This window comes from Akebia trifoliata, chromosome 12, assembly GCF_017979445.1.
Source record: "Akebia trifoliata isolate Shusen 1 chromosome 12, ASM1797944v1, whole genome shotgun sequence".
Taxonomy (NCBI): Eukaryota; Viridiplantae; Streptophyta; class Magnoliopsida; order Ranunculales; family Lardizabalaceae; genus Akebia; species Akebia trifoliata.
This window is the reverse complement of record NC_141386.1, coordinates 5,400,298-5,544,476: the sequence shown is the minus strand read 5'-3', so window position 1 is coordinate 5,544,476 and position 144,179 is coordinate 5,400,298. Positions and strand designations below refer to the sequence as shown.

Here is a 144,179-nt window from a genome sequence, read left to right as displayed (position 1 = left end):
CTGAAGTTGTGACTCTATCTCTTAATTTCTGCAGATATCTTTAAATCTAAAGCAGCATGGGACGTATTCACTGGGGTTGGTCTAAAGAAGAAAAGTGCGGCACGTCAGGTTAAAGATGTGGACTCTCCTTTCATGATTAGAATGAGAGATGTAGAAATTACTTGTGTTGGGACTGAAACTGTTTCTTCTAATCCTCACAAGATATATTCAATGGAAGTGATCTACATCCTGATTTTAAATGTCAAGTGGCTGCTCAAAGTAAGGTTAAAAAAAGGTAGTTTGGGTAAGAGTAAATATATGAATTCTCAAGTTGAAGATGGGGTTGGCTTAGATCATGAAGCAGATCATGTGGAACTGAGATGTGTGTCAACAGATTTCTGGCTGACTCCATGGATCAATACATGTTTCATATGGTCGAAACAACAATGTGACTTGGAATTACTTAAAGAACCTGGTCCAAGCACTGGAGAATGGTCTAACAGACATGGACTCAAGGGAAAAGGTGGTAACAGCAAGGGCACAAGGTCACAAGGTCCTCCCAATCTATTGGCCCAAGTCAAAGTGTGGATGACTCAACCCATTGGTAGACATTGAATTGGCCTCGCGTCTGGCCTTTTCGAGTAACAAATTCCGTGGGAGCCATTATGACCAAGAAGGATATACATATTATTGTTAGTCACCTCTTACACTCTTCAATGTTTTGTGTGTCTGACATGATGAAGTGAACACTTGCAGTGTGATAAGCTTGCTCTCAAAATTTGAGGCTTAACGTTTTTCTTCTTAAAATGCTTGTTGAAAAATCTGAGGAAGGGCCATTTTTCCACACGATCAAATCAATGTACAACACTGATAAATATAAAATCTCTTCTACTTTTTAGTGTTTTTCTTATCAATTTTTAAATACTAATGATGATTTCCATTATTTTGATCAGTTTTACCAACAGAATGGTATCATAATTTACGATATTATTTTTTTTTTTTTGAAATATAATCTACTTTTCATTTATAAATCAACCTGATACGCTCCATTTAAAAACTTCCATGGGCATTTCTCTCCTAAACGAGGTTTAATGCCTCTACAATGTCAAATGCATGGGTTAGATGAAAGTGTCAATAAAGATTTCCAAGGCATTAGTTTCACTTGGATAGTGTGTTAAATGGGTCAGATTCCGCTCGGATCTGAGTATATCCATATTTAGATCCAAATTTCTTTATCTGGATCCCAATCCGACTCGGATCCTACTAAATAAACAATATCCAAATCATTTTGATTTCACTTAATCATAATCCTGATACAACCCAACCAAATTTCTTGATTCAGGTCGGATAATTATAGATAGTTCAACATGTTTTCTTCTATACTTGTTTGTCAATTGCTTTGCTTTACTATTCTAGTTTATCATTATGATAATTTTATTTTCAAAGCAATGTATAATTGGTTTTGATATATGGATGGACTGCATACAACCATCAAACAATATTCAACCAATTTTTTATTCGGATCTAATCCAAGCACCCAAACCCTCTAAATGCAAATTTCGGATAAAATCCAACCCATTTTATGCCCTATCATTGGTGGGGGGTGGGGGGTTAGTCTATTACATAAATATAGTCAAATTGGATTAGTGATTGATTTATAAGTTACTCCTTAAATCTAATCAGTTAATTTCAATATCCTAAATAAATAATTTAAATCATATTCGTAATTGGGGCAAGTCCTTTTGAGATAGGAATTTTTGAAGTATTAACTAGGGGTGAAACTCGATCTGGTTCAAACCTTGAACCAAGACAAATCGATAGCTTTGGGGTGGATTGATTCGGTTTGGAACAAATTGTGGTTCGGTTCCAAGTTATGAAAATGGAGAACTGATCAATTTGGTTTGGTTATAGGATCAAGCTTGTATAGAACTGAACCCCTACATCTATATATATGTAAATAATTATTATTATGAATTATTTTAGGAGCTAGAATATAGATTAATATTTTTGTGGATAAACTAATGACTTTTTATGGATAGATTAGTGATTATTGTATGAAATTTTATTTTTATTATATGTTTGTTTTTTCATTAAACAATGTTACTTACAATTTATAGATTATTGGCAATTCGTAGAACCAAACCGAACCAAACTGACTTTAGTTCAGTTTGGGTTGGTTTCATTCCAACGGAATTTGGTTCAGCTCTGGTTCTTATTTAGTGGAACCGACTTATGTTGGTTCGATTCCAATTTGACCTCAAACCGAATCAACTTGCACCCCTAGTATTAACAACGGTATCTCTATTTATATTCGTTCTCAGATGTAAGAAGCTCATATCCTACCCTCAATGATTACAATTTTTATTAGATATTGTAGATGCGTGATTTTCGATTTTCGAAGATCACCTCTACAAAAGGTTTGGAGTTGCCACCATTTCTTTTTGAAAAAAGGTGTGAATGGTCACCTGGAGTATATTTTTCGAAAATATCATTGTTTTGACATTTAGTGACTCTCGTACAGATAAGATACCGATCAACCTAAGATCTAGGTGAGCGATTCGATTAGAGAGAGGGAAAGGTGTTAATCACCCCTTGCTCTCCACCAATTGGTGGTAACCTTAACAACGTAGTCATTTTTTATGAAATAAAGAAATAAATAAAAAGGGTCGAATGATCGATAACTTCTACCCTTAAAAACAAGGGATTTTTTATCGGCTCGGATTATAAGAATCATCTCATTAAAAGAGATGATCCTCATTAAAATCTTACCTTAGGAACATAATTTTTTAAAATTATTGACTAATGGCTTATGGGCCCATTCTCATATGTTGAAAAGGACCCAATGACTGATTGTCTCAAAATGAGTTGAGTGAGATGTGTGCAAAGGGTGTCTAAAGGTTTAAAATGGTTTTTTTTTTCAGGTGGTTACAACTCTTACACTTTCAATCAAACAGAAGTTCGATCTATCGGAGGTAGGGGAAAGTGCGCACTACGTTTTAGAAGCTTTCTAAAAAGAAAAATTAAAGAAGTGGGAGGAGGGTAAAAGAGGAAGACGAAGAGGGGAGAGAAAGGGGGGAGCTATGTTTTCTCTAACCCACCTTAAGGTCTTAACTTCTTCTTTCCTTCCTTCTTCTTCTTCTTCTCTTTTTTTTTTCTTCTTGAGTCCGTAGTAGTGTTATGTGAATTCTTTTTAGAAAATAGGATGTAGTAAGAAAGGAAGAGAGCTGGTAAAGAGGAGTTGAGAATTTTTAGTCTTTTGGGATTTGATAGTATGTTTATTTTGAAAGGTGAAGAATGGTATTTATAGGTATTGAGGATTACTTTTAAGGTAAGGATGGGGTAAAAAGGTAGAAAAATGAAAATGACATGAGGTTTGAAGGTGAGGGGTGTGAAATTTAGGGTTAAGATGAAGGTATTTGTGGAAGGGGAGGTAAGTATGTGTGGTGTTTAGTTAAGAGAATGGGTTGTGTGAGGGATTAGATGGTTAGGTTTTGGGAGGGTGAAGGATGTGGTGACATGTGTCCAAAAGGTCTAGAGATGGAGTATTTAGATGAATTAATTGGGGAAAAAAGGTGTGAGGATGGGTTTAAAGAGAAGGGTGTGGGTAGGTGATTTTATTTGAAAAGTCGATATTTTTGGATCCTTTCGAGTAGAAGCCCGTTCAAATTGGGGTGTCTATAGATATCTTTTTCAATTCGTTGAAAAATAATTTTGAGTGCTGATTTTTGAACTCAACCTGATAGGGGGCTCAAAACTCATCAACATGGCATAGGCAGAGAATCGTAGATTCTGTCCCTTGGGATACACAACCGACCTGTCATCTGTAGTTGTGTATTTTGTGGTACAATTGTGTATCCCAAGCGAAAGAATCTAAAGTTCTTTACGCATGACACATCAGTGAATTTTTTAGTCTAGCTGTCAAGTTGAGTTCAAAAATCATTAGTCAATAATTTTAGATAGTAAAGCTTGTGATTAAACATTATTTGAGAAATTAATTGAGGTCTCATACTTCAAGATACCCATGCATGCATGATTAATATACACCAGAACATTGCATGCATGCCAATCATGTTTTCACTTCACCATGCATGATGATATTACAGATTTAACTCTCTCTCTCTCTCTCTCTTTGTGTTTGCCCAGTCAAAGAAAATAAAGGGTAAAGTATAATGTTTTGAACAGGAAACTCTACTCAAATCTAGACACTATTGTAAAATCTTTTGCAATATGTATGTATATATATATATGGTGGCGTTCGGCAGCCAACATTAGGGAGCCAACACGTTTATGCTATGTGGCTTACAAGTTTCGGATTAAGCTGATTTTTTGTGAGGATGATCTCTATGGTGAGGAGATCATCTTCACCAAAAATCAGCTAAATCTGAAATTTCTAAGTCCATCAAAAGGGATTTACAAATTTTTGATAAAAAATCGACCATTCAGCAGCCAATGCCTTTGTTCTAAAAGGATAAGAAATTTTGGAAGAAATCATCATCATAAAAAATCAACCTAATCTGAAACTTCTAACCCCATCAAAAGTGGTTTAGAATTGTGGACCGTCAACTTTTTACTGTTAACTTGTAAAATACTTTTGATGGGATTAGAATTTTTAGATTGGACTGATTTTTTGTGAGGATGGTTTCGGAAAAAAAAAATTGCTGTCAAAATCCTGGGATCCACCAATCACATGTTACCACGTGTATTGAATGGCATTCCTAATACAAAATTACCCTAGTTAGTTACAAATCTACCCTTAAATGCTTGACATGGCAAGCACTGATGAGTATGTGAGCAAAAAACAACTCTTTGGTTGGTTGTCGAACGCTATAGGACAAACTTCGGCTATCAAATAGTACCCTATATATATATATATATGGAGAGTGTTCAGAGGCCCTAAAGGGAGCCAAACATTTTTCAATATATGGGCTAGAAATTTTGGAATGGGCTAATTTATTATGAAGATGATATCTATGGTTAAGAGATCATCCCCACCAAAAATCAGTCCATTCCGAAATTTCTAATCTTATATATCAAAAGTAGTTTACAAAAATTAGACAATCAACGATTCTTCAATGTGTAAATTGAAGTTAGAAGTTTCGGATTGGGCCATTTTTTTTGTGAGGGTGATCTCCTCACCATAGAGATCACCCTTACAAAAAAATCAACCCATTGTGAAACTTTGAACTCGTATATTGAAAAAGGCTTAGCATAATGTTTGACTCTCTTTAAGGCTTCCGAATGCTTCCTTATATATATATGTAGCGTTCAATGGCTAACTTTTTGACAAAACATTTTTCAAAACATGAGTTAGAAGTTTTGGAATGGGCTGATTTTAGGTGAGGATGATCTCTACGGTGAGGAGATCATCCTCACCAAAAATCAGCCCATTCCAAAACTTCTAACCCATGTTTACAAGTTGAAAAATCGTGGACCGTCCATTTTTTGTAAACTATTTTTGATGGGGTTAGAAGTTTTGGAATGGACTGATTTTTGGTGATGATGACTTCCTCACTGTAGAGATCATCCTCACCAAAAATCAGCCCATTCCAAAACTTCTAACTCATGTTTTGAAAAATGTTTTGCCAAAAAGTTAGCCATTGAAAATATATATATATATATATAGGGGACAGTTCAGCAGCCCTAAAATTTGCCAAGTTTGGTGCCAAACATTTTTCAAAATATGAGTTAGAAACTTTGGAATGAGCTGATTTTTTATGAGGATGATCTCCTGAGGATGATCTTTATGATGAGGAGATCATCCTCACCAAAAATCAGTCTATTCCAAAACTTCTAACCCCATCAAAAGTGATTTACAAAAATTGGATGGTCCACGATTCTTCAACTTGTAAACTAGGATTAGAAGTTTCAAAATGAGTTGATTTTTTGTGAGGATGATCTCTAAAATGTTTGGCACCAAATTTGACAAACTTTAGGGCTGCCGAACCGCTCCCATATATATATATATATATATATATGGGTAGTGTTCAATGGCTAACTTTTTGGCAAAACATGAGTTAGAAGTTTTGGAATGGGCTGATTTTTGGTGAGGATGATCTCCTCACCGTAGAGATCATCCTCCCCAAAAATCAGCCCATTCCAAAACTTCTAACCCATGTTTACAAGTTGAAAAATTGTGGACCGTCCATTTTTTGTAAACTATCATTAATGGGGTTAGAAGTTTTGGAATGGGCTGATTTTTTGTGATGATGATCTCCTCACTGTAGAGATCATCCTCACCAAAAATCAGGCCATTCCAAAACTTCTAACTCATGTTTTGAAAAATGTTTTGCCAAAAAGTTAGCCATTGAACGGGATATATATATGGGTCCCGTTCAGCAACAAACATTTTGGCAAAACATTTTTCAAAACATGGGTTAAAGGTTTTGGAATGGGCTGATTTTTGGTGATGATGATCTCTACTGTGAGGAGATCATCCTCACCAAAAATCAGCCAATTCTAAAACTTCTAGCCCCATGTTTACAAGTTGAAAAATCGTGAACCGTCCATTTTTTGTAAACCATTTTTGATGGGTTAGAAGTTTTGGAATGTTTTGCCAAAATGTTTGTTGCTGAACATTTCCCTATATATATATATATATATATAGGACAGCGTTATTACGACCCCTATTACGACTCACATTGCGACACACCGTTTTGTCTTATATGGGCAAAAATGTTTGGAATAGGCTGATTTTTTGTGAGGATGATCTCTGTGATGAGGGGATCATCCTGACAAAAAATCATCCCATTTCAAAACTTCTGACCCCATCAAAATTGATTTACAAAAATTGGACGGTCTATAATTTTTCAACAAAAATTGGACGGTCTAGAAGTTTCATAATGAGCTGATTTTTGGCAATGATGATCTCCTCACCATAGAGATCATCCTCACAAAAAATCAGCCCATTCCAAACATTTTTGCCCATATAAGACAAAACGGTGTGTCGCAATGTGAGTCGTAATAGGGGTATACGGAACGTGACCCATATATATATATATAGGGAAATGTTCAACACCCTAAGCTTTACCCTACACTTTAACAAATGTGTTTTGTCCTACATGGGTTAGAAGTTTTGGAATGGGCTGATTTTTGGAGAGGATGATCTCTATGATTAGAAGATCATCCTCACCAAAAATCAGTCCATTCCGAAATTTTTAGCCCCTTGTTTACCAGTTGAAAAATCGTGGACCGTCCATTTTTTGTAAACCATTTTTGATGGGGTTAGAAGTTTTAGAATGGGCTGATTTTTGGTGAGGATGATCTCCTCACCATAGAGATCATCCTCACCAAAAATCAGCCCATTCCAAAACTTCTAACCCATGTAGGACAAAACACGTTTGTTAAAGTGTAGGGTAAAACTTAGGGTCGGGAACGGGACCCATATATATATATGGGTCGGGTTCCTGCAACACACATTGCTACACACATATAGACAACGTGTTTGTCTTATATGGGCAAAAATGTTTGGAATGGGCTGATTTTTTGTGAGGATGATCTTTGTGATGAGGGGATCATCCTGGCAAAAAATCATCCCATTCCAAAACTTGTAACCCCATCAAAATTGATTTACAAAAATTGGACGGTCTATAATTTTTCAACAAAAATTGGACGGTCTAGAAGTTTCATAATGAACTGATTTTTGGCAAGGATGATCTCCTCACCACAGAGATCATCCTCACAAAAAAATCAGCCCATTCCAAACATTTTTGCCCATATAAGACAAAACACGTTATCTATATGTGTGTTGAAATGGTTGTCGTTTGAACCTGACCCTATATATATATATATGGGAAATGTTCAGCACCCTAAGTTTTACCACACACTTTAACAAACGTTTTTTGTCCTACATGGGTTAGAAGTTTTGGAATGTGCTGATTTTTGGTGAGGATGATCTCTATGATTAGAAGATCATCCTCCCCAAAAATCAGCCCATTCCGAAATGTTTAGCCCCATGTTTACAAGTTGAAGAATCGTGGACCGTCCATTTTTTGTAAATCATTTTTGATGGGGTTAGAAGTTTTGGAATGAGCTGATTTTTGGTGAGGATGATCTCCTCACCATAGAGATCATCCTCACCAAATATCAGCCCATTCCGAAACTTCTAACCCATGTAGGACAAAACGCGTTTGTTAAAGTGTGTGGTAAAACTTAGGGTGCCGAACGGGACCCTATATATATATATATATATGAAAAAACATATGTAAAAAAAATGTAACATTAATAAATTTTCAAAATATGGGTTAGAAGTTTCGGATTGAGCTGATTTTTTGTGAGGATGATCTCTATTAGGGGAAGATCATCCGAAAAAAAATTAAAGATCATCCGAAATAAAAATTGGTCCAATCTGAAACTTCTAACCCCATTAAAATTGATTTAGAATGTGGACCATCGACTTTTTGCCAATAATTTGTAAATCACTTTTAATGGATTTAGAAGTTTTAGATTGAGCTAAATTTTTGTGAGGATGATTTTCTCATCATAGTGACCATCCTCGCAAAAAATCAGCTTAATCCAAAACCTATAACCTTATTTTGAAAAACCATTGTTTTTACATATGTCCCATGAATCGCCTCCATATATATATTCACGGGTAGTGTTCAATGGCAAAACATTTTTCAAAACATGAGTTAGAAGTTTTGGAATGGGCTGATTTTTGGTGATGATGATCTCCTCACCGTAGAGATCATCCTCACCAAAAATCAGCCCATTCCAAAACTTCTAACTCATGTTTTGAAAAATGTTTTGCCAAAAAGTTTGCCATTGAACGTGACCCATATATTCACATGTGCCTACGACATAGCAATCATCTATCAGGTTAACAAGGTAAAAGCTTAAAAAATAAAATTGGAGTAGGTGACGGCAATTTTAATACAACCCGCGAACATGACTTGAAATCAACACAAAATTAATGGGTTTGAATCAAACTTAATTGGGTTTGGGATATTATTGAAAATTTTTATTATTAAAAGGTAAAAGAGAAAATATAATAAAGTCAAAGGGAGTGAAGTGTAAAAAAAAATAAAGTGAGTCCCCACAAAACTATGGCTTAATGAAAGGGTTAAAGACATAAAAGTAAAAAAAATAAAGTTAAAAAGATATTATTAAATAATTTTTATGTTAAAATAATAAAAAATGAAAAATAATAAAATAAGTTAAAAGGGATAAAAGGGATAAAAGAGGAAATATAATAAAGTTAAAGAAATAAAAATAAAGTTAAAGGGGTAAAGAGAAAAAGTAACAAAATGAGTCCTACACAAATATGTGTATCTCACAATTATACCAACTCAGTTGTGTTTTATTGTTTATATATATATGGGAGGAAATGTTCAGCACCCAACCATTTACCCAACAATTTGCCCAACATGTTTTGTCTTACATGGGTTAGAAGTTTTGGAATGGGCTGATTTTTGGTGAGGATGATCTCTAAGGTTAGAAGATCATCCTCACAAAAAATCAGCCCATTCCAAAACTGGTTAGAAGATCATCCTCACCAAAAATCAGCCCATTCCAAAACTTCTAACCCCATGTTTACAACTTGAAAAATCGTGGACCGTCCATTTTTTGTAAACCATATGTGATGGGGTTAGAAGTTTTGGAGTGAGCTGATTTTTGGTGAGGATGATCTCCTCACCATAGAGATCATCCTCACCAAAAATCAGCTTATTCCAAAACTTCTAACCCATGTAGGACAAAACATGTTGGGCAAATTGTTGGGTAAATGGTTGAGTGCCGAACAGGACCCATACATGGGTCAGGTTTAACACTTAAATTCCTAGTCAAAGTTTTGTCTTACATGAAATACAAGTTTCGGAACAGGTTGATTTTTTGTGAAGATGATCTTTTTGGTAAGGAGATAATTCTCACAGCCCATTCCAAAACTTCTAACCCTGTCAAAAGAAATTTACAAACTAACAATAAAATCTAATGATTCACGATTCTTCAACTAATAAACTGGGGTTAGAAGTTTCAGAATTGACTAATGTTTTGTGAGAATGATCACCTCGTCATAGGAAACATCCTCACAAAAAATCAACCCATTCCGAAACTTTTAGCCTATATAGAACAAAACACCTTGGCTAGGAATTTGGTTAGAACTTTGGCTACCTAATGCTACCTTATCTATATATATATATATATATATATTGTTGAAATAATGAAAAATTCTTAAATTTGATCCATTAAATCATGGAATTCCACTTTCGAGATAAAATACATCTCAATATATATGTCAGGTATACCTAAGATAAATTTTGACCATTGAATTATTTTTTATCAATATCGACCATAGAATTTTGTATTTTAATTAATTGGATTTCGTAATTTCATAAAGTCAATGGATCCCATCCGTATACAATTTCAAAGATGTATATTAAAATTTGAGTAATGTTGGGGTAACATTGGGATTTATTACAATTATCGCATTTCTGACGTGGAGATGTCCACATAACCATAGATGTTTTTTACTTGTATATCATTCCCAACATAACTTCGTAATATTAAAACTTTGTGAGTGTTGTGCATACATTGACACGTGCCATCCACCAGTTTGGATTATCAGATTTTATAACCGTTGATCAACAGTTATGCACAAAAAAGTTGATAGAATGAATGGTTGAGATAAACTGTTGGTAGGGTACAATAGTTTGGGATTAAATTTAATGGTCAAGATTGGAAAGAAGGTTTGGTAGATATATGTGTTGCTGTCGTACGTGGTGACACATTACCCCATCTATTTAAGCTAAAGGTTCAGTCTCCTTTTGGTGGTAGGTGTGCTAGAATTGGACCCATTGTCACTTTAAAATTAGTACATTGAGCTTCATTGGGCAGCACCATATAAGAGAGAGAGAGAGAGATGGCCCCGACAATCTTTAGGCCGCAACTTAATGACCACTAATCATGAAAATATAAAATCTCATTTTGAAAAATTATTTTGTTTGAGAGATTAAATCGAAATATTTCGAATATTCTCAAATAACGAATGTTCCTTTATTCCTATCTCAGTTGAAATCATAGTATCTTGTTGAAATATTTTTAAATGGAGCAAAATTTTATAGCACAAAGGCCTGACTTAGTAAGATTGCAAACCTTATTAACAGACATTGGGCCCAAATGAATTACTACATTGACAATCCAACAACACAGTTCTCTCCATCATGAAAAACTTATATTAGAAAAAAAAAAAAAAACTTTTTTTGGACTTAATCCAAGGTGTTTAAAATGGATCATTGAACACCCAAAATTAAAATTAAAATTCGATGGTGAAAAATAACTTTGTGTTTTAACTCCAACAAAAACATGTCACATAGACACCTAACGTTGTTATAGGAATAAGACTGTTCTAGATCGTGACTCGTTTAGACTTAGGATCCAATATAGTCTCTCGTTCCTATAATAAAGGTAAGGTGTATATGGCATGTTTTTATTGGAGTTTAAAGCATCTAGGGCTCTTAACCAAGTTGTGCATGCAACCCAACGCATTTTAACTCCAACAAAAATGTGCCACGTAAACACCTAATAATGTTGTTATAGGAACACGACACTGTTCTAGATCATGACCCATGTTTATTAGTTTAGAGGATCCCGAGTTTACATTGATGAACTTTCTTCCTTACTAAATACAATTGATATATTTTGTTCTCAACAATTTTCACTTATCCCAGCCCAACCATTGATAAATTTGAAAAAAAGGAAAGAAATCATTATTTCATGTTATCTACTTACCATTCCTAATTGAATTTGATTCATTTGTATTAATGGTATTTCTGTAACAATTGTGCCTATCAAAATAAGAGTCACCATCCATAACAATGTCATGGTCTTATAGTAAAATTCAATGTTTACATGGCACATGTATGTTGGATAACAAATTTATTAGGTTACATGCCATACAGAGAGATGGCTTGGTTAGGAGTCCAATATGTCTTAAATTCCTATAAAAACATGCCAAGTAAGGACACCATTCTGGATCCTGATTCTTAAATAAATAAATATGAGGAATACTAAGGTCCAATACTTTATGAGAATGTTAGTATTCTCCAATATTTTTTTCAATAATATCTTTATCCATTTTGTCATTTAATGAAAAAAGAATGTATATTAGTCTTTTGTTATAATAAATACTTATTTATATAATTATACTTGTCTCTTTCATAATAAATGATAAAGGCATTCAATCTTTAAAATTAAATGTTTTGATACAATCAATGCAAATAAGTATTTATTGTGTAAAAGACTAATATATCCTTATTTGTTTTCATTAAAAAATAAAATGAATAAAGATATTATTAAAAATAAAATAAAATATTAGAAAATGCTAACGTTTCCATAAAATCTTTGATGTCAACATTCCCCTATTAAATATAAATATATATCAACTAAATATTGGTAGAGATGATACATTAATTATACCTTGGATAATAGTATTTTCTAACATCCCAAGATTCAGATCACTTAGATTGTTCTCAAAGTAGTCAAATGTGTTTTGTTTCTTGATAACCATCTATGGTTAGGACCATGGAATGACAATCTCTCTCTGCAGCACAATATCATCTGATTTCATTTTGGTGGAAATAAATACTTGGTCAAAAAGGAATCTCAAGTGTGTGCACTTGGACAAGGGGGGAGTACTGATAACCTTATCTCTTTACTGTAGTCCTTAGCTGTGGTCCCTACAAGCATAATATTAAAAGCTTCTCGTGATTCGCAATAAAATCATAAAGATCAAACTATGGTCAAAACACATTAGCATTTCCTTTCCTTTTAGAAATTTATTATATTTAGGGTTAGGGTTTGGTATTTTAATGAGACATGGTGCGGTTCACCCTTTTTGTCTTTTATATACAGGTGGTGCTTAATTTAGATCATGTACTTCATTGAGTTAGTTAGTTAACCAGCTTCAAGGTCTGTTTTTTAATCATGTGGAAATTCTGTTTCCAATCTTTTTGGAAACATTAATTTATAACTACTTATTCCAAGTTTTCTGATCCAATTAACCAAAGCTACTCTGGATTGGTTATCTATAGCCGTCCGATTAGAGAATTGATTTCAAAGTTGGAGTTATTGATCAACCAAACTAATATAGCTAATCTACTTTATGGAGTACAGGATCTAAACTGGAAGAGCTGGCATGGCAGCTTTTTAAACCTTCCTCCACTGCAGTGCAGAAAAGAAAAAAAAAAAAGATAATTATTCTCGAGCTCTCCTAAAAATCTAGGGTTTTGCTCGGTTGCGCACTCGAATTTCGCTCAAGAAGCTATGGATCTTCTCTCGTCATTCACATCTCCATCTTCGCCAAGAAATGATCTCTCTTCTGAGACACTTTTCTATAGATGCCGTTGTGTTTCCTAATCGATCAATTACGAGGTCATTTCGCTTAAGTTTCAGCTAAGATCAGGTGATTTTCTTTCTTGGATTCTATCTGATTATCCGTATAAATTATTCAAGATTTTATTATATGTTAATTCTAGTGATCTTTGATTGATATCCATCTCCACTTTTTCTCCTTTTTTTTTTTTAAATGTTTGGTTGAATGTAATTTATGTATGATTCAAATATAGTAGTGGATTTTGCTCTAAATTTCGTTTTTTCATGGTAGAATTAGAGCGTTTTTAATGGGTTTTTTAGAAGGAAAAAGGAAATATTATTTTGTGTTTTGATTTCCATCTTGATTTATGTTAGAATTTGAATTAGGGTTTTCTATTCCAAAGTTGTGTAATCGTTTTCAGGTAAACCTTGATAGATTCCACATTTGAACCACGTGACGTGATTTTTTGGCGTAATTTGGAGTTGAAAGAAGCTTGCCTAGGGCTAGCTTTCTCATTATATCATTTACTAGTAGACCCTAAAATGTGTTTGTTTGTCATCCTCATTGTGTTATTTGATGATGTAAATAGCAAATATTGAAACGAGGGATCGGCTATAATGGTGGATTGTATTGTGGTGGTGATGAAATTCTTAAATTGGAGAAATGGGTTCAACTGCATGGTTGATTTTATGATATTCTTGTCATTAATTATGACATTTGATGATATAATTTGCAATTATAGGAAAGTGGGTTTGGTAATATGGTTGATTGTGTTACGTAAACTGTGTTATTTTATGAGTTAACCTACTTATCTTCAATAAACTGCGACTAGTGGAAATGAGTTCAGCTCTATGGTTGATTAATTGATCATATTGTGCTTATTTTTGTAATAATTATGCTATTAGTAGTAATAGGTTCAGTTCATTGTTGACTGTATTATACATACCTAATGGTGAGAACAATGAAAAGGAAGTATCTCATTATATTTTCATGGGGTACTAGATGTGATACTATTCACCATTAAGGCCTAATATATGCATAGATTAAGCCTTCAACTTGTTATTGTATGATGTAACTTTCTATTTCTACCACGTTTTCTCACTAAATGATTGATTCTATTATAAATCATGAGAATAAACATCTCATTTCTATTTGTGAGGTTCTATTTTTTGTAAACTAGCCCAATTATATGTTCGTTTACTTTACAACTTTTGAGTGCTTTTGAACACAATTTATTTGGAGACACATTAAGCATATTCTTCGCTGCATGATTGATTCTATAAAACCTTTGTTGTATGTGAGTAGGAAGTGCTATTTCTTCGGTATGAGTTAACTTCTACTTCCACATCTAGCAGACCTCTCATTGAATTGGGTTCTATGGAGTTCGTGAGTGCTAACGATAAGCAAGAGGCCACAAAATGTGGGCACTTCTCGATTCGGTGAGCCTCACAAACTTATTTTTCTAGTGATCTTGTAATAATTTCTTTTGATAGGTTGAAGTATGAAGGTGGGGGTTTTGATCTCAGATCTATGGTACCACACACATACTTTAACACCTCACCATGGTGGCACCTTCAATCTTTTGATAATTACATCGTCATGACCATTAAAGCCTTATCCCAAAATTTTAGATCGGCTCAATGAATCTTGTTTCTCCATGTTGGTTTTGGAATGTAAGTAAAATCACTAGTTATTGCATGTAGATAACGAAAAGACTTCAATATTGATGTAACTTAATGTTTCTTTGCTGATTTAGTTGTTACTCCATACAAGCTACGTGCTTGGCTTTGTGGTTATAGACAACCAACCTTGGTATTATTTTAACTTACTACCACACCCCAAAAAAAAAAAAAAAATGGTTACTCATTGGTCACGAATTATTATTCTTTTTCTTCTTTTTTAAGTTTATTTACGTCCCTTTTGTTCAACTTCTATGGTCATATTTTTCATTCTGAGAGTGTGTATCCGAAATTTATTTCCTGAACAACTTTTATGCTGCCTATTATTTGTCCTCTTCTGTGAACTACAATTCTACGACTATTCTGTTGATAAAATTTGCAAGAAGAGATGAATATTGCATTCCACGTTTACAGTACACGATTCAGTTTTGTTATTCTTTATCCAAACAGCTAAATAGAAGTTTTTTCAGTTTTTTTATCAAGTTAAATACTCTTAAAGATGGAGCAAGACTAATCCATTGCACACCATGACTCCCACCAGGGGAAGGAAAGGTACTTTTTATTTGGATGTGACTAGTAGCTTTTGTGACAATTTATCTCTTCCGTGAATGCAGAGGATATGTTGCTGAGATTCGCAAAAAAGATAGCACGATTTGTTGGCCATTCCCCACAGTTGATAGTTATAAGGATTCAAAAGAACAAGATGTGCTTCCTCCATTAAATGTTGCTGAGTTCAGATGGTGGGGTTGCCAAAATTGCATGAAAAAGAGTGAATCTATTGGTGGCGCAACAAAAACTGGAGAGATTCTTAAGTACTCCACTAATCGATTCAAAACCAGAATTTTTTGTTCTCATGGAGATGAACCAAAGTTGATTGACGGCGTTCGACGGGCATCCACAGAGAAGTCTTTCGAAGGAAGAAAGGCCGATGCAGAAACTACGATTAATGTGAATGGTGATGAATATGGCTTTCCATCATGTAGTAATAAGAAAGATAAGCAAGCTGCAGTGGTGCACCCTATCGGAGAAGGTATAAATTTTTCCAATCTCTCAATAACCGTAATCATCGAATCCTTATCCCAAAAAATTTGGCATCTATCAGTAGCTTTTCTGACATACTAAAGAAACTGAAGTTATATGTCTCTTTGTTTCTACAGATATCTTTACATCTAAAGGCAATGATGATGATGCAAATGATGTGGGTAAGATTAAGATCAGTTTTAACACAGACAAGCATAGATGCAACTTATCTGCTCGTGAAACTTCTAATGCTACTAAGTCCATTTGCAATGACAATATTACTTCAGAAACAGAAACTGTCAAGGCAAAGGGAAATGGATCAATTGAATGCTGTCAGCCAATCTATGGAAGTTGTAATCTTTCTGATCTTTTGTTTGATATTAGAAAATTTAAATGCACAAGTGACTCCTTCGGAAATGATGGGAACATTGTCAGAAATAATGTTTTTGGTCATTGTGCAAGTCAGAATGGTGATTCAGATGGAAGTTTGCATAGGAAAAAAATAAAAAAGGTGCGCTTGTTGGCTGACATCATACGAAGTGAGGCTTTGGGTGCATCCTGCAGAGATGCAAACATTGATCACATCAAGAAAGAAACTGCTCAATTTGTTGGTGGACCCGAGAATCAGGTGGCCATTGAAGGAACTGATAGAATGGTTATTTTGGGTAAGAAAAAGAAACGGGAGATGCCTCAAGATGAAGATTTGGGGCCTTTGCAGAAGAGATGCCCGAAGGGCACACCTGAAAAGGTTAGGACCTTTAAGGGAGTTGCAGAAACCAGAGACGTTAACTCTGCAAAATCAGAATCAGATGCTTTTGTTGGAAAAAGTTTACATTCTTGTCTCGGGAATCTTTTGACTGAACATGGAAATGATGAAAGAAAATCTTTGAGTAAGAAGAAAGGTACAATGACTCAGGTTGAGGATGGGAACTCTCCTTTGATGCCTTGGCAAAATGGTATGTCCACAGAAGTTCAGATGACAAGGAGAGATGTACAAAGTAAGGGTAAAAAAGCTATTTTGGGTAAGAATAAATTTGTGAATTCTCAAGTTGACGATGAGGAATCTTTGTTGATGTTTCAAAAAGATGGAAAAGATCGTGTTATAAGGAGAGATGTAGATATCAAGAATAAGGATGCTATAGCTATTCCTTTAAGATCTGGACAAGGTGAATTCAGTGGAGGAGGTATGTGTCATGGTCTAAGTCATGCAGATACCAAATGGAAGGCCATTATGATTAAGAAACGAAATGGTATGCCCATAGTTGAAGGTGGAGGTAACATGCCTCATGTTGAATATGGGGGCTCTTCTCTATTTTCCTGGCCAGAGGTATGAATGTTTATTTTTCTAAGTCATCTATAAAATTCGAGCATGTGAATTACTCTAATTCTGTATTTAGGACTTCTATATTGAAGGTTTACTATTTACTTGATCTCCGGGCTTGGATCCATAGCTCAGTTGGTTGACATATTGCATAATTTCAATGCAACTCTGTTGTCTTAGGAATCAAGTCAAGCTTACCTATAAATAAATAAATTACTTTAACTTCTACGGTGTCTCTTTTCGTTGTTATCATCAAAAAAATTAACATCTATCCTTTGGGCATTAAAAGAATATGTATGTGGCTAGGGAAATATTCTGATAATTTCCACTCCTTCAAATCTTTAACATACTAAGCAGATTAATTTTCTGTTTGGAGGGATTATATTCTGACTTAAAATGGACATTATGACTACCCATGCTCTGTTGCTGTTTTAGTCTGACAACACATTATTGTTCTTTGCTATAGTTGGTTTCTTTCAGGGTAAAACATGTAAAGTGAATAATTGACTTTCATGTTAAACTATTTAAAGTCCTATAAACCCTCCAACAGCACTTATTAAAGCAAAGAAAGAGGATTATTTTATTACATGTACACCAAAAGACAATATGTATGCATATTAACCGAAACTAGACACCACATGGATCAGTGGAGCAATTTCCAACCATCGTCTCGTCTAAGAACAACCATGTCTGGCAATTGTCCATTGAAATTTTCTATAGATCTAATTTTGGTTACAACAATTACTCCATCGATTGGTATCGTGCTCTTTATGAAGTGAGGTGTCTAGTGTTCTTACCCTGAGTAGTTTCTATTGAATCATTAAGATATTAAATTGTATATCTTCATGCATATAAACATATTTATGTGAAATTTTGTGTTCATTTATGTGAGAATTATTGATGTACTTATTTCAGGTTTTCTCTGGTTCATGTGAGAACTCCCCTCTTCAACAGGACCCAAAAGTTTTGAAGAAAAAATGTGATGAGACATCTGAACAGACAGCTGTAGATGACATCCCCATGGACATTGTGGAACTCATGGCCAAAAATCAACATGAAAGGCTTCTTTTTAATGCAAAAGCTACTACTGAGAATAGAAACTGCTTGTCACAAACATATGAAGTGAAGGATGTTGATCCAATGAATTTTACCAAAGTTCTTGGAAGTGAGATGTCAAGATTGATGCACGACAAGGATTCTCGCACTCTAAAAACTCATTCTCGCAATGAAGGAAGTCACATGTGCAACAGAAGCCATTTCAGTATGAGCCAACCAGAACAGTCTCATGCCTCTATGGGATTTACCGCATTTTCACAGAGTCGGGAGAAGCCGTCAATTGGAGCTCAGTTTCCTGTTATTGGTTCCAGCATAAACCGTGGTGATCAAAACTTCAATTGGAATGAGAATGCTGTACAAAACCGATGCTCTCTAACTCGTTTTCACTCCCCCGAAGCATATCATGCATCTCACACTGTTTCACATCGGGAGGACCATAGTGTTGGGTCCTCAATGATACCAAATGGTATCCAACTTGGAAAGCAGAAAAGGAAATTTGACTCTGAGACAAACAAAAGAACTCTTCCCGAGTCGTCTCCAATTGCTTGGAGGGAGAGAGAAAATGAGATTCATCCAAAAATGACAAGGCCGTTGGACTTGTATACAAATGAAACCATACCAGCGATGTATTTGCTCAGACTCATGGATCCGGGGGTGTGCTCGACCACACCTGTCAATGTAGACAAGAACCAGAAGTTCACTAAGCATCCCCCCATTCATCATCGTGAGGAGTTGTTAACTTTGGAGTCGGGACAAACCAAGAACAGTAAGGCCTTGATGCCCCCACCTTCATCTGTTTGCTTTGACAAAAATCGAAGATCTAAAAAACCAGGTGAACATTTTCCTTCTGCTCCTAAGGTCAACATAGCTGGTTCTTCATTACAGAAGGATTATGACAAAGGTAACTTTTCAGCTAAATTGAAGTCTAATTCTCTCAAATCTCAAGTGAAGGGAAAAACAAAAATCAAGATGGCACCGACAGATCCCACTCAACCTAGAGATGATGGTTATGGTGAAAATCATAAATTCTATGACTTCAGAAGGAACCTCTCTGCTTCAGATTCTATGCAATTTTTGAATGATTCAGCCACACGTGTTGAACCATGTGGAACTGAGATCTGCGTTATTAACAGAAATCCTGCTGAGTTTAGTGCACCGGAAGCGAGAAATGCATACATGATTGGACCTCGAGATCTAAAACATAGAAAGACGTTATCATCTAGGGATCGACCTAACCTGATTGATCCAAACGAGCATAAGCGACAGAGGATGATGAAGCTTACGTCTATAGAAGCGCATTTACTGCATTGAATTCAGTGAAAATTAAACGGGTTCTCACCAACTCTTATAAGAAGAAAAAATCTTATAGCCTCTATGGAGTATCAAACTGAAATCATCAAGTTGAAACATCTGTATACTGGCATTTCTTTGCAGAGGTATTTCAGTTCTCATTTGCATTCAAAACTTTGTGAATAACAGATTGCACGTACCGATAAAATGTGGGTGAGTTTGAAATAAGACCTTATTCAAATACATCTCAAATTTTATAAACCAGAATGCATGTCAAGATATTTGTTTTTCTTAATAGGAAATTTCCCATATGAACTAATGTAAATTTGTAAATTAAGAATGTATTTAAGGATATGTTGCTTGGTGAAATTGATGTATGTTTGTTTAATTGATGTTTTCGTGGTATTTTTTTCATTGATGTTTTCATGGTATTTTTTTCCTTAATTCAATCTAGTACTCATCGAATGAGTTTATAGCACCTCTGTAAAAAGTTTTCAAATTTGTATTTAGTGATTGTCTCCATTGAAAATCATAAGTAATTATAGGGGTTGACAAAGATTGCTTCACTTATTCAGTAGTAATTTCAGATAGTTTTGACATTTTAGTATTCTTTATTTTTTGGGTGATTTTAATAGACCCCTCATATTTGTGAATATTTTCAAACTTTTGACATACCCCTCGACCTTAGTCTACTTTGGAAGACTAATATTAAATGACCTAAATACCCTTGACTTCAAACACTAGTCAAAATCCCCTTAGATTTTCTATCCAAAACCAATCATCTTCAACCTTGGGGTAAATATGCTTTCCCTGTTTCTATCTCCTTCAATGTTCAGAAGTAATGAACAACTTAGGATCTTTTAGAATGATGGATTTTTTAACAGAAAAATCATCAAGGATTTTTACAAGAGGTTGAAGAGGTTAGAAATAATTTATCTTAAATGTTATAAAATATTGAAGATTCTAGATTTTTATTTTCGAAGCTCAAGGGTTTTGGCTAGAGGTTGAAGTTCAACACCTTCTTTTTGTTAGTGACGGCAAACATAGGCTACATGAATGCTCTTGAAAACTTGGCCACGGCAAAGGCCCATTTCAATACATTTATAAGATATGGCGGTTTAACTTAACCTTTTTCCACCTCAAACATCGGTAGAATTCTCACTTGAAGGCGACCATACTTTTCGCAATTTCTTTATTCATGAGTTTATGATTTTGATCGTGTCTGATTTAAATGTTGATTTTTTTATTTCATCCATCTTGGAATCCAATTTTTTCTTTAAATGTAATTCATGTTTTTTTTTCTTTTATTTAATACTTTGCTTGCTTAGTGAAAAATAAATAAAAATTGAGATATGTTGTTATATTAAGAATGTGTAACAGATGACCTATTCTCTATGAGAGGGGTTGGGATGAATAAAACATGTTATATAAAAGTTTTTTAGTTTTCTCTCCCTAAAATCTACTCTCTAAGTTTGTTAGGATATTTTCTGGATCTTTATCTAGAACCGTAGTGTCTAAGCTGTGGAAACTTCACGATCATTCTAGAAGTATCGACCCCCCCTCCCATCAACTTTTTGGTTGACTTTTATATCATCTAGTTTTGTGATAATTTGAGAAACACCCTATGTGTTCACTTCTTTGCACACCCCCTTAAACCTTATTGCAGCCCTCTCCCCTCACTCATTCAATTTTTGTCCCTGCCCTCCCCTTCCCCTGAATTTTTTTTGTTGATTAGAAGTCCTTCTAGTCTTGTTGGATTTAAAGACACCCCACATTTATTTTCAAAGTGATAATATGCCCCTTTTATTTTATTCCCACCCACACAATTTTTCTGGGTGATTTAGACAACCCCCTCCATCAAATTTGAATATTATATGTTTTAAGTTAATGGCATTCCCTCTTAAAAAATTTCTTTTCTTTTCTTTTCTAGAATAATAAAAATATATATAAATACACTCATTTTCAACTTGTAATAATAAATAAATAAAAATCTGTTTTTTTCCTTTATAGTATCATTCATTTTTAAGTATTTTAACCTCTATAGAAATTAATTTTAATCTATTTAATTTCATCTTCAATCCGTCCTTTTGAGCATTGCTTTAATTCTTCATATAATAGCTTAAAGTTTTCTATCACAAATCTCATCATCTTCTAACTCAAAAGATTCATCTTTTTCCTTAGATTTAAAGGTTGAAGTAGTTAAACTTGGTAAAAAAAAATTATCTAAGAGGTTGAAGATGACTAATTTTAAGAAGAGAACAAGGTTTTTAGTTTCAAGTTGAAAATAAGGGTAGTGAGGTCATTTTGCACTTGTCTATTGGAGAAGATCGAGGTTAATTGGGAGGGGGGTTTCTTAGAGGCATTTTGACAAATATTATGATTTTTAACTGATTGCATTGCATCACTTGACTGGGGTCTTCTCTCGAAAACTCATGAGAAATGATTTAAATACCCTATTCTTTAATCTCTTCAAAATTAGTGATCTTCAAGCTCTTCAACATTACCATGACCAATGTTCCCCCCCCCCCCCCCCGAAGAAATCCTGGCTCCATCCCAGAGTATCAACGTGGACATGTGATTTGGTCTTTCTAATCTTTGATGATCAATCAATGAAGACGTGACACAATTATGATTTAATTATTCCACTTGGTATAATAGGTACATACTCATACCAAACAAAGATATTAGGTGCCGTTTGTTAAAACTGAACAAATAAATGCTGAATGATTATAATTGCTGAAATTGTATAAGCGCTGAATTTAAGTGCTGAAATTGTTGTTTGTTTACCGATCTGAATTGTACTAAACTGATTCAAATTAAGCGTTGTGATCACATAAAACTGTTTGTTACTTAATACTGAAAACTGATAAATTGACTATATTGCCCTTTCAACCGTTGTAATTACATAATACTGTCTGTTTGACTATTTTAACTGCTACTTTATATCACACATAATAAAAAATATACATGTAAAAGATAATCTAGTCAGTTATTTTAAATTACAAACACAATTCATTGTACCAAAATTTTAAATTACATATAATTCTATTCATCTTTTTTTAGATCTAATTTTTCTTTCAAATTCTTGTATAATTGTACAATGTTTGTCCAAATTTTCTCAATCTCTCTATTTTTGCATTCAGTTTTTGTTTCATCTTCCTTCACGTTTGTTGATGAAACAATATTCGATTCCTCGTACCACGTGAATAAGCCACAACCATTGTGCACTACCTATAATAAAAATAACATAAAAATTAAATGTATTAATTCATTATATGACATTGAATTATATCATTTTTGTGTTATACCACATTAACTAATATCTTACCGTTGATTTAGGACAATAATAAAATCTTCGTCCTTTGTTACCATTTTTGTTGGATATAATTGTTAATAACTTGCATGGTCCACGTCCACATTTGCACCATCTCAATTCATCCAACCAAATCCAAAATCCATATTCCTTATTATTTCCAATCTAAAATAGACAAACAAATAAATATTATATTTTAGATAATGACATGTGATTTCAAATGAAATGTCATATAAAAAAATTATAAAATTACCGCATTTGGACATTTTATATACAAACGATCTGGATTTCTTGAAGTTCCTGATATACAAAATTGGCAATGACCTTCACCATATGCACATGGGATTTTTGCATCTATCTAAATAGACAATACAATATTATAAATAAAACAAGTAATAAACATAGAAACAAATATGAAAATAAACATACATTAACATAAATTCAAATGTTTGCAAAGACTTGTATTCTAATAACAAACAAACGAGAAAATAAAGATACATTCACATCATATAAAATGTTTAAACATAAACTCAAGTAATATAATTCACTTAAAATACAAATTCACATAACATCACATAAGTTGATTCGCAATTTGGTCGCGTAAACCAATCATGAATGCCCGTTCATTTTGCCCATATAAATGATTGATCTCGTGAAGCTCATCTCCATCGTTAGCCATATTTAGAGGAACGTCATCATTTTCAAATTGTTTGAATAGCTCATCCGTCATTGAAATCCTACGAAGGAAATTGTGAATTACCATGGTATATTTCCTTGTGTTGGAAAAGTAAATGACGCCATCATTTTTAAAATTGGAAAACGCGCTTTTAGAACTTCGAAAGACCTCTATATTACATTCCTCAACTTGACATGTAAATGATTGAATATCTCTTCTTTACCCATATCTCTCCCACGATTAAAATCAGGCAACCAATATCGAATGTCACGATATGGTGCCATGAACCCACGTGTGTGCGTATAGGCAGCATCAACAAGATAATATTTATCTACATCAAAACAAAAATAATATAACATTAAACTTATAAAATATAATGACTAATCCCTAATATATAAAAAAAATAAAGATTATTTTTACCAAGTGGAGGTATTGGAAAATCTATTTGTAGGGTTAGAAATAGTCTCCATTAAGATCCGTGAATCATGTGCCACTTCTTCCCAGCCGGCTTGGACGTACATGAAAATCATATCAAAATTACAAATAGCCATAACATTTTGATAGCATTCAGATTTTCCTCTTCCTCTATAAGGTATTTGTTTATCTGCTGGAATACACGCGTGGATGAGTGTTCCATCTAATGCACCAATTGCCCCATTCACAATTTAATAACACCAATGTTAGTTATTTAATGGTATATATATAATTATTATGTAATCCCTTATGTAAAATGTACCTTGAATATTTGTCTAAGACGTCTGTGACTTCTAATTTCCTCCATGGATCCGTCAAGAGATGGAATAATAATCATTTCTTTTGAAAAGTGTAACATTGCAATTAACACTTTATGAAAGTATTTGTGGATGGTTTGCAATGAATGTTGGAATCAATTTTTAATCAATCGATACCTACAATTATGACCTATTACAATAAGAAATATTGTAATCATCTCTGATACTCTAACATGTCGACTATCTTGAAGTCATTCTCGATTTTCAAATAAATGACAAAGACTAATGAATGCACTCTTCTCCATCCTCAATAATTCATAACAATTTGAAGAAGGTCCATCTAGAAGTTCCTTCATAAATTCTACACCAGATAGTGATGATACATTCACAAGTTCACGTGTGATAGATAATCGCTTCAGACTTTCCAATAATAACATCATTATTACTAATAATATTTTCCTTCCTTGTGGTGTCATAAGCATTGGATGCATAGCCGTTTCCAAATAAGAATATAAACTATAATAAGAACACAACCCACCAACAAAATTTTATGATAAAAATATATCCATCCACCAACAAAATATTTTCATCAATCAACAAAATATTATATAAGTAAAAACATCCATCACAAAGTTTAGTACATAACTCATACTCATAAAAAATATTGTACCACATAATAATATTCATACAGAATTCATTCATAATAGTAACATAGTTTACTTAAACAAAACTCTTTAACCAAGACAACCACTCATCTTCATCATCTAACACCATCCATGTTTCAAGATGCTCTTTCGATTTGACAAACGTGTTGAGCGCAAGATTATAAAGATGACTCCCCTTCTCCAAATTAGCCATTTATTTCAATATCTTAATACAATCAAGAACAGACGGGCCATTGTTAGGTTCTTTTCCAAGTACAGTGATAAGAGACTGTACAATACTTTGAAGCTTAGAAAAATTATTATTTTTTCGACGCTTACTAGTTGAAGAACCACGAACAAGTTCTTGACGGTCTTGACTTGCATCTTGGGTATTTGGAGCGGTGGGTATGATTATTTCCTCTTCCTCGTTAAATGCATCCAAATTTAGTGTACTATCATCATCTAAATTTGTGGATGCAACAGAATCTACAGGCAATCCTGTTCGATGTGGACCCCATCCGTTGTTTCCTTCTGCCAAGGTGGACTCAAACAAAATAGTCAACTTATTTACATCCTTCAATGAATTCGTACGGAATTGTTTCGCAATAGGGTATTTCTGTGACATGAAATGTATTTAGTCTAATTAGAATGTTTCATCAACATTTTGAAAGAATAATAGAAAAAAATAGTTTTGAAATTTGTTTTAATGAAGTCGTCCCATTTATCATCTGGCCAATCGAAGGTATCTGTCTCAGCGTTGTATCTATGACAAGTGGTGGTCGTAAGTTTCACCAAAACACCGTAGAACTTTTTTAGATAATCTCATTCATTCTTTAGTTGTCGTTGAGTCAATTCTTCTTTAATAATATTCTTTATCTCAATAATTATCCTTATCCAGCAATGGGATTTCAAATTCCCTCCTAACTTCCCTCCTTGATTAACTTCTTCAATACACAGGTTGATAAACAAATTCTTAAGCTCCGTTGTCCAATTTGCTATTTTTTTTTTAGGAGGTATATCTAATCAATAACAAACATTTCAAATGTTTGATTAAAATTAAAATTATCACCCTAGTAACTAAGGCACAAATAATTACAAAACACTACATATCTAATCATTATTTCTTAACACTACATATCAGAAACAAATATAAAAAACATAGAAGATATGAAAAAATATATCCTGATAAAGAACATTATATATCCAATATATGAGTTTTAAAACTGTGATTCTAACAATTTGAAACAACATGTAGAATATATATGTAAAAACAATCTCAATTCACTTTATAATAGTCTTAAATGGTCCTTAATTTTTAGTGGCAAAAAAAAAATTGCAATGTGAACCTACGATGGCCAACAATGATGCATTTGGATTTGATGGCCAACAATGAAGCTATCTTATCGTTGTCATTCGTTTTAGTGATGATGTTTTTTCTAACAAATTCAATTTGAGAAAAGCTTCAATTGATAAAAAATAGCCCTCATTATCAGAGAGGGAAGTAATTGAGATATGAAATCAAGATTATGAAAGAGAATGTGTTCACATATAGAAAATGATACAATTTCTCAGAATCTCAAGCATAACATTGGATTATAAATCCTACATTTTCCATGATTGATTTTTCCCAAAGATCGGAAAGATTGATTTCCAAGATTGATTTTGCCCAAATATTGGATAGAGGCCATGCAAGTTTGTCATATTGTTCTAACCAGAGTGTGAAATGTAGATCAAACATAATTACATATATAGCATGTAATAGCATCAATTGTTGTTTGGACTCAAAAATCTCACTACAAATTGTGTACATGGCTAACAATTTAATCCAAAATACTATGACAAACAATTATACTTTATAGATGAATTATATTTAATTTGCACAAGTGCACCAAATTGAACTAGTGAACTCAAGGGATGTTTGTTAAATTGTAAAAATATGGTAGTTTACAAGCATGTAATCTTACAGGAATCCCAACATGGTAGTTTACAAGCTACCAATTTGAATGACCCAACCAGTCCTAATGCAAGTTTGGCCTAAATCCATTAATAGAACAATGTTTAAGCCATAAAGTTTCCACTGAAAATCCACAAAATGTTTGTTGTGAAAATTTTAAGTGCTGATTGGATGTATGTGAAGCTTCTATAGCACAAACTTTAAGTGGGCCCCTTGTAACGTGATATACGGATTAGATTAGCCGATCTTCTTGGACGTGCCAACAACCATTCTATTCTTCAAAATAATGAGATAAAAACAAACAATTATAACAGTTTGATTGTTCCTATTTCTGGAAAACCATTGACCATTCGGTGGGTTTGATTTTGTAGGATCTTCAAAATCATTTGATTGGAAAGAAAGTCAATATAATTGATGGTTGTGATCATCTTTTGATAGAGATTGATAGACAGTATATAAGGTGTCCTGGAGAGGGGGAGGGGTTAATGCATTATGAATGCTCTCTTGTCTCATGTTTACGTAAGAATGACTCTTCTGATGGCTTAAAGTGGGGGAGAATTTTTTCTAACTAGAAAAATGTTTAATTTTCCTCAAAGACAAATTCTTAATGTAATTTAGTGTTGTTATATGTTCACACCTAGGGTAACTTAAATATTCAGAAGTGTGGAAGGGTATGGAGAGAAACTTTAAAAATAAGAGGGATGATACGTAACTTTAAAAAATTTACAGTAGAGAGAGAAAGAAAGGGAGGTAGAGAGAGCGAGAGATGGTGTTCAATGGTATTTTTGTGGTGAATGTGGCGAACATATCAGTGAATTTGTGGCAATATTTTGGTAAAAAATTACAGTAGAGAGAAGTTAAACCTGGATTCAGCGATGATTTTCGATGAAGCTTGTTCCATGATGAAGTTCTTTTAGTGATGAAGCTCATTTGACAATGAAGTTCGTTCGAAGATGAAGCTCGTTCAGGCTGCTCTTCTTCGGAGATCTGTATTTCAGCGAAGAACTCTCGTAGAGATTCGGAGATCTGTATTTGGGGGTTTAGGTTAAAAGGATATTGGATGTAATATTTGTAATTTGAAAGGGCATACTTGTTCGCCCATAGTTTTAACGGTGCTGAGCACAAATTATGAATCAGCAATAAGTGATAAAATATCGCTGAAAATTTTTGCACATTTTTCAGCAATTATCACTGAAATTTTGTTAAAAACAAACGCGCTAATCGCTGAAACTGAATTGCGTTCAGCGTTAAATGCTGAATTAAGCGGTAAACAAACGACACCTACTATCTTTAAAATTAAGAAGTGTAGGCGTAGTGGTAAGGCTTATCTCAAGGGAGAGTGTATGACTAAGTTTATAAAGTTGGACCGGAATAGAGTTTTCTCAATTTCAAAGGAGACTATGTAAATAATAGCAATTTTTGGGACCTACCTTGTAAAAGAGGAGAGAGGGAGAGTATGCGACACCCGTGTCAGAACGTCTTGGTAAGATAGGTCAAATACTTGTTTGGTGAGAAAATAAAGCATGTCTATGAACTTAGGCCAAAGTTGGGGTGGGGGAATCTTAGCACGAATTGCAAAGACGACTCAAAACTGACACAAAGTTAGTTGGTTTGGATTTAGCCTAATTGTATTTCGGTCATAATTGTGTCAAGTCATCTAATCCAATATTTTGAGGCTAGGGATGTCAACCCGGTTAACCCATTTTTGACCTATTTAGTTATCGTGTCATTGGTGGTAGGGTTTTTGACAAATATCACATAGCACTTAATCTTGAAAATGTTGAGGTTTTGACTTGCCTACATGATTTGTTGTTTGGCAACAGTGGTAAATTTCAGCTAACTTGTATTATTTTCTTATCAAAATATAAATACCTATAAATTCTTTTTGTTTTTTTGGACCATATTGTAATGAGTCGTGATAATCTAATGCCGCCTCTGACATACACCCCCCCAACACCCTCATCACAAAATCGTAGATCATTTGCCTTGGGATACACAAGAAAAAGATTTATGATTCTACACATTTTGAGGCAAATGATTTACAATTTTGTGATGGGGGCATTAGAAAATCATTATTCTATTGTAATATGATATCTAAATTGGAAGATCTCAGTGATGATATTTACAAGTTTAATATCAACAAGAATGGGTCTCAATCAAACCGATACTCTAATCTATTTCCCTTGATGTATAGTAGCTCATGAGAGATATTAAGATTCACAAAAAATTATGTTAATTTTTTTACATCACTATTTCTTTTTTCTCTAATTATTTGTTAATGCTTATTTCTATTTTATAAGCATGAGTTTAGAGGAGTGATGGTGACAAGAATGAAGATAGATTATATAAAGATGCTTTTATTATAATTTTTTTTTTTTTTTTTTTGTCATAAGCAGAGCTATATAATTTTTGTATTAGGGCACTAACACGATTTCTTTTCTTTTTTTCTCATCCTTTAATTGGTTTAGGTACATTTTTTTATGGTTAAAATGGTACTTTATTTTTTGTGATTGAAATATGACTTATTTTTTCCACTTATGATTATAATTTTATTGAGCAGATGACAAGCATCAGGTCAAGTCAAGTTACCTATTTAATAAATGTGTGGGGTTTAGTTTTAAGTTTTTGACACAATTACAAAATGAATTGGGTAAAATTTTAAAAATACCCTTATCTCAACCCTTCCCACCCAACCCGACCCATTGCCACCCCTTAGGCCAAGTCACTAAAATCCTATCTCAAGATAATGGTTGGTTCAATCAAAAGAGCTTTTAAATTGAGAAAGCTCTACGAAGCCCAGCAACAAAAAAGGGGTATTAATTGCTTAAACATGAAGCCCACTCCACAATGAACCTAGCTTAGGTAGGATAAATGGGCCTTAGATGAATTTGGATCCGCCACCAGACTATGATTGACTCTTGTTGAATATTTTCAAACTATCTTAATCAATTTTATCATAATTACTAATTTCATTTTTTTCATTGTTTTGTATATTTTTTTACTTTTCTTCATTTATTTTTTGTTTCACTATTTTCCATATGGAAATTCTAAATAGTGGATCAAAGAATGCCTTAGGGATGACATTAAAATGATGAGATTGAGATGAACACAATGATTTTAGGTTGAAAAATATGAAATTAAGTTGAAAATGATAAGAACGGGTTGAAAACAATGAGATTAATCTTCAAAACAACAACATTTAGGTTTAAATTGATAAGAAATTGTGTTGAAAAAAATTGGGGTTCTTAAGGTTATTGTGTTTAGAAAGATTGATTGAACATAGTTGGGTTATTCTACTTAAAGGATATTTTCATAATTTCACCACTTAAGGGTATTTTTGATATTTTACTCTCTTTTTTAACTGACAATCGTTTTTATTAACTGTTTGACTGGGTCAACAAAAGTCAAGGGGGGTAAACCTCATCTTGTATTTCACAAGAGGGTAACACTAATATCGTCCATTTCGCAGAGGGGTTTTATAAAATTATCCAGGAAAAAAAAAAGTCGATATTGCCATCCCAACTTTTACTTATACACCCCAATTCAAAGAAAGAAAATGAGTGGATGTTTGAGAATAAATAAAATTTGGGGTGCCAATAAAAGTTCTCTCATTTTATTTTGTTAGATCTCTATTTTTACGGTTTAGGATATTATGCGAGCTAATCACAATTGTGAATAACTGCTGAAAATAATTTAAGAAATTGGGGTGGAATGAGTAGAAGTTAGGGTGTCAATAATAATTCTAAAAAAAGGATGATGTAGACATGTCACCTATGTTTTTATTAATATTAAAGATATTCCTATGTTTTCAAACTGATGACATGACCCCCTTAACTTAGGTATAGAAAATAAATTCAAAGACCTAAACGCCACCATCTTCAACATCTACTAAAACATCCCTTGATTTTTTTCCCCAAAGCTTGCCATTTTCGATATGAGGGTAAAGAGTTTTACTCTCCATCTTCAACAAATATTTTATCTATGGATTTTCCCAAATTCAATTACCTTCAACTCATTGGGTAAAATATTTACGCTCATTATCAATCTTCAACTAAGATTTTATCTTCTTGAACCTTAAAACCTCAATTACAAGATAGAATTTATGGAGAAGTACGAGGATGAAATTTTCCAAATTCAATCATTTTCAATCTCTTAGCCAAAATCTTTTTACCCTCATTTTCAACCTACAAAATTTACGTACTTTAACCTACAAATCTCATAATAAGATAAAATTTTTGGAAAAGTGAAAGATGATGGCGACGATAAGGTGAGTTTGAAATAATATGATAGAAACAAATTCTTTTAGAGGTGGAAGAAGATGGATTTTTAGGGGGAGAAAACCAAGTGGGTTTTGGAGGTTGTAGACAAGGGCATTTCTGTCCTTTTTGTTAATCTCTCAAACATAACCTTAGGTCAAGGGTATGTCATCACATTGAAAATACATGGGGCATCTCTAATATTGACTAAAATGTGGTGTGTGGGGGGGGGGGGGGTTTATTTCTAAATCACCCTCAAAATTAATAGGGAAAATAACTATTAAAACCAAATTTTGGAAATCATGGACCATTAAGTCTCTAGTGTTGAAATATGTACCATTGTTAATAAAATACTCAAAATATCATCTTTTAATTAAAACAATATCTAAATGAATCCCTAGATATCTTCTTGAATATCTATTGATCTCAAAACTTCAAAAATAAGAACTCCATTAATGTTGTTGGCTTCATGAAGTGAAGAATAAATGATTAAGTCACTTGGATATCTACATATATTTTTAATTATGTCAGAGGCACTACAGAAAATCAATTTGTTCATATTAATCTTATCCACCGACGAGAAAGTAAAGTCATTTACAGAAGTCAATCCATTAGTCCTTGAATATGTAAATGACATAGAAATTATCATCAAAATGATAAGTAGGAGGGACCCATCACTTCAATTGATTGTAAATGGAATCATACTTGTCCTTGTGTTATAATACTTACAACAAACATAACAGCTATTGCTCAATGGGCCTAACTACTTAAATGACTTCAAATTTGATGCTTCAACATATATTGTGTAGAATTTATTTAAATCGTTAATGTTTTATCTGTGCTCTAAAACTTTACGTATGAAAATTGAAATTTGACTTTGTAAAAGACTAAATATCAAAATTGTAACGGCAAGAAAGTTCTAGAAGATCTCCTACGATCAATTACCGTAAGAAAAAAAATGAATTTGATCCTCTATTGGAGATTCATTAGAGTTTTTTTTTCCCCTTTTCAAAATCAGTAAGCATTATTTTTAATAAGATCAAGAACTCAATATGGTGAGAATTAATCCCAAATCTATGTTATTGGATTTTTATAAAAAATGAACAATCTATTAAAAAAATAGAATAATTCATATCTATTTGGATTTCGATATGAAGCCAACAGCGTTAATGGAGTTCCTATTTTTATACTTTTAAGATCAATAGATATTAGAGAAGAAGTCTAGGGATTCATTTAGGTTCCTAATTTTTCAATTTTGATATTAATAGATATTAGAGAAGAATTAATTTAAGTGCTTTAATTAATAGAGGGTATTTTAGATATTTTATTAACAAAAGTTAGACAACAATTTTAAAAGATCCTTCAAAAATAACGTTTCTAAAGCTGGGCCATAAATGATACATATTTCAACACTAGAGACTTACCATCTGTTTTGATTGAGAGAAGAGAAGGGAAAAGAAAAATATACTATTTTCTCTTCTTTTCTCCTGTTTGGATTGTTAAGTGAAGAGGGAAGAGAAGAAAAATGGAAGGAAGAGAATTCAGAATTTTGTTCTCTCAAAAAATGGAGAGACGAGGAGGGAGGGAAGGGAAGGGAAGAAATTTGCTCTCATTCTTTTATAAAATTTTAAAAAATGATTGATATTGGCAGGCCATCTATTACTACTTACAGCCCAAGTAATAAAATGATTGATTTGGTTTTATAAGTCAAATCCTCAAACGTTGCCATTGTTTCAGCATTTTTTCCTTCCTGAAAGAAGAAGGAAAACCACGTAACTTTTTTAACGGTTCAAAACACCCGCGAAGAAAGAGAGAAAACTACCCAACCTTCAACGGTTTTTAGCGGCAGCTACCATTAATAAGACCTTATGAGCTCTTTAAGGCTTCCAACTACTTTGAAACCTCTCTTCAGATCTCGTTTTTGTGGGGAAGAGCCTGTGACTTCGTTCTGTTTCCGACGGATAGGGTATTTGCGTTTCTCTCATCAAAGAAACCCTCGGTTTTCGTTTTCTCAAGCACGATTTTTTGCGAGTACGTTCTCTTTATCTCAATGTGTTTTTGGTTTATTATGATTGATGAAGATTGGAGCTTTAAATCTTTCAGAAATGGAAATGTTTGGATGAACTTTTAGCTCTGTGATTTAGTTTGTTTTTGTTTTTGGAGGAAATTTATGTTTCTTTCGATGATTGTTCATAAGCTAGGAGATCTTTAGGAATGTAGTGATTTTAGAGAGAATTTTTGGTTAGTTTTGATTTTTCATAATTTTGGTTAGATCTCCTCGGATCAGTTTCACATCTACTCTTTCGTTTCCCACATTTCGCTCCACGTTTGCTACAAAGAAAAAGAATCAGCCACATTTTAATATTTATGAAAAAATAGCTTTTTAGCCAATTTTGTAACTGTTTTTACGAAAATGATTGTATGGACAATTTGATGACACACAATCCCTATTGTATATGTGCAAAATCCAATGGTTTGGAATAAATGAACTTGAACAAGATCAAGTTGACTTTTTCTTTATGATGGGGTTCTGGACCAATATGCTTGATGCTTGACTAGTCGGATCGAGGCAACTGACTTCTTAGAGCATCATAACTTTTCATGATTGCATAAAAAATAGCTCTGTGATTTAGTTTGTTTTTGCTTTTGGAGGAAATTTCTGTTTCTGTCGATGATTGTTCGTAAGCTAGGAGATCTTTAGGAATGTAGTGATTTTAGAGAGAATTTTGGTTAGTTTTGTACTTTGGTGTTTAATTGTTTGTTTTTGAATTCAAAAGATGGTTTTTTTTAATGGTTGAATTAGTGTGGTTAATTTCGCGATTAAAGTAAGTAATGTTTTTTTTTTCTTTTTGTAATTAAAATTTGTGATTTTTTGGTACTAGATACTTGAGTGAATGTGACCCAATAGCTGATAGCAGCAACAAATATAATTTTCCATTTTTAATTCTTTGTTAGATTGAAACAGATTTTCTAGAAAGAAACAAAAAAAAAAAAGAACAACATTGTAGCTAAGACCAAGGTTTAAAATCTCATCTGGAAGCAATGTTTTGGTCAAGAGAAAACCAATATTGTCATGATCGTTGCATTTCCAGAACATTCAATGATTTGAATCAGTTTCGGCCGATACCAATATATATCGGTCAATACATTCTGATACGATGTGATTTGATATATTGAACCATGACTAAGACTACACATAGGAAGGAAATGTTCTTAGCTGCATATAATAATGATATTTTATAATATAAATTGAAGAATTCATTAAGCTTGCCATTATGGTGATTTTTTTAAAAGAAAGTTGGTAGTTGATAGTTGATACATAGGCCATTTTATGGTTCTTATGAACACTGAAGGTCATTGGCAGGAATCGAAATAGAGAGGAAACTCTACAAAGCAGAAATAAATCTGCCTTTAAGGTGGATCCAACTGTATTTTGAACCCTTTTTTGCTAGTGTCATACTTTTTTAAGCACAAAGTGAGGCAGTTCAAACGGAGTCAACCCCAAAGCTCAGTACTACCTAAGTACCTATGTTGTCAGAATTTAATTAGATCAAAAAACTGTAAGTGGTAGGATCCAAATTAAATTCGGCCCAAAAAAAAATTTCTTTGTCATCCTCGTTATTTTATTCTTTTTGATAAACAAAAAGTTATTAATGGGGAGGACAAGAAGTCCTCAAGAAAACAGGGAACATGAGGAAGAGAAAGACAAGGCAATCACTCCCTAATTACAGTTTCTCATTTAAATAGAAAATCTTCAAAAAAGAAGCCCCTGAACTCCTTGAATTGCTTACACCAAAAGAACAATAGACCAAGAATACTAAAAATGAGCTCTTGTAAGGTGCTTTCGGTCCCCTTGAAGTGCGTAGGTTTCTCTCTCCACAAGCCCCAATAGATCGCAAAAGGTGTAAACTTCCATAGTACCTTCCACTTGTTAGAGAACTAAAAAGAAGAGGGACAATCGAATTCGAAAGACACCACGAAACATCAAATAGAGATAGAAAAAAAAGACCAAATGCTATAGGCCACCTCGCAATGAATAAGGAGGTGATCCACCGACTCACCACTAGACTTGCACAAACAACAATAGTCAGTCAAGACAAGGCCTTCACGTCTAAGAGAGTTGATTGTTGGCAATTTATTCAAAGCCGCCAACCACATGAAAAAAGACATTTTGAAGGAACCTTGTAAGCTCGGATCAAAGAAGAAGGGAAGCAAACCTCGAAATTTCGGGTTTATTAAAGCCTTATCCTCCTCATCATCAAAGCCTTATCCCAAAATTTTGGGTTTGTACATTCTTTTTTGTCTTCATCTCACTCTTTTAGAATTTTCAACTTGCACATTTCTTCGAACTATGGTTGTAACTGGCCTTCAATGAACATGACCAAACAATCTCAGTCGACTTTTCTTTAGTTTATCTTCTATTGGTGCTACTTTTACATTTTTAAGAATGTGTTAATTTCTAATTTATTTATTTTTAATCTTTGTACTTGCCCATCCAAGCATCCTCATCATTGCTACCCTTAATAAATGATCATGTTGTATCTATCAAAAAAAAAAAAAAATCATGTTGTTTTTTTATTTCCCATTGTTCAGCTCCAAGCAGCTGTCATATTGCAATTGTAAAGATTTTTTTACATTATTTAAGTATAAAAAGAAAGAGATAAAAAACTGAAAACAATTATGTGTACCATTAGCTTGAACTCTACATTTGATAGGGTTAGAAGTTTCAGACATGGGTGAATTTTTATAAACTTAAAAAAATCAATGGAATCGAAATGATCTCTGGATTGATTAGAAGATTCTTTGAATTGGCTGGAATCCTTTAGTTGAATGAAACATATTTGATGACGCATTCCCGTTGTCATTTTCGAGTCACCAATATGTATATATGTATCTGTGAACATGTATGTGATTCGCAAGTACTCCATCACCCATATATTTGCAAATAATGACAAAATAATTTACCTGGCAATTCCTGCATGCACTATATATGGCTTACTGTGTATACAAATAGCCTCATGCATGTGTTGAGGATTTCCACAAATGTTCCCTTATTAGATAGTTCTGTAGAAAGGTACAAATTCCCAGTTTGTGATGTAGTTGTTTGATTGAGGTGATGTGCTAAGAAATTCAGTGCCGAATATGTCATTGATATTTTGTATTTTTCAGCAATGAATTATTTTACTAAATACTGACAATTTCTGTTTCATATCCAAATCCGCAGTATCCTCATCTTCTACATTTATGGAGGTAGTCAAGGCAACTGCTAAGCAGGGACGTGAAAGTATTGCTCTAAGAGCCGAGCAGAAGAGTTACAGTTATGTTCAACTCATCTCTTCTGCTTGGAAAATATTCGATTTACTATGCAATGGGGTCTTCAAGAATGTAAGTAAAAACACATCCCATTTAAGCAATATTAGAAACTTTACATTTGAGTGCATATTCTACAGGTCAAGTTGGTGAAATAGGATTCATGTTGATAACCCCAATTTTTTGTGATAAGGCAAAGATGATGAGAATGATGATACATTCATTTTCTAATCTGTTTAACCTTTCCAAGCAATCATATTCACACTAGTACACCAGTCACATTGCTTTAACGGTAAATGCATGCATTGTTACTTCATATTTAGGCTTGTCTTGTTACTTGCTCATTCAGACATCTGAGGGCAGAGGACCAGGACATATCGGTGGAGCTCGAGTTGGAATTGTGGCAAAACCTTCAGCTGAATTTGTTGCTGGAATGTTAGGGACTTGGCTTAGTGGAGGGGTTGCAGTTCCACTTGCGCTTAGCTACCCAGAAGCCGAACTTTTCCATGTGATGAATGACTCGGTTTGTTTCTGCACGTTCTTCATTTCCTTTTTCTTTTCTCCCCACTTTTTTATATCATAAGATCACACCGGAGAGATCCATATAATGTAACATATATTTGTGAACTTCACACGCTTGTTCTATAGATTTGCCCTGTTTTTTTCCTTGTTTCTTTGCCAATCTTCCAGAAGATCACTTATCTTAATGTGAAGATTGCTTCGTACTTTTTCCTATAAGTAGTGTTTGAATTCCTAGATGGTCTTGATGTGTATCAGTTAATATCCTTTTCCGAAACGCTGGGTACAAGAATCACTCATGACTTCAAGCATACATCTCATTATGTCTGTTTATCCAAATATATGTGTGCTTTTGATGACTTTTGAATTGTTGTCATTCTTTTTTAAATCATTATTGTAATCATCATATCAATTTTTTTATTCTTTTGTTTTTCTATTTTCCTTGTAAACGACTTCTCATCAAGGATATCTAGAAGATGGATAAGCTCCTACAAGTTGATAGGTGAAATTGGACCTCAGTACCAGTTTAATAGTCCCTATGAATATTGGCGAGAGGGTTTTAAGTGGAAATTGCATCTGCAGTTGGATGAAGCACTTCTAAACATGCGACTATATTCTCCATGCTATAGTTGGGTGCTTTTAAGTTTCCTTATGAGATAATGTATGCAGAATGTTCACAACTGTTCAATTTATAGGATGTCTCCGTGCTTTTGAGCACTGAAGATCATCAAGAGCTTATGGAGAATGTTGCTGCTAAATGTGCTGCTCAATTTTCTCTTATTCCCTCCGTTTCCATTATTCCGTCAAATACAAGTACACCTGTACATTCACAAATTGGAGAATTGGATATGGAGACAAACCTACTGGAGAAAATTGAAAACTCAAAAGCAGCAGAAGGTGATGGTCCTTGCAACTGAAACTCTATCTACTGTAGGAGCATAAAAAAGAAGTTTAATGAGAATGCTTTCTAATGTACTGACCCTAATAAAAAAAAGAATGTTTTCTGATGCTGCAGAAGATGATCCCGCGTTGATTGTGTATACTAGTGGTACAACTGGTAAACCAAAAGGTGTCGTTCACACGCACCGAAGTATCATGTCACAGGTACTTCTTGCAATGCATTATGAGTTTTGAGGTGTGATAACATATACTTTAATTCTATTATAGTCTGTTATATATTTTTACACAGAATATTCAAATATGTCTTTGTATTATCATTTTCAGTCACAGGACTGATATATTTTACTTGAAAATGAGTATTTGGCTAATATTGGAAAGCATGAGTGTTATATTTGCAATTTTGGTATCAAGAAGCTGGGTGAAACAGAGGCTAGGGTACTTCTAAAGGGTTTGGATTATATGTTCAAACTTAAGCACTCTCCGAAGGATGCCTCCGCTTGGACATTAGATTTCTTGTTAGGCTTGTGGAGGTTAACCAATATTTTTTTTATAACATTAGAGATGTCTGTATAAACCAAGAAATTTTCTGTAGTTGAACTTTATAGTAGGGCTATTGAAGCTACTTATAAGAAAGTAAGTAGTGCTAGTGAAGAAGTTGATGCATTGGCAAAAGAGGTTGTTGTACATCAGGCAATCTTAGAACATTGGAAGCCCTTCTTAGCTTCCTTTATTTTTTTTCCTTTTGCTACTTTTTTGTTTGTTTCTGAGTACAAAAACTCACACTTGTCAGAAACATAAAAAGATAGAAATCATGTTCATGTGAAATGTTTGTAATTACTCTGAGAAACATCTTGCAAGGAACGTATTGTTTATTTACTGTTCATAAACTAAGCATGATATTGTTCTCTCCAATTTCTCCTCAATTATTTTTATCAGTCGCTTGGTTTGGAAGTAACTTTCACGTAATTTTTGCTGAGCTTCAGGTCCAAATCTTGACAGAGGCATGGGAATATTCATCGTCGGATCAATTTCTGCATTGCCTACCCCTACACCATATCCACTGAACATACATTTCTATAATAAGAATTCATTTCAGCGTTAATTTGTAGGTTTATGAGTTTTGGTTGTGAAATCCTCTGTTTGAGCGTGTCCTATTTTTGCACTCTGAAAACTTGATATGAAGGTTCTCTGTTGTATGGGATCCTTAACCTGTACTTTACATGTCCATGGGCTTTTTAATGCTTTACTTGCCCCCCTTTATGCTGGTGCTACGGTAACTTCTTCTGACTAATGTACTCATTTGTTTCACAAAAAAGGTCAACTTAAGTTCCTGTTTTGTGCTGTAAAAGTTCTTCCTAACAATTAAAGGTCATCTGGCTGCACCTTGAAAATTGTGTTATAATATATTTTTCGGTGTTTGTTAAAGGTTGAGTTCATGCCAAAATTTAGTGTGAGGGGAATCTGGCAGAGATGGCGTGAATCATATCCAAAAGATGGAGCGAAGGTTGATGATGCTATTACTGTGTTCACAGGAGTAAGTCAAGTTATTTCAAAGCTTTGATGATTATATATGTAATGTATATGAAAATATTGATCCTATAGGCCATTTTTTGCTATTACTGGTACACATTTGCAGTGTGTTTTCTGATGGCTTAATTGCCTACACTTCGTGCATATTATATGCAGTAGTCAAAATGAATCTTGTCCCAACATCCTACTCTACCCAAGTCTGATGTAGATAGGCTTACCGACACTTATCTCAATGCCTATGATCGAGTTAAGAAGCGTCGAAGAAAGAAATCAACAACATTGACTGAGTCAAATCTGTTTGACCGAGTCAACTTGATTTGAACAAGTCAACTCAATCCAATCTTTGACCGATCCTCAAGACCTACTCTAACTTCTCTTAGGACTTTTTTTTATTGAGTTTTTATTTTTTAAGTTGTTTAAGTAGTCCTAGTAATTTCTATTTCAATTTTAAAAAGTTTCTTTTCCTGGTTAGTTTCTATTTCAACTTTAGGAAGTGTCTAATTTGTTTTATGTTTTTATTTTTCTTTTAAACTCGTTTTTATTCTTTAGGTTATAATTAGAAGTCTTTTTAGGTATCCAAATTGAGTTCTAATAGGATTAAAAGGTTAGTAATATGTTATAGATAGATTAAGAAGTAACTTTTTAGTATTTTAGAATGTTTCTAAGTTGTTATGAAGGAGTTATCTATATAAGGAGTTTCAATAAACAATTCAGCAGTTAGTTTTTTTGAAGATTGATTAATAAAAGAAAAAGAAGAGACTTTTCTTCCCTTTTTTTGTTTTGTTTTGTTTTTGTTTTTGTTTTTTTAAAGATAAACAACCTGATATTGGTTCTTAATTTTAGTGTTTGCAATTGATTTCCATCAATCTCAAACTTAGATTGAAGTTTCTAGTATGTTTTGCTTAACATAGAGATTCTTCATCACTTCTAGTTCTTCGGATTTCACTATAGAACCTAATTTTTAACATAAACTCTAGGTTTGTGTGTTCTACCCTACATCAAGGTCCATGATCTTTTTTAATAAGTACACATTCAAGTCCTTCCAACTAATTCAAACCAACTTTTTCATTGGCCCCCACCAAAAAATAAAAACCCCCCTTTTAGAGTATTTTGCACAAGTGTCCTCATTCTCATTGGTGTTATCAACGACCTTTGTTGCACATGACCAAACCATCCCATTCAAACTCCCCTGTGTTTTATCATCTCTAGAATTAATATTGATTCTGTTTTTCCTAGGCTCTCACTTACTCATCTCAAAATAGTATAATAGTTTGATTATTCTTGTTAGATAAAGTAGAAAGAAAAGAGAAAGATTCATTTGCATTAGAAAACCCTAAGCAATTACAAGAAGGGAATGGACTTATGTAAGACTACCCAAAAAAAAGGAAAAGACAGAAATACCCTTGAACTCTAACATACTCTAATATATACTCTAACCCCCCCCCCCCCCCCCCTCAAACTCACAATGTGACGGCAAGAAGCATTGAGAGCTTGTAAAGAAGAAAGCGGAAACGTTGAATGGTGTGAGATTTCGTAAAGATATCGGCCAACTGCAAGGATGAAGAGATGAAAAACAAGGTGATTGTGTGATGTTGAAGATGATAACAGGTGAGATGGTAGTCAATCTCTATGCACATTGTGAGCTCATGAAACACAGAGTTGTGGAAAATCTGGATCGCACTCCTATTATCACAATACATAGGAATGGGGTCAGAGAGAGTTACACTCATATCGGTAAGCAACTAAAGTAGCCAAACTATTTCAACAGTGGTGGAGGCCATAACACGGTACTCAGCCTCCGTGGAGGAACGAGAAACGATAGATTACTTCTTAGTCTTCCAGGAAATGATAAAGTCGCATAGAAAAATACAGAAGCCAGTGGTGGACTTGCGATCAGAGCTATCACTAACCCAATCAGCATCAGAGTAAGTTCCAAGCTCCAGAGCAGACGTGGAGGAAAATAATAAACTCTAATGTAGAGACCCCGAAGATAGCGAAGAATGCAAACAACTATTGCCCAATAGACAATGGTAGGAGATGAAACAAATTGACTAACGATGTAGACATCATATGCAATATCTAGCTGAGTGATGGTAAGATAGACCAAGTTGCCAACTATGGTACGGTAGAGAAATGGGCTAGGTAGAGGAGGACCATCAGAAGAAGTATACCGTGCAGTGAACTCAAGGAAAGTCTCAGCAGTACAAAAGTTAGTCATGCAAGCGATCTCAATGATGTCAGCAGTGTACTTGGATTGACAGAGAAGATGCCAAGAAAGTAGCGAAAGGGCCTCAAATCCTTCATTTCAAACTGATGACTCAACTAAAGTTTCAACCGAGCAATACCATCAGTGTCATTACTCGTTAGGATCATATTATCAACGTAGAGAAGGAGAAGGATGCGGCTAACAGAGGTGGAGCGAACAAATATTGCAGATTCATAATCGTTAGAGCAGAAGCCAAGAGAACCCACAATGGTAGAGAATGTTTCAAACCAAGCTAGAGGATTTTGTTTGAGACCATATAATGCCTTCCTGAGCTTGCATACCGCACCAGGATTATAGAGCACTCCAGGAGGAGGGGTCATGTAAACTTCCAGGATATTGCAGATTCCCATTCAAGAAAGCATTCTTGACATCAAGCTGAAAGAGAGCCCACTGATGGACAAATGCAACTGTAATGAGATTGCGAACAATGGTCATCTTTGCTACTGAAGCAAATGTCTCTTCATAATCAAATCCATACTGTTGAGTGAAACCCTTTGCAACCAGACGAGCCTTGTATCCCTCGACAGAACCATCAGATTGTCTTGATTTTGTAAACCCTACGAGAACTAACAGTATGCTTGCTGGCTGGAAGCGACACTAAATCCCAATTGCATGTTTGATGTAAAGCAAAGAGTTCCTCATCCATAGCCTACTGCCAAAGGGGATCAAGAACAGCCTCCTTATAGGAGGCTGGCTCAGAAGATTGTGAACAGATACAAAAAAAAAAAGAGAATGCCTTAAGAGTAACAAAAGTTAGAGAATCCCAATTTCTAGGGAGGCTTATGAATGTGCTGAAGATATCTTGGAAGAGCAAGAGCCTTAGTCTCAGGAGCTGCATGGTAGTCCGAGGAGGGAGGAAGACCATTAGGATTTGCACAAGAACAAATGTAGAAAGAGGTGGTGTCGGAGTGGAACATTCAGTGGGTAACATATCATCATCGTTAAGAAAATGATTAATGTAAATAAGATCAAATTTAGTGAGACTATGGGAACTGTTAGGAGTAGAGCTGAAGGGAATATGTTCCAAAAACACAACATGATGAGACACATAGAGCTTATGAGTAACAGGATCAAAACGACGATATATCTTGTGGCCCTTATTATAGCCAAGAAAGACACAAATAACATATAGAGTAGAGAGTTTAGTACGTTCATCATGATGTTTGAGAACAAAACAAGTGCAACAAAATACTTTCAAACATGAGTAATCTGGAACTATACCATACAACCTCTCAAAAGGAGAAATGCCAGAGGTGAGAGCAGTAGGAATCATATTGATCAAGTACACAACGGTGAGAATTGCTTCAACCCAAACTATACTAGGAACACTGGCAGAGATAAGAAAAGAACGAGCAGTCTCAATAATATGTCTGTGTTTGCACTCACCAACACCATTCTGCTTGGGAGTTTCAGTGCAAGAAGATTGGTGGATAGTTCCATCAGAGCCAAGAAGATTAGAAAAGTCACTAGAAGTGTATTCCCCACCCAAGTCACATCTAAAACATTTAATAGTAACCGTGTGTTGTGTTTTAACAAAAGCACGAAAATTATTAAAATATGAATAAAATCATAACAATGCTTCATAAGATACACCCAACAATAATGAGTGTAATCGTCAATGAAAGAAACATAATATCTGGACCCCCCTTTAGTATAGTAATAGGGGCAGGTCCCCAAACATCAAAGTGAACCAAATCAAATGTAGCATGAGCAATTAAAGTATTTTTGTTAAAAGGTAAAGCAAAAAACTTAGCAAGTTTACAACCACTACAATTTGAAATATCATGAGTTGGTAAATTTTCCAAGACATTATTAGAAACTAAATATTTTAACCTAGAATTAGAAATATGACTAAGACGAGAAGGCCATAAGTAAAAAACTATAAGAAGAGGAACTAAGATGGAAAGACGATAGATCAACACTAGAAGCAACAACAACAAGAACATGAAGTTCCTCCAACAAGAATAAACCTCCCTCTCTATGGCCTATCCCAATTAACCTCTGCGAATGAAGGTCTTGGACATAACAATAAGTAGATGTGAAATGAACCAAAAATCCATAATCACATAATTGACCAATAGAAATAAGACTCAAAGTAAGTTGAGGAATATAATAAACATCTGAAAGAGTCAAATGCGAGTTAGCAATGGAACCAACACCTACTAATGACATAGAAATACCATCAACAGTCAGAACTAGAATAGAAGATGAAGATGAAAATAAGGAAGTAAACAAAGAAGAATCATATTTCATGTGATGAGAAGCTCCTGAGTCGAAGACCCAGGTTGATTGAGGTATACCTGAAGAGGTTGAGGATGACAGACCTACAGGCGAAGAAGAGGTGAAAACTTGAGGTTGTATAGATAAAAACCTCTGCAACTGTTTTGCTAGTCCAAATAAGATAGAATAAGATATTGCTGAATCACCAAGAGTAAAAGCAACTACTGGTATATGTCTAGGATTAGAAGTAACAGTTGCAGAGTGAAATTGGTCAGGTCTAGAAGTGTGTTGTTGATGCTGAGAGTGTTGGCCACGGGTAATGAGCATAGGGCATTGGGCCTTCCAACGATCTTTTTGCTTGCAAAAACTACACTCATCTATGCCAACAACCTTCGATCTATGTCGAATCCGATTATGCAAATGCGAGGATAATCTAGAAGGAACCACCATAATTGCTTGAGTAGGTGTAGGGAGAAGACTTTTTCTAACTTGAGACTTGAGGTGCACCTCCTTAACCAGAAGCTCACTAATAACAGAGCCAACAAAAGGCAAAGGGTTACGGTGAAGATTGGAACCTCGAAGAGCTTCAAAGTCGTCACGAAGAGCCATTAACAAATGAACAAGGCGTTGCTCCTCTCTATAGGCCAAGTAGGGAACATATGAGCTGAGTGTTGGTGACTCAGTGAGAGCCAAATGATCCCAAAAGTCAGTCATAATTGAATAAAACTCCTGAATAGTTTTATCTCTTTGTCGAGCTTCCTTGATGTCCGTTTCTAATTGATATCTCTTTGCAAAGTTTGATTGGGTGAACAATTTGGATAAATGACCCCAAATCTCTTTGGCTATCTCGTATTTGGCGTATTTGGCCAGTTGAGTTGTTGACTTCCCATATAGCAAACAACTCAACATATTTCACATCTGTCCTATCTGATGGTATAGTCAAATCATCGGTACATATCCCCACATCTTTTTCCCTTTTAGGAAATTCTTCATCACATAACTCCAATAAGAGTAATTCTTTCCGTTAAGTCGAACACTAATAGACTAAAGAGAATTATCTCATTAACTCGACATTGCAATCCAAATCAAAGAAATGATCAATGTAATAGCTTTTCTTAAGAGAAGAAATTCGAATCGAGAAATGATAATCAAAGGATTACAGTCATGCAAACCAGTTGCACATGGTTTGCCACAGGCATTTTATCAAACAGACCTTGTGCACCCAAAAGACTGTTGTGATGTTTCTGCTGCAGCAATGATGAAGCTGTTGTTTTGGGCTGCTGATGCTACTGCAAATGTAACGAGGCTGCTGCTGTCACTGTGAGGCTGTTGTTGTTGTGAGGCTGTTGTTGCTGTGAGGCTGCTATTATTGCTATGAGGGGGCTACTGCTGCTTTGTGACTGTTGATGCTGTTGTGAGGCAGTTGTTGTTGCGAGGCTGCTGGTGTTGCAATGAGGGGGCTGCGGCTGTTTTAGAGGCTTGCCCCTGCTTTATACATTGCACAACCCAAGAGTACGTAGGTGATGTGGGACTAAGCTAACACTCCCCCTCAGTGCCAGGGCTGGAGACACTCGGCTCTCCCCCTCCACACAGGGCTGGAGATACTAACCCGACCCATCCCTGAGGTACACCTGCTTTGATACCATGTTAGACAAAGTAGAAAGAAAAGAGAGAGAGATTCATTTGCATTAGAAAAGCCTAAGCGATTACAAGAAGAGAATGGGCTTATATAAGAATACCCAAAAGAAAGGAAAAGACAAAAATACCCTTGGACTAACATACTCTAATATATGCTCCAACAATTCTTTTCTTATTATTTCGAGTAGGATGTTAGCTACCGTCTGTGTGTGCGTGTGTTTCTGCTTTACAAGTGAATGAATATAATTGTGTGTCACTCCCTAGGGCCAATGAATGAGCCTGCCAAGTTTTGTTGTACTTTAACTATTTCTTGTATGAGATAATATTATTATTTCACTTCACCAATCAAAACAGAAAAAATCCAGAATACACGCATTCTATAATTTCTATAAGCTTTAAAGCTTATAATTGTCTTAAATGGTGCAGATGTATTCAATTAAGGCCCTGCTTGGTACGTCATAAAACATCATAAAACGTAAAAAAATATGCCTAGTATACTTTTCAATTTACGGATTTGATGACTTTTTATTGATCGAGTGCTTGGCAGTATCTCCAAAGAATCCCCACAAAATTTTGCGAGTACTTGGTTGGCAAAGAAGATACAAAAAATTGCAGCAAACTATATTTAAAAAAAAAAGAAAAAAAAAAAAAGAGAGATTTTCTTCTATCCCCCCAACACCCCACCCACATATCCAGAATGAAACTTGCAAGTTGTAACTTAGGAAAATAAAAATCAAACAAAAAGCTCATGAAATATTTGACAGGAAAATATCAAAACACATGCCTGAATGAAAATCCATTTTTTTATCAATCAAATGCCTTAAATAATTGAAGTACAATTTTTGCAACCATTTAGAGTATGAAAATAGCCTAGATTCTTCAGTAGCAGTCCAATTCCTATATCTCCAGTCTTTTATCCCTATTATTGCCATAGCTTTTGTTGAAATCAACTTGCAAACCCCTCCTGAAACCCTAGCCAGGCAAAATTCATGTAGAAGCATTGTTATCAATAAAAAATAATAAACAAATCACTCCTAATAAGAGAAAAAATACACAAAAACTATCTAAAACCCTAAACTTTTGATATTTAGTACCACTGCAAAGCAAAAGAAAATTATGATGGATTTTTGTCTAGGTTAAAGAGGTTGAAGATGATGGCTGTGAAGAGAAGATGAGAGTACCTGCTGTTTGAATTTGATTATTAAGGATAGAGAGTTTCACGACTGTGTTTTTACAATGTTCTGCTGGGCATTTCTGCCCGCAAAACTTTACCCAAAAAACTCTTTTCTTTTATGTGTGCTTACACTGCTTTTCAGGTGGGTCCACCTCTTTAATAGTCTACTAATCACCTATAAGATGAAAAAAATCCAAATAATTTTGTGTTTCCAAGCATTTACAAGGTTTCACAGTGATTCTAAGCAGGGCCTACAGTTTTTTTTTTTTATCATTTACTTTTGTGCTTGTCCAAGTGGTATTCTTATTGTTAAGAGCTGTTGTGAAACATAGGTTCCTACAATGTATACTAGATTATTACAAGGTTTTGAAGCAATGGATCCAGAGTTACAAGCGACTTCAGCCTCAGCAGCAAGCCAGTTGCGCCTTATGGTAATTAATGTCGACTCCCTTCTCTCACTATTTATTTTATTTTCCTAGTTGAAAATGGGTAGTCAATATGTTTTTTTTTGGCTTGTTGAAAGCCACTTTAAAGTACAGTTTGTGAACCTTTAAGCATTCAAAATGTTATTTAGTGCTCCAATATGTTTATATTAGTAGCCCCATATGTTTTATAACTTTATGCTTTTGTTAGAGCTTCAAAAATAACATTATATTAACGCTCATTGAAAATAAAATTTCTAATTTGCCTGAAGGTCCATGGAATGGAAACTTGTACATTACTGATTTAGAAAAAGGGAAATTTCTATGTCCTCAAATAGTCAAAATAAGAAAATCCAGCAATGATATAAACAGGGTGGATTTGAATTATTTTCAAATGTACAAAAAGTGCGAAGGAGTGGCTGGTGGACAGTAAACCAATAAGGTATCTGTCTCTAGACAAGTCAACATTGAGCGACTCCTCCATTCCAGTTCTTTCACTTTTTTTTTTCTTTCTTATATTTCACAGAATAACTTCTATCTCCACTATATGCTGGAAGTTCATATGGGTACCTTGTGAGCTCAAATCTTGAAGTAAAAAAAAACTATATGTGATCAGATACATAATTGGAGGGTTTTGATTTGGATTTTTCATCTTTATGCATTGTGTGATTTTAACTGGAAATTCTGTTCTTTATTCATTATTTTTAGATTATAGCTATACTTGTTTTTTCGGAAATTCAACATCTCCAAATGTTGCTCATGTTTAACCTGTGTTGTTAATAGAAATCCCACTGGTAGGTCCACTCCTCTACCTCTGACCTAAAATGCATGTTTAACTACTGCTGTTGATGTCATTTTCCCCCCTAGATGTGTGGCTCCTCTGCACTTCCCTCTCCTATCATGAAACAATGGGAAAGCATAACAGGCCATCGCCTTTTGGAACGCTATGGCATGACTGAGGTCAGTGAATCTGATCATCTAGTTAAACTTCACCTCTTCTATTTGTAGGCTATATAATACAGTAACCAAAGCAGAGTTTTATCTTTAATTTTTAAACAATATTTTTGCAATGATTATTAATGGCATAATGTTTTACAGTTTGTCATGGCATTATCTAATCCTTTGAGAAGTGAACGAAAAGGAGGCACCGTTGGCAAACCTCTTCCTGGTGTACAGGTTTGCAAAATTCTTTTCAAAACCTTTATTGACATTAAGCATTAGACAAAATAGTTATTTCTGGTTTTTCGGACATAGTCAGTCTTATTATTGAACTAGAGTTCGCCCGTGCCTACGACACAACATCCTCTTTAAGGTTAAGGGAGGTAAAAACGAAAAAAAAAGTTGGACAGGTATTATTATTAAAAAAAATTGAGGTTAAGGGGGTAAAAGTGAAAAAATAATAATGTTGGAGAGATATTATTAAGAAAAGGAGAGATGAGGAAAGACAATAAAGTGGGTTAAAGGGGTAGAAGAGGAAAGATAGTAAAGTTAGAGGGGTATTATTGAAAAGAGTCAAAAAAGAAATATAGTAAAATTGGAGGGATATTAATAAAAAAAAATAAGGGGGAGGAGAGGAAAGATAATACAGTTGAAGGGGTGAAAATGAAAGGCAATAAAGTGAGTAGGGTGGACCACACAAAATTGTAGCTGGATGGGATGTTTACCCCCCCATCCGACAAAACTGTAGCAAAGTGGGCCCTACAGTTGTGTTTTATTATATAGATGTTGTTTAGACTATGCATCAAGAACTGTCAATATTGTGAACTAATTCTGTTTCAGTGTTGGATGTATTGCACACCCTTTCTTGCTAGATTTCATACAGGTTCGCTCATGTGAAATAATCTTAATCCAATGTTTGTCAATATCTATGAATATGCTAGATAAGCTTGGTACATGCGACCTGCAATACAAACCATAGTTTAGTCTACATTTATTATCAACTGTAGTTTTTCCAATTTTTTAATACCCTGATTGCCAGATGTGAAGAAATTTTTTGGTTAATATTTCTCCTAAGCATACTCTGTGGATTTATTATAGGTCAAAATTATTTCAGAAGATGAGAGTGGTAGTGATACAGTGGAGGAGGGTGAGCTTTGTGTTAGAAGCCCTTCACTGTTCAAAGAATACTGGAAACAACCTGAGGTCCTTTCTGATAACTTCTTATATTGTCTCTTTTCACATGTTTCCTTTTCAGTTTGATTCATAACTTTCTTTCTTTCTTTCGTTCTTTCTTTTTCTTTTTTAATTATATGCATGAATGTTATCATCCTGAGTTCTGTATGCCTTTATGTATATATATGGGGTTGGGTTCTGGTGACTCATGAGAAAACACAAGATCTCAACTGTGTAAACATGAAATCCAATGGTCGGGATTTATACACATCCAGATAATACAAATCTCGAACCGTTCTATCTTCAGTGGGATACTGTTATGATTGTTGAATTAGCAGACTAATGCTATACCATTGAGGCATTTCCATGTGAATTTTAAAGTTCTGCAAATGAATTAAAGCTGAATGATGGGAAATTCAGAATCACAGGTAGCTTCAGCTAGAGAACAAATATTGTAGAAAAACAAAATTTCAAACTGAAAATCAAGTAGTTTGTTGTTGATGAATGGTTTATGAATTTTTCCAAGTAAATTATTCAAACAAGAAGAGTATGTGAAATGTTGTAACCTGTTAAATTCTGCAACTATAAAATTCTATATACCTTATCATTATGTAGTTCCTCATTTTGATTTATATATGTGATAATCATCTTAGGTAACAAAGGCATCTTTTATTGATGGTGGGTTCTTCAAGACTGGAGATACGGTAAAAGTGGATGAGGATGGGTATATCATTATTTTGGGACGTAAGCAAACCTCTGCCACATGATTGTTCCTTTTTTCCAATGTATTATTTTGTTACAAAAACACATCCATGTGCTTCACTATGCCTTGTTATAGGCAGTGTTAATGTGAATTCAGCATTGTATGTTATGGACACAAGCACTAGCGACCTAGGGAACTTCAATATGGAGATTTTATGTGTCAGATATGGACATGAGCTTTTACATGTGGTGAGCGTGGAAAATCTGCGACAAGGCGCATCTGTTCTGATGTATGAAAGATGTTTATGACACTCGTGGAAACACTTTTATATATGAAACCATGTATCAATATAAAAAGTTAAATATGTTAGTCCTTCACAACTTGAGCGGAATTATGTGTCAGACAACTGAAAGTGACCTCAAATGTTTGCTCTTTAATAAGTGGTTCTCAGTTGTAATCCCCACCACCTGATCACCAACTGAAACTGATGAAAAAGTGCAGGCTGAGAACTCACAACCTTCTAATTAAAGATACACGGTTGTGGAACTCCCTTGGACCGTCATTCTGGTTATTAAGTTATAGGTATTTCAAACAACAAAGCCTTATCCCAAATATTTGGGTTCTGCTAAACGAATCATGTTCCTTCATTCCACTCTGTCCAAAGCCAACTCTTCTGTTATTGAAATTTGAAAGTGAGCTCATATTTGCTTTCACTATCTCCATCCTCTTTCTTTTGGCTCTTTATCTCGCTTGTTTAGGACATTCAACTTGAATATTTCAGCTAACTAGGGCTGTAACAGGTCTTTGTTAAACATCCCAAACCATCTCGGTCGACTGCCTCTTTGTTTGTCACTTCTTGGAGCTACACCTACATTTTCCCGAATGCGTTTGTTTCTAATTCTATCTTTCCTAGTTTTTCTATTCATCCATCTCAACATACTCGTCTCTTCCATACTCCTTTTATTAACGTGATGTTTTTAGACCACCCAACATTCTATGCATATGTTAGTTATATGATGGGAGTATCCAGTGGCTCTTCTCATACTATAAAAGATGGAGTATCCATGTTAGTTATATAACTTAGAACTAACATTCTATGCATATGTTTGGTTCATCTCCGCTTGTATAACATATTCTGTGCTTCCTGCATTTAGTCTGTGAATCATTTCTTTAATGGTTTAGTTGTACTATTAGTCCAGTATAAGAATCTGTTCAACTTCCTATACTTATTACACTACCCTTTCCCATTTGACTGCAATTACCTTAATTTTTTAATGATCATTGTCAGGTACAAGTGCTGATATCATGAAAGTTGGTGGATATAAGCTATCTGCACTAGAAATTGAAGCAGAACTTTTAGAGGCAAGTTCTCATCTTGTTGACTTCCTATTCATGGTTTTCAGAAGGAAAATAATTGCCATAACTGACATCTCCATTCCTTTTATAACCTCTATTATTAAATTTTGCTTTTATTTTATTAGTGGTAGGGTTTCTTTTTTATGGTGTCAGCTTCCTCGGTGTCCCACACGTCTAGTTTCAATTCGATAGAGTCCACATGGTGAAAAATGGACATGTTTCTTTTCCCCATTAAGGGTATGTTTGATTGCACATGGAAAATAGGGTGGAAAATCAATTTCTATGGAAAATGACATTTTTCATGTGTTTGATTGTATTTTTCCATGGAAATTCATTTTCCACCCCAATTAAAAAGTCGACCAAAACATGAATTTCACTCTCCCACCCATATGGGTGGGAAAGTGAAATCCATATAAATTTTCCTTCCCCAAAATATCTTCTTCTTCTTCCCCACCACCACCACCACATTCAAGCTCACCATCGTCTTCATCACTATCACCACCACCGTCGTCACCATCACCAGTCACCTTCTCTCTCTCTCTCTCTCTCTTTCTTCTTCTTCCCTCACCACCATCGCCACCACCACGCCTTCCCCTCTTCTTCCTCACTTACCTCCGCCAATGCCATCGCCACATCCTCCCCTCCTCTCCCTCATCTTCTTCCCCTTCCTCTTCCTCTTCCAACATACCCTTACAGAATTTTGAAAATTCTAGGCATGATGTGAACAAGGAAACTACTCAATGTCCAATCCTGGGGGGTCATATATCAGATGGATGGTCTGAATCAGCAATGCCATCCCTCCACATGGCAAGAATGTTTTTTTTAGAGAGCTGCTATTGGCACCCCAACTTTTACTTATTACACTTCAATTTCTTAAATTATTTAACACACCCCAATTAAAGATTAAAGAACATCATTCAAACTTTACAAAGTTTTGGCTCAAATTATTTTCTCAACATTGTATGACACTCGCTCAAACAATTTTAGTAGTTGGTTACAATTATTATTAGGCTCATATAAGATTTTAAACTCAAAATATAGAAATCTAGCACCCAAAAAAAGAAAAAATAATAATTGAGAGAGCTTCAATTGGAACCCCAACTTTTACTTATTATCAATCATTCACTTATTTTTAGTTGGAGTGTAATAAGTAAAAGTTCGGGTGCCAATAGAAGCTCTCTTTTTTCATGGGTTTAAGTGTGAGGGTAGGCTTTTGATTCCATGTCATTGGTATTATGACCTACAGACATTACTAACTCACCAAGGTGATGCGTTCCTTCTGAAACATTATTTACATATTTTATCATCTTAGAGTGCAGTAATGTGGCAGCTAAGCTGACAAAGCCTTAAATTTGTTTGCAGCATCCGACTGTGTCAGAGTGTTGTGTGCTGGGTTTACCAGACAAAGACTATGGGGAAGCCGTGTGTGCAATAATTGTACCCGAGGCCGATGCAAAGAAAAGAGGGGAGGAAGAGTTTAAGCCAGCCATCAGTTTAGAAGAACTTCAGACCTGGGCTAAGGAAAAACTTGCTCCATACAAGGTTTATTTGCATTCCTATTTCATTTATTTTTCTGTTTCAACATGGTAAGCTGTGGTTAAGTGGAAAACTTGGATGAATGCCATTGTTTTTCTTTTTCCCAAAGTAATATTCTTATAATTGTTTTTCTCATACCAATGATTTTCAAAAAAAACCTTGAAACTCGGGCTTACAGAGAATCCAAGTTGGAGTGAAACTGAAATTAAAACATGGTTATTTACCGGGTTGAATCTTTTTTGAATTAAAAGGTGGCGCAGTTTCCCTTGTTGTTCAAATACAGGTGTGAGAATTTTACACTTGTATAGAGTGTTGATTTTGGCTAAATATGAATATAAAGGTATATTTTTATAATATTATAACTGTTATATAGAATTATTGAGTGATTGAGTGACTGACCTTATTGGCAAAAATACAATCATAAGCTATAGGAAGTTGATTGACTCCACTGAAAAGTCACTAAACCTGACTCCCTCTAGGATGGAGGCCCACTGATGGAAAAGAGCCTCTAGAGAGAATTTAATTGATCCCACGTTCTCACTTGAAAACAAAGTTATCAAACTTGTGACCGCCTAGAATGGAGGCCCACTAACAAATGTTGTCTAATAGCATATGTGGTGATAATGCGATTATCATATCTTGTGGGCATGTGTTCACAAAATATTTTTTCATTAAATAGAAAAATAAGAATGAAAAAATTGCAAAATTTACAATAATTCTAGAAAATACTTTTTTGTTATCTTTTTTTATTTTTACTTTCATTACTATTTATTATATTTGCATGTCTAATGAAGGTGCCAACTTAGCTAAGTTGGTAAAGGTGTGTGGAGTATGGATCCCACGACCTAGGTTCAAACTCGTTGAACCTACTTTCACGTTGACTATTAAACACCCTTGCTTGCCTAGCAAAAAATAATATTTGCATGTTTAACAATTTTGTAAGAATACATAAACTCAAAAAAAAAAAAAACAAAACAATCTTACTTCTTGAATATTGCAAAAAAAATTTAATCTTGCTTTTTGAATCTTGATTCTTGCTTCTTAATGTTGATGCAAATGATTTAAGGAACTTAAAAGGGAGCTAAATGGTAAGAGATTTGGACCAGTTTTTAAAGCAATAGATTGATTTTCTCTTTGGTTTTGAAGATTTTGAGCTCCCTATGAAGAAACCGAATTGGATCTTTTTTGCTTAAATGGGTTATTTGATTAGCTTTTGACCCTTGTTCTAACTACTAATGTTTTAACTGTTTGCAGATACCAACGAGGTTGTTTTTGTGGGATTCACTTCCCCGCAATGCCATGGGAAAGGTAAAATATTTCATTATTTTCTGTGAGAAAATTTGTGGATCACTTTTATGTATTCTTTCTATCAAGTAGTCGAAAAACTGACTTTCCTTGTTTCATTACAGGTGAACAAAAAGGCGCTGAAAAGAATGTTAGATTGCTGAAAGACTCTGAAAGTCTCATATGCCTTTGGGACTACAATAAAGATGTGAAGATACAACTGTTGAGATAAGTCTAAAAATAAAATAAAGCTTGTTTTGCAAAAATTACTGAGTCAAGCCATTTTTGTAATATTTACACAAATGACAATGTATCCAATTTTATAATTATTTGTTTTTACTGAAACAGTTATATATATATATATATATTTTGTAAGGTTACTTTTTCTATTTACCAATTTACCTGCATTTAACTCAAGGTCATTGTGGTAAAATTTTCAAATTGTTGTACAATGACTGTACACCAGATAACCATTTTCGTAATAAGAAAAAATATTATAAAATAATTTCCTCAAAAATAAAAATGTCAGAAGTTTGGAACAACTACGTCTTTGTTTTCTATTATGCATTTATATTTTATATGACTACTTTTTTGGGTGATTTAGACATGCCCCTTACATTTTGCACAATATTAGAGATACCCCCTATGTTTTGAAACTAATGGCATGCATCACTTGACTTCAGTCTTCTAAACAGACTAAGAAGAAAAGACTAAAGTGCCCTCACTTCAGTCTCTAGCAAAAAAACCAAGATTTTTCTTATAAAAACAAGTCATCTTCAAGTTCTCCTACCTCCATGAAATAGATTACCGAACTTTATCTAAAATTCATCATTTTCAAGTTCTCTAGACTTTCTACCCAAAATTTCATTATGCTCAATCGCTCGAAAAATGTTTATTTGTTTTTTCTTCCCAAAATCAGTCAACTTTAAGCTGTTCAAACTCTAGAGTAACTTCAATCTATTTAACCTTATTTTAATCTATCATTTTCTACTTTGCCTCCTTCCTAGAAAATCCTAGATTTTGCTACCCCAAATATTCCATTATTTTATGCTTCCTCAACAAATTATATGCCTTGAGATTTGAAAGTTGAAGACTTTTAAGTAGATAATGAGAATTAAAAAATTTCTCCAAAAAGGTTGAAGATGATGGATTTTAGAAGAAAAATCTGAGTTTTTTTTATTAGAGATTGAGGATGCGGGCATTTGAGTCATTTTCCCTTAATCTACATGGAAGACTGAGATCAAGGGATGTATGTCATTAATTTGAAAACATAAGGGGAACGTAAGGGGGCATGCCTAGATGTATGTTACCAAATTTGGGGGGTCTCTCAGTCTGAATTTGCGGTTCATGGTTCGCCACTCGAGAATGAACCCGGTTCATTGGCGTAGACCGTGATGAGGACATTTGAAAGGTTGAAATGACGAGTAGGGTAAAAAAGAATTGAAGATGGCAAAATTTGGGAAGAAAAATAAAGTTTTGTTTATTTATTTATGGGTTAAAGTTGAGGGTATTTTGTCATTTTTCATCAGTTTATTCATAAGACCAATGTCAAAGGGGCTTACTGTCAATTTGAAAATATAGGGGAGTATCTCAATTTTATCAACCTGTGGAAGGGATGCAAAATAATTAAAGTAAAATGATGCAATTCGGCTGGTTTGCTGTACTTTATGAAGAGTCGTTCTGCTGGTGCCCACTATATACGCTCTCGGCGCCCATGTAAGTTTTTTTTTAAATAAAAAGAAAAAAGAAGTTACATTATGACCCTTCTCTATACACCCACCATCTTCTCCATCTATCGATCAAAAGAAGTTACATTACAAAATCATTTCGGTGGAAACCTACTAAAACACTTATAGATTCTATAATAGATATTGTTCGATAGATTCAGTTGGAATTTATGTTCAGTAGGTACCTACCGAATTTGCTAAAACAAGTTCGATCTAAAACCTATCAAACAAAATTGTAAAAAAAAATTATAAGTTCTTCAATTCGAAATCTTCGTTTTTGAGGATTTTAATGATGGATTTTCCATCTTCTTTGATGATTAAATGCAAAAAAGTAAAAGAAAATTTTAAAAAAAATCCTAAAACCTAATCTTCATTGATTCAACTTTTTACAAAACTCAAAAAGAGATAAATACAGAGCAAGACAGAGAGAGAAAAAGAAGAAGAAGAAGAAGAAAGTGGAGGAGGAGGAGGATAAGATGAAGAAGTAGGTTTTTTGTTCGATGAGTTGTGGGGAAGATGGCGGGTGTAGACTGTAATTCAATGTGGGTATTAGTATAATTTCCTCTCTTTTTTACTTAAAAAAAAAACCTTAAGTGGACGCGGAGCTGCGAAGAGCATATATGGTGGTTGCTAGTAGTACGACTCCTTCACAAACGTTGAGTAAAATTCGGTTTGAACCGGTTCGCAATTCAGTATATCAAAAGCAGATTAGGTAACTCAATTCAAGAATTAGATCACCTTATTTTTTTCCTCTTTGTAATTTCTACAAAATAAGCTCCAGAATGTAGACAAAAATATTAAAGAGTACCATATAGTTGAGATGCAATCTGTTGGGGTCCAAAAAACAAGAGAAGTATACATCCTCATAAATATGTGTAGTTGTGTATCTCAAGGAATAAAATCTACAGTTTTGTCACATGCCATGTCAAGAGAGTAGAGGAGTAGTATGTTAGAGGGGGGAGTTAGAAAATTATTATTCATTAATTTTTATTTTTTTCATCATAATTGAAAATGTCAACATTATATAGGACTGAATGATATTTTTTTTCTTGAATGGAAGGTGTAGACATGAGACTTTTGAGTTTGAAAATCTATAATACTTGGATTTGAAGTTGCCACCATTCTTTATATATATAAAAAGAATGTGAATGGGCACCCAAAAAATGATTTCGAAAATTCGTTTTTGTTTGTAGTAACTCTCGTACGGATAAATGACATTGGTTCACCTAAGATCTTGGTAAGGGGGTTCATATTAGGGAATATGAAAGGTATTAGGCACCCTATTCCCTCCACCATAAATGGTAACCTCTGATTCAATCAATTCTAAGTCGAGAAAGTGCGAGGGACTTCGATTTCGACTTAAACAAAGAGAACTTCTTTATTGAAGAAGGGGCTCTATCATAGTTCATGACTTTAGACATTTTTGAAAATTTTGGATTTATCGATCAAGGGCCCACTTTCATAATAAAAGGCCCCAATGCCTTAATCATGAAAATGTTTTGTGGTGGGTGCAAGTTGTATAAGAGTTTTTAAGAAAGGTTTTTAAAAAAAGATTTCAATCCCTACCATTTTGAACGAGTCGAAACTCAATCTACTGAAAGTAAGGGAGGGTATCCGCTACATCTTAAGGTTGTTCTAAAAATTAAAAAAAAAAGTGAAAGAGGGAAAAAATGGAAGGAAAAGAATGGGGATAACGAAGCATTATTTTTGTCCTTACTCTACTTTATTTTTTACTTGACTTTCTTTGACTCTTCTTTTTTGTATTTTTTGAAATATTTTTCTTTGTCTTGATTTGAGTAGCTTGTAGTGTAGAACTTGAAAGTTGATGGACTTTTTGTGTTGAGAGTTGAATGCTAAGGTAGTGAGTTGAGAAGTTTTTTTTTTTTTGAAATTAGGAGAACTGAGAGTTGAGAGAGTTTAGAAAGATAACTTGAAGGGGTTGTTCAAGCATAAGCTTTTTGAGAGGAAGATAAGGGTTTTTATAGGGGTTGAGGATTATTTCTAGGGGTAAGATGGTCCAAGATAGAAGATGAAAGATAATGACATATGATTTTAAAGATTTTGACTAAGATTTAAAGTTGGTGGAGAGTAGAAGTGGTAAATGGTGCAAATGGATTGTTTTTAACCCAAATGGGTTTGATCTTTCAACCCATATGGATTAAGTGTTAGGTAAGGTTAGGGGGTGTGGATGTTGATTAGAATAATGATTATATAAGAGGGTGGTCGTTAATATTTTAGAAAGGTGGAGGAAATTGAGACATGTGTTAAAAATGTATGGGGGTGTGTGTTAGGTGAGTTGATTAAGGAGATGGGGTGTGGGAATGACTGTGATGAGAGTTTAGAAAAAGTGATGGGGAAAGGTTATAACATGGGATGTGGATTGTGGTATGGGTTGTGTAGTTTTGAGGTATGATGAATAGGTTGGGTGGAATGATTTTGAGAGGTGGGTTATGGTGGTGACAAGTGTCCCTCATTGATGATAATTAATAGTATAAATCTTAATTGATTATGATCATGGATATGGGTTAGGATAGGGTAATGGTTAAAGTTGGATTGAAATGAATTGATAATAGTAAACCTGATAAGGGTCAACTTGAAGGGTAGTGGATCCAATTAGGGTTGATCTTAGAAATAGTGGATCCGATTTAGATTGATCTTGAAGATAGTAGACATGATTAGGGTCGATCGGATGATTGTTGACCACATTGGGATCATTGTGGATAGTTGACCCGGATTAGGTCGATCGTAAATAGTAGACCCGATTGAGGGCAATCATAGATGGTGGACTCGATTTGAATCGGTCGTGGGTAGTAAATTCGATTAAGGTTGATTGAAGAATAATTATTCCAATTATGGTCGATTGAATGATGGATAATTGAAAACTAGTGGTTTCAATTTAGACCGATGAATGATGGATAATGGACCCAATTAAGGTCAACTTGATGGATATGGATTCGATTCTAGTGGAATTTTGATCGTAGACCCGGTTCAAGATGAATATGGATCATGGACCCGGTTCGGGCCAAATGTGGATAGTGAACCCGATTCGGGTCGAATATGGATCATGGATCCGGTACGTGTCGAATTTGGATCGTGAACCCGGTTCAAGTCGAATTTGGATCATGGATCATGTTCGGGTCAAATATGGATAGTTGGACCTAGTTCGGGTCAATTCTTGGATTATAGACCTGGTTCGGATTGATTCTTGGATTGTAGACCCGGTTCAGATTAATTCTTGGATTGTAGACCTGGTTCGGGTCGATCTCAAGTTTATTGAACACCCGAGCACAAAAAATAGGGAAAGTACTTCTTTCCAACTCAAACTTCTAAAAAATATTGAAATTCCTGTCTTAAGAAAATCCAACCTAGGATATCTAATGCATGATTCGGCTTTTGTTTATTTAGGCTCAGGCTTTCTATGCCTTCAAACCTTATTGATCCATTGTTAGCTCGAGTCTTTGGTTGGTGGGTTAGGTTGGGACTCTCTACATGTCCCTTAAATGATAAAACATCAAGAGCTTCAGTTTTAAACCCATCATATAGGTTTCTAGGTAAACCCAATTAGGACGTGAAATATACGTGAATGATATGAGTATATAATACTTATGACTTAATTGATTTTAGACTCGTTTGATACGTCTACTCAGACAAAGTGTTTATATTCAATAGTTTGATGATCAATCAAATTACGGGCTCCTAAAGAAAATACTTCGACATACAAGAAAACTTATAAAAATATATACAAAAATAATTTATATATATATATGTGTGTGTGTGTGTGTGTGTGTGTGTGTGTGTGTGTGTGTTTGTGTGTGTGTGTGTTAAAAAACAAGCAAAGTTATAAATTTGCGAAGTTGAATAATCAAAATTGACTAATTTTAATGTACCCAAAATTGAAAGTAATGTTGCAAAAGTAAGTGCATTGTCAAAACCCGTGAGCATTGTTGAAGACATAAATTTTTACATAATATTCGTAAAATAGTTACAACTTTGTATTCTGATGTTGGAATTCAGCAAACTTGTGTTCGTTTTGAACATAATAAAGAGATCTACAAGTTTCATGAGAAACCGAGATCAGAAAACGTCATCTTAGATGCAATCTTTTTACCTAAAGATTTATCAAATTTTGACTAAAAAGATTTAGATTTTTTTTTTCAAATATCAATCTCGATTTTTTTTTTTCAAATATCAATCTCGATTTTTTTTTTACTCTCAGGTTTTTTATTATATTGCTCACTCATTTTAAATACATTTATTATTTTTTTCTTTAAACTAATTTTTTTAAACACATATGTTCGTGCAAGTGCAAGTGTCCACAATTTAAGTAAAAATAATAAATAAGAAAATAAATAAATAAATATTACAATCATTTATCCCACCAACTTGAATAAAATGAAAAAGAAACATAAAAAGACAAACTAATAACAATAATTTTTTTTTTTTTTTTTGAAAAATGACCACGTTGAAAAATTGGGCTTACTAGTTCTCTCCAGTGGAGTCGCCAAACTATAAACATAAGATTTTCGAGTCTGAAAATCTTTACTACTTGGATTTGGAGTTGCCACCATTCTTTTATATATATATATATTATATATATATATATATATATATTATATATAATGATGTGAAGGAACACCTAAAAGATGATTTTGAAAACTCACTTTTGCTTGTAATGACTCTTGTACAGATAAGGGACGTTGGTCCACTTAAGATCTTGGTAAAGGGGTCAATGTTAAGAAATAAGAAAGGTATTAGACACTCTATTCCCTTCACCATAGGTGGTAACCTTGTATTCGATCGATTTTGAAAAATAAAAAAAAAAGTCGAGAAAAACCCGATTTGTGCTATCGAGTGCAAGGGACTTCGCTTTTGGCTTAAACCAAAGAGGGTGTCTTTATTGAGGAAGGGACCTATCATGATCCATGCCTTTGGACACTTTTGAAAATTGTGGACTTATTGATCAAGGGCCCACTTTTATAAACAAGGGGCCCAATGCCTAGTCTCGAAAATGTTTTGTGGTTGGTGCAAATTATGTAGGAGTTTTTAAGAAAGATTTTTAAAAATCAAGTCCTACCCTTTCGAACGAGCCGAAGCCCAATCTACTGGAAGTAGGAGAAGGTATCCACTACATCTTAAGGTTATTTTAAAAATGAAAAAGGAGAGATGTAGAATAGGGAAAAGATGAATAGAGGAGAAGGGGGATAATGTAGTATTTTTCTTTCTTTTTTCGTCCATACTCTATCTTGTTGTTAACTTGACTTTCTTTTATTCTTCTTCTTTATATTTTTGGAGTATTTTTCTTTGTCTTGACTTGAGTAGCTTGTAGTGTAGAACTTAATGATTGATAGACTTTTTGTGTTGAGAATTGAGTGGGTTGAGGTAGTAAATTGAGGAGTTCTTTTTTTTTTTTTTTTTTAAATTGGGAGAGATGAGAGTTGAGTGATGAGAAAGTTGAGAAAATGACTTGGGTAGGAGTGTTAATGGGTTGGTTCCGGTTCGGTTCCTGAGCAACTTAGAACCGTGAACCATTTATTTTATCAGTTCCGATTTTTATCGATTTTGATTCCAATTTTAAATTATTTGGAATTGGAATCGGAACCAATAAAACCCACAGTTACTCATCGGTTCCGGTTCTATCCATATGACTCTAATTGGAACAACACCATGCAATGGCTAAATCAAACACACACACACACACGCAAAACAAAAACCCTTTAATCTTTCTAATAATAAATTCCATATTTCCTAAAGAAATTTATTCAGATTAAGTGAGAATTAACCATGTTTCTAACCAACCAACAAGAAAATTACCTTCGAAAGTCATCAAAAGTTCTCAAAATTAGCTCCTAAACTTCCAAAAAGAGAAAAAGACAGAATCCTAAGCAATCCTTATAATAAAGAAACCTTAATGTTCAAATACTCACAAGATTCAGATCCACTAAAAATATATCCAACAGAATAATACTTTGTTTCAACACAAATTAAACAGAAATAAATTAAGATTTCAAACAACATACAAAACATCACCAAATAATTAATACACATCTTGGTAAATAAGCAAAAAAATCTTGGTGACTACAAAACTAGTAATCTTCTTCTCCCCTTCAACAATTAAACCTGTAAACAAATAACAAAGGATCAAAGAACAGTCAAGGTTTTTGGGTTCATATAATTAAAATTTAAACAAATTAAGATTAACAAAAATAAAATAAAAATAAATTTATAAATACCTATACTTCTTGATATTTTATAGATTTAATGTTACAAATTCATTTTCATCATCAAGATCTTCTTGAACAATGGGACCATAATCTTCATTCAAATAGACTCCATCAACACAGTTTCAAGTGCATAGTTGTCTTTAACAACTCCTTCATTTAACACAAAATAATATATAAAAAAAAATCATAATTGATAAGTAATTTAATAATGTAGCAAATTGATTCACAAATAAATTAAAATTTAATCTTATGGCTTTTTTCTAATCCAATCTTATACACATATCAATGCTTCAATAGTCTTTGGATGCATAGTAGATCGATATCGGTCAATTACTTTCCCATCAATACTAAAAGTTGATTTTGAAGCAACGGTTAACGTAGGAATCGCTAAGATATCACGTGCCATTTTTCCCATAATAAGAAATTTATGTGCATTATACTTCCACCAACTTAAGATGTCAAATGTCTCATCATCCAAATATTTTTTTCTTTTTTTCATTAGATACATAGTTTCTTCCAAACAAAACTTTAAGTCTATTTTCACTTGAATATTTTTTGAACTCTTTTCAAGGTATGTTTCAAAACTCTTTAACTTTGATCCAATGGTATTACGTGAAAACATGCTACTAATTTTATTAGCATCATCTAATGAAAAACTTCCACTAGCACTTATATCAACACCTTCATTCTATGGAAACGTTTGATTTGACATAGATGAGTGGGCTACATATTCATTGTAAAGTTTTTTCAATGTTTCATGAATTTTTGTTACTTTATCACTAAATTTGTCTCCATACATTTGTGAAAAGTAAAATTCAATCAATTTCATCTTTTGTCGAGGATCCAATATAGAAGTTATGGCGAAAACCAAATTAGTGATGTTCCAGTATTTGATAAATTTATTTTTTATTCTTATTGCCATCAACACAATGAAATAATGCTCAGTTGTGCTTAATTTCATAAGCTGCAAATAAATACTACAAGCTAAATCGAAATATTGATTCAACGTCGCATATCTAGTTCCAAACCAAATTTGTGTAACATCGTAAAAAATCTTCAAGCATTCAACAACAAGTCTCATATTATTCCATTCCATTTCAAGAGGGACACAATTGAAATTAGAATCTATTTCAACAAAACGAAACAATGCATCTTTCAATTCTAATACTACATCAAAAATCATATATGTAGAATTCCATCTTCTTGATACATCTTGAGCAAATCTTTTGGGAGTGATCATGACTTAAGCACATACATCTTCAAATCTACTGTCTTTAAGGTGAGTGTCTAATAAATTTAATTGTAATACGAATTTTCTCAAGTTCTCTGTCAATGTCTTTCAATCCATCTTGAACAATGAGATTAATGATGTATGTACAACAACGTACTTGAAGTAATTTTCCATCTAAAATAACAGACCTTTTTGATTGGAGCTTTTTAAAAAGTTCACAAACTAACACATCATTATTTGAAGCATTGACCAATGTAATGGTTGCTAACTTCCTATCTATGTTCCACTTATACATCTTTTCCAACAAACATATTATATATTTTCTCTAGTATGTCGACTACTTACATTGGAAAAACATAAAATTCTTTTTTGTAATTTTCATACCTCATTGATATAATGGGCTGTCAAAGTTATATGATTTTTGTTTTGACCTGAAGTCCAAAAATCAGACGTAAGACATACGTGACACTGAAGTTTCTCAAGATTCTTATACAAAATTTGTTTTTCCTTTTCATAAATCTTCATAAAATCTAATCTAACTATATTACGTGTGATTGTTTTAAATTTTGGTTGCATTGAACTTAATACTTTTTTAAATCCAAGATGATGAACCATTGAAAATGGATACTTATGCAAAATAATCATCTTGATAATTGCTTCACAAATTACTTCCAGATCAAATTTGAAGTTGTAAAAACCATCAGATCCTTCTCCTTTTTCTTTCATTTACTTTAAATAACGTCTAACGCATTAATTGTTATTTTTTCTTGAAAATCAAACATATTGAAGTAAGATGCTTATGCAAATTGCTAGTCCCATTTTTTACTATTCGCCCCCAAATTTTTTTTGCAATGCTTACATTTAGTGGATGCAATATTTCCATCTACTTCAATTTTTTCAAACTCATTCTAAAGTTCCGAAGTTCTTTTTGCACTTTGTAGGTATATCAAGAGTTGATTTTTTCGTAGAAATTAATAATTCTCCATTTTCTTTTTATGACTTTTTAGATCTACAAAAAATAAATCAAAGTATCTACAATGACATTTTAGAAAATCCCATCCACATGAATTTCACATACAAAACAACACGAAAATTTGGGTTCTTGTACTAATAAAATAGTATCCAAAATTGATTTTTACACCATCAAAATAATCCCAAAAATCAAAGTTTACCCCCATCAAAACAATCCTAAAAATCTGATTTTTATAACATAAAACCACTCCCAAAAAAAAGTTTAGTCTCAAAAATCAGAATTTTTTCATCATCACAACAACCCCAAAAATCTATTTTTATAACATAAAACCAATCCCAAAATTTACTTTTTTTTTTAAATACCAAAACAAGTCATAAAATCCATTTTTCTTTTAGTATCCAAGATTAGTCTGAAAAAATTATTTAAAAGTGTAAAATCAGGCATCAATGATGAAGATTCACACCACTAAAATAGTCCCACAAAATCAGTTTTTTACACTTTTAAACAGTTCTCAAATCTTGGGTTTTAAACATCAAAATAATCCTACCAAAACCCTAACTCAAAAAATTACAGTTCTACTTGCATCTATTATTTTCTCACATAGTTCATCAAATACATTGAATGCAACATAAGAATCAAATGCAATAATTGCAATTTTTTGCATCATCACAGCAACCTCGGAAATTTATTTTTACAGTATAAAACTAGTCCTAAAATCCAATTTTTTGTTATATTAAAATAAGTCATAAAATCCATTTTTCTTTTAGCATCCAAGGCTAGTCTGAAAAAATTGTTTACAAGTGTAAAAACATGCATCAAGGATGAAGATTTACACCACTAAAACATTCCTCAAAACTAATTTTTTAATTGATCCTCACCCGTCCCAAAACCAAAATCATATATACACACACCTCTAGAAAGAGAGAGAAAGAGAAAGAGATTGCATACCTTAAAACAATGAAGATGTCACACCTCAAAGCAACGTAGACGTCGCACCTTGAAAGCTCTTTGATTTGGAGATAAGATGTAGAGGAAGATGAACAAAGGAAGAGGATTGAGGAACCCTTATTTGGGAATAAATAGTATTCAGTTCGAATCAAATAACCGTGGGTACCCATTGGATTATATCCTTTGGTTTTGGTTCTTAAAAAACCCAATTCTAATCGATTCCACTAAAATAGGATCTAGAACTTGTGTTTTTTATTCCGGATAAATGGGTACCCATTGACACTCCTAGACTTGGGGAGGTATTTAAGCATGAACTTTTTGTGAGAGAGAAAGAGAGGGGTTATAAGGGTTGAGGATTACTTTTAGGGGTATGATGGTCCAAGATAGAAGGTGAAAGATAATGACATAGAATTTGAAGGATTTTGATTGAGATTTAAGGTTGATGGAAGGTAAAAGTGGTAAATGGTGCAAATGGATTATTTTTAACCCAAATGGGTTGGTTCTTTCAACCCATATGGTTTGAGTGTTAGGTAAGGTTAGGGAGTGTGGATGTTGGTTAGAAGAATGATTATGTAAGAGAGTGGTTGTTAATATTTTGGGAGGGTGGAGGAAATGGAAACATGTGTTAAAAAGGTATAGGGGTGTGTGTTAGGTGAGTTGATTAAGTAAAGAGGGTGTAGGGATGACTTGTGATGAGAGTTTAGAGAAAGTGATGGGAGTAGATTATGACATAGGATGTAGGTTGTGGTATGGATTGTGTAACTTTTAAGTGTGATGATGAGGTTGGGTAGAATGATTTTGGAAAGTGAGTTATGGTAGTGACAAATGCCCTCGTTGATAATCATTGATTATATAAATCTTGATTGATTATGATCATGGATATGGGTAGGGTATTGGGCTTAGGATAGGGTAATGGTTTAGGTTGAATTGGATTAGTTTAGGTCCAATGGGCTTAGGTGTTAGGTTGGATTTAATTAGGGTGAGATTGGGTTGGGTTGAGAAGTGAGATGATGAGAGGTGATCCATAATTTTTATTAGCCCATGGGCTAAACAAGGGACCTTAGGCTTTTATTTATAACAAAACCATTATTTTCAGGATTTTCTGCTCTTAGGCCTATTTGGATAAAAATAAGTCTTTTTAACGTATTTCGTGTGGGGCCCATTCAAATTGGATTGTCTATAGAAGGCAACCATAGTAATATGCAAGGTTTAAAGTAGGGACTGATTAGTTACACTCCACTTATTATCAATTGCATTCCATTACTTTAAAATTCCTCTTTGCACTCTATTTGGATGATTACACTTGAAAAATAATTTAAAAGAATGTTGCACTCCTTTCTTTTCTTTTCTTTTCTTTTTTTAATTTTTCCTCAATTATGGCTACAGAATTATTGTTGATTCGATAATTTTTGCAAGAAATCTTTTGTCATTTCGGAATCATATTTACAATGTCACGTTCCTTTAAAATACACAGGTTCATATAAATTTATAAACAAAGATTAAAAAAATTACTACCTTAATTAAGTTGGAGTGGAAGAAAACACTAGCAAAATCAATCACAATCCATGAGCAAAGTAGAGCACAAGCAAAGAATAAAAAATTACAAGTTTAAATGAAAGTTAAACCCTAAAAGGTTATGTATTGGAGTGCAAGCGGTAGGTTGAAATAGAGATTATAAAAAAATTACAAAAAAAATTAAAGAATTTTTTATATTGGTGTGCAACTAGTTGGTTTCTTCAAATATCATCTCAAGCCAATTAGTCTATCAAGAGAAAAATGGAAACGTTTTGAAATATTTTGAGATAATTCAAAATATTCAATGTTTTGGCGATAATGTTTCATTCCAATCTCCATCAAAATAAGTCAGTCTCGAAACATTAAAAAGCAGTACAAAACTTTAAACATCGTAAAATGTGAAATAATATTTGAAAAAGAGATTCCATTGCCATGCCATGCCATCTTTTACTAAGAGCACACCAATTCATATGATATTGAGGAAGAATTAGCACATATTTTGGGGGTCTCTTAGTAAAAGTTGGTGTGTCGATAGAATCTCTCTATCTGAAATTGTGAACAATGTCTAGTATTTGTACAATTGTGGATCAATTAATATTGCAAATTTGTTTTGATGGGGATCCTATTTTCAATTTCCAGAAGAAGGTGATGAGTGCTATTGAACCATATTTTAATAATTAGGAGACTTGATTTTGATATTTTTATCTATATAGTTAAGCCATTCATGGGATTAGTTTGCAAAAGGGGTGTCTGGTTTCAAGAATAACTCTACTCAAATTGGATTATTTTGGTATTATAGTAAACTATGATGGTCGACTTACAACTTAAAATCAAGTCGAAATTTTCTCGTTGACTTTTAGTATATAAGCAAAAAGATTTTGATTAATTTTCTCGTTGTTACATAAAATCAGAATACATGAGATATCCATAGATAAAACCAACTAATCATAATCCTAGTTAAATTCAAATTGATTCTTATTAAATCATAATCTAAATCTCAATTAAGAATCACAATCCTAATCTAAATCTCAACTAACAATACTAGTATGTAACATAATCTATTATATTATTGTATTTCTTGTGGAGAGTTTTTCGGACTTCCACTCCTCGAGATGAACAAGATTTGTTGATTGAAGGTTTGATCTTAGTCTAATAGTCTTTGTTCCATCTAGATGGTGTTTTTTTCTTCGATTTGCTCGAAAGAAGGAAGAATGATGAGGTTTCGATATGGTGCCTGCCAACTATCCTTCTAAGATTTAGTTAGAAAACAAAATAGATTGAGAGAAAAAGGGATTGGAAAATAAAGGAAATGATGAATAGTATAGTTGTACAGAGTTCTTCTCTTTTTAAAAAATACATAGATCTGATTTTTTTTTTCTCAATCCTTTTGAGATGGTTTTATAGCAAAAAGAATTTAGGATAGGTGTCACCACACAGTTGAGCCAGATCCGATGCCACTTAAGATGATAGATGGACAGAGATTTTTTAACTTCTTTTGGGAGTTGTGCCCACGCCTCATTAATACACTCCGTTGAGCTTTATTACTATTGTCTCAGTCTCATTAATGTTGAGTTAGCGTGATTTCATTGTTTGAGGGTGAGTGAGTCAGGGAATGTCTCAATCACCTCTATTTTGATAAGTACTCATGAATATCACATTAAATGTGAGAGATTTGGTTCAAGGACGAGCTCGGATCACCATTTAATGATTTGTCTTATTAGGATACCACTTTAGGATCCATTTCTTCTCACTTCTGTTTGGGTTATCCTTGCCAAGAACCCCAGTACTATCCACAAGTTTGTCATTCGGCTGAGTTGATACCATCATTCTAGATAGTTGGGTGACTTGGATTGAGATTCTACTCTATGTATCGTCCTCGACCTTAGCTAGGTATTAGGCCATGGTAATTTCTTGCTTTTGGTTTGCAACGATCCTAATTAAGATGTTGATGGCTTAAGCTCCGTAATTGTCTTTGGGCCCACATACTCTCCAATGGCACGTGTACTTATCACATAAGGTGGCAAAAATTAATGGTGTCCACACTCTCACTATACTAATGTCTAAATATCTAATTAACAATCTGTATCCTATGTTTTCTGTGAGTTACTGGAACTGGACTTCAATGTAGTTTCTCACATTTTATGGGATGAAAGCCTTACTAGATGGGAATTTGTTTAATACAAAATCAATCCATTAGTTTCTCGGAATGGATTCTTCAAAACCAAAATCCTCAATCCATATCCAAAGTTATCAAGATCGGATTTCATCCAATCCATTCACAACCCAAGGGCATATATCACTATTCAAGATGCGTTTATTTTGAATATTAGAGTAATTGGTCGGATGTATGTGCCACAATAGATTTTTAGAGAGAGAAATACAATACATTAAACTTTTATTGTACAATTATAGCCAATTTTCTTCTTTTTAATTTTGGGTATTTTAAAAACAACCCCTATAAAATTGATGATATTAAGTTTGTCCTCTTGTAAAATGCAAGATTAGATTTAACTCCTTACCAGAAGTCAACATTATATTTTGGTGATGCTTTAACCATGAACTTTTGATTTTTTAAGTATTTAAAAAGTATTTTGAAAAAAAAAAATTAAAATTAAAACTTCACCATAAAATATCAAGAAATGCAACTTTATCTTACGGTCAAGAAGGTAAGTCTAATCTTGCGTTTTTCAACGGGTTAAACCTAATATCACCAGTTTTACTACGAGGTGTTTTAAAATGAGCTGTGATAATCTGACTTAGGCATGTGACATATTCAATCGACTTACCTACAGGCTCAAAAATTGTAGATCTACTCTCCTCAGAATGCAAAATTGCATTTTTTTTATAGGAAATCATAATTTTGTATTTTGAGGAGAGCACATCTACGATTCTCGAGCCTATCACGTCAGGTATGTCGAATGAGTTGTCACGTGTCTAAGTCAGATCATTAGCACTCTTTTAAAATACCCTTTAATTTCCTTGAGAGTGTATGTTTACGTCTATCAACATTTCACATAACTTTTTCGTTCAAGTTGTGACATACTGCCCTATACTCTTCGGATAGAGCATTTTTTAGAATCATAGATTTTTCCTTGGGATACACAATGATTCTAACACATGCCACGTCAGAAAAGTATGGGGACATGAGGAGTGAGAAATCATTATTCTTATTCTCATGCACGAGGAACACCCATCCAACTCGTTCTCTCCACTTTTTTTACTTTTTATATGTGTGGTGACGATGAAAGAAAGAAGAAAACTGGCTCTCTCTCCCATGGAGAAAGAAAAAAGGGAGCAAACAATGGGAGAGGGTTCCATAACTATTGAGGAAGCCAAGAAATGGTTGGAAGATTTAAGTCATGGTCGTGTTGGTCGAAAGATCGATAACCTAACTCATCAGGGCCTCAAGGTTGTCCTAGTCCAGAGAGGTTTGATCAAGTGCAACTTCGTCCTACCAAAAGAAGTAGCAGTAAGATCTTTTTTCCCACTTTCATCATCTTCATTTTCATCCAAATTTTTCTATTTTTATTTTCTTTAAATTAATCTGTCTTTTTTTTTTTTTTTTTTATCCTCAGGTATTTTGTGTAATTTTATTATATTTTGCAGGATAAAAATGGAAATTGGCATGTAGGTGCAATAGCTACTCTGATCGACAGCATTGGGATAACGGCAGCTGCGATAGCGGATTCTGTAGGGAGTACCCACGTATCCACTGATTTCAACATTTCCTACTTTTCAACGGCTAAGATTGACGTATGGCTCTCAATCCCATTCGCTTTCATATATTTTATTTCTATCTCATGAGGAGGAAATATTTTTTTTTACATTGTTCTAATTAAAATACTTTTTTGAAAAAATTAGTGCATAAATCAAGAAATTAGTGCTTAAATCGATAAAATTGGATAATTTTTGGTACATAATTATTCCTATTATTTAAAATAGGCTCGATGGAAACAATTACATAATTCTAACCTTATTTTGATTTTTTGTCAAATTTTTTGGGTTCTTTTCTAATTTTAACCCTTTAAAAAAATAATAATAATAAATAGATAAATAGGGATCCAGTCAACTGTTCCATTCTTAACCAAGGTCAGGTCGCACCCCATTTTATGCCACATGGCATTTTTTTTGTGTTTGATAACTTGTACCCACTAGATCTAATCTTTTGAAAAAGAATTTAAATCTAACTATTAGAAATCATTCTTAAGATAATGCTATTATCATTGGATGCACATCATCAAACAAATTGGTCTTTTATGTGTAATTCATCAAGGGATGGATCACATATCCATATAGTTAGTGGGTCACCAAAAATACTATCTGACATAAAATGGGGTGCCACTAGACCTTGGTTAGGAACATGAACCTGACTAAATACCTATTCTTTTAAAAAACTCAGTGGAAGTTGGATCAATTTCCATTTTATATTAAGAGGCTCTATTTACACACTAAATGGCTAATGGTGGTTACTTTAAGTGAAAAATGTATTTAAAAAATACATTTTTCACCCTTTTATGTTTACTCATTACACCCACCACCCTACCAAACGAAAGAACTACTTCTTAATTTCAAATGGCAAATTCCAATTAGGGGATTTCATTATGGGAGTAGAAGTTAGCGTGTCTTTTAGCTTTGTAAAAGCCTCCGGGTCACGCAGGTTTTTATAGAAGGTTATAAAGAATTTGAGTTCAATATATAGATTCTTATGTGACCTTTTGTCAAACCCGAGGACTCTTTAAAAGTCAAGAGTGATAAAAATATGCTTTTCTTTTATGAATAACTAATTAATTACCTATCGTGGGAGAGTGCACAAATTTCCTTTCTTTCGTAAAGCTTCTAAACTCAAGCCTAGATTATTTAGAAAACATAGTGATTGACCAAAGCTTTTTGATTCCTTTGAGACAATGCCTATCAAAGATCTCTCTCTCTCTCTCCTCCCCCATATTTATAACTCCTTTTTGAGTTTTGTAAGAGGTTGAATCTAGAGATTAAGTCTTAGGTGTTTTTATTTTCTAGGTTATCTTATTCCTTCGAAATTTCTTTTATTTTTTGTATTTAATCATTAAGGTGGATGGAAAATCACTATTAAAATTCAAAAATGACGATTTTGAATTGAAGATTTTTTGACAAATTTCTTTCGGTAGGTTTAGATCAAATTTGGTAGGTACCTACTGAATATTATCAAATAGATTTGATAAATACCTATTAAACAAAAAATTTTATCGAACATTACAAAAGAGATTTGGCAGGTTCCCACCAATAGAACTTTATCATGTGAATGGCTTCGACTCGATTAGAGGTGTTACGATAAGAAAATAAATAAAATCAAAGCTTAAAATCTTTATTGAAATGCTTTTAGATGCAAAAAATAAGAAGAAATGAGAGAGAGAGAGAGAGAGAGAGAGAGAGAGAAAAGAGAAAATACGAAGAAGTAGAAGTAATGAGTTCAATAGGCTATTGGGAGGGTGCAATGAGAACTAGACAAAATAATGTGTGCAATAAGACATTTTATCTTTAAGGTGGGTATTGCGAGTAACTAGGTATAATTAACCATTTAAGTGTGCGCAAGTAGATACACCTTTTAATATTCGAGTTGTGCCATTGGAGACCACCATGCTCTCACACCTACTTAAGTGGAATTTTTTTTTAAAATAGAACTTACATGTATACACTTATCGTATTACTTTATACACCTTCCATCTTTTCTATTTATTCTATTGAATGAAACCTTAACCATGCCACCATTTTCTCCATCTATTCTCTCCTTTTTCACCATCCACTTCTCTCTCTCTCTCTCTCTCTCTCATTTTTCTTCTTCTTCTTCGCATCTAGAAAAGTTAACGAGAGTTTCAATTTCAACGATGGTCTTCTTATTCTTTAATCTTACATTTTTTTATTTTTTTATCTTAACACCTAAAAAATCAATTAGTTGAGAATATTTGTGTGCCAAATTTCCCGTTTGGTATGCCACTACCGAATCATTATTGTGAGGTTTAGTACATACCTACTAATCTTATACACAAAGGTTCGACACTGATATACCAAATTAGAGATTTACATAAGAAAGTTATGTTCGATAGGTACTTATCAAATTTTTTCAGCAGATACCTACCGAACAAAACTCTCTCAGGTAAACCTATGTGTTTGGTATGTCAGTACATATCGAATTGATTTTGTAATGTTTGGTAGATACCTATCAAATCAGCCAAAACTAGTTTGGTTTTGAACGTATAAAAGTTCGTTTATTGACTTTTAAGAATTTTAGTAAGTAGGCCTAAAGAATATTATGAAAAATTAGGTGGGCAAACTAAGTAAATGGCGTCGAGAGCATATATGGTGGACGCGAGTAACACTACTCTTGTGTTTAAAAATGAACGGTCATTGACAAACCTCCCATCATCTACAGTTTTGTGGGATAAACCTCCATCAAGCTATAATGTCATGGGACCCACTTTATTTTTTTTATTCTATACCTCCTCTAATTTTACTATATTTTATTTTATATTCCTTTAATCCACTTTATTATTTTTCATCTTTTACTCATTTAATCTCAATTTTTTTTTAATAATGCCCCTCAATCTCTATTTTTTATTTTCACTTTTACAACCTTAACTCGAAAGAGAATGCCCTCGTCTAATTTTACTAAATTTTTTCTTTTATCACTTTAATCCACTTTATTTTATTCATCTCTTACCGCTTTAATTTCAATTATTTAATAATACCCTTTCTATCAAGTTATAGTTTCTTGGGACCCACTTTATTTCATTAATTCTTGAGCTCATCTACTTTATTATATTTTTTTTTATCCATTTAATTCATTTTATTGTTTTTCATCTTTTAGCCATTTAATCTCAAATTTTTTATAACTATTTTGTGGGTTAAACCTCCCATCAAATTATAGTGTCATGCGATCCACTTTAGTTTTTTCTATTCTTTACCTCCTCTAATTTTATTATATTTTCTCTTCCACCCCTTTTAATCTACTATATTATTTTTCATTTTTTACCCCATTAATCTTTATTTTTTTAATAATACTCTCCCAACTCAATTTTTTTCTACTTTTAATCCCTTAACTCAAAAGTGGATGTCCCCTTATCTACCTTTACTATACTTTCTCTTTTACTTCTTAAATCCACTTTATTATCTTTAATCTTTTACCTCTTCAATTTCAATTTTTTTTTATAAATAATACTCCTTCTATCAAGCTATAGTTTATTGGGATCTACTTTATTTCATTTATTCTTCACCTCCCCAAATTGTCTTGTATTTCCTCTTTTACGTCTTCAATCAACTTTATTGTTTTTCATCTTTTACACCTTTAATCTCAAATTTTTATAATAATACCTTTCCAATTTATTTTTTTCACTTTTACCCCCTTTATTCAAGAGAAGAAGAGTGACAACATCGGGAGACAAAATTTGTCCTATATGACTTAAGAATTTTAGATTGGGCTGATTTTTTGTGAGGATAACTTCTATTGGGAAGTAATCATTCTTTAACTTTGTAAATCACTTTTGATAGGGTTAGAAATTTCAGATAGAGCTGATTTTTTGTGAGGATAACTCACAAGAAATAAGCCCAATCAAAAACTTGTAATTTATATAAGAAATTTTTTGTCTTCCAAAAATTGTCCCCCTATGATTTTTTGTTTAATGCTCAATATATATATATATATATATATACAAGATTCTTGCATGGCAATGACTCGACAAGTGTCTTCAAGTCAAATGAGCCGAGTTCAATATGGGGAATCCTAACATCCATTCCTTTATGGGGATTGGGGACGTTAACAATTCTCCATACCTTTATTTAATATAATCGATTTCAACGGATTTTTTTGTAAATATTTATATACCAAAATACCCTTATTTTTTCACTAAAGGATAATAATAAATGTATTTTAAGGACATTTTTCAAAAATTAAAATTAATGTCCCCATGAAATAGTAGACGTTAGCATCCCTCTATATTTAGGATTGACTTGATTGGAACCAGACTCCTCCGGTTTCAACCTGGCTCTTGCCAAGCCAATTGCAAAGTCCCACTCGATTGGAACAGAGATTTGTTAAAGTTATGAGCTAAACGGATGAACCAACGACACGACACCATGTATACCAAAAAGTTATTAAAAAAATAAAGCACTTAAACTGCTCACAAACTTTCTCTTGGAATTTTCTCTCAATGACCAATCATTTTTGCTCATTTAACATACATTGCGTCATGCCATTGATTCATCAGCTTAGTACATAAATTTCAAAACAGCAAATCTCATCAGTTCCTCAATTGCTATATTATGAATCTAGATCTTTGTTTTCAATTATTAGAATCAGATTATAGAAAATAATTTCTAGGGTACAAAATCTCATATGACTACAATTTTTTTGAAATTGATTTCAGAACCTCATTTAGGTGACCATGCATGTTTCTATAATCAGTTTTTCTTTTTTTGTCCAATTTAATTCAGGAAGAAGTCGAGGTTGAAGCTAAGGTATTGGGATACAAGGGAAATCTTGCTTCAGTTATGTTGGAGGTTAGAAGGAAAGAGAGTGGAGAGATGATTGCTTTAGGAAAAAAATGGATCTCATCAAGCAACATTAAAAAGAGAAAACCATTAAGTAAGCTTTGAATCAAATTAAATGGGTTTTTATAGCTTGGTTTTAGCTTATGTTTCTTGTTCAATTATAGATTTTCTATCAAATTATGGTTTAATTCTAATAGAACCAAACAAGGGGTATTTTTTTTTTTTTTTTAGGAATCACAATATCACCCTCAATTGTATCACTTGTGACCATTATTTTCAAATATCATCCAAGACAAAGATGATTAGAGTGAGTCATCTCACTATTGTTCATGAACAAGATGAAATTTTCTATCAAGTTTTATTTATTATACCCTGATTTCTTACATTATTTATCTCATCTTAATTTAAGATTAAAACACACAATTCAAACATTTATTACCTCCACATTACAAAGAATCGTAAGACATTCAAACAACTTAAAATCAAATCAAACTTTGTCCATATCATGATTTCAAATCTCGTCGGATAGAGTCGGATATTTGTTAGCCATTATTGTGTATGAATTTTAGATATTTCTTGGGAGTTTTAGTCAGCGGTGAAGTCACTTGTCAAAAGTAGCAAATTCATCGCTTTTGCATAGAGATGAATTTATCTTTAGATATATCTTTACGGAGTACTTAATATGTATAAATAATAACTAAATGAATACTCTGATCCAAAGTTACACCTTGATTAAGATTAGGCTTGGATTTAAGCGATAACTTCATCACTTTCTTGTGTTGAGTGAATTCACACTTTTGACCCAGGTGTCCATTTGACCATTATTATATATGTATTTTTGAGTATTTTACGAAAATCCATTCAATAACGAATTCACTACTTTAGAAAATGATGGATATGTTATTTTTGTCGGACGGAGAATTCATTATGAAATGTACATCCGGATTAAAAGTTATATCTAAATCTTATAATCGATGAGTATCGTCAAATTATTTACACGTAAATCTTAATAATTGCTTTTGTATTTGCATAATCTGTGGTACGACCCTGATCATAACGTGAATATCAATTCAAAATAAATTAATAATAATAATAATAATAAAGATGAAAAAGGTAAGAGATTGATCTGATTAGAGGCAAATAACAAAATGATTTAGATTAATTGTCTCATTAATAAGTAAAGCCAAAATAGTGTGGTATTTGTTTATAAAACTAACTTATCTTAATCTTAGTTAAATTCAAATTAATTCTATCTTTTCCAATCTAAATCTCAACTAACAATATTATGTAACATGTCCTATTCTATTATTGTAGTCCCCACTACTAATATCTTGGTACGTAACTGATCTAATATCTATCGTACCAAAATCTTTAATCTATATCCAAAGTTATCTGGATCGGATTTCAGATCTGATCCAACTCATTCACAACCCTATACATATACATTATTACTAGTTAAGTTGAGTATATTTTGAATGAGTTGTGCTGGGTGACACAGGATTTACTGTGATTCTCACAATTCTGATGTGGACATGCATACATAACCATAGATGGTTTTTACTCATATCGCAAGAAAACACATCTATGATTATGTGCACATCCCACGTCAAACTTGTGAGAAGTGCAGTAAATACTTTTTGTCATTTCAACATTTTTCCATTTTGAATATCAGAGTAATTGAGCATCGTATGTGGGAGTGCAACACATGTACGTCTATCAACGCTTCACATACTTTTTCTTATATTCGGGGAATTCGCTCTTTGACTTTCTATAGAATTGCTATTGGCACCCCAAATTTTACTTATTACATATCAATTTCTTAAATTATTAACTACCCCAAATTAAAGATTAAATGGATCTTCAAACGTTACAAAAGTTGAGCTCAAATTATAATTTCAACAGTACAAAACATTATAACACTTCAGTTTACGATTAGGCTTATGTAAAATCCTAAACTTAAAAAAATAAAAATCTAGTAAAAAACCCGAGAAAGCTTCCCCCAACTTTTATTTATGATTGGTAATAATCTGACTCGAAAAAACGTACTCGATCAATATGCGGTTGATGTGGCAAGTGCACAAAATCTTATATCTTTTTCTTCAAGATACTCAAGGAAAAAGATCTACGGTTTTGTGCACTTGCCATGTCAATCACATATGTTTTTTCGAATCATTTATTGTTGAGATTGTCAACGATTTTGTAAAGATAGCCAATTGATTTTATTTTCTTATATAGAAGATTGTATAGGCAAATTTCTAGGGAGCTAATTGAGGATTTTAATCCTATTTATTCACTGTATTTGATCAGTTAATTATCAATAACAAAAAACCTATTTTATCATCATCCTTGTTTACATGGTATTAGAGCTGAACAAGGTTTTGTAAACCTTTGCAATCCAACCCCATAAAATTCATCCCAAAATTCCAAACCACAAATACCTATAATGAGAAATCAAAACTAGATTTCAAACAAGTACCAACCAAATGAATTCCAAAATCAAACCCTAGATATCAAAATCAACTTCAAACCTCAAATTTCCAATTTTTCTTTGAAGGTCTGTTGATAATGCACCTGTTGCCGCTCGAAATCGTCGCCTAAAGTCCGTCGACATCATCATAGAAACTGTTGCAAATCACAACTCGAAGCCAAATCGTCGAAGTTGTTGCTCCTCGATCGTCATCACGGCCAAATCAATGCAACCCCATCATTAAAGCCACCAATCAAACACGGTCGAGAGAGCCAAGCCATCGAACCAGAGGCCATCACCGCTATCATTGCCATCACTGCCGCTCTTCCACGCCATCGTCGTCATCCACTACTACTGCAAGTTGATTTCGTATTCTCTTTCTTTTTTGTTTCCGTGTGTTTGTTTTTCCGTTTGTCTTGTTCAGCTTATTAATGCTGTGTTTGTTTTTGAGTGAACACATTGGATCCTCTAGAATCAAACCTGTTCCAATTCTTGTTCAGTCTGAGGGTGCCTATAATGCAGGCATTCAACTTACCAAAAAAAATTATGATTTGTGATCTCAATTGATGGAGATGTATATTGCTGAACGAGAAAAATTCTCCTACATCATGGGCAAATCCGCTCTAGCTGTTGTGTTGGATAAGGGATATGAAAAATGGTATGTTGAAAATCAGAAGGTAAAACGCTGGCTTCTGATGTCCATGACCCCTGACATCATGAAGCGATATCCTTGTATACCCATGGCCTGTTAAATCTAGAGTACTCTATCCAAAGCCTTTTATGATGGTAATGATGAGATGCATGCATACTTTTTTGCATTAGAAAGCCTTCTCAACCAAACAAGGTGCCAAATCACTCTCAATATACTATGAGGAGTTAACAAAAATTTATCAAGAACTCGATCATCGTGATAAAGTGGTCATGAATGATCATGATGATGTTACAGCATACCAGCAGTCTATTGAACAAACCTGAGTACACATATTTCTTGCTTGATTGGATAAAAGTTTTGATCAATTTCGACGAGAAATTTTACGTCATAAGCTACTCCTAATCTGGAAAAGTGTTATTCCTTAGTCCGTCGTGTGGTCATACGATCTATTACTTTGAATGAGGACATTGAGAAACCTGAAGCTTCCATTATGATTTCCCGCCATATACCAAGTCAGACGTCCCAAGATCGGCCCAAAACCACCAATCCAAAGAATTCCAACAGTTCAAACAAACCTACAAACAAATGCACTCATTGCAATCAAACATGACATTTAAAAAGTCGTTGTTGTGAATTTATTGGATATCCGGATTGGTGGGACCCACAATGACATCAAAATTCCAAGCGACCGTCCACTGCAGCAGTTGCTCAAATAAAGGAAGATGATATCTTTCCTATGTCATCAACATTACTAACCACTACAAATACTGGAGGTAAGGCCTTCACCACTTCTACACCTATTTTGAATAGTGCATGGATAATTGATTATAGTGCTACTAATCATATGACATTTGATGTTAGATAAGGTTTGAGCAACTGCTATCATTTCTCTACTAAACACATGTTTATCACTATGGATGTTGTCTTTTATGAAAATACTATGTATTTCTCTAAGTTTGACTTTCAAGGGGAGTATATTGAGTAAATTCAGACTCTTGTATACAACCTTGAGGAAAATGTTGTGGAAGTATCTGATTAAAATGTAGGTGATTTGGATCCTAGTGGTCAAAACTTGGATTTAAGGGGTGATACCTTACACAATGATACAATAAGCGTAGAAGTGGATGAGTTGGAACCTACTGGTCAAAACTTGGATCAAAGTGAAAATGAGCACCCAGAAAGCTGGGAAACGTCTGAAACCGAGCCTAAGTCTCTCCCAATTGATACACTAAATCAATCATTGTCTGAGGATATTTCTTATACAATGCTTGAGTCATCCAGGATACAGTTACCACAACGTCTCAACAAAGGTATTTCAAAACCTACATATGAACCTCAATTGTCTAGTAAAGTATGATATCCCATAAACCACTATATGTCTACACATCGCTTGTCACAAAAAAATTAGTCATTTATTAATCAATTATTTACTGTATTTATACTGTAGACACCCCAATTTGAACGGGCCCTCACTCGAAAGGGCCCAAAAACAGTAATTTTCCAATAAACTTGGCCAACGGGCCTCGAAAGCTCGAAGCATTAAAATTTGACATTTTGATCAAATCAAAGCCCCTAAAACCTCCCAACATGTTAGAAGGCCCACTAAAAGGACTCGTCATGCTCCCATCTACTCCACTCCACTCAAAATATCAATTTTTCGACAAAATTGGCCAACGAGCTTCAAAAGCCCAAATCACTAAAAAGTGACATTTTGATCGAACCGAGGCCCCTAAGACCTCTCAATGGTCTAAGGGACCCACCAAAGGGGTTTGACCTATCCTCCACTTGCCCAACCCTCACCACTCCGCCTTTTTATCTAAGAATACCTGAATGCTTGATAAAATTCTCCAACGGGCCTAAAAAGCCCGATTTTCCAACATGTGGTATTTTTTATCAAATCAACAATTGCAAAAATCTCAAAAAAATTAAAAAATGTGAGACTTGGGATGCCTACCCCCTCTACTCCCACCGCTTCACCTTCGAATCCGCAAATAACCTAAGCCCATTCAAAGCTCACAAGCCTTCAACTCTTTCCTAAATTAATTTCTCACCCTACCCCTAACCTAAAAATTGATCCCATATCACCTAAACCCTAAAACCTACCCACCCTCAAAAATCAAATCCAAAACAAATCCTACCCAATCCAAAATAACATATAAACAATCTCCAAAACCCAAACCCAACAATATAAAGCCCACCAGACATTATCTATACTCAATTCATTATCCAACCCACAACCTTAACCCATTAACCACTACTCATATCAATCAATCACCTTCTCAACATCAAAAGATGACACATGTCATCATCCCCTTTCACCTCCCTCATCTAATCACCTACCCCCCATCATCATTCTCCAAATAATTCATTTAACGTACACCATTTCATTCCAAAATCACCTTAACCCATACCCTACCCTAACCTAACCTATCATCATTCTCTAAACCACCCACACCCCAACCCATATCCTACACACCCTAACCTATCATCATTCTCTAACATCATCAACCACCCATCACTTTCCCTTAAAACACTCCAACAAAAATCATCTCAACCCATACCTCCCACCATCATCATCAAACTAACCCATACCCTTCTCTCTAATCAACCAACCACCATCACCAATCAACCAATCTCATCATCTCCCCCATTTGCCACATGTCATCATCAATTCTCACAAAATCCAACCAACGAACCTCTTACACTACCCATTTTCTAAATCTAAACACCTCACCTCTTCAACCAACCTAATACTCATTCTCTAAACAACTTCCTTACACCCCCATCCCCCCATCAACGATCACTCATCTCACCCCACCAAACACTCTACCCAAATGGATTTGGGTAGGATCCAAACCATTTGGATATAAACCTCACCCATTTCCACTCATTACAAAATTACCCTTAAATCCCCTCAAAATTTCATATCCTTCACCCCCAAAACCAATGTCATTATCCATTCTTCCAACCCTTCACCCCATTATACCCCTAAACACCCTCCAAACATCTATAAATACCATCATCCTCTTCCCAAAAATGGTTACCAATTTCTCAACCATTATCACCAAAAAAAATTTAACCAACCACTATTACCAATTTCTCACTAATTCTCACTACACAAAACTACTACCAATCCCCTCCCCCAAGTCTCATAAAAAATTACTATACCCCACTCATCTCTTTCATCATCTCTTAACTACTCCTTCAAGTATACAAAAGGTCACATTTTCCTAAATCTTTAAGGACTAAAGAAGAATCTAAGAAGAAGAAGAAGAGATCGAAGTGTCAAGGTGGGTGCAACAAAAATACCCCCTCCTCCCTCCTTCTCTACCCTCTACATCTTCCCTCTTCCATTACCCCCCTCTTCTCTTCATTTTGTTTTTAGCTGGACTTTGGGTGAATAGTCCTCAAGGCAAAAGTTTATAAGGATCATTTTCATTAATGGAATGATCCTATAATATAGCCGAAAGTAAACCCCTATTTAGGGTATAAATGCACACACGTGGCACCTTATTTTTCATTTTTTTAAAATGATCGAGTTCTTTAAAGTTACCGTCACTTGGCGGGGAGAAAATGGTGCCTAATACCTTCCCTTTTCTCCAATCGAGCCGCTTACCCCGAATCTCAAGGTTTGATTAGTTCATGTCCATCGCGAGTCACTATATGCCAAAAAATGTCATTTTTTGAAAAATGTACATCGGGTGACCATTCACACCCACTTACAACATGAATGGTGGCGACTCCAATCCTTAGTAGATGTGGTCATCGTAATGACGAAGTCCACGTATCTACATATACCTAATAGTGTGTAGAAAGCCTTAACTGATCCAAGATGGAAAGCCACAATGAATAAAGAGATGACTTCCCTGCAGAAGAACCAAACTTGGGAGCTCGTTGATCGTCCCACAAGAAAAAAAAACTGTTGGTTTTTTATTTTTCCTTTGTTGACTTATTCTCGAACCTCAACTTGGTGAATATGGTTCTTTTTTATTTATTTCTATTTTACGATTCTTGGATAGGAATGGCTCAACAAGTCAAGTCAAGTCATATGAATTTGGTTTGATATGGGGAATGCTAATGTCTATGGTTTCATGGGGACATCGACAATCTTACATTCCTTCAAATTTTCATAAATATTAAAATTTTGAATCGTTTTGAAGTGACACAACCACAGGAATGACGCAATGACATGGTGGCATACACATAACCGTAGATGCTTTTCCGCGGGATATAAGTAAAAAAAAGCATCTACGATTACATGTGCACCACTACGTTATTTGTGTCACCCATGTGTCCCCGTTTGTGTCACTCCAGCATTAGTGTAAAATTATTTATATACCAAAATACTCTTATCTTTTTAACTAAAAGATTATAATAAAAGATAATAATAAATGTATTTCATGGGTATTTTTCAAATAACTAAAATTGTAGAGGATGTTGACGTCCCCATGAAACGATAGACGTTAGCATTCCTTTTTTTGTCTAGGATTGACTTGGTTGGTTCGAACCAAAGTAATACGGTTTCAAAATACAAGAAATGGGTCTTCTGTTTCCGATTTTAGAGAATTCCTGATTTTCATCATAAGAGGTTTTTTCCCCTTTTACATATTACAAGATAGATCGGATTCTAGAGTTGAATTATTGGCGAGAATCAGATTCTAGAATCCAAGCCAAAGGCTTTGGATCGAATCTATTATACAACGTTGTCTTCCAGATATAGGCCATTGGATTTCAAGATGGGGTCATCCATCAATGATTTAAATTTGTACAATTCAATCCCCCCCCCCCCCCGCCCCCCAAAAGGAGGAAATTTTGTAACAGTTAGATGATCTAAAACATGGATTAATGTAAACTCAGCCTTAAGTTTTGGAGTTTGGTTCGGGTTCTAGAATCTGATTCTTTCCCACAATCTTCAAAATCTGATGTTGTGTTCTCTTTAGATTATAAAAAAGTATTCTTCGATAATCAAAATAAAAATAAAATATAAAAAAATCGGGTAAACTTAGAGATGTAGCAAAACCACTTTCTAGTGATCAATCCAAACCTCACTCATTATAAATTATAATCATTATTTTTTTTTTTTATTTAATTCAGGAAGAAATCGAGATTGAAGCTAAGGTATTGGGACAGAAGGGAAAGCTAGCTTCAGTAATAGTTGAAGTTAGAAGGAAAGAGAGTGGAGAGATGATTGCTTTAGGAAAGTAATGAATGGCATTAACCAGGATTAACCAGAGAAAACCATCAAGTAAGCTTTGAATCAAATTAAATGGATTTTTATATCTTTTTTTAGCATATTTTTCTTGTTCAATTGTCGATTTTCTATCAAATTGTGGTTTAATAATAATAAAACCAAACAATGGGGATTATTTTATTATTATTATTATTATTTTGGAGGAATCACAATATTCTCATTTGTATCAACAATATATATTGTGGCCATTGTTTTCAAATATCATCCGAGATAGAGATGATTCGGGCGAGTCATCTCACTATTGTTTATGAATGAACAAGATGAGATGTCCCCATCGAAATCTTATTCTTCTCCTTTGTTTCTTTATCTTCATTTTCTTCTTTCTTATTCTTTTATGGTTACGATAGTGGCTACCATTGTAAAATGCATGATTTAAAAAAACATATATATTTCATGGGGACAGTTCATGGGACAACAATTGTGACAACATCTATGACAACTATTTTTTATAAACCACTTTTGATGAGGTTAGAAGTTTTGGAATGGGCTGATTTTTTGGTGAGGATGATCTCTATGGCGAGGAGATCATCCTCACCAAAAATCAGCTCATTTGAAACTTCTAACGCCAATTTACAAGTTGAAGAATTGTGGACCATCAATTTTTTGTAAATACTTTTGATGGGTTTAAAAGTTTTGGAATGAGCTGATTTTTTTGTGAGAATGATCTCTATGGTGAGGAGATCATCCTTACAAAAAAATTCAGCCCATTCCGAAACTCCTAACCACATCAAAAGTGATTTACAAAAAACCGTTGTCATAAATGTTGTCACAATTATTATCCCTTGAACTACCCCATATTTCATATATTTGAAGCCGACAATCATGAAATATGCATTAAGGGAATCTAGGAGCATACACAACGTCAAAACAGGAATATTTCGGCATCACTGTAGCGGTAAATTCGGCGGCCCTAAGCCGTCGTTTATATTTCGTCGGTCCAAAGCCCACGTTTAGGCCCAGAAAATATTTCGACAGACTTGGCCCACCGAATTTTTCTATCGTTTTACCGGCCCGTTCTGTTTTTCTGTTTTTCTCTTTTTCTCTTTCTCTCCTTCGAACTCTCCCTGTAAATCTCTCTCGCTCGAACTCTCAAACTCTACTCTTTGTCTCTCTCAATCTCTCTCGAACTCTCGTCTCTCGTCTCTCTATCTCTCTCGAACTCTCGTCTCTCGTCTCTCGTCTCTCTATCTCTCTCGAACTCTCGTCTCTCGTCTCTCTGCCTCTCTCGATCTCTCGAACTCTCATCTTTTAAGTCTCTGTCGATTTCACCTCTCTGTCTCTCTCGATCTCTTGAACTCTCGATCTCTCCTCTTTAAGTCTCTCTCGATCTCTCCTCTTTGTCTCTCTCGATCGATCAATTTATAAAAGTTGCTGATCGTCTTCTTTGACTTAAGCTCAAATCCTCTCGATCTCGTCGTCATCTGCGCCTTCCAAGAACTGAAGCTCAAATCCTTGATCTTCTCTTCTCAGCCATTTGATTGGTTCAGATCCAGTAAGTATTGCTTCACATTTCTAAACATTTGTTGTAGAAATTGTTAACTCTTCATCAATTTTTAAATTATTCTGATTCTTCATCAATTTCCCTTGTTTTTAGGGTTTTTTTTCCTCTGATTGATGTTAGTAGTATTTACATAATTTATTATGAATTTAAGGCCTAAAAATATATGTATTGAGTTATTAAGATAGTAAAATCTTATATGGACAAAGTTTCAATAACATAAGACACACGACTATGAACAAAATTGAATGGATGAACACGATATTTTTATTTGACACCAAATCTTTTGGATAAGGCTTCGATGAAAGACCAACATTTGCTCATGTAAAATCAGATCATGAAGTAGGCCACTTCTTGTATCATATTGAACTGTCTGATTTGCTTAAATTTGATTGTCTGGCTTTTTCAATAGTTACTTCTTTGACACTTCAATCATCGACATTAGATCAGATGGTTAGGAAATCCATTTGTGGATTGGGTGATTTTAAGTTTGTTTTTAAGTGGGGACAATGGGACCACACATTTAGGTCTGTCTAATCAGAAAAAAAAAAATTAGTAGGAAAATGGTTTTCCCTATACAACTCATTTTGCAGTGTACATTTGCACATTTTCATAAGGAAATATTTTTTGGATAAATATATTTTCTTATATTGGCAGGAAAATATTGTTTAACCCGAACCTATATCAGGAAGATATTTTCACATTTTTTTTCATGATTGGTGGAGAAGCTGTAATTACTGTAAGGTCAAATTGCTTTCAACCACTAGATTCTATCAAAATGACCATGATAGTATTTTTAAAACTCCTAAAACAAATGTTATGTCCTGAAGAACTACATCTTATGGAACAATGATTTGTTGTTATAAATATTTTGTGCCAAGCTGATGAACCACTGCAAACACGTCACGTGTATTGATCTCTCTGCGTAAGAGCAAAAAACTTATTTAAATATTTACTAGCTCTTCAAAAAACTTATTTAAATATTTGCAAAAAACTTAGTGTAAGTCTACACCTTGGTTCATATGTTAAATCAACCAAAAAGTCTCTGTTTTCAATTTTGTTTCTTCTACTTTTCACGTTCAACCAAGGGACTTTTCTAGCCTAAAGCAACTTTTTGCATCAAAAGATGGATTAAGATGGGAGGGAAAATAGTTTCTCTTGGGAATTCCCATGAACATCTTCCAAACTCAGATGAATGTTTGATGTTGGTATGTCAAATGTCTACTTGTTAAATCTCTTCAAGTAAAATCACACAAAAATAAAATGAAATAAAGAGTAAAAGCACACCTAGCATTTGAAGGTAAAAACACAAAGTACTACCTAGCCTGTAGTAAATCATAGGTAATAATAATATTAAAAAAACACGTCAGTATTTATTTGTTTTATTTTATTTTGAACACGTCAGTATTTATTTGTCTTATTTTATTTTTGGGTGCGATTCTGTCTACACCGGTAATGCTTACAAATTCACAACCCTCACGTGGACCAATGGGTGAGTAGGGTTTCTTGGGGTCGTTAAAGTCATTCCTATCACCATGGATCCAAAACATATCACTCCTTTTATATATAGTTTTTAGTTGAAGTATTAATTAATAAAGGGAGAGGACGTGGGACTGCGCAGATCCTTTACTCCCGCTGATGTATCTAGGGGAGGTAGCAAACTGCTACTTATCCCATATATATAATATTGATCTCACCTCGACCTCGATTGTATTTTTATGTGTGGACTTATACACCTAAGTTAAGTTAGGTAAACTTGATTGATTGATAATTTCTATTCCTTTGTTTATCATGGGCTAGAACCCACCATCAAGTGGCTTGGTCAAGTCCACGGTGAATGCTGTTGTATTGTAGGTCTATTTGATCCTAAAAGTCTGTTTCTTATGGCTTTTGATCTGTTTATATTCTGATGCAAGCTAATCCAATTTGTGCAAAACTAAATTGATGCTTTAATAAAGAAAACTATAGAATATCTTTTTAGAATGCAAAGTAGCGTAAACCCTTTCTTGTATTGGAGTACATTCAGCAGAGACAATGGGGCCTTAAATCTAATGGTCATAATCATAAGCAGTTTTTATACCCTTTTTTGTGTCTAAAATTACTTGAATGAGCCTATCAAGGAATGCCAAAGCCTAGCTGATGCTACTGTTGTTTGAATCATGAGAAAAACATTGCTCTCAATGTTGGATCTAAGTTTTTTCCTTGTAAGGAGAGTTTAAGGACCTATTTAGCTGCAGCTTTTAATGCTTTGTTATCTGTTTTAATGTGTAAAATGTGCTATAATGATAATAATGGAGATGTTTGAGAGTGTTTAGCTCTCATGCTTCTCTCAATCTTGTAGTTGTGACTTATAACTAGTTAATTAAAAAGACCCAAGACAGGGACTGACCAAACTCACAATTCTTCCCATCTTATCCAAAAGCCTTTCAACTAACAATGATGATGATGATGTCAAAGAGACGAGTGGGACTCTCTATTTTCATTATATTAAGGTGTACAAAATGTGCTTAGTTTAAATTAAAGATAAACTAGAGGTGCTAAATGTGATAGGATTTCCTAGAGGTTCTGTTTATCATGAGTCATTCAAGTACCTAAATGAACATGGTGGAACAATACAAGCCACGATGAACTACTAACAACAATAACCTATGTTCTAAAATTCATTAATAGTGAAAGTAGTACATTAGTGTTTTCATGCAGGTACTTCCACGTGCCTTATTCTTTGTATGATTTCAACATATACTTGGTCTATAAATAATGATTTTGGTCCACCTTGTGGTCCCTTTTAAACCATGTATATGATGGATTTGTATAGGTAAATTTACCATGTATTGTTAACATAGGATAGTTTTGGTCCACATTGTGATCCCCCTTAAACCATGTGCATGCATGCGTGCACAACTTAGTAAGTATTAGCATATATCTTTATCGCTTAAGGTCCAATTTTTTTTATTTTCAACTTATTTTGTGAATCTATCCTTTTTTTTTCCTCTTACTTGTCAGTTGTATGTTTGATGGAGAGACTCGAAGTTCCAAGCAAAGAGTGGATGTCGAAACCTAGGTTATCAACGGAATATATTGATGGTGTAGTGTCATTTATTGAATACTTGAAAATGAATAAACAGAATTTCGGTTATGATGATCATTATTTTTGTCCTTGTGTCAAATGTCGTAATATTTCATTGAGAAGGAAAGATATAGAAACAATCGTAGAATACTTAGTTTGTGACGGTGTAGATACTTCTTACACGAGATGGATATTCCATGGAGAACATTGGAGGGGTGGGGATCATGTAACAGTCGGGGCTAGTACATCTGTTCGTCAGTATGATGGAGATATGGTCCCAAGAATGACAGACATGTTGAATGATGCGCTTGGACATTTTTCCAACGAAGAAGATGAAGTTACTTGTATGGACGAGTGTTCTGATAGAAACGATGACCAAGTTCATGATGATTCAATAGATGATATTCAATATCACCAAATGATAGAAGAAGCGATGCAACCCTTATATCATTCATGTCGAAAAGAGGATACAAAATTGTCAGTTATAGTTGAGTTGTTGAGTATGAAAACTAGACATCAATGGTCTCAGAAGAGTTTTGATGAATTGTTGCAAATGATTAAAAGGATATTGCCACATGATAACTCTTTACCAGAGAATACCTACTCTGCAAAGAAAATGATCAAGACTTTACGGATGAAATGCGAAATTATTCATGCATGTCCTAATGATTGTATATTGTATTGGAGAGAGAATAAAAGTAGAGATAGTTGTCCAAAATGTGGCGAGAGTAGATGGAAACCGGTTAATGAAAAGAAGTCGAGGAAAAAACTATTACCGGTGAAAATATTGAGGTATTTCCCACTAACGCAAAGATTGAAAAGAATGTATAGTGTGCCATGGATTGCAGAGAACATGAAATGGCATTCTAAAGGATGTCAACAACGAAAAGAGTTTATGTGTCATCCAGTTGATTCATCTTGTTGGAGAGGAGTGGATAGTAAATGGGGAGATTTTGCTATTGAGCCACGCAATGTTCGGTTGGGACTTGCAACAGATGGATTTAATCCATTTGGGATGAAAAACAACTCATACAGTTGTTGGCCTGTTATGGTTGTTCCGTATAATCTACCACCATCTTTATGTATGCGGAAGGAGTTTACGATGTTGACACTTTTGATTCCTGGGAGAAATGGTCCAGGACATGACATTGACGTGTACTTGCAGCCACTGATTGCAGAGCTAAATGAGTTGTGGTCTACAGGAATTGAAACATATGATGCTAGCACTAAACATATGTTTACAATGAGAGCAATTTTGTTATGGGCTATACATGATTTTCCAGCGTACGGTCATTTATCGGGTTGTAAAACAGCGGGAAAATTTGCATGTCCTGTTTGTAGTGAAGGAACAGATTCAATGTGGTTAAAACATGGTGGAAAATTTACTTATATGGGGCACAGAAAATTTTTAACTGATCTCAACCATCCTTTCAGAAGTCAAAAATCTCAATTTAATAGGTATGAAGAAAAAGAGAAGCAGAATCGTCGGTTGAGCGGAGTTGATCTATTAGCCAAGTTGGAAATAATTCATACAGAGTTTGGAAAATTACCAGGTAAGAAAAGGAAAAAATCTATGAATGATGAGACTCCATGATCGAAAAGATCAATATTCTTTGACTTGCCTTATTGGAAGGATTTGCCACTTCGTCACAATCTTGATGTGATGCACATTGAGAAAAATGTGACTGAAAATCTCTTCGCAACAATTATGAAGACGAAGGATAAGACCAAGGATGGCCGTAAAGCTCGCTTAGACTTGAAAGAAATGAAGATAAAAAAGAATTTGTGACCGATGAATATTAATGGCAATGAGGTTTTACCAAAAGCTCTTTACGAACTGTCTAATAAGGAAAAAGAATTAATTTGTAAAACCTTGTGGGATTTGAAAGTTCCTGTCGGATACAGTTCAAATTGGAAACAAAATGTGAGTTTACAAGAACTTCAATTGAAAAATTTGAAATCACATGATTATCACATACTTATGCAACATTTATTACCGGTGTTGCTAATGCACGCATTCAAGATGAAGAATCAAAAGCCGTTGCGTGCCGCTATTCGACAACTCTCGATATTTTTCAATGTCTTATGCTCGAAAAAAATCAATCGTTTGGAGTTACAAAGTTTTAAAGGACGTATTGCAGAAACAGTGTGTATTTGAAAAATATTTTCCACCTTCCTTTTTTGTTTCTATGATACATCTCCTTGTGCACTTGGTGGAGGAAGCGTTGATGTGCGGACCAGTTAGATATCGATGGATGTATCCTTTTGAACGGTATGTGATGATCAATAAGCAATGAATATTTTTATTTGTCTTATCGTTTTCTAATTCGTAAAATATTATTAGGATGATGAAGAGTTATAAACGATATGTGGTGAACCAAACATTCCCAGAAGGTTCTATCACAGAATGTTATCTTATGGAAGAAGCAATGATGTATGCTATGCATTACATGCCCGATGATTTACGTAGACTAGGAAGTCATCAACGAGGCCAACATATGATTATGAATGATGACTGTGAACCTGCCTACCCTATTGATAAGAATGGGAAACGTTATGTTCTGAACAATGTGGAGTACGAGCAAGTTCGCAAATGGGTACTTCGTCAGTCTGCTGAGAATTCTCAATGGGAAAAGTATGTAGCAACAACTCAAATTTATTTCTATATTATATGAATTTAAACCTCATTAATTCATACTATCTTCTATAGGAAATATAATGAATACCTTCAAAGTCTTGCGTCAAGGGCTAATAGTCGAAAGATCAATTCACAAGCAGAGAAAGAAATGCCATACGCTTATTGGGTTAGAGAACAACTACATGACGATTTCAGCCCCTCAATCACAAAAAGGCTTGCTATCGGCCCAAATGCTTCTGTAATTTCATATAACGCATATGCAGTAAATGGGTATGTTTTCTATACAGCGGAATATGAAATGAATTTATCAACACAAAACTCTGGGGTGTCAATGAAAGCTGTAACGAGTTTCCGGGCAAATGCTAGAGATACGAATTATGTAGATGAAGAAATTACCTATTATGGTATTGTAAAGAAAATACTTGAGTTTGACTACCTAGATTTCAAAGAGACGGTATTTTATTGTGATTGGGTGCGTATAGAAGATTCAAATGGGTATATGGTTGATCGAGACACAAATTTACGATATGTTAATCTAGAGAGATTGATGAGAAATACAAAAGTGGACGATGAACCATTTATTCTTGCCTCACAAGCAACTCAAGTTTTTTATTGTAAAGATCAAAATCGGCCTACGGAAGCTTGGCACGTGGTTTTAGAAGCTCCAAAGAGATTGAATAAAGAAGTAGACGCTTTTGAAGATCCTTTAGCATTTGTGGCAAGTAACGTGGATGTTTTATCATCTGTTCTTAAAGAAGATATCATTGAAAATGATGATGAAAATTAACTATATTGGTATGTTATGTATCTATTTATGAAAAATAGTGTGTTATAATAGTAATGATCTACTTTTATTTCATTCAAATACAAATTCATTGTTGATATTGTATAATATTTCTATTTTGCTTGTTATTTAACTCACTATTATATATATATATATCAAAAAATCAATTCATGAAAATTAGTTGATATACATTTTAACCAATCTAATTTAAGACTTTTTTTTATTTATTGAAAGAAAGAATTTTCGATTAAAAACAAAAGATCACTCCAATTGATTTGATAGGGTAAACAAGCCAATTCTCTCATAACATCAATGGCGGCCTAGAGCAATTAATTGGCACTTACAAGTTACAAGTTGATAAGGAACTATAAAAATACCCATAAATTTCAATTGATGTCTTTTGATTGACTTACAATTAATCACCCAACTTTGGTTAAGTGATCATGTCTATGACAGACCTCTTCATTGTATGAATCTGGATGACAAATGTCCATGCGATTGGGGTAATCTAGATACTCTCTAATTCAAATGATTTAAGCATATAACGAACTACTTTGCAATGAAGGATACGTATGAACATGCATGAAAAAAGGGCAAGAAAATGATTTTCCCAGAAAATACATTTTTCAAGTGTACGATTGGGATTTATTTTTTCTTGAAAAATGAATTCCCACCCAGAGTGATTTCCCCTTAGAAGGGAATTTTTTTTTTCTGAATACTTCACTGGAAGGAAAATGATTTTCCAACCTCTTATGTACCCCATGCGCAATATTAAAAACCGGTAGAAAGGGTATAGCAAAATAGAACTCCACACACAACCGGTAGAAAGGGTATAGCAAAAAAAGCAGAAGAAATGATAAGTATTAATCTAATTATTAATTTCTATATTCTGTTTCAAATGTTCATTAATTTGTATTGTTTTTTATTGATGCATTTTTACTTTTTAATATTTTGCACATTTTTGGTCTAAACAGAAAAAATATAAGACGGGTGGTCGGCAGCCCACAAGAACAGAGCTCTTCATTGATAGTCATACGAGGAGTGATGGTAGTGCTCTCACTCCTGAGTTGGCCAAATCCCTCGTAAGTAATGTCATTTTTTTGGTCAAATTGTTTATTTTTATCTTTAAAAAAATTACTTATCATCGTAATGTTTTCATTATTTTGTAGAGTCAATTAAACAATCTTATTAAAGAAGATCCTAGCTTTACCCATAAAGATATTGACCATGATTCTATTTCCATTGTATGTATGATTTATATTATTTAATTTTAATTTTTTATTTACATACATTATATTAATCGTAGTTGTGCATAGGTGTTTGGGAAAGATGGAAAAGGTAGAGTAAGAGGTATGGGAGGTGGAGTTTCAAAGACTTCATTACGTTATACAACTCAATGTCGGAATTATACGGATAAGTTTGAAAGAGACATGGTTAATTTAACTCAATTAGTTCATGCACTAATGAAAGATAAGAAGAAGAAAAAGAAGCACAAGAACAAGCACAAGAAGAAAAAATCATCTACATATGAAGTTGGAGGTCCTTCTACTCAGGTAAAATGTAAAAACACTTTAGCTTTAGAGATTCTTCATTTAATTTTTTTTTTAATATTTAATTCATATAAATGATGGATTTTAGCTTATATATCTAATCATAAACAATAATTTTATAGGCGACATCGGATTCCACAATTCCTAATAAGCGAGGAGGTAAAGAACCAATATCAGAACCATTACCATCCTTGAATAATGGTAAGGTATGCTTATTGATGAACTTTAGAAGGAATGTGATCTACGGCAAAGGAGCACTAGTAGATCCTGAGAAGCCAGATATGGAGTATTATTCAATTTGTATCGATGAGATCATTGATTCTTCGGCTGAGCTAATGGATAGAGATGGACCCCAAGGGACTTTACTTGATATTCTTTGTGGTGAGGTGATTAGATGGCCTAGGAGCCATTATCGTGTATTTTGATGAGCATGAGGTAATTTCCATAAATGTTGGATAGATGATCATACTGTACTGTTTAATTAATTTATTGTCCCTATTCTAGTTTTATTAATTTTAGCTATTAAATGATCATGCTGTACTGATTCTAGCTACCCTTAATTCCACAGATGGAGATGTATGAGAGAAGAGCCAAGAAGGTAGAGGATATAAGGTGTATGATCAAAGCTGAAGATGTGGGACTGTTAGATTGGCTGGAGCTGATCGATGAAATTGGAAGACTAGGATTGGGGTACCTGTTCGAGAAGGACATCAAGAGAATGCTGGATGTCATAGCTACCGAGAACAATAATGATGGAGCGGAGGAGAGTCTCCATGGCATAGCACTTTGCTTTCGTCAGCTTAGACAATATGGGTATGAGATATCCCAAGGTATTAGTCCTTGTCCCTCAAATTTCAATAATCTAGTTAAGATGTTAAATTTAAGACTAATCAGAACCAGTGATTGAGGCAAAAACCTGTCAAATTGGTCAGACCTAAGTTCACTTGTTAGAGGATGGTTGTATTTTTCTTGACATAGTGATTCATGACCATTCTTTCAGTTTGTCTTAATGTCTACAAGTTCTTTTACAAGATTTCTGGAGAGCCTTCATTTGATATCATACTGACATCCCTTTATTGATGACCTTTGCATTCCAATTGCCCTTATATTTTTCAGGCTGTTTCTAGAAGAGCTACTTTACATGAGATGATTAGAGACTACAGGAAAGCAACAAGTGATCTTCAGATACTTATCTCTCTTCTTAAAAAGCAACCAGAGGATAAGACCACAGTGGAAAAGAAGCCAAGAAAGAAATTCCTTTGAATATGTATCTGATTTTGTAAGTATTTCTGTTAAATTGAATTCCTTGACTATGGATGACCGTCTTGTATATTTTGTTTTGGTTGTGTTTTGCTTCTTGTAAGATGGCCCACCTTGGCTGCTGTTTCCTTTTCAGCCAATGGACAACCAATATAACATGATTTCCTAATTATAACTTTTTTGTTTTTGTTCATCATTTTTTATATATATACACATTCAGTTTCACTGTCAATTTATGTAGATTGTGGTTTTAGCTTTGAGATTTTTGTGAGTGTTTTTTCTTTCTCGTATTTCTTGATTTCAGGTACAATTTGTTGCTTAGAATATAAGAATCTTTCTCATCTGAAACAAAACATCTGTGCTGAATGGTAAATGATTTCAACTTTGATTGACTTTGAGTGGATTTTGTTTCAATGAATTTACGTGCGTTGTAGCTTAGAAGAGATTTTTGGAATCATTTTGGTAGATCTGTTCTTGATATCATGTTAGAAATGAGAGCAATGTGCATAAAACTGTCTGTTAAGGAGCTCTCAGCGAGCTTGAGTTTCTTAGAGAAATCAATATTTTTCAACTTGATCTACAGTTTCTTCAAGAGAAGTTCACGAGTGGTTCTTCATTATTACCTTCAGGCTTCAGGAGTGGTTCTTGTAGCACATGTTACTCATGTAGTTGCTGCTTTAAACTTATCTTGCCCACTTATTTTGGAAGCAATTAATGAAATTGTTCTTATAAAGGTCAGTATGAATCAAATTTATGTACCATATTGTAGAATTGATATACCTTAAAATATAACGTAGTCCCTTTTATTGTGTTGTGTAAGGTTATACATTTGTGTACAGAAAAGAATTAGTATACTGCACATACAGTGCAAACTTTGAATATCAGAAAAAATTTCATCACATACAAAAATCAGGATTTGTTTGGCATTCATGTATCCAAGTTTATATGGCTATAAACAGTCCCTATGTGATTGTGAATGAGTAGAGGCATTGAGTCCATGACATGCTTGGGCTATGATATCTAGTTTTGATGAAGGTGAACTTGAATCCAACATTGGAAAAGACCCCCAACTTAGATTGTTTCAGCAGCTAGTTTGATTTAATCCATGTTGTCCCATATTCCAAATTAATGGAGGTGTGTGGCTAGTTAAATAGCTTTTTTTTTTGTATCTTACACAGATGAAGGGGATTTGTTTATGTTTGCTGGTTCCCACCATGGGATGCTTAGTGATCCGCCAAAACTGGGCTTTGAGCAGAGTTCCTCTATTTGAAGTACTCCATGCCAAGGCTCAGATGGTAAGTTTCCATATTACCTATGAGTGGTAATCCTTATTACTTGCATTTAATGGATTAGAATCCCCTCAAAATCAAGGCTTTAAATCCTTATTTTTGGGGTGTCCTGTTAATAGGCCAGCAGACCCATTCACACACTGGATCTAAGTTGGGCTGTGCAATCTATTATATTATAATTGCTGAATCCAAACTTGTTTACTATGCCCATATCTGGGCTTGGGACTGGTAATATAGTGCAAAAGAAACACTACACAGTACTTGTGCTTGCAGTATTTTATATTTCCTAGTGATGAGATATAGTTGAGTGTGTTTGCCAAACAATTGTAAACTCTGAGATTGGTTGATGGATTTCTGATTTTTTATTTAAATATGTTGGTGAGGAAAGAATAACCTATAAAATCAAGTTCAGTTTTAGAACATATATCTCTTTACCATTTGGCAGGTACGCCAGGTGATTGGAGCCACATTATCAAGCAGATTGGAATGTTTACTTTCACAAGATTGAACACTGAACAAGTTGCCTTCATGACCAAAGAGTTTCACATCTATTTGACATCCGATGGGTAACAATGCTCTTTCCCCTACTATTATTTATCTTTTTAAGGACTCTTCACCCTATTTGCTCACTCTTGTTTCTGTGCAGGCGAATTAGCATGGCTGGTCTAAGCTCTAGAACAGTCCCTCACCTTGCAGATGCTATGCATGCAGCCGTCACCCGTGTTGCTTAATTAAAGGCACATGATATTTTAATAGTTTGATTTTTATCTCCTATTCGACATCTCTACGGAGCATCCTACAACATACTATGAAGACAACGAAGAAATGGGATGACACGTCCAATTGAAAGTGGGATTTTTTTTTTTTTGTAAGACTTCGATACATTGATGTATGTGAATATGATCACAGGAATTCTTCCAATATGTGAGATTAAAATTTTGAATTATATAAGTAATTTTTTTTAAAAATCTTACTATTCTTTATACTATAAATTGAATGCAAATTGGTGTGGATTAGATGTGAATAGATGGGATGGAATGTGAATGTTGATGTGGATATGAATGTGTGATTTTTTTCACAGGTGTAGGTTGAAAACAAAAGCATTTTGTCACATAAAAGTTCTGATCGTCGAAAATATGGTAAGAACCCAGATTCGACGGTCTTAAACCGTCGAAAATATTTATTCGACGGTTTACGGCTGTCGAATTTATAAAGAATTCTATGGTTTTTAGCCGTCGATTTTTTTTTCGACAAGAAAAAATTCGATGGTCCCATTCGACGGTCATGACTGTCGAATTGACCCATAATTCGACGGTTTTAGACCGTCGATCTTAGGGTATTTTCACCTAGTGATAGTAACCAAGTTTGGATTCGACAATTATTCAACTTGGGTATGTTCAATTAATTTGGAAAAATTCACGAAATTTTTGAAAAAAAAACACTAGCGCAAAAAAAAATCAAATGGCACCTATAATTTCAAAAAAAAAATATCAACTATTTGTCTTTAAATAATTGATGACTATTTTAGAATAAACACTGGAATTTTTTGGATAATCACTAATTTTTTCAAGAGACTCCCTTTTCAAAAAAAAAAATTGGCAAAATTTTTTCTAGTGTATTGTGACTATGACTTCGACATTGTGAAATTAGGATCCATACGTACTTTCCTCACTATATCAATTTGTGTACCATGAACTCTCATCACTAAACAAAATCCTCACAAACCTTTGTTAAGTAAGGTGAACAACAGAACAAAATGACATCTTGATTTTAGTTGTGTTGAAGTATGGTTCAAAATCAATTAGGCTTGCTCCAAGTATGTGTGTTTTTGGTTGGTCCAAGGTAATTTGGGGTTGTAACTTATGTAAGTAGCCCACTTATGTGGTGCTTGTAAAAGAGATTTTATTTTCTTTTGTTGTAAGAAGTTTAACTTCAAAAGATGAGAAGTTGAGATGTTTGGGAAGATTGAGATCTAAAAGAAGGTAAAGCTAAGTGATAGAGGTGTGTTTCCTTGTATCGAGTTGCCCCATTTTCTTCATAGTGAAATCGAGTTCCAATACTCATATCTTTGTGGACGTAACCTTTGGATGAACTACGTAAAATCTCGTATTGTGAGTATTGTGTTCTTACTCTTTCTTTGTGTAATTATTTCTCTTTTTTGTATTTGCTACTATCAGTTGGGTTATCTTTCATTGCCATTATCAAATAAGGTCTTGGAATGTGTGACATACAAGGTGTTTGGTGAAATACCCAATAGGTATTTGATCAAATTACTAAGTGAGTTTCACAGAGGTGTTTACATACACAACAACTAGTATGAGAGCCTAGGTTATGTAGGAAGTTTGTAATGGCGGAAAAAGGTACAACGATAATCGAAAGTTCCGATGAGGTAAAGTTTGAGGTGAAACATTTTGATGGAAAATCAAATTTTACATTGTGGCAAAGAAAAATGATGAATATTCTTATCCAACAAAGGTTTCATAATTGCATTTGAGGCATTGAAGCGAAGTTTGGAAGCGTTTCTAATGAGACATATAAGGAGTTGGATTTGAAGGTTATTAATTCTATTGAGTTGCATGTTTTCGATGTACAACATCATAGAAGAAAAGATTGAAAAGAGAATATGGGATAAGCTTGAGAAGCTTTATATGGGAAAGACTTTGTCTAACAAATTATTTCTTAAGGACCAATTCTACAGTTTAAGGATAAAAGAGGGATATCATGGAGCATTTGAACAAGTTCAATCAGTGTTTTAGTGATTTGTTGAAGGTAGAAGGGAAGTTTGAATAAGAAGACAAAGCATTATTTTTGTTGAGATCACTTTCTAATTCCTTCAAATGTTTTCGGATGACTCTCATATTTGATAAGGAGACTTTCAAGTTTCAAGAGGTGATTCAAAACCTTATCTCTCATGTGACCATGAACAAGTCAAGTAAGAAGGATGCTCAAGGTGAAGGATTCAGTGGAGGTGTTACAAACACATTGAGATTTCAACATTTTCAAGGGTTGAAGAATTTTTTCTCCAAGGTGGAGATTGTTAAAGTATGATTCAAAATCCATTAGGCTGGATCAAGTATGTGTGTTTTTTTAGGTAATTTGGGCTTGTAACTTATGTAAGTTGCCCACTTATATGCTGCTTCTAAAAAGGATTTTGTTTTTTTTTTTTTTTTTTGTAAAAAGTCTAACTTCAAGTCTAAGTCTTTTCAAGAAAAGAAAGTAGAGAATAAAAAAACCCAAGAGATGAGAGGTTGAGAGGCTTGGAAAGATTGAGATCTAAAAGAATGTGAAGCTAAGTGATAGAGGTGTGTTTCCTTATATCAAGTTGCCTCATTTCTTCATAGTGAAATTGAGCTCTAACGCTCATACATCCGTAGACGTAGCATTTGGGTGAACCATATAAAATCTCATGTTGTGGGTATTGTGTTCTTACTCTTTCTTTGTATGGTTGTTTATTTTTTTTGCATTTGCTACTATTAATTTAGTCATCCTTTATTGTCATTATCAAACAAGGTCTTGGAAGATGTGGCATACAAGGTGTTTGATGAAATACTCAATAGGTATTTGATCAAATTAATAAGTGAGCTTTACAAAGGTGCACACATACACAATAAGTTGTTCAAGCTCTATTATATCAAGTCAAGTTTATAAGATTCTAAAATTTGAAAAAAAAAAAAAATTGGGTTTCAAAATTTCAGTTTTCCAATTTGTAGGAACAACGCCATTAACCGTCTCCCTTTTATTCTTTTTAATATTATTGAAGATAGTCCTTCATGAGTCACAATTGTCAAAGTATTCAAAATTTTAAGTTGAATGAATCTTGTTCCTCCATTCAATTTTGTCAATTGCTAAAGAAATTTTTCTAATTTCATACATTTCCCTTTTATTAACTAATCAATTACTCTAAAAGACTGATCTATTGGAGAGAGTTACGGGACTTAATTAGGGTATGACCTTAGTGACCCAATCATTCTGTTAGGGGTGTTGCTCCTGCTCTCAAATCTCACTCCAATGTTTTCAGAATAAATCTTTTTCCAATCCCTACTCTTAATATATAGGAATCGGCTCTCAAAATATTGAAACCCACTTGCATAAAAATCTAATTTCATATATCATATTAAATGGGGTTTTTTTTTTTTTTATTTCTTAAATATCTATTAGTGGGGTATGTCCTCAAAAGTAAATATTATAATGAATTATTGTCGAGTATTACAATTAGAGACCACAATATTATAATGATTACAAAAATTAAAATATTAATATAATTATAGAATGAATTTGAATCCTTCAAAATAAAATAAGGTTTAATTATTAAAACATATACTGATTATTTAATTTCTAATAATTATATTGAAGAAGAATTGTTTGTTGTAACTAATTGGAGGTGGTGAGTAACATAGTAACAATAGTGATATAGTCAAGCTATATGAATAATATATATATATATTTTTAATCCAACCAAGCAATGGATGTAGGCTGCATGAAAATATAACAATTATAGATCATGATGGAGTCAAGTATAGAGTTTACTAGTAAAGCGTGTTTATTTTATTGAAAATTATTAATTTTAAATTGTAAAAGAGGTTTTTTTGGAAGAGAAACTATGTAGTGATGGATTAATTACAGCAAATGAAGCATACTAAGTAACTCAACAATGCTTTGGAGGCGCTCTACACCTTAAGAAATTCTTTAACTTGGCACTTTTGCGCTCTCGCTCATAGTTTGAAATTCAATGTATGGCACAAAATCATTATGGGATTAATTTGAGTATGATTTGGCATCTACATTTAGTTGTTCGTTTAAAATTTGGAAGAACGGCAAAAATGTGATACTAGAACGGTTCAAATATAATTTGACTTTAATACTCTAGAGAACTTACAAAAATTCGTGTATATACATATTAAAATTTTCATAGAACTCATATCCAAATATTTAGAAAGCTCCCCCTATCTTTTTAAGATTTATTACTTTTATTACTTATTCTTCAAAATCACCATCAATACCCTTCATCTTTGAACTAATCCTTGGTAAATTAATAACATATTATACTATTATGCAAGTGTATCAAACACTCAAGCCTCATTACAAATCAATAACGCTTGGGTGTAAATTACACATAAATTACACACACACACACACACACAGATAGATATATATATATATATATATATATATAAATTTTTTTTCTTATGATTAATCATACTATTTACACAAATCTTTATTGAGTTACCAAGACTCGTGTTCAAAAAATCTGAGAGAAGAGAGAAATGTAAAAGGAATGAAAAGGTTAAATGTTGATTGATAATCTTGACATTTAATAACAAACTATAATTAGTGATTGTCTATTGATGAAACCTTCAAGTGTAAGGAATATTATCATGTGATATTGAGATAGAATTTTTTTATTATAAAAATATAGGTTAATTTGTGTTTTTAACCCTCTTTACAGAAAGTATTTTTGATTTGTTTAGTTTGGGAAAAAAATTAGTCATTAATGATTTGAAAAGGTTCAAAGAGCCACGAATTTTTAATAAGAGTTGAATTGGATGGAAGTTTTAATCGTTTTGTGTATCATTTGAAAATTTTGCATACAATTATCAAATTATACTAAATATGCTCTGGTCACTAAGACTAAGAGTATGACACACTTGAGAGTGGACGAAAATATACACTTTACACTCTCCCTCACCCATAAATTTGTGAATATAATTCACAAATTTTACTAAGTACAGAATCTTATATCTTTTTCTTCAAGATACTCAAGGAAAAAAGATCTACGGTTTTATGCACTCGCCACGTCAATCACATATGTTTTTTCGAATCATTTATCATGAGAGTTTCTATTGGCATCACAGCTTTTACTTATTACACCCTAATTTCTTAAATTATTTATCACCTCAAATTAAAATATCAAAACATATTCTTCAAATTTTACAAAGGTTTGGCTCAAATTATAACATTATAATTTTAAAAAAAACATTATAACACTCATTGAAACAATTTAAGTAGTTGTTTACAATTAATCTTATATAAAATTTTAAACCCAAAAATAACATAAATAAAATAAAATTGAGAGAGTTTCAATAGGCACCCCAATTTTTACTTATTTTCAACCAATCACTTATTTTCTTTATTTTTAATTGGGGTAATAAGTAAAAGTTGGGGTGCTAATAAAAATTTTCTCAGTTTATTAGTCTTTATTTATTAAATGTATTTCCATATGGTGTGTTGAATATGCAAAATTCAAAGTTTGATATATTGTTCATTTTCATTTTCAAAACATGCATCCGTCGCTTTTTAACCTATGAACTCACAAGTTCGTCACTTTTAATTCATAGATGCACCAACAAATTCATTGATTAAAAGTATGAATTCATACTAAAAAACATGTTTTGAGAAGTAAAATGAAAAGTGTATCGAATCGGAATTTGGAGATAAGTTGTGCCCCTTGTGGGAAAAATACTTTACTTATTCTCAGCCATTCATTTATTTTTAATTGGCGTGTAATAAGTAAGAGTTGGGGTGCGAATATCACCTCTCTTTTCATATGTGATGTTGAGAGAGAGAGAGAGAGAAGAAAACTAGTTTTCCATAAATAAATTAAAAAAAGAGGGGTAGAGCGACGATGGGAGAGAGTCATATAGATATTGAGAAAGCCAAGAAATGGTTGGAAGATTTCAGCCGTGGTCGTACTGGTCACCAGATCGAAGCCCTAACTCATCAAGGGCTCAAGATCGTACTCGCCAAGAGAGGTTTGATCAAGTGCAACTTCGTCGTACCAAAAGAAGTAGCAGTAAGATCTTTTCCCCCCTGCTTCATCATCATCATCATCATCCAATTTTACTTTTTTATTTTCTTTAATTTAATTAATCTGTGTTTTTTTTTTCTTAGGTATTTTGTGTAATTTTATTATATTTTGCAGGATAAAAATGGAAATTGGCATACAGGAGCAATAGCTACTCTGATCGACAACACAGGGGCATCAGCGATAGCGGCTTCTGTAGGGAGTATCTATGTATCCGTTGATTTCAACATTTCTTACTTTTCAACGGCTAAGATTGACGTATGGCTCTCAATCCCATTATATCTCATATATTTCAGTTAATATATATATTTTTTAAATTCGTGATTAAATCTGCAAAATTAGAGGATTTTTTGGTAGGGTGACACAGGATTTACTGTAATTCTCACAATTCTGACGTGGACAAGCATACATAACCATAGATGATTTGTACTCGTATCCCGAAGAAACACATCTATGGTTATGTTCACATCCCACGTCAGGTTTGTGAGAATCGCAGTAAAATGCGCTGTGTCATTCCAGCATTTTCCAAACCGAAATTTGGATTAAAAAAAAAAAGTAATGCTGAGGTGACATTGGGATTCTGCGATTCTCACATTTCAAGTTGAATGAATTTAGTTTAATATGGGGAATGCTAATGCCTATGGCTTCATGGGGACATCGATAGTAAATACCTTCAATTTTTTCATAAATATTAAAATTTTGAATCATGTTGGAGTGACACAAAGGGGGACACAGGGATAACACAATGACGTCATGGCGGGCACATAACCGTAGATGCTTTTCCGTGAAATATAAGTAAAAAAGCATCTACGGTTACATGTCCACCACGTCATTTGTGTCGCCCATGTGTCCCTGTTTGTGTCAATCGAGCATTAGCGTAAAACCTTCAATGGCATTTTTGTAAAAGTATTTATATACCAAAATACTCTTATTTTTTCACTAAAGATAATAATAAATGTATTTCATGAGTATTTTTCAAATAACTAAAATTGCGGAGGATGTTAACATCCCCATGAAACAATAGACGTTAGCATTCCTTTTATGTCTAGGATTGACTTGGTTGGTTCGAACCAGAGTCATCCGGTTTTCAAAAATACAAGAAATGGATCTTCTATTTCCGATTTTAGAGAAATCCTGATTTTCATCGTAAGAGGTTTTTTCCCCTTTTACATATTACATGATAGATCGGATTCTAGAGTTGAATTATTCGCAAAAATCAGATTCTAGAATCCAAGCCAAAGGCTTTGGAATTTGTTATACAACGATGTCATCCAGATATAGGCCATTGGATTTCAAGATGGTGTCATCCATCAATGGTTTAAATTTGTACAATTCTATCCCCCCAAAAGGAGGAAATTTTGTAACACTTAGATGATCCAAAACATGGATTAATGTAAACTCGGCCAAATCAAATTTATTCCCAAAACCAGACCGATGCGGATCAGACTTAACTATGCTCATTACAAATTTTTGAATATCCTTGGGGAGTTATATAGTAAGAGCCTCAAAGTTTCTTAAGTTTTGGCATTTGGTTCGGGTTCTAGAATCTGATTCTTTCCCACAATCTTCAAAATCTGATGTTGTGTTCTCTTTATAGATTATATAAAAAAAAAATTCTTCGATAATCAAAATAAACAAAAAAAAAAATCGGGTAAAGTTAGAGATGTAGCAAAATCACTTTCTAGTGATCAATTGAAACCTAACTCATTATAATCGTTATTTTTTATTTTATTTAATTCAGGAAGAAATCGAGATTGAAGCTAAGGTATTGGGACAGCAGGGAAAGCTAGCTTCAGTAATGGTAGAAGTTAGAAGGAAAGAGAGTGGAGAGATGATTGCTTTAGGAAAGCAATGGATGACATCAACCAGGATTAACAAGAGAAAACCATCAAGTAAGCTTTGAATCAAATTAAATAGATTTTTATAGTTTATTTTTCTTGTTCAATTGTCAATTTTCTATCAAATTGTGGTTTAATGATAAAAGAACCAAACAATGGGGATTTTTTTTTTTTTTTTGAGGAATCACAATATCCTCATTTGTAGTTACAATTGTGGCCATTGTTTTCAAATATCATTCAAGACAGAGATAATTCGGGCGAGTCATCTCACTATTGTTCGTGACAAGATGAGATGTCCCCACCGAGATCTTACTCTTCTCCTTCGTTTCTTTATTTTCATTTTCTTCTTTCTTGTTCTTTTATGGTTATGATAGTGACTCCCATTGTAAAATGCATGATTTTAAAAAAATATATATATTTCATGGGGATGGTTCATGGGACAACAATTGTGACAACATCTATGACAATTGTTTTTTGTAAATCACTTTTGATGGGGTTAGAAGCTTTGGAATATCCTCACAAAAAATCATCTCACTCCGAAACTTCTAACCCCAATTTATAAGTTGAAGAATTGTGGACCGTTAATTTTTTGTAAATCACTTTTGATGGAATTAGAAGTTTCGGAATGAGCTGATTTTTGTGAGGATGATATCTATGGTGAGGAGATCATTCTCACAAAAAAAAAATCTGCCTATTTTGAAACTTCTAAACCCATCAAAAGTGGTTTACAAAAAATCGTTGTCATAGATGTTGTCACACTTATTATCCTTTGAACCTCCCCATATTTCATATATTTGAAGTCGACAATCATGAAATGTACATTAAGGGAATCTAGGAGCATAGTAACCAAGTTTGGATTCAGCAATTATTCAGCATGGGATGTTCAATTAATTTGGAAAAATTCACGAACATTTTGAAAAAAAAAAAGAAAAAAACATGGGAGAGAATTTCTAGTGGGAAAAAAATCAAATGGGACCTATAATTTCAAAAAATCAACAATTTGTCTTTAAATAATTGATGACTATTTTAAGAATAAACACTAGTTTTTTTTTTTCGATAATCACTAATATTTTCAAGAAACTCCCTTTCGACGATTTTTTTGGCAAATTTTTGTCCAATATTGTGACTATGACTTTGACATTCTGAATCAAGGATCCATACATACTTTCGTCACTATATGAATTTTTGTACCAAGAACTCTCATCACTAAACAAAATCCTCACAAACCTTTGTTAAGCGAGGTGAACAACATAACAAACTCATATCTTGATTTTAGTTGTGTTGAAGTCTGGCTCCAAATCAATTAAGCCAGGTCCAAGTATGCGTGTTTTTTGGTCGGTCCAAGCTAATTTGGGCTTGTAACTTATGTAAGTGATTCACGTATGTGATGCTTCTAAAAGAGATCTTTTTTTATGAATGATTTTTCAAAAAAGGTTTGGGTTTACCTTATGAATGAAAAATCCGATGTCTTTACCAAGTTTGTGGAGTGGAAGTCCGAGGTAGAAAATCAAGTACTTGAAAAAACAACAATGGGGATGAAGACAAAGATGGCAAGTTCTTGAAGTTTTGCAAAGAAGATGCATCACAAGACATTTCATCATGACGAAAAATATTCAACAAAATGGCGTGGTCAAGATGATGAATAGAAGTCTTATGAAAAGTAAGAGATGCATGAGACTACATACAAGGTTGCCTGAATCATTTTGGGTTAAATCAGTAAACTATGCTTGCTATTTAGTTAATCGATCACCAACTAAGCTACTTGAATTTTAATGTGCCAGAGAGGTATGATCGAGTAAAGAAATAGATTACTCTACATTGAAGGTGTTTGGATGCAAGGCATATGTTCTCATTCCTAGTGATGAGAGAAACAAATTGTAATCAAAGTCACTCAAGTGTATATTCCTCGAATTCGATAAGGGATTCAAGCTTTGAGATTTGGTAAACAAGAAAAAAAATCCTTAGTAGAGATGTGGTCTTTGATGAAGGTTTCATGGAAAATGAAGAATTCAAGAAAGATGATGGTGAGAAGTCGGTTGTTGGTGACAATGTAGTTGCTACTGAAATTCCTATTAGTACGGAGAATAATATAATGGAAGAACTTGAAATTCAATTTGAGGGTGGTAGCACATCCGGTAGGAAAGAACAACAAAAAGAGAGGATTTATGATAAGTCTTCTAGCATAACACAAGGAAGGCCAAGAAGAACCATCATACCACCGCAAAGATATGGATAGGAAGATGAAATGCACTTTACACTTGTGGCAAGTGAAGGAAATCTCACTAAACTGGTTACAATGGACAAGTTTGAGCATTGCTTAAACTTGTTTAATCTCATTGCTTGTTGAGATTGGAAGGTACCTCCTCACTTGAGGTGCATGGAGATGAGTGATTTCACATCAAGGTGGAGGTGTTATAAACACATTGAGGTTCCAAGACTTCCAAGGGTTGAAGAGTTTTTTTGTCAAGATAGAAATTGTTAAAGCATGGTTCAAAATCAATTAGGTCTGATCCAAGTATATGTGTTTTTTGGTCGGTCGAAGGTAAGTTGGGCTTGTAACTTATATAAGTAGCTCACTTATGTGATGTTTCTAAAATGGATTTTGTTTTCTTTGTTTTAAAAAGTCTAACTTTAAGTCTAAGTCTTTTCAAGAGAAACGAGTAGAGAAAGAAAGAAACTCAAAAGAGGAGAGGTTGAAAGATTTGGGAAGATTGAGATCTAGAAGAATGTGAAGTTAAGTAATAGATATGCGTTTCTTTGTATCGAGTTGCCCCATTTTCTTCATAGTAAAATCGAGCTCCAACGGTCATACCTCCATGGACGTAATTTTTGGATGAACCATGTAAAATCTCATGTTGTGGGTATTGTGTTCGTATTCTTTCTGTGTGTGGTTTATCTTCTTTGCATTTGTTACTATTAGTTGGATATCCTTCATTGTCATTATCAAATAAATTCTTGGAAGGTGTGGCATACAAGGTGTTTAGTGAAATACTCAATAGGTGTTTGATCGAATTACTAAATGAGCTTCACAAAGGTGTTCACATACACAATAAGGTGTTCAAGCTCTATTATGTTCTATTTCAAGTTTATAAGATTCTGAAATTTGAAGAAAAAAAATTGGATTTTCAAAATTTCAATTTTCCAATTTGTAGGAACAACACCATTAACCATCTCCCCTTTAGTCGCTTAGTGTTGTTGAAGATAATCCCTCACGAGTCACAATTTTCATCAAAGTGTCCAATGTTGTTCCTCCATTCAATTTTGTCAATTATTAAGAAAATTTTCTAATTTCATACATTTCCCTTTTATTAATCAACCAACTACTCTAAAAAACTGATCTATTGAAGAGGGTCATGGGACTAAACTGGGGTATGACCTTAGTGACTCAATCCTTTTATTAGGGGTGTCACTTCCGCTCTCAAACCTCATTCTGACGCTTTCAGAATAAATCTTTCTCTAATCCCTGCTCTCAATATATAGGAATCAACTCTCAAAATATTGAAACCACTTACATAAAGAATCTCATTTCATATATCATATTAAATGAGTTTTTTTTTTTTTTTTAAATCTATTAGTCGGATATGTCCTCAAAAATAAATATTATAATGAATTATTGTCGAGTATTACAATTAGAGAACAAAATATTGTAATGATTACAAAAATTAAAATATTAATGTAATTATAGAATGAATTGGAATCCTTCAAAATAGAAGAAGGTTTAATTATTAAAACATAATATTGATTATTTAATTTTTAATAATTATATTGAACAAGAATTGTTTGTTCTAACTAATTGGAGGTGGTGAGTAGCACAGTAACAATACTGATATAGTCAAGCTATATGAATAATATTAAAATTTAAAAATAAAAAAAAAATCCAACCAAGCAATGGATGTAGGGCGCATGAAAATATAACATGTATAGAATTTATTAGTAAAGCGCATTTATTTTATGGAAAAGTATTAATTTTAAATTGTAAAAGAGGTTTCTTTGGAAGAGAAACTACGTAGTGATGGATTAATTATAGCAAATGAAGCTACAATAGTAACTCAACAGCGCTTTGGAGGCGTTCTACACCTAAAGAAAAATTTTAACTTGGTGCTTTTGCTCATAGTTTGGAATTCGGTGTACATCACAACGTCATTGCAGGATTAATTTGAGTATGATTTGGCATCTGTTCGTTTAAAATTTGGAAGAACGACAAAAATGCGATACAAGAATGGTTCAAATATAATTTGACTTTAATACTCTACAAAACTTACAAAAATTCATGTGTGTACAAATTAAAATTTTCATTGAACTCATATCCAAATATTTAGAAAACTCCCCACTATCCTTTTAAGATTTATTTCATTTATGATACGAACCATGCCAACTTGTGATGAAATTCGTAACAAGATTAATGCCTAAGACCGTTCTACTTTTAGATTCAAATGGAAACCACAACCCAACACCTATAAAGAGATGTCAACCTTGGTATAAAGGAAGACACCAAAATCAAGGATGGAAATTCGATTGATAAGTCAAGGAATTGAACGCCACAGAGAAATCTGATAAATTTAAAGTAGTTCTAAAGAACCAAAGAGAAATTACTCTCACTTTTTTTATGAATAAACAACTGAATTTTATTAAATGAAAAGAGTACAATTTATAACACTAAAGCCACAAATTTCCAGATCTAACTTACTTAAACCAAAAAAAAAGAAGTTGAAAAACTAACTAAAAAAAAAAAATTACCTAATAGCTGAAATAAATCCGGCCTTAATTAAAAGGGAGTTAATTTTGACTTTAATCCCTTAATCTTCAGCCCATTACACACCAATTGACCTTCTTGAACTTGGATCATGCTTATTAAGGGTTGGAAAATTCGTTCATCACCATCAATGGGTCTCCACGTGCATGCTTAAACTCAAATCCCTCGAATCAGCCCACTCAACGCATTTTGAAATTTCTTGACACGTGCTCTTGTAATCAGACCAATGGGAACTTGAATCGGATCCGCGTTCCATGCTCTTGTGCTAGCCATGTCCTCATCAATTTATATCTTATTCTTTAAGATCACCATCAATACCCTTCATCTTTGAACTAATCCTTAGTAAATTAAAAACATATGATACTGTTATGCATGTGTATCAAACACTCAAGTCTTATTACAAATCAATAACACTTGGATACCTTTACATGTACTCCATTTTAATATTTATTGTAAAATAGCATATATAGAAAAAATTTAATACAAAGAATATATATATTTTTTCTCAGGATTAATTATACTATTTACACAAATCTTAATTGAGTTACCAAGACTCATGTTCAAAAAATCTGAGAGAAGAGAGAAACATAAAAGGAATGAAAATGCTAAGTGTTGATTGATAATCATGACATTCGATAACAAACAATAATTAGTGGTTGTCTATTAATGAAACCTAAGTGTAAAAAATATTATCATGCGACATTGAGATAGAATTTTTTTATTATAAAAATATAAGTTAACTTGTGTTTTTAACCCTCTTTACGGAAAGTATTTTTGATTTGTTTAGTTTGGGAAAAGAATAAAATTGTTAATGATTTGAAAAGGTTCAAAGAGCCACAAATTTTTAGTAAGAGTTGAATTAGATGGAAGTTAATCGTTGTGTATCAGTTGGAAAATTCACATACAATTCATAAATTATACTAAATATGCTCTATGCTTTGGTCACTAAGACTAAGAGTATGACACACCTGAGAGTGGACGAAAATATACACTTTACACTCCCCTTGACGAAAATATAAGCTTTACACTCTCCCTCACCCATAAAGGTGTAAAGAATAAAATCGATGATCTAAACAAACCTAGGTCTCTAATACCATGCTAACCAACCAACTAGTCCAAACTACAGATCTGTTGGAGAGAACTATGAATATAAGAGGGTCACGTCGTTCAACTGGGGTTTGACACACCCAGAATGCGGGGAAAGAAGGAATCAAAAATGCCAAAACTCGGGTTCTCAAAATCGTAAAAAGAAAACTCTAGCCCCTAAGATTCACCACCAAAGAAGAAAGATGAATAATTTTTTTTTTTTTTTTTAAGAGTGTGTGTTGGGGGGGGAATATGACAGAGTGGAGAAATAAACGAAGATTGAAATCAAGATGCCTGCCCTCGATAGTTGAAAAACAAAAAGAGAGGAGTTTTTATTTAAGCCTCACAAGCAGACAAGCTTTTTTTATTTTAGTCACATAACAAATAAGATAGAGACTATATCTCTGTACTTTCATTAAACCAAGTGCAGGGCTCATAAGCACCACCTTCATAATTTCCATAAGTTCCCATCCTAAAATGTGACAAAACCTACTAAGTTCTTATAATCCATTAAAACCCACACCAGACAAAAGACTTCATACAAGAAGAAATAGTAAGACTCAAAGGCAAGAGAGGGTATGGAGGATTCAGAGAGCCTTGATGATGTCTTCAGCACTGGAGACAGTGAACTCTCCTCCGGATTCAATGTTTGCGATTTTCACCTTCAGGTTTTCAACCAAGAGGGCAAACCTCCTAGAACGAGTTCCGAGCCCTTTCTCTGCAAGATCAAGCTCAAGGCCAAGTGCGTGAGTGTAAGTTGCTGAGCCATCAGCAAGGAACTTGACATGCTTGTTGTCGGGGTATGTCTTCGCCCATGCCTTCATCACGAATGGGTCGTTTACTGCAATAGAGATCCAAAAACCCAAGTAAGCATGGGAAAGGTTAACTTAATAAATAGATTGGATGAGATTTCATAGTTCTTAAAAGTTACAAAGGTGTGTATAACTATAGTAAAAGTAGAACTCATTTACAATAACAGAAGACTTGGTACCAGACAGAGTGGAACAGGGACAAGATTAATTTAGCCAAACCCCATATCTTTGGTATGAGGCTTTGCAGTTGTTAAAGGTCACAAAAGGTGACCAGAACAATCAAGCTGTTGGATTAGTAACAATTGTGGATCTACAAAATGTATCACAAGGTCGAAGCTAGGATAGAGTGGCATTACTTCCATGGTTCAAAGTTTCATTTGTTTCAAAATGTTTTTTGTGAAACATTTCAACTTTGTCCAAGACTGGACCAAAACATTAAGTATTTTTTGTACTTTCGAAATGTTTTGGTCAAGACCATCTTGGTTTTTCTCTGGACCAAAGATTTCTACCAAAATGAGAATTTAAACCTAAATTACTACATAAAGGCTAATTCTATGATGGTGGAACGAATGGTCCCTTTGGCACCAAATGCTTGATATCAAGGCCATAGGGAGCCCTATATCAGGTATCAATGGCTTTATGCTTGATGAGATGTGGATCAAATACTCAACACTACTAATTAATTTCTTTTGATGACATCAACCTCTTATATAGTGAGACTGAATTAGGCGACCATGAAAGGAACTTGGACCTTCCTAAAATAGTTGTATGACCTTTTGTGACCAATATAGTCTAGGCTCAAGTATCTAATCAAGCCGACAATCACGAATCAAATTTACTTTGCACCTTATAACCAAAAAATGGATTTGAGAAACAGAACCAGAAGTCCTAAGCATTTCGGAATATTCGATCAAAATGCACTATTACAGTAAGAGTTTTACTAAATTATCTAAAAACATGGGCTGTAGAATTAAGCTATTTGAGGATCTTTCTATCGTCTTTGTCATCTAAAAAGACTAAAATTTAGGCAGATCAACCTCATTATTAAATTGAATAATAACATGCTTGGAAAGTTGGTTAAAGCCTATGAGTGTTGATATCATGATATGGGTTTCAAAACCTGCCATCACCCACTAATTACTAACCGCTGACCCGCTTATTAAAAAAACAACCCCAATAAAAATTGAGAGATTCTATTGGCACACCAACTTTTGGTAAGAGCAAACCAATTCATATGTAAATCACAGAATAAACAACACATTTTGGTTTGCTATTAGTAAAAGTTGGTGTGGCAATAGAAGCTCTCTAAAAATCAATACAATGTCCATATGCAGAAAATTGGAGGCTATCAAGAAAGTATTTTCCAAGAATCATGTGGTGCATCCATATCAAATCAAGAAACACCAAAAAAAAAAAAAAAAAAGTAAATTTCATATAAGACTTATCATCCAAATGGAAATCAATTCTCTCTAATATTTACATGCCCAGTATTTTTTTTAATTTTTTTCTTTTTATAACCGGGTATCCCTATAGACAGCGGACCGGGCCCGTATTTGGCCTTTGCCTAATCCATAGACCATGGTCTTATCCAAGGACTAGTCCCGAGGCATGTGCAACGCCCGCACATCACACACACCAGGAAAGTGAGGGTTCACCCTTGCGGGTGGCCTCTGAGGAATTAATGCTTATACTGGGTAACGAACTCATGACCTACAGGCATTAACCACTTATTGGTCCAAAATTGCCATTGAGCCAACCCCTCGGGGTTTTTATGCCCAGTATTCTTACTTAAGTAAATGGCAATTGCATGGTTTTAAATCTCATTCGAGACCGAGATGACTCGTCCAATGCTTTTCGATATCATCCACCAACAAGACAGATAGACAAGTCAAACATATCGGACGAGATTAAAAACTATCGTTCATTTATCTTATTGTTGAATGAGACAACTCAAACGTATCGGAAAACTCATCCGAGATGACTCGGTCTTGTTCATGGATGAGAAAAGACATCAAAACGAGTTTTAAAACTATGGGCAAATGACATGATTATCATGCAATGAAAATCTAAGAAACTTTAGCTTTCAAAGTAACTTGTAATGGTTTTTTAACATTCGAGATACTTGAAAGTTGCAATCAATGATACCTACAAGTTTTATCCAAAAAAAATCAAATTCTATTGAAGTCATGTTTGATTTTGAAATTTAGATTTACATATCTTATACAAATAATCCAAATTTCAACCAAGCAATTTCTTTTCTAAAAAAATTCATTCAACAATGAAGCAAATAATATGACATAAAGCAATGAAAGAAAAAAAAAAAAAAGTTAGAAAAAATACCGCTAATAAGCAATATTTCATCGACGCCCTTGGATTTCAGCTCGTCGGCGTGCTCAATGAAACCTGGTACATGCTTCATGCTGGCATCCAATAAATAATTACTAAAATTATACCACATAAACTCAATTAAATGTTTTGTTTGCAAAACAAAAACATATAAACCATTTGGCTTTCATGGTTTTAAAACTCGTCTGAGACCAAGATGTATCACCCAAGTTAACTCGATATCAGAGCTGAACGAGACCAACTCACAAGTCACTTTTTTGGCCGATATTTAGGACTCATGCTCAATTTTTTGATTTTTTTGAATGAGTCATCTAAAAAAATATCGGAAAACTTGTCCGAGACGACTTGGTATCGGACCTAGACGAGACAAGACTCGAAACCGAGTTTTAAAATCATGCCTGAAAGCAGCATAATAGGCTTAATTTATATAATGACCAAACTAACCTCAAGAATTCAACTTATTACGATGACTAATTTTCCAAAAAAAAAATTGTTATTAAGAAAGCTTTACATATGTTACATATAACAACTAAACCAAACACTACTATTAAACCTACTGCATTACACGTGTCGGCCGTAACAATCACAAAATAAAAATCCAAAAAAAACATAAAATGACTCGTTTTACAGTATCATGAGGGTAAAATTGTCATTTTGATGAAAAATCCCACTCGTTAATGCTTGATAGAAGAAGATAAGTTCAATTGCCACCCAAACTCTTCATTATAACACACCAAATACTGAAATTAAATATAACGCACCAAATAAAGAATAAATGAACAAATGTTCTTGCACTAGGGTTTCTTCTTCATCTTCTTCCAAGATAACTTTTTAAATCTAAATTCTTCTTTATCTCTCTTTCTCTCGGTTTTGGGTTTGAAGAAGTCAAGATTCAAGAGTAGGTGTGTGATACTGAAAAGTAGGTGTGGCTATATAAGGTAGGAAGATCTGAAATAACCGGTCAATGTTTACCTGCAAGTGCCAGTGAAAGCACCAGGAACTCCAAAGAGGATGACCTTTTTACCGGAAGCGATTGAGTGTACGGACGCATTTTGGAGCTTATCATCCTCGTGGAAGTAGGCGACGTTGCCATCAGGAATCAAGTCTCCCACTGCGATTGGAGCCATTTTTATGATCCAACGGTGGAGATCGAGTAGAGATATAGGCGACAATCTGGACCGTTTATGGCCCTCGTTGCCCTCACATTTTCCCAAAATACACTAATTTTACTTATAACACACCAAACTATATGTGTCCAACGCAACGCAGTGAGATCTTTTATATTATAAAAAAGTTGGTGCGGCAATAGAAGTTATCTAAAAGAAACAGATTAAATAATCGATAGGCCTGTAGTAGCCAGCCGGTCAACATAGCGATGGTTACCTGCAAGTAGGGGTGAAAGCACCGGGAACTGCGAAGAGGATGACCTTTTTACCGGCTGCAAGGGAGTGTACGGAAACTTGTTGAAGATTGTCTTCTTCATCAAAGTAAGCGAGGGTACCATCAGGAATCGAGTCTCCCACTGCGATCGGAGCCATTTTTTCTACTCTTCTCCTTCTCTTCCTCTGATACGATACGATACGATACGATACGATACAATCCAACGGTGGAGAATTTATAAAGACGAGGTAGAAGAACACCAAACAGATCTGACAAAGAGAACCTATTATATTAAAGCACTCGGCCTGCGATTTCGTTGAATTTGATTTAATAATATTTTCGAGTCCGGTCCTATCGTTCGTAGTTAGGGAATCGTGGTGGGTCCTACGTTCTAAAGGTGAAATGAGTAATGTTAATATACTTCTTTGAGTATCTGTAGAAACATTACCCCAAGGTTTGAAACAATGATGATCGTTGAAATTTTCAAGTTTAATCTCGATGAAATATTAAACAGTTAAAATACGGAGATGAACTCATGATTCAGTACATTATAGTTACTTTAATTCATCCTCTCACGAATACTTATAAACGGCCGATTAGTCAAATTTATAAGAAATATATTTTTTATTTTTGCTGGCCGATGCGATCTTGTCCTAAATAAAATATATTAATTATTATTATTGATTAATATAAATGAAAACTAATTTAGAAAATATTAAATAAATTAAAATGAGATCTTGAACTTCTCTATTGTTTGGATGCAAGAGAATCAAAGAGATTGTTGATTCTATTGTTTGGAAGTAAGAGAATCAGGAGCTTCATCGAAGCTGGCATTTCAATCATTCAAGACTAATCTCTAATTACAATCTATTACATTATATTTATACATATAAAGTCCACCATTACCTTGAGATTCTTAGACCCAGTTGTTCAAATCTGTAAGAACGAGAATCGATATGGTAAATGTCAAAGAGACTTTGAAATTTAAATAAGATAGAAACTCAATCGAAATCAATTAAGTTTAAATATAATCTATTACATTATATTTATACATGTAAAGGTTTATTTTCTTTCTTTAATTTCTTTTTATTCAAGATTCATTTTCCTCTTTCTATTTTTTTTTTTTTTTTTTTTTATTGAATTCTAATTATGTCTCCTACTATTTTAATGAAATAAGAATCAATTCCTAGATTTCTTTGTTATTTTAGGGATTTGAGTTTCATTGGAAAATTTTACCACAAGTCACGAGCACACCTGATAGTGAAAGGAAGTTAGCTTTATTTCTCCTCATTCTTGGGAATCCCTAGTGTTGGTCTAGAATTTACTCTGCTAGCCTTCCTTCTCATCTCTTGTTTTACTTTTTACTTCCTGTAGTTTTCATAGGAGTTGAGTTTCTTGAGAATACCTCTGGATACCACTTTTAATTCACTTCTTCCGAGGCAAATTTTGCATTTTGAGGATAACTACGTGGCTTTCTTCGCTACCAAATTATGCTCACACTCTACTGATAAATATCGATATTTGTTAAACATATGTAGAAATATTTTATAGAAATTGTTAGGAACCTAGTTCCTAATATGCATACTCAAACAATAAAAAGGGTGATCTCGAATGCTCGACACGCCAAGTTTTGTGTAAAAACACGGGTAAAATAAATATTCTCTAATAATTAATAAAGGGATTACACCAATCTTAACAACAACTTTTTTATTTTACTCGTAATAAAATACCTATTAAATCAATAATTAACTCTAAATAAAATTTTCTTTATTTTGGAATACAAAAAGAAATACAAAATATCCCTAATTAAAAATAAAGTCCAAGCTAAATATATAATAAATAAAAAAGAGTCGTAACAATGCCCTACTAAATTAGTAATTAATTCTAGATAGAATTCTCTTTATTTTGGAATACTAATAGAAATATAGAAAACTATCTCAAATTAAAAGTAAAGTTATAGCTGAATAAAAACAAAGTCGTAACAAAAATCTTATAGAATGAATGATCTGATTTGATAAGTAAAAAATGGTTTTAAAAATATTGAAATTGATTTCCGAATTAAACATGGTTCGGATATGGATTGATGTCCCTTAACCCGAGTTGGATCAGGGGTCAGATCCAGTTCCATCCTTATATCCGTCAAGATCCGAATGATATATTATTTTGCAAGATGTATTCTTATATTCTTTAAATTATCATTCATCAACTAACAATGATTGATGTCCCTTAACCTAAGTCGGATCCAGGTCCATCCCTATATCTGTCAAGATCCGAATGATATATTACTTTGCAAGATATACTCTTATATTTTTTTTAAATCATCATTCATCAACTAGTAATGATTAAGTATAGTGATCATAGACTCTCTTCAAAATGGAAAGGTCTTAAATTCAAGTCACTATTGTAGTAATTTTATTTAAAATAATCTTAAACGATTTGACATTATCCAACCAAATTCAATAAATTCAGTTGATCCGACCCAATTCAACATTTACACAAACACAAAGTCATGGAAAAATTGTCTGATATATAATTTAAATGGATCAGATGAACGTATACCGACCATATATGCACAAAATAAAGACAGGCGCCTACTTATGCCAACCCACATGTCTCAAAATCAAGTTGTAAGATAATATAGAAGTGGAGTGTGACATATGCATGTGATTTAAGGGTGAACGCATTAAATGAAAATGTAAGATAATATATTGAAATGATAGCCATTTGATACACAATGTTGTTTGATATTTTTTATATATGTCAATTTCTATCATTTGCTATGAGAAGAGTACAACTTGATTTTGAGACATGTAAATAGTGACAGTATGCCTCATCATACGGGGTGTCCGAACTTACATCCAGCCGAAATATCTAAGGCTGGAGGCAAGGCATATGGGTCCCTTCCCCGGACACTTGCAGCACTCGCACATCATATGCACCAGGTAAATGAGGGGGTGTTCCCTTGCAGGTGGCCTCAAGGAAATACTGCTTATATTGGGTATCAAACTCACAACCTACGGACTCTCACCGCTTATTGGATCTGAAATTGCCATTGAGCCATCTCCTTGGGGCCAAGATGAAATTTAAATTGAATTTAAATACTAAATCTTACGTTGAATAATGTCCATTACTTTAAAATAACATCAGTACTGATGATCGTTCTACAAGTTTTCTAGTTGAAAAATCGAATAACAACGGTTATGATTAACAAAAGGACTTTTAGCATAAAAGTTCCAAACGGACGATTTTTTTTAATGCCGGAAGCAGGACTATTTGTGACCTTATAACTTTATACTGTCGAGCCTCGACATTGTAACTTGGATTCTCAACGTCAAAATATTAATTGTCAATCCGCAATAAGTATGAGTTGAACATGGTCTAAAAGTCAGATCCATTTTTATTTATTTTGGTATGAACTTTATTTATTGATGCAGGCATACACCCACACTTAATACCGATTATCAAATATGGTGGAATTTTTTCTTAATCTTCTTCTGGTTCCATGTTTCCTTATTAATTTTACGAGCTTGTTTACTAATTATTCTCTGTAACTAATTCTTATTTTCTTCAAGTTTTACAAGTATATTTTTAAGAATGGCCTTTTTATATATTTTACACAATGTGAAAAAATCCCAAATTTGACGGTCTTGGGTCATCAAATTTCATAAAATTCGACGGACCAAGAGGTCAAATTGGCATTGAATTTTTCATTATCAATTTTTTTTTCGACAGCCCAAAACTGTCAAATTAATGAAGGATGGGAGAAATTTGACAGCTCTAAGCTGTCAAATATGGGAACATCAATAATTTCGACGGTCCTAGACCGTCAAAATTAAGTTTCTAATATTCGTGGGCTTTGGCCCATCAATTTTTTCTGTCGAATTTTCCAGTTTTCACGTAGTATTATATTTCTCTTTTTTGAAATAACTATCTAACTTATCATTTGATACAATATTCCCTTGTCTTCCCAAAAAAATAGTAAAGATATTGCAAATGATGCTTTAAATTTTGAAATAACACAAATTGTTTATTAATTTATTTTTACACAATCTATATATGATTATATCTTTATTTTTAGGGGAAAAAATTTGTGATAAAATCATTGTCATTGAGGTTGGAGTGACAAATTTGACAATATATTTAAAAGAATTATTTAATATAAATTTTGATAATATATAGCATTCATCGTTCACCATTCCACCATTAAAAGGTTCAATTAAGCACAAGGACATATGATACATTGAGGGTAATTAATACCAATATCACCTTCGACTCATAACTAATAAATTTGGCTCAAGACTTCTCTTAAGTTTGCTATTGAACCCAGCCCCCAAGTTAAGGATTAAAGTTGAGGTTGGTATTTTTTAATTCCTCCAACAGTGAATCATATCAATATTGATATTGATAGAAGTGGATGGATATCCATGCAATCGATAACATCGATCTATAGTATGACCAATATTGCCACAATGATGACATTGAAATCTTTCTCTATTACTTCGTCCTCTACCACGGCCCCTCATGCTACCTAGGCTAGTATGATTACGTTTTGGATGAACGATAGCTTTTGCGTCGTTCACTTTCAGGTTGTTAACAAGGAGAATGAAATTCCTCGAACGCCTTCCAAGTTGCTTACCCGCATAATCAAGCTGAAGACCAAGTGCGTGGACATAAGTTGCTGAGCTATCAGCGAGGAACCTCACATGCTTGTTCTCAGGGTAAGTCGTCTTCTCCCATGCCTTCATCACAAATTCGTCATTTACTACAAAATAAGAATGCCAAATGAAAGGTAGAAATGATTACAAATCATAGTTTTTTGAGACCAGGATGACTAGGGTTGTCGAAGGACCAAGTTTGGATAATGTTACTAGGCCGGACTAATGTTTAGGGTCAAACTCAAACTTGAGAATTAGGCTAATCAAGTGATCTAGCCTTGCCTGATAACTTACGTTATGCTTTTTTATAATGTGTTATAGAACAATATAATGCTAGAGTAACTACATAGGACACTACGTTCAACACCGAGCTGATGGATCTATGCTCAGAAGTCAGAGCCATGGATGCTTCCTCTCAAGATACAAGTGAAAAGTATATATAATTTCGTGCACTACACCTCCATGTCAGCTTTTAGTGTCGAACACAATGCCATGCACAGTCACTCTATGTTATAAATACATACAAGAAATTTTTTGGGCCATCATAGTTGTAAATAAGCCCTAATACTTGCAAGCGAGGCCGAGTTGGACGAGGCTTTGGACATGTATAAGTAGACATGGGTCTGAGTTAAATTTTGTCATTGCTTAGTCTTTAATAGAAGACCATAGTCAAGGGTATGTCATCAATTTGAAGATGGTTATATTTGAATCTAATCATATAGCTGTAGAGTTAATAATGTGAATAAATTGCAAGTAAATAAATAAATATAATATATATATATATATATATATAAATAAAAAGTTAGCAGAATACCGCTAACAAGCAATATCTCATCGATACCCTTCGATTTCATCTGCTCAGCACCTTCGATGAAAATTCGTACGATGTCCTTGCTGGCACCCAAAAAATGATTAGAAACAAATTATTAATTAAAAATACGACTGTTATATTACCACACCAAATTATTAATATATTTTGGGATTTTCTTTTTTGTTTTGGCTTTAAAAAAAAAAGTATTTTTAAAATTTTAGTAAATAGCAATACCCTTATAAAATTAGTGATATTAGATTCATGCCCATGTAAAATACAAGATTAGGTTTATCCTTTTACAAAAATTCAATGAGCTTTTATGTTGATGAATTTACGATGAAATTTTGATTTTATTCAAAATAATCATCAAATACTTAAATTATTAAATCAAAATCTGAATAAAACTAAAATTTTGGGGCGCTAACTTTGGATCGAGGGGCAGACCATAAGCCCAATATAGCTGATTTCATGGGAGGTGAACTCTATGAAACTAGTAACAACAAACAAAGGTAAGGATTGGGCCTTAATAGCATAATATTCAAACACACAATCGACGTAATATTCTAGATCTTACTCTATTTATTGTTAGGTCAATAACATTGGTTCATGAAACTAAGAAATAATGAGAAATCTTAATTTGAATTGATATCGTGTCATTGATTTCTATTAAGAGGAATATGGGAAAGATTACCTAAGAAGAGGAATGAAAGCACCAAGGACTCCGATGATGAAGACCTTTTTACCGAAAGTCAGAGAGTGGACGGACACCTGTTGGTGCTCGTCGTTCTCGTAGAGGAAGGACAGGGTGCCGTCGGGTATCAAGTCACCCACTACGATCGGAGCCATTGATATTTTTGTTGTGATATAATCAAATGGTGGAGAACAAATGAAATATATGTAGCCAAATTGGCATCTAGCATAGTTAACGCAATAATTAATTTGTTACTTTTGATTTTTTAACTTTAACGTACAATGATTATTTAACTTTAACTTTTGATTTTTTTTTTTCTTTTTTCAATAGCAATATCTAATGTTTAATTATTTGAAATAATTTATTAAACACCTATTCATAATCAAGGGCAATCTAGACATACCCCAAGTTTTGATAAATATTCGAGATACCTCCCAATGCTTTCCTTTAGACTTTGATCTTCTTTTTTTATTTTATAATGGTGTGTCTAAACTTATGTCGGGGATTAGTAGAGCCAAGGGATATGGGGTTAGCCCACAGGTCACACGTGTCGAGTAAGTGAGGGTGTATCCTCACGTGTGTCCCGAGAAAATATTGCTTGTTCGTCGTGTAAAAATATCTCTGAGAAGAATAATAGCAAAATATAAAATTAAAATTAAAAATCTACTTATAATTGACAACTTAGGTCGTTCCACTAAGGATTAGATGATTAATATTCCAAAGTTTAGAAAGTAAGAAAAAAAAAAAGGTGTGATTTTAGAGATTAAACTAAAAACTAATTAAATTAAGTAAAAAAAAATTCTGAATTAAAAAACATCTAAGAAAACTGAATCCACCAAGAATAATTAATTTAAATCAATTTATTATCAAATTCTTTTTTAATAATTCAAATAAAGGAACTGTTAAAGGTTCTTAATTTCTAAAATTTAACAATTAAAACTTTTTTTATTTTTATTTTTATTATTTATTTATTTATTTATAAATCTAAGAATTGATTAAGATTTCCTTCATTTCAAAAGTCTATCATCCAATTATTAAATCAAAATAGTATTACTTGCATAACTAAGTTTGCAATAATTATAGATTTGACATACACCAATATCTTGAAATGTAGAAAACAAACCCCCATTGTAGGGAAATACTTTACTTGATGTTCGAGTAATCTCATTTGAAAAAGGTATATTAAAGATAGAGGACTCAAGATCAAGAATCAACTCTTCATTCCATAAAGCTAAGATGATGTGGGCAGGAAAATGAATGGCAACACGTGTGCTTATAATAGGTAAATATGAATCGAGGTGGTGTTAACGAAACTAAGTGTGGCAATAGATTCTCTCTTGGTAAAATCTTTGACAAACAAATGTGACGCATGCCCAAAGTTAGGCCTATCAACGGATGCTTATCGGTTTGGATATAGTAATATTCAAATCCGAATCCAGAATTTTTATATGATATCTGAATTCGAATTTGAATCTGACGGATGTACTAAAATTCTATCCGAATTCGAATTTGATTATCCTATCGGATATTAGATAATATCCTCTTAGAATTCGAATAGTATGTATATTAAAAAAAGGGGACTGTTCAATAGTCCTAAAGTTTGCCAAACATTGTGCCAAACATTTTTCAAAACATGAGTTAGAAGCTTTGGAATGAGCTGATTTTTTGTGAGGATGATCTCTATGATGAAGAGATCATCCTCACCAAAAATCAGCCTATTCCAAAACTTCTAATCACTTTTGATAGAGATCATCCTCACTAAAAATCAGCCTATTCCAAAACTTTTAACCCCATCAAAAGTGATTTATAAAAATTGGATAGTTCACGATTCTTCAACTTGTAAATTAGGGTTAGAAATTTCAAAATGAACTGATTTTTTGTGAGGATGATCTCTTCACCGTAGAGATCATCCTGACAAAAAAATCAGCTTATTCCAAAACTTCTAACCCATCAAAAGTGATTTACAAAAAATGTTTAGCACAATATTTGGCAAACTTTAGAACTACCGAACTGCTCCCTTAAAAAAAATACAATATTTCCTTATTCAATTGATTTTTCACTACTAAAAAAAACTTTTATATATTATATTATTTGTATAAAAAATAAATCAATCAAATAATATATATTATATATTATTTCGAATCGGATATTATCGGATTTGAAATGTTAATATCCGAATCCATATCCGATAAGGATTCGAATATATAAAACTATCCGAATTCAAATCTAATATCCAAAAAATTTGGATAATATCCAATTTTTTGGATTCAAATTTTCAACTATCCATTGACACCCCTACCCATAGTAGATGAGATTAGTAAAACAGTGTAACACACGTAACAAAGGACTAATAACTACCAGACATGAATTTAGCAAAAAAATACAAAAACAAAAACTATCTGACATGAAATGAAGGCAACTAGTCAAACCATGGCTCCTAAAAAAAAAATGTATAAACCCTTTCTTCTTTATTTAAGATAGTGAGGGAAAAGATCTTACTAAACCCATCCATTATTAAAAAGATCCCGGGATGCGTAAAACAAGATCACAAGTTTTGTTGCAATTCTTGAGGACTTGTTTTACTAAATTAGAGGTCTTTTTGATGATAGATGAGACTTAATAAGGCCTTTTTTTTACCTCACAATGTTATTAAGACCAGTAAGATTCAAAAATATATGGCTCTGAGAAATAGAAGTCTAGCAATAAAGCATGGATTTGACATTGTGGGCATACCACCAACCCCCTACCTTCTTAAGATTATAGGAAGAACTTGCAACAATTGAGAGATAAAGTAAGATATTTATAGGATTTGATATAAATTTCCATTAAATTGTTAACTAACATGGGCATCGAAGTGGTATCACTGACCCACCAAAGACGAAAAAGTAGACCTAACATTCATGATTGGTTGCGCCACACATCTCAAGCACTTGGACAACCAACTTGCCCCCACGATCACTTTGTACCAAAGAAAATATCCAAGTGTACAAATGAGTCTCAAGTAGGGGCACAATTATCTTTAAAAATATATGCAAAATGAATTATTATTCATAAATGTGTCCAACCTCATAAAAATATGATGGCAGTCTATTTTTCGTTAACCTTTTAAAAATGAAATCGAATGTCACAAATACCCTCACAAATTTAATAAGTATAGATTAAAAAAAAAAAGCAATGAGACAAAATTAGTTTTAAAAAAAGACCTCAATCAGAGGCTTTCAATTTATAATAATATTATTAGATATTGCATCCATAAACATATATAAGAAAGTAAAAATTAAAAAGGTGCTATCCCATTTATATATTTCCATGAACTACATTCCTCCCTGAATCTACCCATACAACCACCAAAATAAAAAAAAGAAATTAAGTGGCACTGATCATTGGCAATTCCCTAGACTTGACAAGTCTTCCATCTCTTCTTCCTCCCCATCTGAAACCCTAGGTTTGTCCCTCTCACAAGGCCCATAAGCCCAACAACAAACAAGAAAATACACAAAATTAACACAACTAATGACAACAAGAATCCAAAGATAATAGTTATAGTGACCCTTATTAAGGTTACTTGATACCCAACTCACCTTCCCTCCCTTTTTTGTAACATTGTCTACAATCCTTACTAGAAGATTTACTATCAAATTTGCTACTGCCATAGTCAAACCAAAAAGACATGAAGCAATACTTGACATGCTCTTAGGGAATTCAGAGTAATAGAATTCTGTTTGCCCAACTGCATTGAAAGCCTCAGCTAAGCCACCTAAACAAAGATGTGGTATAAGCCACATAGCTGACATGTTCACCATGCCTTGCGGGTTATTCGCAAGCCCTTGTTCAATCGCTCTTCTTCGTCGAACGGTTTCAACTATAGCTCCTACAGCCGTAGCTATAGTCGATAGTACTAGTCCAATTCCCATACGTTGTTTAAGGGTTAAACCTTGTGGTCGTCCTGTGACTTTGGCAAGTAATGGGATGATGAGGCGATCGTATATGGCGATCCAAATCATTATGGTTAGGATCGTGAACATGCTGAAGGAGCCCGCCGGGATTTTGAAATTTGAGGTTAAGTGTCTGTCCATGCTGTTGGTTTGGACTATGGGGAAAGATGGTTGGTTTAAGTTGACAGCAATCGCAATTCCTGTGGACCAAATTGGTAGCACTTTCAAGAGTGATTTTAGTTCTTCTACTTGTTGTACTGTGCAGAGATTCCATGGGTTTGAAGCTGATCCATCTGGGTTTAAGTCCTCAGGATTTTGAATGATGCATGCTTTGTTTAGAAACCTATAAAGGAAGTCATGTTGTTTATGTAACAGAAATCAAATAACTTTCAAAAGAACCATAGAAAGAATGTAGCGCGTGGAAATTACTAAAACAGCTATGTATTTTTTCCAAAATAATGGAACCAATCAATTTTTTAATATTTACGAAAATGGCCATATACCTGATTTCGTAAAAAAAAAATTTAAATAAATTGATTATATATATATATATAAGATGTATGGTCGCAGCTTTTCGTACCACTAGTAATAGAAATTTTTTTCTAAAGAATAAAAAAAATTGGAAAATGAATATCTCATGTAGGGTCGCTTCATCTTGATACCATAAGTAATGGTAAACAAAATTCTAAGGAATCAAACAAATTGAAATTTTGGGTCTATGTCCAACGGGTCACGGAAATTACTATAACAGTTATGTATTAATTTGCCAAAAATACAGAACCAGTCATTTTTTCAATATTTATCAAAATGACCATATACATGATTTTGTAATTTTTTTCTTAAGGAAAACGATTATCTGATGTACGGTCGTGGCTTCTTGAAACCAATAGTAATGGGAAAAAAAATTCTAAGAAATCAAAAAAAAAAAAACAAATTGGAAAATGGATCTATGTGCAATGGATTGCACCTACCAAGAAAAAGTATCTTGTTTAGGTTCGATCTGTAATTACATATAAAAAACTATTTACTTATTTACCATTTTTATAAACCTACATTTAACTCAAAGGGCATAAATTATAAATTCATCAAATTGTCTGATTGTACATTATATCACTATTTTCCTTAAAAAATATTTACGAAATCATGTATATAGCTCTTTTCGTAAATATTAAAAAAATAAAAAAATGGCTGTCAGTATTTTTTGAGTGATGCAAGATGATAACCTTACCTTAATTTTTCAGTTGGAACAATAAGCTTTGACCCTTTGTCATGGTGGTAACATGCTTCCCCTTGTGCTGTATTATTAGGTGGCAAAGCTAGATGTCTGTTCTTAAAGGCGACAACACAAACTTGAGCAAACCCAACAAATAAGCTCTTATTAGCACTCACATTGATATACCATGGAGTAGCCAACAAGAACATCAAAGCAGACAAGAGCATGAGAAGTGCAGGAATTCCAAATCCAACTTTCCATCCCAAGTGATCTTGAATATAAACTATAATTGTCATCGCAACCATGGCTGCGCCAGCGGCCGAAGCATAGTACCAGTTGAAGAAGCTTTGAAGAACTCTCTCATTGTTTGGATTGTCTTTTTTGTCAAATTGATCTGCTCCAAAGGCTAAAGAACATGGCCTAATGCCACCAGCCCCAATGGACATAAGCACAAAAGAGGAGAATAAGAGAGCGAGTTGGGATGATGTCGCAGATTTGCAGCTTTCGGTAAATGGGTTGCAATTTGGAGGTCTGGCATTTGGAATCATGGTGGTTAACCATAGTAGAGTCATTCCCTGTAATTTAAAAAAACATACATTAAATGCTAGATTAAATCTCGAAAGCAATAAAAATTAAAAGAAAAACACAAAGAACACAAGAAGATTTAACGTGGTTCGATAGTGCTTGATTTCATGGATGAGATAAGAGGGATTCATTAATTCCAAGAAAAAAATAGTTTGAAATTCTCCGGTGAAGGTGGAGTTCAATATGTTTGGAACCTTAGTCCTGGAATCAACACTCCATATGCCTTACAAACTTAGCTAAGTTGGTACCATCATCTTAGTTTATAGCAAAAAAAAAGTTAAGGGTTTTGTTATCATTATAACAATCTGTAAAAGCTTATTACAATGCATCATATTGATACTTTAACATCATTTTTTAATTCTACATTAAATATCTTTTCAAATTTTAGTACAAATAAAGGAAAAGAGTGAAAGTCTCTTTGTCAGGGTTCAGTTACATATTTGTAAATATCAAAAAAAAAAAATTTCTTAAAAAGTCATTGTACGATATCAAATATGGGTCATGATCAGGGACAACTATTCTTTACAACACCCGGATGTTGTCCATTTCACAAGATCAAACGGCATCTGATGGTGTTGTAAATAACATTGAAAAATGAACGACATCCAGACAACATTGTAAAACACATTGTACCAAATATTTGTCCTGGGATAGTGACCCATATGTCAAAGATACTCTTGCAGTAAGAGAAAAACTGTTTGAGGGACATTCTTGGAAAACTTAGTAGTACTGAGGTCACTAACATCCCATTAAATATTGGACATTAGAGAAGAATGCTAACATCCATAACCTCATGACCAGGGAGATTAGTAGGATTAGATCCTCTGTAGCCCATTTCTCTTGTAGCTCTTGACTTCAGTCCATAGAATACCACATTCAAGGAAGACAACAACACAGCCCTCTTGAATTCATGGTTTAGATCAGATTTGAAAAAAAAAAAAAAAAATTGGCCTTAATCAAGTGTTTGAAAATGGACGGTTGTTATACTCTTTATATCTAAAGGGTCGGATGCAATCATCTTGATGATGTGGCACACCCTCAAACGTTGACATGGGCTACAAGAGATTCACAATATGGAGAATCTGCTCCCAAGGTTAGCTTCCTAGATAATAAATGATTTTACAAAAAATAATAAAAGTTGTTCGGATCATTGTAACATTGGGGCAACATTGAGTTAATAATGAAAATCAAATCACTCTTATAATATTGTAAAACTTCCAAAATGAATTCTACATTAATTTAAGTATTCTAGTTGACCGAATTATTAAGAAATTCTATCAACTCAACTCAAAATACCATAGTAGGATTAGAAAAATAATATAAATATTTAATAAATTTTAAATCTATATATATTTCTTGGACTCACTGATCAAGAGTCATCAAGTTGACTCGACATGTGTTGGATGTATGCGTCAAGTCAAGAGTTGTCAAATAGGTCTCACCAAATTTTGATCAAATTTGCAAACCATCCAAAAGCTTTCAGTTTATTGATTACCACTCATAAGATTTACTAACTCACAAGGCTTGCAAATTTTTCTGAAATATTCACAATTATTTTCCATCCTATAAACCTCACCGAATAAGTACTTAATTTTGAGTTCAATTAGCAAAACATCCAACATTTTCAGTTTATTAGAATCTCCCCCTCTAATCATTATCAAGAGACAGTTACATTAAAAGTAATCAAGATTCCATCAACGATGTTGTGGGTGCTCTTGTACTGATTCAGCAAATTAATTAGTGTGTAAAGAAAAAAAAAATCCTAAAAAACAAAATTTTGAAGGATATTTTACCAAAATGGACAAGTATTTTGACAAAATTACAGAACCAATCATGTTTTTGTCTAAGAAAATAAACATATATATCCATTTTTGTTTTTTTTTAAATGGGATACATTGTACGGTCACATTTGCAATTTTAATTATTTACCTGTCTTGTGAACCTACTTTAACATTAAGGGCATAAAGGAAAGTAAATAAAAATTACTAAAACAGGTAGGTAGATGATTGTTTTCTACTTTTCTTAAATATCAAAAGGACATACGACTGGTTTAGTAATTTCGATAGAGTCAATAAATAGCTGTTTTGGTAATTTTCATTTAAATAAACATTACCATAACAGAAATTAACAAAAAAAAAAAGAAAAAAGAAAAAAGGAAATTGAGGTTACCAGAAGGCTAGAGAAAGATCCCAATACTATGGTCCGATACCGACCCAAGTAAGAATCCGATACGAAAGCTCCAAGAATTGGGAGGAAGTTTGTAGCAGCTCCCCACAAAGTCAAAACACTGGTTCCAGTTGCCACATCCATTTTATATTCCTTCATCAAATAGAATATCATATTTGGTAGAAGTCCAAAGCTTGCCACCTTCTCAAACGCCTCATTAGCTATTTTTTTTTTTCATTTAAAATACACACCAACAAAAAAAAATTAATTAATTTCAACATAATAATGTAAAATAAATTAATGTCTTACATGTATGTATGTATGTATGTATGCATGGATGGATGGATGGATGGATGGATGTGTAAGTGAAGTAAGATCCTCACCTATGATGAAGGGCATGGTTCTAATACCCCCCTTATTCTTTGATTCAACCTGTAGCGCCTTGTTTGCTTCGAAGGAAACCTCCATTCTTCTCCTCTGATCTTCTTCTGCGTCTAGAGAGAGAGAAAGAGAGAGGGGTTTTTTAATGAGCTACACTGATGAGAGAAGGGTGGAACCACTTATTTATATGAGTTAAAACACTGGTTCCAGTTGCCACATCCAGGTTATATTCCTGTCATCAAATAGAATATCATATTTGTAGAAGTCCAAAGCTTGCCACCTTCTCAAACGCCTCATTAGCTATTTTTTTTTTTTCATTTAAAATACACACCAACAAAAAAAAATTAATTAATTTCAACATAATAATGTAAAATAAATTAATGTCTTACATGTATGTATGTATGTATGTATGCATGGATGGATGGATGGATGGATGGATGTGTAAGTGAAGTAAGATCCTCACCTATGATGAAGGGCATGGTTCTAATACCCCCCTTATTCTTTGATTCAACCTGTAGCGCCTTGTTTGCTTCGAAGGAAACCTCCATTCTTCTCCTCTGAATCTTCTTCTGCTTCTAGAGAGAGAGAAAGAGAGAGGGGTTTTTAATGAGCTACACTGATGAGAGAAGGGTGGAACCACTTATTTATATGAGTTCGGTAGTTGGAACTCACATGGGCTTTTTGGGAAGTCTGGCCATTTTGAATTTGGATTTTGCTAAGGTACAATGAAGTTGGACAAATGGATGGTAAGACAAAACACTTGTTTTCTAGGGATCAATTTTGTAGAGGTAGGATCTTTATATCTTAGTGTCCGTTGCATTTATGGTGTCCAGCGACGTTGTATTTGTTTCTTAGACTTTTCTACCATCATAAAGTTTATTACACTCATTGGGGATTGTGCGGCTCCTAACTAAATATATATATATATATATTCTAATCCTGTACGTGACGGAGTAGGGTAGCTAACGAACTTCACATCTTGTTCGTGGACCTAAAAATCTCAAATAGTCTGATTGGTTATATCTAACCATATGCTAAATTACGGGTATCAATGGGTACCCAATTTAATTGGAACCAAACAAGAATCGTAACTAAAAATCCAATACTGAATCCATGTTTTCAACACTCAATTAGAGTCAGATCTAAAAGGAATCCATCGAATAAGAATCAAAACCAATTTATTTTAATTTTTTTTATTATATTATGTTGGGTAAAGGTTAAAGTTTTTAAAGTTAATAAATATTAGGTAAAATTTTCAAATTTTCATATAAATTATGTATTCTAACTTAAATAACTTCTAATTTCTTATTAATTTATTTAATTATGTTATTGATGTTTTTATAGATGAAATCTTATGTTCCTCATATTTTTTTGTGATTTAAACAAAAATGAATTAGATGTAAATGAAATAAAATATTATTATCACTTACATATTTTTCTTATCTGTTTAGTTAAGAACTAGAATTGATAGGATATCCAGTATTTTTAATGTGACACGTGGTGTGCAAGAAGCTTGGAGCAGAGTAATTACTTAATTTCATAGAGTACATGATCAGTATTCATCATAGCCGTCCAATGTTACTTAATTTCGTAGAGTACATGATCAGTACTTGTCATAGCCGTTTAACGTCGGCCATGTAACATGGTTGACTGTTGACTAAATGACGAAGCGGTCAGCACTGAGAAATGCCACGTCATAGTGTCCAGGTCACTCTTAAGTCTAAGACAAAAGAAAACACGTTACGTTGAGCGTGACTCAATTATTGAAATATTTGTTATTTACCAAAATGCCCCTTTACTTCAAAGTGATAGTGTGAAACTGGTGTGGCCCACTTGGGGGGTAGTTTAAGACAAAAGGTCCACTGAAGAAGTTTTTTTTTTTAATTTTTCGTAAAAAACAGAAGACGTTACAAAATAGAAAGCCACGCGTACCCTTTCAACTAAAACGCGTTTTGTTGTTAAAAGTATAAAGTTCACACCGTTCACACTACCTACCAGATCCCTTGATTTTTATTTTATTTTTATATAGAGTTCTGCTATGGTCACAAGAGCTTTTTGTAGGGTTATTGTTGGGTTTGGTTTGGTTTGGTTTGGTTTGGTTGGGTTGGGTTGGGGTCAAATCAGAATGGATCTTGTGAGATGGATTTTACTGTATTCTCAATCTAGTTAATTGGTGTATTTAATTTGATCTTAATATTTCTGGGTTATTTTATCTACTAAGTCACCACTCTAAGAGTAACTCCAACATTCTTGGGCTCGGGCTTTGTATCCTGTCCTACTTATCATTTTACATAGTCAAGAGTCCTTCAAAAGCACTACGATGCACTCGGATTGGGGCTCTTTATTTTAAAATATTTTGAAGAGAAAAAGTGGGAGAGGCAAAAGAAGAAAATGGGATTCTCTTTCCGTATCCCTTGACGGTAAAAAAACAATGTTAATTATGAAATATTTTACCGTAATTAAATTTGTGGAGAATCATTTTGACCAGAACAATTGGAGTTCAAGTCCATTGAACATGACTATTTATAATAAAATCCCTTCCAATTATGTCTAGTCATTGTGTCTATTTGCGTTGGAACTGCTCTAATAATCAAGTCAATCTTTAATTTTATTTTATTTTCCTTTTATCCCAAAATAGAGTCAAATTTAATTATAAATCCATAAAATTTAATAATGTATAAAAGATCTTAAAAAGATATTTCTAATGATAATTAACTTTTCTTATTTGAAATTTACTTGATAATTAAAAGAATTATCACTATTAATACATGTCATATATTGTAGTGTCAACAATCTTTGTCGACATTATGCATTACGCAATATTAAAATGGAGCCCAAAGCACTAGGGTGTGACGTAAGAAAATTATAACCTAAGGACAAAGAATGTTTCTTATAAATAAAAAATAATTATTAGTTATAAATGGGAGCGGATCCTTCGTAACATTTAAATATGAGTCGACAAGTATAACCTAAAAGGGATCTACAACTCCCTTTTATAATGATAGTACCTCTTTTTGATGTTGCTCAATGCATATTTTGCCTTGTTTCAACAATCTTCGAAAGAGCTTTTTTTTTAAATTATCAAGTTAATTTATAATAAGAAAAATTATCATTAGAAAACACTTGTTGGGATCTTACATTAAACATTATTTAATTTTATGGATTTATAATTGGATTCCACTCTATTTTGGGATGAGTGGAATTTTGTTTTTTAACATTGTGCCGGTACAAATTACTTTCTTATATCTCATTATGGACTTCACTAAATCAATTAAACAATCTTTGTTAAATGATTATGAGATTGACCAATTGATAATCCTCCTGTCTCAACATTTGGCTTTCTTATTTCCTTTAAAACATCATATAAGTCAAGAAAACATTTTCCTATTTTTATTTTAGGGAAGCGAATCCTCTGTAGCAACTTTTCCTATAGCTCCCTTGTAAAATGGATGGTCATTGAACCTCCAATTTTCAATAAATGTCAGTGACGTGACATTCTGATAATTGTCCATAAGCACTACAGGAAAAGTTGCTACAGAGAATCCGCTTCCTTTACAATAGCCTTTTGGAAAACACTATTCTTATACGAGATTTATAATGTTCTCCATCAAATGAACGATTGTTATGGGTTCAAAAAAAATGTATCCCAAAAAATTTGTACTAATCTCTAAGAAATTAATAATAATCCTTAGGAATTAAGAATTTTGCTTCTACTTAGCCAAAAAAAAAAGTATTTAGCTTCTTGATTAAGCTTTGTGTTTGATGTTGGAGAATCTCAAACTATGCTTCATTAGTACTAAAAATTAATAGAAATTTCTATTTCTTTTTTATTGTTATTTATTTAAAATTTTATTAGTAAAAAAATTATCAAATAATATTACTTACACACCATGATTTCATATCTTGTTCGAGATGGCCGAGTCATCTCGATATCACTCAAGAATGAGTAGCATACTCAATCTCAATCATCCTGCATGTTGTCTCATTGATAATTAAGATGATGAAAGCAAAATTTTGAAAATATTGAACAAGTCACAAATACTGAATCAAATCAGTGAATTTTTTATTTTACTTTTTATAATCTAGGTAAAGGGAATGCTAACGTTCAAGACCTCATAAGGATGTTAGCATTCTCCAGTACTTTTTTTCAATAATACCCCTATTTATTTTATCTTTTAGTGAAAAATAAGGGTATTTTGATGTTTTACATAATAAATACTTGTCTCTCACATAATAAATGCTAAGGGCATTTAAATCTTTAAAATTAAATGTGTTATTTGCATTAAATGATTTGGCAATTAATGCAAACAAGCATTTATTATGTAAAAGACCAATATATCCCTATTTTTTTTACTAAAAGACAAAATGAGTAAGGGTATTATTGGAAAAAAAGTGTTGGAAAATGTTAACATTCCCATGAGGTCTTGGATGTTAATATTCCCTTTTAGATAAATATTTATAAGACAATGTTCAATTGCCAAAATTTTGTATCCTATATGGGCTAAAAAAATTTGAATGATTTGATTTTTTGTGAGGATGATCTCTGTGGTGAGGAGATCATCCTCTCACAAAACAGTCTATTCTTAAACTTCTAACCCCATCAAAAGTGGTTTCAAATTAATAGTAAAAATTGACAATTCATGATCCTTCAACTTATAAGCTGTGGTTAGAAGTTTTTGAAAGGGCTTTTATTTATTTATGAAGATGATCTCCTCATCATAGAGATCACCCTCACAAAAAATCAGTTTATTTCAAAATTTTTAACCCATATAGGACAAAACACTTTGACTACGATTTTTCCTGACCCATATCTATTATTGAAATAAAAATAAAATCTTATGATTTAATCCTTTTCTAAACTATATTCATAAATAGGGACCAATTAGTTGCACACCACTAATTGATGGTTGCACACCAATCTAAAAAAATCCTTTCTTTATAACCTATTGCTTGCACTCCAATTCATAATCTTTATTTTAACTTGTAATTTTGTATTATTTGCTCGTGCTCTACTTTATTTATGTTTTGTTATTTATTTTGCTTGTGTTCTTTTTTTTTTTTTTTTACTTTAACTTAGTTAAAGTATTGATTTTCTAATCTTTGGTTAAAAATTAATATGAACTTATGTATTTCAAGGGGACGTAACTTTGTAAACATAGCTCCGAAAAGATAAAATATTTCTTGTAAAAATTAGTAAACCAGTAATAATTTTTGTGGGCATAATTGAGGATGAACAAATTTTTTAAAAAAAAGAGAGCAACAGTTTTTAAATTATATTTAGAGTGTAATCATCCAAATGAAGTACAAAGGGTAATTTTTAAGTGATGGAATACAATTGGTAATGGGTGGTGTGCAACTAGTCTGTCCCTAATAAATATTTGTAAACCGAATTGCATGGTTTATGTCAGGCATGATGAGTTGGACGAGTCCACTCGGTTTTCCTAAATACCATGTTACACACATGACCCATGCATCCTTAAATGCACATGGGTGTGCAACTAGTCGGTCCCTAATAAATATTTGTAAACGGAATTGAATGGTTTATGTCAGACATGATGACTCGGACGAGTCCACTTGGTTTTCCTAAATATCATGTTACACACGTGGTCCATGCATCCTTAAATGCACATGAGAGTAAAAGTTACGTGTCCCGACATCCTTTGACCTTTGGCCATATACAAGTTTTAATTCAATCTCCTTATCTCACTGAATTTCGTGCCCACCAAATTTCTTCATCGATTGCATTTATTCCCATTTATTGCCATTTAAGTGATGATGTTGCTCTAGACCAAGATTGGCGGTTTGTGTCCATTACGGGGGGATGAATACCCACACATCTTCATTGAAAACTCTTCATTATTGTTGTATATTAATAATTTTGCGATATATACATATTTTTTTCAAGAAATTTAGCTGTCACATTAATTGTTGCATTTAATAAATAAAAAAAAAAAAACAAACACTCGATTGAAATTCAATCAACTTTAAAAAAATCTTATTTTATGAAGTTTGTTACCCAACAAATCTCATTTTATTAAGTTTGTTACTAAACAGACCCACATCATAAACTTCAAATTTATGTTGTTAATTTGTTACTTAACATACCTTAAAGTGGATTCTAACAACATCAACTTGTGACATCCAAAAACATGATATGATATTATAAGGTTATAAAGGATGAAATTTTAAGAATTTTGAAAAAAATATGTTGATTTCCACCATTGAATTTTAATTTTAGATTTGGAACTTTGGTTATTAGGCATTTTCAACACTTATGATCAAGCTCAAAAAGAGTTTTTTTTTTTTTTTTTTGAATCTGATTTTTTTCATGAAACCTAGGACAATCTGTTGTTCAATTGATAATTTGATTATTCATGTGGCCTCAACAACCCTTAGTAAGATTTGAAATGTTGCTAAATTAGTCACGGTAGCATGATTCATAAAGTAAGGTTTGTTCAAGTAATAAATTGATAGTTAAATCAATCATGTTTATCTATGATTAAAAATTTAGTCAAGATAATCTAGAGTTGTGATGAATGCATGCAGTTGACGTGACAAGGGCACATAATCATAGATCTTTTTCATCGGGATATACAGAAAAAGGATATGTGATTTTGTGCACTTACCACGTCAAACGATATCAAAAATCGAGTGCATTATATGTTTGTGATGATGTCATCTGTCTCAAATCTTCAATAAAGAAAAGAGTTGATTTTCTAACTTAATTTCACATGATAACACTTAAAAGACTCACTGACATGGCACGTGCAAGATTCATAAATTTTTTTGATGCGCAGTTGTGTATCCTGAGGGAAAAATCTATTATGCCACATTAGTGAATATTTTAGTTATTACTTAGACTTGAATTAGAATCATTACACTAAAGAAAACTCACTGATGATGATTGATAATAATGGTTTTGATTCCATGTCACCATCAAAAGTCCTAAAATACCAAATGAGACCCTTATTTGTTCTCATAATAATAATTTATTATTATATTATTATTATTGGGATAGATGGGAGCTGATTTTCTCGCTTCTATTTTATACGCTCTTTGAAAAATCATTGAGAGCATCATGCCAACCTATATATATAAAGAAAGCCTATCGAGTGTTAATTCAAGAACCTATGAATTAAAATGGTGGTGAAAATTTAAGGAGGAAGCCTAGTTGCAGCTCCCCCTCCCCCAAAAAGAAAAAAAAGATTTTAAGTCATGCCCTTTTTAACTCCTTGCCTCCTCATGTTTTGGATTATTTAATTAGGTAGCCCTCTATTTTTGTTAATATTTGAGATTCCCATGTTTTTAAACTATAACATGCCCCTTTGGCCCCCCACCTCCTCAATTTTTTTTTTTGTAATTTAGACACATCTCTACTTTTGGTAAAATTAAATTTTGAGACACCCTATATTTTCAAACTGATGACATGCTCCCTTTAACCTTGACCCCACCCCTCTCTACATTTGGGTGATAAAGACACCCCTCACACATTGGTGAATGGCTTGATTTTCAAGACTGACATACTCCCTTTTAACCTTATTCTTCTTTTTTAGAGTTCAAACGCAGCTCGGAAGAGACAATGCCAAGACATGAGCTTTTATGAAAATAACAAACTGTGTAATCGAAATTCAAGGTGAGGGTGCCTGTGAGGTGCAAGTGGATCCTACCTCCGGAAGAGTTCCATGTTTTCTAACATTGATGGATCGTTTAGTGGGATGTGGGCATATCTATGATAGATTGTAACTTTCTGTATTTTGATAGGGGGTCTACCTAACCCTCCTTTAATCTTAAAAAAAAAAAAACTCTATCGTAAATTAATTTTTAATTTCACCCATCATTTTGAATAGGTACCAAGAATATCTTATAAAAAAAATCTCATCATCTTCTACTTGAAAAATATCCTAATACATCATCATCTTCTACAATGTCGATGTCGAATGATACCATGATTTTGTCATAGGTGGACCCAAACTTATGTGCCTCCTCACTATATAGCCTACTTCAGAGTGCACAATACACCTCATAAGAGCACTATGCGCATGCACACAAAGGAGGCAACTTTACGGCCTACCAGTACCATGGTCTAGTCCCTCTCTTAAGCCGCCACTAATTTTTATTTTTTTTTTATTGAAAAAAAAAATACAAATTAAAGTTAAGAACAAAGGATGGAGTTATTAACTTACATTTTCCATCTAAACTTTAGGCTAAAAGACCAGTATTTAAGCTTTTAGAAAAGGCAAAGAAAAGGATGAAATAGTACTTATTAAAATCATTATTTAAGTAAAATAAAACCTCACTTTTACTTTCATAGATTCTGCAAATCTTAATCAAATAAAATTGTCACTTTTATCTCCTTTATTTTGCAAATTTCCAACAATACCTTTATGATTTTCAAAGTATCCTATGGGGGGTGACATTATGTTTTTTTTGAGATGCTCATGTATATAATGGGGTGATTATCTTCATATTTAATATCTTATAGATACCATATGTCTTTAGTACCTTTTTTTTTTCATTATCATGGTGTCCCCACCCTTCTGATGGGTCTACCCTCACGATCACACACCCCTCTCAAAAAATCCTACGTGCAACAGATTGAGTCGAGGGTCAACATAACCCTAAAGGGTGGCCCCAAGAAATTCATAGTTTCACACGATTTTGAACACATGATTTATCACAAGTGCTTGTCAAGCGCACGGCTTGCCACTAAGCCATACCTTTGGGGTTTATGTCTTTAGTACGTCTCTTTTATTGATTTGATTTCTATCAAATCATCTATGTAAATTAATGGAGAAGAACTTTGTCCCATGACAATGATTCCTAAATCTGAACACAATAGCTGAATTATTAGACCTGAACGTGTGGACATGATCACTTTCATATTGGTTGAATATATCTGTAAGACTTCATCATGATTGTTAATGAATTTATTTGGGTTACTTCTTTTCTGATATTTTATTCAACCTACTTCATTTATTTATTTTTTCTAAATTTGATAAAGCAGTTAGAATTTGGTCCACCATCACCCTCACCATCACCATACACAAACCTAATGTTACTTATTAACATGTTTTGTTGCATACTTTTGTTTAGATTCACTGACTGATGAATATTAATTTGGCCCACTTTTTGGTTGGACTTCAACATACATAATCAATTTGATCGTAATTTGTTGGTATTCGATTATAGTATTTTTCAAGCTCGAATAAGTCCTAATCGATCATCGAGCATGAAAGTCTAACCCCGAAAATATCCATTGGGCAAATAATATTTATCCTCCATTCAATTCTTTCTCCAAGTGTTTGTATCGATTTTCACTATCCCAACGTATGCACTATTATAAGTTTTTATTTTTTTTTCAAAAAAAAAAAAAAAAAATTTGTCGAATAAGGGATCTGTTGATTGCATCGGTGATACAATTATCTTCAATCTATCTTCTTATTCCAAAATTCGAAAAAGATTATTTTATTTTTCATATTCAAAATAAGAATTTTGATAAATATTCATTGCCATCAACATTTTATCTTCAACCTACAAAACTCGAAAACAAGATCGATTTTATAGAGATGTTGAAGATGACGAGTTTTTGGAAAGAAATCCAAGAAACATCATTTGTATAATTCCTGAATTTTTTCAAAACTTTCCCAAATTTATTCAAGTCAACTTAATTACCCAATCTAAACTTGGTTATCATGCTTCTCTCTTTTAGAATCTTCAAATTACGTCCGCTAATAACAAAGGTTAGGGCTTGATTTTGATCTTGCGTAGTAACTAACGGTGGGGCTCGTAGCAAAATTGGATTATGTATAGTTACATTTCTGGTTTTATAACAAAAATATACCATTAAATAACAAGTTTACTTGTTTTTAACTCAACTATGATGGAGATTGGATTCCTATTCCAACAAAATGAAGAAGAAGAAGAAACAATATAGAATGATTCCTAATCCGAATCATTGGGACTAAGTTTGGATTTAGTTGACTTATACCCGGGGTATAGGATTGGTCTAAGCCACAGCCGATACCAAATCTGGCTTCAACTGACCTATTGACAGCTCATGTCTCTTAAATTTATGTGGGGGTAGGGGGGGGTGGGGAGAGGGGGACATGTAGGAATGTACATTTGGGTAAATCCGAACTGGACCGAACAAAATTTTTGGGTGCAATTTGGGTATGACTAAAATCAAGATCAAGCCGAAAATTTTGGATTCAGTCCGGGTTTAAGTATCAAATATCATAATCGAACCCACCCAGACCAAACCGAAATTTTCGGGTATTTTTAAGGTTCGGATTCGGATAGGACTGAAATTATTCTAAGGTATGTATTGAAATATTTTGAAATAAAATGAGAGTTAAGGGAGTTGAACTTTGGATGTGGCATAGCGCATAACATCTTACGAATTAACCCAGTAATACTTTATGTTAAAACTGGTAAAAATAAACATAAGATAATAAATCAGTTATCGGATCGAATTCCAATCCTTAAAACGGGTTGGATCTGGTCTTGGAGGGGCAGACCCAGACTCGAATTGATATTTATTGATTTCAGTTCGGTCTTAACTTGAATGGGTTCGATCCATTTTTTCGACCTGATTTTTGGTCTGGGTTTGGGGTTCCGGGTAAAATGTACATCCCTCTCATGGTTTTTAAACTCGATATTTCGTCTTGTCTCATTGAGCTCCGATATCGAGTCGTCTCGAACGAGTTTTCCGATACGTTTGAGACGTCTCATGAGACAAATCAATAAATTACACTGTGAGTCTGTGATTCACAAATCTTGGTCAAAAAATGACTTTGTGAGTTGGTCTCATTCAACTCTGATACCGAGTTAACTCGGGCGATACGTCTCGATCTCGAACGAGTTTAAAAATCTTGATCCCTATATAGATACATTAAAAGACAAGGACCAATTACGTAAGGAATCTCTTTCCCTTTTCGAAAAGCAAACTAGAAAAAGAAATGAGTCAGCACTCAGGACCCACCACAACTTTTTCTTAATTTATGGAAGTATAAATCTTCCAAATAACAAAAGTGATTAAGACACATACCCTTCCACGTTTTGGTGAATGTATGAGATATCTTGTATTTTCGAACAGATGACATACCCTTCCCTGTCGATTAAGACAGATACCCTTCCACGTTTTGGTGAATGTATGAGATATCTTGTATTTTCGAACAGATGACATACCCTTCCCCGTCATCTTGGTTTTCTCTTTTAGATTAATTAAAAATAATTAAATGACAATATCTTCAATCTATCTATAATTAAAATATCCTTTATTTTATTCCAAAACTTCTATAAGAAAATTTAATTATCCAACTAAGTGACTGACTGAATAAATTGGTGAATCAACAAATTAATCCATGAGTTGTCATTACCAAGTAATAGTCCCTTTCTCTCTTTAATTTCAAGATTTTATCTATTTCAACCTTCAAATCTCATGAACAAGATAGGGATTTTTGGGAGGTTGAAGTTGACGGAGTTTTTTGAGAAGATATCCATGCATAATCTCCAAGATTTTTCCAAAATGTTTTTAATTTTTTTTTTCAAAAAATAAATAAATAAATTTATGGTTAATTATAAACTTGGTTACCATGCCCAAAACCAACATTTATGGTAAATTATTTTTCAATCCATCTTTTTCATACTCGCCTTAATCCCATGTAAAAAATTCCTTACACTTCCATTCAAAATCTGATCATCTTCTACTTCAAAAATTGTATTCGGTAAGTAATTTTTGAAGATTTAATTAAGTAGATAGAATCTTAAGATGAAGAGGACAGTAAAAAATAAAATTGAATGTTAAATAGATATGATAATATCGTGTTAAAACCAACATTAGATGGAATGAGCACAAGGGAAAAATAAAGGGATATGGTAATATTGTACATGTCATGGGAGTAAGTGTGATCAACTTATGTCAATTAAGCTATTATTATAGGTGACGAAAACTATCATTATTAGCATTATTAACCCTTATGACCCTAAGCAATATTAGATGAGGGACTTTAAGGGATAATTTTATATAAAAAATGGATGACAGGCGATATAAAATTTTTAAGAGTCGTGATTATATGACTTGCAAGGTGGCATACTCAAACAACTCCATGACATGACAAGTTGGGGTATCATAGATCTTCCATCATGATACACGATTGCCTTGGAATACACTTTTTTTATGGGAAAGTGCAATCATTTATGCTGAGGGCGTATAAATCTATGTACCCGAACCTGTCCATGTCATGGAGTCATTTAATATGCCACCTGGTGAGTCATATTATTAGGACTCAATTCCTAATGGATCAATGATATTTATGGGAGAGAATATAAAAGGATATACAGGGAAAGATGGTTAAGGATACAAAATGATGCACGTAAGAAAAAGTTTTAGATTAAAGAAAGAGAACTACTATTGCCACATCAATTCCAATATAAATGGTACACAATTGGTGTGGTGTTAGTAAAAATTGGTGTGGCAATGTATAGTTTAAGAAAGAAACATAAATCTGATCACTTTTAAAACATGGGCATTCCTCGAACACATACACCAAAATCTTTCCATCCTTGTAATTCCTAGAATCTGCACGATACGATAATGATATTTGAATGGCTCACCACTGACCAATTAATTTTTGGCTCACTTTCTTGTGGACTTCAACATCAAAAATCAATTTTATCGATAATTTATGGTAGTATTTATCACAAATGATCTTTCGAAGTCTTATCACAAAGATGTTTGGCAGCCAAATGAATCTCTCCTCCATGTAATTCTTGCTAAAGTTTTTTTTTAATCTATTTTTAATATCCTAATCCATGTTTTCGGGACATTCCTTTTGTACTTATAAAAAAAATGATTTTTTATTATTATCTAAATAACAAGTATGATTTAGACACGTGTCCTTCCTTCCACGTTTTGGTGTTTATTATGTGAGATAGTTCTGTATTTTCAAACAGATGCCCCTTGACCTTGACCTTGACCTTGGTCATCTCTTATAAATTAATTAAAAATAATATAAATTCCCACCCACATTTTCCATTTGCAATGCAAAGATTCTTTATTTTTCTTCCCCAAAATTACTATAATAATAAATAAAAAAATTCGATAACTTTTCAAAAATTTGAACTTAATTAAGGGCCACCCGATTAAATCAATGAATCAATGAAGTTTTAGGCTATTTGCCTCCATCGTTTATGTTCAGTGCACCCACTTACCTCTATACATCCCTCGAGAATCAAAATGTGTTTTAAGTGGGTGCAGTGAGCACAAATGATGGGTGCAAACAACCTGATCCATGAAGGTAGACTTAATTGTCCCTTCCCACTTCAAACTCAAGATTTTATCTTCTTTAAATTTAAAATTTGAAGTTATGGGTTTTTGAGAAGATATTCAAAAATATCATTTGTGTAATCTTCAAAATTTTTGCCAAATTGAAATGAATTAATGACCCTCGGTCAAATGATTGTTGATTCCGAAAACATATCATTATGGTTATTATTATTTTTTTTAATTTTTAATTATAAGTTGTACATCATATTCAATCCATCTTTTTTCCTTAATCCCAAGTTAAAAATCCTTGATTTTTCCATAAAAATTTTCATTTATCTTTTTTTTTTTTTTTTTTTTTTTAATTATCGGGTATTTTTGTAGACCATGGACTGGGCCGATATTTGGGTTTTGCCCAATCCATAGACCATGATCTCGTTAAAGGACTAGTCCTGAGGCACGTGCAACACCCTCACATTACACACACCATGTAAGTGAGGTTACTCCCTCACGGGTGGCCTTTGAGGAATTAATGATTGGATATTGAACTCACAACCTACGGCCATTAACTGCTTGAAGGTTTACGTAGATAGAATATTAAGATTGAAAACTAGGCAATGGTTTTGATCTTGAGTTCCATGAAAAATAATAAGAGTAGTCCATGACAATATAATTCATTTGGTCACTTGAAATTTGGGAATTTTAAAAGATAAGGAGCAAATACATTGACAAGAATAATTAATATAACATGCTTATTAGAGATAAAAATATGAAAGAGAAAATGATCAATCAAACAATTCTTTGGACTAAGAGCTGTCATTATTAATGCTCATGGAACCAAGTAAAAGATTAGATTAGAGTATTTATGAGAGGGAGTTATTAAAATGGCAATGTAGGAATCATGGTTTTAAAGCTCAGTTTTGCATCTTGTCTTGTCTATGCTAGATAGCAAGTCGTCTCAAAAGAGTTTTCTAATACATTTGAGACATCTCATTCAAAATTTTGAAAAATGAACGGGAGGTTTTAAATCTCGTCTAAAAAATTGACTTGTCCATATGTCTCGTCCATGCCTGATATCAAGATGACTCGGGCGATACGTCTCGATCTTGAAAGAGTTTTGAAACCATGGTAGGGAAAGATGGTAAAGAATACGAAATGGTATACGTAAAACAAGGTTTCATGATAGTTATGATTCTTTAATTACGTAATCAGATATTATTTTGAAATCTTATATTGTCTATGATAAAAACTTTTATAGTGAATTTACCTTTATACCCCTTTGATTTATTTATACAAAAAATCGAAAGAGTATAAAGGTAAATACACTATAATTTTTTTATACATAAAAGGTAATATTTATCTGGTATGTAAATATTTCACAATTCGATTGGGTTATGCAATTTGACAAGAAGTTTTTTCCATTTTTCCAAGTGAAATAATGCAAAACTTTAGTATCGTTTAGGAAAACATTGATAGGAAAAGAAATATGGAACTTAGAAGAGGAAACTATAGTCATGTTGCTTGAAAAAATAAATCATGATAAACTGACTCGAAATTCACTCAACTGCTCCAAACCATAGATATTTCCTAGTGTATCCCGAGGAAAGAATCTATGGTTCCGTGCAAATGCCACATCAATTGAGTGAATTTCAAATATCTTTTTTCGAGTCAGTTTATC

General features: G+C 33.4%; 8 protein-coding genes and 1 long non-coding RNA gene across 16 annotated transcripts in view; 6 read left to right on the top strand and 3 right to left on the bottom strand.

The window, feature by feature from the left end:
• LOC147388769 (uncharacterized) overlaps window positions 1-872 on the top strand; it is a 3,899-nt gene extending 3,027 nt beyond the window's left edge. Inside the window, exon 4 of the long non-coding RNA XR_015171033.1 lies at window positions 35-872. This is a non-coding gene — a long non-coding RNA (uncharacterized LOC147388769). The remainder of the gene's footprint in view (window positions 1-34) is intronic.
• Window positions 873-13,143: 12,271 nt separating this feature from the next.
• On the top strand, window positions 13,144-20,036 carry LOC147388768 (protein EMBRYONIC FLOWER 1-like). 3 transcript variants are annotated; one of them, XM_086418811.1, is made up of 5 exons: window positions 13,144-13,372; window positions 14,638-14,721; window positions 15,576-15,991; window positions 16,119-17,308; window positions 18,218-20,036. In XM_086418811.1, exons 2-5 carry the CDS (start codon window positions 14,660-14,662, stop codon window positions 19,667-19,669), a joined length of 3,120 nt encoding a protein of 1,039 aa, XP_086274937.1. In that variant the 5' UTR covers window positions 13,144-13,372; window positions 14,638-14,659; the 3' UTR covers window positions 19,670-20,036. The 3 variants fall into 3 exon arrangements, with proteins under 3 accessions (XP_086274937.1, XP_086274938.1, XP_086274936.1); XM_086418812.1 differs by having other exon boundaries at window positions 14,588-14,721; window positions 18,257-20,036; XM_086418810.1 differs by having other exon boundaries at window positions 14,588-14,721.
• Window positions 20,037-32,971: 12,935 nt separating this feature from the next.
• AAE13 (AMP-dependent synthetase and ligase family protein) lies at window positions 32,972-54,572 on the top strand. The gene is made up of 17 exons (XM_086417582.1): window positions 32,972-33,253; window positions 36,447-36,607; window positions 36,882-37,055; window positions 37,747-37,948; window positions 38,067-38,155; window positions 38,935-39,006; window positions 39,174-39,224; window positions 39,378-39,485; window positions 47,112-47,210; window positions 48,069-48,161; window positions 48,300-48,377; window positions 49,239-49,343; window positions 49,967-50,057; window positions 51,305-51,378; window positions 52,735-52,914; window positions 54,163-54,216; window positions 54,318-54,572. The coding sequence occupies exons 1-17, from the start codon at window positions 33,091-33,093 to the stop codon at window positions 54,354-54,356; spliced, it is 1,833 nt and encodes a 610-aa protein (XP_086273708.1). The 5' UTR covers window positions 32,972-33,090; the 3' UTR covers window positions 54,357-54,572.
• A 15,386-nt stretch (window positions 54,573-69,958) lies between these two features.
• On the top strand, window positions 69,959-78,401 carry LOC147388766 (uncharacterized). Its single transcript, XM_086417539.1, has 4 exons — window positions 69,959-70,276; window positions 70,414-70,560; window positions 75,271-75,421; window positions 77,882-78,401. The coding sequence occupies exons 1-4, from the start codon at window positions 69,983-69,985 to the stop codon at window positions 77,923-77,925; spliced, it is 636 nt and encodes a 211-aa protein (XP_086273665.1). The 5' UTR covers window positions 69,959-69,982; the 3' UTR covers window positions 77,926-78,401.
• A 6,436-nt stretch (window positions 78,402-84,837) lies between these two features.
• LOC147388765 (aspartate aminotransferase, cytoplasmic isozyme 1-like) lies at window positions 84,838-96,655 on the top strand. Of its 5 annotated transcripts, XR_015170381.1 has the most exons (5): window positions 84,838-85,189; window positions 94,351-94,513; window positions 95,673-95,789; window positions 96,229-96,349; window positions 96,430-96,655. XR_015170381.1 is itself a non-coding variant. In XM_086417489.1 (3 exons), the coding sequence occupies exons 1-3, from the start codon at window positions 95,987-95,989 to the stop codon at window positions 96,512-96,514; spliced, it is 231 nt and encodes a 76-aa protein (XP_086273615.1). In that variant the 5' UTR covers window positions 95,972-95,986; the 3' UTR covers window positions 96,515-96,647. The 5 variants fall into 5 exon arrangements, 1 of the variants encoding a protein (XP_086273615.1); XR_015170382.1 differs by lacking the exons at window positions 84,838-85,189; window positions 94,351-94,513 and adding an exon at window positions 94,844-94,862 and having other exon boundaries at window positions 96,430-96,650; XR_015170380.1 differs by lacking the exons at window positions 84,838-85,189; window positions 94,351-94,513 and adding an exon at window positions 94,936-95,228.
• A 5,682-nt stretch (window positions 96,656-102,337) lies between these two features.
• Window positions 102,338-104,740, top strand: LOC147388764 (Thioesterase superfamily protein). 2 transcript variants are annotated; one of them, XM_086419592.1, is made up of 3 exons: window positions 102,338-102,573; window positions 102,703-102,795; window positions 104,327-104,740. In XM_086419592.1, exons 1-3 carry the CDS (start codon window positions 102,406-102,408, stop codon window positions 104,486-104,488), a joined length of 423 nt encoding a protein of 140 aa, XP_086275718.1. In that variant the 5' UTR covers window positions 102,338-102,405; the 3' UTR covers window positions 104,489-104,740. The 2 variants fall into 2 exon arrangements, with proteins under 2 accessions (XP_086275718.1, XP_086275717.1); XM_086419591.1 differs by having other exon boundaries at window positions 102,341-102,573; window positions 102,703-102,843.
• Window positions 104,741-110,569: 5,829 nt separating this feature from the next.
• On the bottom strand, window positions 110,570-115,056 carry LOC147388763 (peroxiredoxin-2). The gene is made up of 3 exons (XM_086418453.1): window positions 114,804-115,056; window positions 113,415-113,494; window positions 110,570-111,103 (listed from the first exon to the last, which is right to left on the bottom strand). The coding sequence occupies exons 1-3, from the start codon at window positions 114,956-114,958 to the stop codon at window positions 110,850-110,852; spliced, it is 489 nt and encodes a 162-aa protein (XP_086274579.1). The 5' UTR covers window positions 114,959-115,056; the 3' UTR covers window positions 110,570-110,849.
• Window positions 115,057-118,968: 3,912 nt separating this feature from the next.
• On the bottom strand, window positions 118,969-121,130 carry LOC147388762 (peroxiredoxin-2C-like). Its single transcript, XM_086418808.1, has 3 exons — window positions 120,958-121,130; window positions 120,270-120,349; window positions 118,969-119,562 (listed from the first exon to the last, which is right to left on the bottom strand). Exons 1-3 carry the CDS (start codon window positions 121,110-121,112, stop codon window positions 119,165-119,167), a joined length of 633 nt encoding a protein of 210 aa, XP_086274934.1. The 5' UTR covers window positions 121,113-121,130; the 3' UTR covers window positions 118,969-119,164.
• Window positions 121,131-124,134: 3,004 nt separating this feature from the next.
• LOC147388761 (protein NRT1/ PTR FAMILY 1.2-like) lies at window positions 124,135-129,373 on the bottom strand. The gene is made up of 4 exons (XM_086418632.1): window positions 129,240-129,373; window positions 128,860-129,077; window positions 126,121-126,680; window positions 124,135-125,235 (listed from the first exon to the last, which is right to left on the bottom strand). Exons 1-4 carry the CDS (start codon window positions 129,322-129,324, stop codon window positions 124,338-124,340), a joined length of 1,761 nt encoding a protein of 586 aa, XP_086274758.1. The 5' UTR covers window positions 129,325-129,373; the 3' UTR covers window positions 124,135-124,337.
• Between the last annotated feature and the right edge of the window lie 14,806 nt (window positions 129,374-144,179).

Coding starts and splice junctions, on each gene's coding strand:
- LOC147388768 (XM_086418811.1), top strand. CDS start 14,660: ATGGAGTTCGTGAGTGCTAACGATAAGCAAGAGGCCACAAAATGTGGG. Junction 14,722..15,575: donor TGTGGGCACTTCTCGATTCG/GTGAGCCTCACA, acceptor CCGTGAATGCAG/AGGATATGTTGCTGAGATTC. Junction 17,309..18,217: donor CTCTATTTTCCTGGCCAGAG/GTATGAATGTTT, acceptor TACTTATTTCAG/GTTTTCTCTGGTTCATGTGA.
- AAE13 (XM_086417582.1), top strand. CDS start 33,091: ATGAGCTCTTTAAGGCTTCCAACTACTTTGAAACCTCTCTTCAGATCT. Junction 37,949..38,066: donor AAACTCAAAAGCAGCAGAAG/GTGATGGTCCTT, acceptor CTGATGCTGCAG/AAGATGATCCCGCGTTGATT. Junction 39,225..39,377: donor CCCTTTATGCTGGTGCTACG/GTAACTTCTTCT, acceptor TGTTTGTTAAAG/GTTGAGTTCATGCCAAAATT.
- LOC147388766 (XM_086417539.1), top strand. CDS start 69,983: ATGCACGAGGAACACCCATCCAACTCGTTCTCTCCACTTTTTTTACTT. Junction 70,561..75,270: donor TTTCAACGGCTAAGATTGAC/GTATGGCTCTCA, acceptor AATTTAATTCAG/GAAGAAGTCGAGGTTGAAGC. Junction 75,422..77,881: donor TAAAAAGAGAAAACCATTAA/GTAAGCTTTGAA, acceptor TTTTCTTTGAAG/GTCTGTTGATAATGCACCTG.
- LOC147388765 (XM_086417489.1), top strand. CDS start 95,987: ATGCCCATATCTGGGCTTGGGACTG. Junction 96,012..96,228: donor CATATCTGGGCTTGGGACTG/GTAATATAGTGC, acceptor ACCATTTGGCAG/GTACGCCAGGTGATTGGAGC. Junction 96,350..96,429: donor ATCTATTTGACATCCGATGG/GTAACAATGCTC, acceptor GTTTCTGTGCAG/GCGAATTAGCATGGCTGGTC.
- LOC147388764 (XM_086419591.1), top strand. CDS start 102,406: ATGGGAGAGAGTCATATAGATATTGAGAAAGCCAAGAAATGGTTGGAA. Junction 102,574..102,702: donor TCGTACCAAAAGAAGTAGCA/GTAAGATCTTTT, acceptor TATATTTTGCAG/GATAAAAATGGAAATTGGCA. Junction 102,844..104,326: donor TTTCAACGGCTAAGATTGAC/GTATGGCTCTCA, acceptor TATTTAATTCAG/GAAGAAATCGAGATTGAAGC.
- LOC147388763 (XM_086418453.1), bottom strand. CDS start 114,958: ATGGCTCCGATCGCAGTGGGAGACTCGATTCCTGATGGTACCCTCGCT. Junction 113,495..114,803: donor GCTTTCACCCCTACTTGCAG/GTAACCATCGCT, acceptor ATTGGATGCCAG/CATGAAGCATGTACCAGGTT. Junction 111,104..113,414: donor TGAAATATTGCTTATTAGCG/GTATTTTTTCTA, acceptor TCTCTATTGCAG/TAAACGACCCATTCGTGATG.
- LOC147388762 (XM_086418808.1), bottom strand. CDS start 121,112: ATGGCTCCGATCGTAGTGGGTGACTTGATACCCGACGGCACCCTGTCC. Junction 120,350..120,957: donor GCTTTCATTCCTCTTCTTAG/GTAATCTTTCCC, acceptor TTTGGGTGCCAG/CAAGGACATCGTACGAATTT. Junction 119,563..120,269: donor TGAGATATTGCTTGTTAGCG/GTATTCTGCTAA, acceptor CTTATTTTGTAG/TAAATGACGAATTTGTGATG.
- LOC147388761 (XM_086418632.1), bottom strand. CDS start 129,324: ATGGAGGTTTCCTTCGAAGCAAACAAGGCGCTACAGGTTGAATCAAAG. Junction 129,078..129,239: donor AACCATGCCCTTCATCATAG/GTGAGGATCTTA, acceptor AAAAAAAAATAG/CTAATGAGGCGTTTGAGAAG. Junction 125,236..126,120: donor GTTCCAACTGAAAAATTAAG/GTAAGGTTATCA, acceptor CTTCCTTTATAG/GTTTCTAAACAAAGCATGCA.